The sequence below is a fragment of the Apodemus sylvaticus genome, chromosome 6, assembly GCF_947179515.1.
Source record: "Apodemus sylvaticus chromosome 6, mApoSyl1.1, whole genome shotgun sequence".
Taxonomy (NCBI): Eukaryota; Metazoa; Chordata; class Mammalia; order Rodentia; family Muridae; genus Apodemus; species Apodemus sylvaticus.
This window is the reverse complement of record NC_067477.1, coordinates 57,679,440-57,823,618: the sequence shown is the minus strand read 5'-3', so window position 1 is coordinate 57,823,618 and position 144,179 is coordinate 57,679,440. Positions and strand designations below refer to the sequence as shown.

Genomic DNA, 144,179 nt, shown 5'->3' with positions numbered 1-144,179 from the left:
TACTTGGACACAAGGAGAGAAAACATAGAAAAAGTTAAAAAGTCAACAATTTGATCCTACTGAAAATCTAGGTGATACTACATTATTTGCTATTATTATTATTACTATTATGGATGATGATGATGATGATGATGGCCAAGAATCAAAGAGCTCCGCATAGTCTTTGGTCATTATCAGGTAGGAACTGAACGTGGTGGAAAACCATGTGAGTGAACTTGGAGGGCCGCCCTCTTCATGGGTCTGGAGAGATCACTGGTTTCTACAGCCATCTGATACTTAGCGAAGAGGCCAAAAGCACGCTTGAGGAAAAAAATTAAAACAATAAATGGTTGTGGGAAAACTGGATATCCACATGTAGACTGAGTTTGGAGGTGAATGGATTGAACTGTAAAGATCATACTGAGTGAGGTAACCGAGGCAGGCAGGCAAAGGCCACACGTTCTCTCTCATGTGTGGTTCCTAGCTCCAAATCTTCAGGTGTCGATATAGAACCTAGAATGATGCAAAAACCAGGAAGGCAAAACAGAATGGCAGGGTGGAGCATTTCCATGGGGATGGCGGGGATATGAAGGGTGGAACAGGGAAGGAGGGAGGTGTCTTTAATTGAGGAGAAGGGAGGAATGACACCACAGGAGGAACAAGTAATAACACTTAAGGATGTCTGGAAAAGCCATGGGAAATCAAATTACTTTATAGGTATCTAAAATTAGATATTGCACATATAGGGATATGTATAAACAAATGTACATAGCTTAAATGAAGTTATGATACTTGTCCTACTGATGCCCCCAAGCCCAGAACCATAGACTAACCAAAAAAATCCTCTATGAATCATGAGAAACCTCTTTTCTCGCTGTTGGTCATTTTCTCACTGTTGGTCAGGGAAGTCTAAGAGACTGCTGGAAAGTAAAGGCTATTGTTGCCCTTGACTGCCTCCCAGAAATTGAAAGTAAACCTGTATTACAGAAGATGCCATGCACTTCTGTAATATGGACTCAAGGTAAGACTGACCCAAAGGCTCCTCCCTCAGGACTAGCTCTCATAACTTGCTATGCAGAATTTGCTATGCAGCCTACCAAGGTGGGGAAACAGTCTATAGCCCTACACAGCAGTGTGACCCAGGAACCACGCCAGCGACATACATACAGCAAGATATTCCCATACAGCAAGATATTCCCAAAGGTTGTTAGTAACCCACAGCTGTCAACTGGGCTCCAGGCCCTCTCAAGAGGAGGGAATTATGCATGCTGCTGTCAACTTCCCCACCTCTCCCTGGATGGTGTGCTTATGGCTCTTAGTAGCAACTTTACTGAGTCAAAATAATTCCTAACTGCATTCTAAATACATGTCTTTACACTCTCAGACAAATGCTGCTCCTTCCCTCTTCAAAGAAGCTTCTTTTGTAGCAGACAGAGACCCTTTCAGCAGAGAACGGGGTACCCAGCTGCAGCTGATACATCTGCTATACAACCTAAGGCTCAGAGACCATCACAGAAGGGGCTGAACGATTATAACAGCCAGGAAGTGTGCCGTGAGATGGTGTTTCCTAGAAATGACAAGGAAGCTAATGAAGGAAACTTCAACAGTATGGCTGCCTAAACAATGTCTACAGACACAGTAATGTGGAAGGGGGAAGTCTCAGGGTCCCCACCCCTACAGGCAAATAATGACCGCTGAGAAAGAGAGAACTTGTCCTCCCCAGGGATGGGTCTTTTAATAGGGTATACAATACTTAATGGTCAGCCCTGAGAACATATACATACAAGCAATGCTAAACACATTCAACAGGTTGTATTTATGTATTTATACATTTATACAATAATAATCAAAGAAAAGGAGGCCATAATTTGAGAGGAAGCAGAAGGAGTATATGAGAGGAAATAAGAGAAAGTAAAGAGAGAGGGGAGATGATATACTTACATTTTAATTTTTAAAAGTTACTAAAAATAACATATTTTCAAAATAAATACAAAGAAATAATAATGATGATTTTAAAAATAAAATATAAATCACAGAAAGATAAAGGTATTAACACATAAAAAGATGTACTATTAAACACTAACTGAAAACATAAATATTAATTGTAATAATATCAAAAAACTTTTAAAGCAGAAATTAAAAGATATGGTTCTTTTTACAACATCTTTTTTTTTTCATTCTTTTTTTTTATTCGATATAATTTATTTACATTTCAAATGATTTCCCCTTTTCTAGCCCCCCCCACTCCCCGAAAGTCCCGTAAGCCCCCTTCTCTTCCCCTGTCCTCCCTCCCACCCCTTCCCAGTTCCCCGTTCTGGTTTTGCCAAATACTGTTTCACTGAGTCTTTCCAGAACCAGGGACCACTCCTGCTTTCTTCTTGTATCTCATTTGATGTGTGGATTATGTTTTGGGTATTCCAGTTTTCTAGGTTAATAACCACTTATTAGTAAGTGCATACCATGATTCACCTTTTGAGTCTGGGTTACCTCACTTAGTATGATGTTCTCTAGCTCCATCCATTTGCCTAAGAATTTCATGAATTCATTGTTTCTAATGGCTGAATAGTACTCCATTGTGTAGATATACCACATTTTTTGTATCCACTCTTCTGTTGAGGGATACCTGGGTTCTTTCCAGCATCTGGCAATTATAAATAGGGCTGCTATGAACATAGTAGAGCATGTATCCTTATTACATGGTGGGGAATCCTCTGGGTATATGCCCAGGAGTGGTATAGCAGGATCTTCTGGAAGTGAGGTGCCCAGTTTTCGGAGGAACCGCCAGACTGCTTTCCAGAGTGGTTGTACCAATTTGCAACCCCACCAGCAGTGGAGGAGTGTTCCTCTTTCTCCGCACCCTCTCCAACACCTGCTGTCTCCTGAATTTTTAATCTTAGCCATTCTGACTGGTGTAAGATGAAATCTTAGGGTTGTTTTGATTTGCATTTCCCTAATGACTAATGAAGTTGAGCATTTTTTAAGATGCTTCTCCGCCATCCGAAGTTCTTCAGGTGAGAATTCTTTGTTTAACTCTGTACCCCATTTTTTAATAGGGTTGTTCGGTTTTCTGGAGTCTAACTTCTTGAGTTCTTTATATATATTGGATATTAGCCCTCTATCTGATGTAGGATTGGTGAAGATCTTTTCCCAATTTGTTGGTTGCCGATCTGTCCTCTTGATGGTGTCCTTTGCCTTACAGAAACTCTGTAACCTTATGAGGTCCCATTTGTCAATTCTTGCTCTTAGAGCATACGCTATTGGTGTTCTGTTCAGAAACTTTCTCCCTGTACCGATGTCCTCAAGGGTCTTCCCCAGTTTCTTTTCTATTAGCTTCAGAGTGTCTGGCTTTATGTGGAGGTCCTTGATCCATTTGGATTTGAGCTTAGTACAAGGAGACAAGGATGGATCAATTCGCATTCTTCTGCATGCTGACCTCCAGTTGAACCAGCACCATTTGTTGAAAAGGCTATCTTTTTTCCATTGGATGTTTTCAGCCTCTTTGTCGAGGATACTAATTGCTTATTAAAGCTAAATGATTACTACAAAAACAATGAAAAAAGTGTATTTTGTATTTGTTTTGCAGACATATAATCAGAGTCAGTCCAACAAAAAAAATATAAAGCTATTTCAGGTAACAGACAAGTCCTTCATTTATACCAAGGAAGTCCACGAATGGTTCCTGATAAAATCAATCCTGAATTACATAAAATGTTCATCACACCTGGTATATATGAACCAGAGAAGGCTCGAAGTCTACAGCGAAAGTCATTTTCCTCAAGGGGTGGTAAGTCAGACTTGTACACTTGACAGATTCTTCACTCCCTCCCGGTCTGGGTATGCCCTGGTTTTGTTTTACAGTCTAGGTCTTTCATTCCCATTTGTACAACTACCAAGCAGGGATGCCTGGGGCGTGGGCTCCAGCAGCTCAGGCTCCTTTCTGTTCTCACAAAGTGAATGGAACAGGCTGGAGCCTCAGTGGAACTCAGGAGCCTTCCCTTTGGCTTTGTTTCTTTCCTGGTCCTTTCCTTCATCCATTTCAGGAAGCCATTTTGACTCTTACCTTTCCTTCATCCATTTCAGGAAGCCATCTTGACTCTTACCGTTCCTTCATCCATTTCAGGAAGCCGTCTTGACTCTTACCTTTCCTTCATCCATTTCAGGAAGCCATTTTGACTCTTACCTTTCCTTCATCCATTTCAGGAAGCCATCTTGACTCTTACCTTTCCTTCATCCATTTTAGGAAGCCATCTTGACTCTTACCTTTCCTTCATCCATTTCAGGAAGCCATCTTGACTCTTACCTTTCCTTCATCCATTTCAGGAAGCCATTTTGACTCTTACCTTTCCTTCCTCTCTCTCTGTGTCTCTGTATCTCCATCTCTCTGTGTGTGTCTCTGTCTGTTTGCATATGTGCGCGCGCGCGTGTGTGTGTGTGTGTGTGTGTGTGTGTGTGTGTGTGTCTGTGTTTGCATGTACAGGTGTGGATGTCAAAAGACAGCTTGTGAGAGTCAATTCTCTCCTTCCGTCCACCATACAAGGCACAGGGACTCAAGTCGTCAGGGTTGCCAGCAAACACCTTTACCCACAGAGCCATCTCCCCTGAGAAATTATTCTTGTTATCTTGCTCCATGATAAATACTTGGAAACTATAATTTAAGAAATTACATCTATCCAAATTCACCCAAATCTGAGGTTTACAGAAACTTTTTTAAGTGTTTGTAACCTGCTAGGTTACTGTTGACTTCTGTTCTCAGGGATCCAACTAAACCAAACACTGCCCTTGATGTTTCTAACCAAAACTTTGGTTTTCATCTGCTTTCAGCTCCTGGGGCCTCGGGGAATCATCATCCTCTAAGAACCACATTAAAAATGAATCTCCAAATAAATAAGAAGCACTCCCATGTCACACTGTTTTATTCCTACTGCAGATGCAGATCAGGAGACCATCTCCTGATGGTCTCTGGAGAACCAAGCAATCCATTGCCTCTTGAAGACAGACCTGAGCATGAGGCAGAGAGGAAACGGGGCCAGGGCAGGCAAATAGCTAAATGGATCCCTGAAGTGCCCAAGCATCAGAGCCTTGGCATTTTGAGGTCAGTTTTCTCTGGCTTATCAAGAGGTTGCCCTTGCTGAGTGCTCTGTGTTCACACCATCAGAACCTCAGCAAGTCCACAATCAATGGAAGAAGTCTTCGCTGATTTATGAACATGCCTCTGTGCTGTCAGAACCATACCCCTGCTTTCTCAAGCAGCAATCTCCAATCAGTCCTGACCTCACAATGAACCTTTCTTCCTGCCAAACCCAGGCAGAGCTGCATCCAGCACCACCATCTGCTGCAGCTGGCTGCCACAATTTAAGCCAGCTGCCGCACATCAGACAAAAGCCAGTCTTCCCACACAGCACTTTGCCTCCAAATTCCAGGCTCTCTGATTCCACTCATTCGGTCCCGCAGAGAGCAGCATTACTAGGAAAAGAAACTGAGATTTGGCTTGCATTAGGCTGATGGTAAATTCAAAACCTCCTCCTTCATACCCCCTCTCCTGTGCATTTTCCAACTAAAAGAAACACAGGTAAGGGACAATCATCATTTGGAAAATCACCACCTTTTTAACAGCCAAACCAGCACTCAAGGACCCTCAGTGCTGAGGCTGGACAGGAACTGGATTTAAAAGCTTAGTCCCTAATGAAACATCTCCTGTCCTCGCCCTAAAGTGGCCATATGTCTAGAGGAAACTCTAGCATTGTGTAATAACCCAAACACCTGCAAGGTGAAGATGAAAGGCAGAGAGGGTGCTCTAGGCAGAGGGATATGTCAATTCAAGGGGTGTGAAACAAGGGGAGTTCATGCCTGCTTTGATTTACAAGACAGAGAATCTGAAGGTGCCCAGCACGTGGATGTAGCAAGAACAAAACAGGACACACACTAAAGAAGCAAAACTTGCAGTTCAGTCACTACTGCTTCAGTTTAGGCTACAAAAGCAAAATATTACCTCAGGAATGCGGCTTAAAAATAAAGCATCTGATGGCGGGGCAGTGGCAGCAGCAGCAGCTGGTCCAGCAGAAGGGCCATCAGCAGTGGAACCAAGGTGGCAGGGTCTAGGCAGGCCCTGTGCCCACTACCACTGACCGTCGATGGCCAGCCGGGCTGCAAGCTGTGGCAGATTTACAGAGCCTTTCACCACACAGAAGCCACATCAGAAATCTGCCTCCCGCCATCTTGGATCTCTGGCGCCAAAGAAATCAGACAGACTGAGGTACGCAAATGTAACCCGAGGCCAACATCTCGGGGGTCTAAGCCCGACGGGTGTTGGCCTGCACCCAGGCCCTGGGCTGTTGGGGGGGGAAGGGGGGGTATTGGTGTCCCAACCTGGTCAGGAGGTTGTTAGCCTAGCAGACTCTCCAGCACTTTCAGGGAGCATGCATACTCCGCCATCTTGGCCACCTGACAGAACCAATTAACAGTCATAGCCCGAGGGGAACTTTGCTCAGGCCTTAGCCTGCCAGGCTTTTGCCTAGACTCAGGGCCTCAGCAGCTAGGCTAGCCTTGTGTGCACCAACCCTGTTGGAAGATAGGCTGCCCAGCTGAGTGACCAGCACTCTGAAAAGGTCCCGCAGCATACACCCTTCAGCACTCCCTGAAGGAGCAAACAGGCACCATCTGGTTCACAGACACAATCTGGGGCAAAGCACACTAGGGCTGCAAGGGCACCCAAGAGGAGGACAGCACATCAGCAATCTGCTACAGAGGAAACCCAGCCATCCAGTGTTGCAGAAATAGCCCCAGGCCCCTCAGAAGGCTCAAACACCAGCCAGAGACAAGACCAACTAACTCCAGAGAACAAGATGGCAAAGGGCAAATGCAGGAACACTACTAACAGAAATCTAGGCAATATGGCAGCGTCTGAACCAAACTCTCCAACATCAGCAAGTCCTGGTTACACAAACACACCAGAAAAACAAGATTTGGATTTAAAATCACTGGTCATGATGCTGCTAGAAGAACACAAAAAGGAAATAAATGAATCTCTTAAAGAAATACAGGGAAGCATGAGTAAGTTAGAAACCCATATAATGGAAACACAAAAATCACTTAAAGAAATTCAGGAGGATAAGGCTCAAGAGATAGAAGCCAATAAAGAAGAAACACACACACACACACACAAACTTAAAGAAATGCAGGAGAAAATGAGTCAAACAGCAGAAGTCATGAAAGAGGAAACACAAAAATCTCTCAAAGAATTACAGGAAAACATAAACAAGCAAGTAAAGGAACTGAGCAAAACCATCCAGGATCTAAAATCAGAAGTAGAAACAACTAAGAAATCACAAAAGGAGACAACTTTGGAGATAGAAAACCTTGAGAAGAAATCAGGGGCCATAGATGCAAATATCAACAACAGAATGCAAGAGATGGAAGAAAGAATCTCAGATGCTGAAGATACCATAGAAACCATTGACTCAACAGTCAAAGAAAATGCAAAATGCAAAAATCTTGTATCCCAGAACATCCAGGAAATCCAGAACACAATGAGAAGACCAAACCTAAGAATTATAGGTATAGATGAGAGTGAAGATTTACAGCTGAAAGCGCCAGCAAATATCTTCAACAAAATTATGGAAGAAAACTTTCCCAACTTAAAGAGAGAGATGCCCATGAATATACAAGAAGCCTACAGAACTCCAAACAGACTGGACCTGAGCAGAAATACCTCTTATCACATAATAATCAAAACCACAAATGTACTAAACAAAGAAAGAATATTAAAGGCAGCAAGAGAAAAAGGCCAAGTAACATATAAGACCTATCAGAATCACACCAGACTTCTTACCAGAGACTATGAAAGCTAGAAGATCCTAGGCAGATCTCCTGCAGACTCTAAGAGAACACAAATGTCAGCCAAGTCTACTATACCCAGCAAAACTCTCAATCACAATAGATGGAGAAACCAAGATATTCCATGACGAAACAAAATTTATGCAATATCTTTCTACAAGCCCAGCTCTACAAAGAATAATAGGAGGAAAACTCCAATACAAGGAGGGAAACGACACCCTGGAAAAAGCAAGATAGTTACCTTCTTTCATCAAACCCAAAAGAAGATAACCACTCAAATATAAAAATAACATCAAAAATGACAGGAAGTAATAATCACTATTCCTTAATATCTTTTAATGTCAATGGACTCAATTCCCCAATAAAAAGACATAGACTAACAGACTGGATAAGGAAACAGGACCCTACATTTTGCTGCATACAGGAAACACACCTCAATGTCAAAGACAAAAACTACCTTAGAATAAAAGGCTGGAAGACAATTTTACAAGCCAATGGTCTCAGGAAACGAGCTGGAGTAGCCATTCTAATATCAGATAAAATTGACTTTCAACCTAAAGTCATCAAAAGTGATACAGAAGGACACTTCTTGCTGGTCAAAGGAAAAATCCACCAAGAACTTTCAATTCTGAACATCTGTGCCCCAAATGCAAGGGCACCTTCATAAAAAAAAACTTTACTAAAGCTCAAAGCACACATTGCACCTAACACAATAATTGGGGGTGACTTCAACACTCCACTCTCCTCAATGGACTGATGAGGAAAACAGAAACTAAACAGGGACACAATAAAACTAATTGAAGCTTTGGACCAATTAGACTTGACTGATATTTATAGAACATTTCACCCTAAAACAAAAGAATATACCTTTTCCTCAGCACCTCATGGTACCTTCTCCAAAATCACCCATATAATTGGTCACAAGACAGACCTCAAAAAATATAAAAAGATTGAACTAATTCCATGCCTCCTATCAGATCATTATGGAGTAAGAGTGGTCTTCAATGGCAACAAAAACAACAGAAAGCCCACATACACATGGAGGCTGAACAATACTCTACTCAATGACACCTTGGCCAAAGAAGAAATAAAGAAAGAAATAAGAGACTTTTTAGAATTTAATGAAAATGAAGGCACAACATACCCAAATCTTTGGGACACAATGAAAGCAGTGCTAAGTGGAAAACTCATAGCCCTGAGTGCCTCCAAAAAGAAAATGGAGAGTGCGTACACTAGCAGCTTAATGACACACCTGGAAGCCTTGGAACAAAAAAAAGCCAATTCACCCAGGAGGAGTAGAAGACAGGAAATCATCAAACTCAGGGCTGAAATCAGTCAAGTGGAAACAAAGAGAACCATACAAAGAATCAACGAATACAGGAGCTGGTTCTTTGAGAAAATCCACAAGATAATTAAACCCTTAGCCAGATTGACCAAAGGGCACAGAGAAAGTATCCAAATTAACAAAATTAGAAATGAAAGGGGGGATATAACAACAGAAACTGAGGAAATTCAAAAAAAATCATCAGATCCTACTACAAAAGCCTATACTCAACCTAACTGGAGAATCTGGAGGAAATGGACAATTTCCTAGACATATACCAAATACCAAAATTAAATCAGGACCAAATAGATCATCTAATCAGTCCCATAACCCATAAAGAAATAGAGGGGTCATAGAAAGTCTTCCAACCAAAAAAAGCACAGGATCAGATGGCTTCAGTGCAGAATTCTATCAGACTTTCAAAGAAGACCTAACACCAATACTCTTCAAACTATTCCACAAAATAGAAACAGAAGGAACACTACCCAATTCCTTCTATGAAGCCACAATTACACTGATACCAAAACCACACAAACATCCAACAAAGAAAGAGAACTTCAGTCCAATTTCCCTTATGAACATCGATGCAAAAATACTCAATAAAAATCTTGCCAACGGAATCCAAGAACACATAAAAACAATCATTCACCATGATCAAGTAGGCTTTATTCCAGGGATGCAGGGTTGGTTCAATATATGGAAATCCATCAATGCAATCCACTACATAAACAAACTCAAAGGAAAAAACCACATGGTCATTTCATTGGATGCTGAAAAAGCATTTGACAAAATTCAGCATCCTTTCATGCTTAAAGTCTTGGAAAGAACAGGAATTCCAGACCCATACCTAAACATAGTAAAAGCAATATACAGCAAACTGGTAGCCAGCATCAAACTAAATAGAGAGAAACTTGAAGCAATCCCACTAAAATCAGGGACTAGACAGGGCTGCCCACTTTCTCCTTATCTTTTCAATATTGTACTTGAGGTACTAGCTCGGGCAATTCGACAACATAAGGAGGTCAAAGGGATACAAATTGGAAAGGAAGAAGTCAAACTATCATTATTTGCAGATGATATGATAGTCTACCTAAGTGACCCAAAAAACTCCACTAGAGAACTCCTACAGCTGATAAACAACTTCAGCAAAGTGGCAGGTTATAAAATCAACTCAAGCAAATCAGTAGCCTTCCTATACTCAAAGGATAAGCAGGCTGAGAAAGAAATTAGGGAAATGACCCCCTTCACAATAGCCACAAACAGTATAAAGTACCTTGGGGTGACTCTTACCAAACATGTGAAAGATCTGTATGACAAGAACTTCAAGACTCTGAAGAAGGAAATAGTAAAAGACCTCAAAAAATGGAAAAACCTCCCATGCTCATGGATCGGCAGGATTAATATAGTTAAAATGGCCATTTTGCCAAAAGCAATATACAGATTCAACACAATACCCATCAAAATCCCAACTCAATTCTTCATAGAGTTAGAAAGAGCAATTCTCAAATTCATCTGGAATAACAAAAAACCCAGGATAGCTAAAACTATTCTCAACAACAAAGGAAATTCTGGGAGAATCAGTATCCCTGACCTCAAGCAATATTACCGAGCAATAGTGTTAAAAACTGCATGATATTGGTACAGTGACGGGCAGGCAGATCAATGGAACATGATTGAAGATCCAGAAATGAACCCACACACCTATGGCCACTTGATCCTCAATAAAGGGGCTAAAAACATTCAATGGAAAAAAGATAGCCTTTTCAACATGCAGAAGAATGCGAATTGATTCACCCTTGTCTCCTTTTACTAAGCTCAACTCCAAATGGATCAAGGACCTCTACATAAAGCCAGACACTCTGAAGCTAAAAGAAAAGAAAGTGGGGAAGACCCTTGAGGACATCGGTACGGGGGAAAGTTCCTGAACAGAACACCAATAGCGTATGCCCTAAGGGCAAGAATTGACAAATGGGACCTCATAAAATTACAAAGTTTCTGTAAGGCAAAGGACATCATCAAAAGGACAAATCGGCAACCAAAAAATTGGGAAAAGATCTTCACCAACCCTACATCAGATAGAGGGCTAATAATCAATATATACTCAGAACTCAAGAAGTTAGACCCCAGAAAACCAAATAACCCTATTAAAAAAGGGGTACAGAGTTAAACAAAGAATTCTCACCTGAAGAACTTCGGATGGCGGAGAAACATCTTTAAAAATGCTCAGCTTCATTAGTCATCAGGGAAATGCAAATCAAAACAACCCTGAGATTTCACCTTACACCAGTCAGAATGGCTAAGATTAAAAACTCAGGAGACAGCAGGTATTGGCGAGGATGGGGAGAAAGGGGAACACTCCTCCACTGCTGGTGGGGTTGCAAATTGGTACAACCACTCTGGAAATCAGTCTGGCGGTTCCTCCAAAAACTGGGCACCTCACTTCCAGAAGATCCTGCTATACCACTCCTGGGCATATACCCAGAAGATTCCCTAGCATGTAATAAGGATACATGTTCCACTATGTTCATAGCATCCCTATTTATAATAGCCAGAAGCTGGAAAGAACCCAGGTATCCCTCAACAGAAGAATGGATGCAAAAAATGTTGTATATGTACACAATGGAGTACTATTCAGCCATTAGAAACAATGAATTCATGAAATTCTTAGGCAAATGGATGGAGCTGGAGAACATCATACTAAGTGAGGTAACCCAGTCTCAAAAGATCAATCATGGTATGCACTCACTAATAAGTGGATATTAGCCTGGAAAACTGGAATACCCCAAACGTAATCCACACATCAAATGAGGTACAAGAAGAACAGAGGAGTGGCCCTTGGTTCTGGAAAGACTCAGTGTAGCAGTATAGGGCAAAACCAGAACATGGAAGTGGGAAGGGGTGGGTGGGAGAACAGGGGGAGGGAAGGGGGCTTATGTGACTTTCGGGGAGTGGGGGGCCAGAAAAGGGGAAATCATTTGAAATGTAAATAAAAAAATATATCGATTAAAAAAAGATTGAAAAAAATTGAAAAAAAAGAAATAAAGCATCTGTTTCTCACAGCTGTCAATGCAGAAAGGTCAAGATTAAGGTGCAGTAATTATATTAGCCAGAAGCTGGAAAGAACCCAGATGTCCCTCAATGGAGGAATGGATACAGAAAATGTGTTATATTTACACAATGGAATACTACTCAGCAATTAAAACAATGAATTCATGAAATTCTTAGGCAAATGGTTGGATATGGAAAATATCATCCTAAGTGAGGTAACTCAATCACAAAAGAACACGCTTGGAATACAGTCACTGAGAAGTGGATATTAGCTCAGAAGCTCTGAATATTCAAGACACAATTCAAATATCAAATGACTCCCAAGAAGGAGGAAAGAGAGGTCCCTGGTCCTGAAAAGGCTTGTTCCAGAATTGTAGGGGAGCACCAGGACAGAGAAGTGGGAGGGGGGTGATAGGAGAATGCGCCAAGGGAAGAGGGCTCAGGGAACTTAAAGGGAAGGGGGAACCGGGAAATGGAAAATCATTTTGAATATAAACAAAGAATTATTGAAAATAAAAAGTTAAAACAAAAAGATTAAGGTGCAGTATGATCAGGAACTGGTGAGGTCAGAATCAGAGGCAAGTCTTCTATACTGAAGACCTCTGCCTCATGATTAAGTCACCTGCCCAAAGACAGCGTTTCCTAGTTCATCATAATGGGGGTTACAATTTCAGCCTAAGAATTTTGAGGGAGATACAAGCAGTTCAAAATATCTGTCTATTGAGAACAGCCGTAGCCCAGTAAAGGACCAACCTGTCACTCCTTGGTTAGGGGACACTAGGAAAAGGACAGACAGTGGGTAAAATTGTTTGAATAAGTAACAGATGTGCAGCTTGGTCTTCATGTGTGTCCCCTAACAGCAGGAACAAGGACTGTCTCTGACTCTGTTGCCTGCCTTTGGATCCCTTTCCCTAACTGGCTGCCCTGTCTATCCTCAATAGAAGATGCACCTAGTTCTATGGCAACTTGGTATGCCACAGTGAGTTGATATCCATGGAGGCCTCCCTTTCTCTGAAGAGAAAGGGTGTGGAATGGAGGTAGAGAAGGAAGAGGGAGGGACTAGGAGGAGAAAGGGGAGGGGAAAGCTTCAATCAGGATGTAAAGTAAATAAATTAATTTCTGAAAACAGTTTGCATAGATTCCTACTTACATAAACATAGTCTGGCATACACGTCCTAGACAGTTACATAGGTATGAGCACAGGACAAACCTTAATCTTTAGATAAAGACAGAACTAAGACCAAAGCTAGATCTGTCAACTGAAGTAGACCCTGGAGCAGGATGATCCAAGTGTGGCACCTTAGGGCTTTCATTTTGTTCTCTAGTATCTGAACTACTTTATCCTAGCCCAGGACGCGGTGGTCAATTAATATATGGAGTAAAAAGCATCATGATTCAGAAAATACAGAACACAAAGAACAGAAATCCAGATCTAACAAACAAAAGACTCACCAGATAATGCAAAATCTCAGTTGTAATCACTGGGTAACCAGAACAGGGGTTACAATGACTAATGTGTCCCATCATGTGCAAATACTCCATAAAATTTCACCAAAATCTATTGAACTAATTACTTTGAATTAACTTTCATAAAATAAATCAACAAGTAGCTGAAAACTTGGGAATTACTACTTCAAAGTTTCATTGGCTTATGAATTAAATGTTCTTATGAAGGGTCACTGACAGACTGCAGTTAGGACACTAGGGTTGCAATCATGTCACAGCTTCACTGAGAAAAGATGGGCTTCCAAGTTCATTCACATGGTTCTTGAGCAGGTTCAGATCCTGGCTGACTATTGACTGAAGGCTATGCAGAATTCTCTGCTCTTCAGTCCTCCCTAACACTTCATCAAAAGAAGTTGGCAGGAGGACTCAATGGGTACAAGTGCTTGCCAGGAAACCTGGGACCCACATGAGTGAAGTCCCTGGGACCCACATGAGGGAGAGAATGGATTCCTCCAAATTGTCTTCTGACCTACATGTCACTCACTCAGTAGTATACACACAGAGATTAAAAAAACACAACAACAACTAACCAGTCAAAGGACAAAAGAAAAAGTGCCAGTAAAAGTCAGTCTTCTATAACCCAATCTTGGAAAGTAATATTCCATGAGTATCTCTGAGGGCAAAGACAATCGGTGCATCCCACCCTCAACAGATTACACCAGGGAATAAATATCAAGAGAGGACAACTGGGAGGCCCTTTAGAAGGCTGTCTACAATACTCATGAAGGTCACAGGTGAGAAATAAGTGAAAGATAGAGAAGATACAGATTTAAATTATACAGTTATATACTATATTTAGCCTACACCATAACTCAGAAATTTCCTCACTTGACACTTGGCAACCTAAAAGGTGTGCACATTTTGATAAATCGGAACTAAGAATATCTCAAGATAAATCATTATATCACCAAGGTATTTGTGGTACCACCAGATAGGTGAAACTTGTAGGAGGTGTCTGTTTAGTCACCCCAGTTTCCACTGGAAACTTGCCCTTCTCCATCCTATGTGACTGATGGAACTGTTAACCAGCAATCCACATGACCATCCATTTCACAATTAGTCAAGGGGTGTATACAGAAGACATGCAATGCCAGAGTCCACTGATATTTTTTGATGTACAAACACTGAGAGAGCAGAGGTCTGGTCTCTTTCATTTTGAAACATGAACAACAAAATGAGAGTTTATTGTGAACATGAGCCACCTTCCCTACCACAGACAAGCGTACTAAGGGAAAGTTGTGGAAGGGATGGAAGGAGGGAGGGGGGAGGAAGGGGGAAAAGGAAGAGAGCAGGAGGGGGAAATGATATCATTTAGCATCTCTGTAAATTCCATTTTGCTCCTGCTTGGTTTCAAACTTTTTCTTAGGACCCAGAGTTCTAATATAAGCCTATTTCTAGGCAATTCTTACATTTCTGAGTGACTCTCCAATTGTGAAATTCAGTAGCTACTAAAGAGGATTTATGAAAATATAGATTCCTAGGTTCTATCTAATCATAATGCTTCAGAAAGCTCTAACAGGACAGATCCTCATATATAATAAATATTATTGTGTGTACTGGCTGGTTTTGTGTGTCAACTTGACAAAAGCTGGAGTTATCACAGAGAAAGGAGCCTCCCTTGAGAAAGGCCTCCATGAGATCCACCTGTAAGGCATTTTGTCAATTAGTGATCAAGAGTGGGAGGACCCATTGTGGGTGGTGCCATCCCTGGGCTGGTAGTCTTGGGTTCTAAAAGAAAGCAAGCTGAGCAGGGGAAACAAGCCAGTAAGCAGCAACCCTCCATGGCCTCTACATCAGCTCCTGCCTCCAAGTTCCTGCCCTGTGTGAGTTCCTGTCCTGAGTTCCTTTGGTAATGAACAGGAATGTGAAAGTGTAAGCTGAATAAACCCCTTCCTCTCCAACTTGCTTCTTGGTCATGATGTTTTGTGCAGGAATACAAACATTGACTAAGACATTTTGTTTTGACAGGTATAGTAGTTATTCCTAGGTGTCAACTTGACTATATCTGGAATGCACTACAATCCAGAATTAGAAGGTTCATCTGTAATCCTGATCTTGAGGCTCGGAAATACAAGTTTCTGACATGAATCTTGGCATGTAGATCTTAAGGCATAGTGGCTTATGAATCCCAGGAGACTAAAGCAAGGAGATCTCTGAGTTCAAGGTCATCTGGGACAAAGCAAGTCCCAGATCCAGGCGTGGTGGTACACACCTTTAATCTGGGCAATACCTTCTGTTAGAGACCTACATTAGGATGTTAGAAGAAGAATCTCTGCCTGCTTGCCTTGTGGGACTGAGCAACTGATAAATCCTTGGGCTTCCAATGGTCAGCTGCTGCTGACAATTTTCGGAGAGTTGGATTACAGACTAAGTCATCAACAAACTCCCTTACTATATAGAGACTACCCATAAGTTCTGTGTCTCTAGAGAACCCTAACTAGTACAACAGGCCCTTGTTATGTAGACCAGACTGACTTCCATTTCCTCACCTGCTTTACCTCTCAAGTTCTGGGATTGCTGGCATGTGCCAACATATCTAGCTTCTGTGCTATTTTGATTATCCCAAATTATTCTGAAGACCCTTGAATGTGGTCTAGTAATGTTTCACTTCACATTTCTAATACTGGAATAGAAGGCCTGGATCTTTCCACCCAGAATCCTACAAATGCAACAACTACTCCTTTGCTAATTGACATTAAGCTCTCTTTCCTACAACATAAAAATCAATGAGCTATTTGTAAGTATTTATATAACATCTGTTGATTTGGCTTTTTTAATTAATGATCAGATATCAGTGGCTGGAGGCACATTATAATCACAAATGTGGCCATAAATATTTGTTTAATAGGCCCTCAATTCTCTTCTATAGAAATAGAATAAGGAACACAGTAATTAAAATGACCATCTAATAAAAAATTTTGTATTAAAAGGCAAAAACAGAGTTGAGCTGTAGTTTTCACACCTGCATCTGAACAAACTGGTAAGCTAATTTTCCATTCTAACATTTTGATAAGCATATTGAAAAAGCATATTTTTAAAGCAGTGGCATTGAGGCTGGGTTTCAGGTTGATGAAACCTCTGGCTGAGAGCCTCCTAGGAGACACTGTTAGCAATGTCACTGTGCTTTCTTTACAGTCACTTGACTACTGGCGTTTGTCAGCATGGTATAGAAAGCTGAGGTTAGGCCAGTTCATTTTCAAGGGGTAATTTATATTCCATGCCAAGGAAAGAGAATAGATACAAAAGCGCTGCAGTCTCTAAGACCTGAATTCTTATTGGAATCATTATATACATGCTGCTTTGTTAATCACTTCCTACGAGGAGTCAGCTTTCAGACTTCCAACAAGAAGGGACACTAGTGATGCCAGTGCTGTCAATCACGTGGGGTTTGGAATCAGAAGCCAATTGCTCCACAAGGACCATTCACTAAGAAAATAATTTCTAGAGTTTGACTAAGATCATTATCATTCTTTCTACCTTTCCTAGAATGGAAAATTTCAAAATCTGTTCATGTCCTTGAGAAATTATGTCAAGGGCTCTCATCAAGGGAGGAACTGATGAGAAATCAGTGGTGTAGTGACTTTTAACATCCTCATGAGTCCAAAGTAAGAGCTGTTAATTTCAAGATGATAAGTGTGGTTGACAACAATTAACTGAACCAGCATAAGCAACTGAAAGGGTTTGGATTATTCTCAGTACAAAAATGTATGTCTGAGAAGACAGGCCAGTCACCCTGATTTGGTCATTACACATCATCTACATGTATTAAAAAGTCACATCATATCCCATAAATATGTATAATTGTCATGTGCCAACAAAAAGTAGAGATCATGAGGTCTCTGCCCTCAAGAAGGGGTTAAATGCAGGGGCCTACATGAGACTGACCTAGGCCATCTGCATACATGTTACACTTATGTAGCTTGGTCTTATGGGAATCCTAACAGTGGGAACAGGGACTATCTGACTTTTACTGGTTTTGGGGACCCTTTTCCTCCTACTGGGCTGCCTTGTCCAGCCTTAATACAAGGGGATGTGCCTAGTCTTACTGTAACTTGATATGCCATGCTTGGTTGATATCCATGGGAGGCCTGACCTTTTCTGAAGAGAAATGGAGGAGGAGTAGATGGGTAAAGTGGGGTTGAGGACTGGGAGGAGAGAAGGGAGGGGAAACTGATTGGCATGTAAAAAAATGATAAAAAAAAAATGTTAAGGGGTTAAATGCAGTTCCCCCAAGAGCAAATGGCCACGTCAAAAGTGATATTAGTGTGAGTTTGGCTCCCCCTGACACACACACACACTTGAAATGGATCCTCTCCCCTGTCTGTCTGTCTCTCTCCTGTCTTTCTCTGTTTCTGTCTCTGTCTCTGTCTGTCTCTGTCTCTGTCTCTGTCTCTCTCTCTCTCTACACACACACACACACACACACACACACCTCTAATTTCCTTACTCTATTTTCTGATGAAGTCTGAAAAGCCTGACCAGATATAATGCTGACCTTAAACTTCCCTTCCTCTAGATTTTGAGGTAAACAAACATTTTTTTCAATATGTCGTTTTGAATTTTTAAAATGATGACATTTTAGAATGTTTATTTGTTCCTTTAATCATTTATTTTAATGTGCCAGCATTTTGCTGGCATGCATGTCTCCATGCCTCATGCATGTTTGGTGCCCTCAGAGATCAGAAAAACACATCAGAACCTATAGAACTGGAATTACAGTTGTAGGCTACCATTGGATGCTGGGAATCAAACTTAGATCCTTTGAAAGAACAATAAGTGCTCTTAACCTCAGGGTCATCTCTCTATACCCTCAATATACATTTTAAAAAATAGACTCCTGACTGACACATATTTCCTGGAATATTGAACTAGTCATTCATTGATTTGCTTTAAAAAGAAATAATTAATGGATGAAACTGGCAAGAAGAGACTCTCTCCTGATTCTCTCCTGATTCTATCCTGTTCAGACAATTGAGAATCAATTCATAAAGTAGTTGTGCACATTATCTAATCAGTGTCCATTAAAATATGAGGCCAAGTAAAATTGTGTTTGACAAACACTGTGGTACACAGACGAGTGCCTTAGTCAAAAGTTAATTTGATGATCTATCTGAAAATCTATTCATAAGTAGCATCCTAGTTGGTTCAAAGATCGTTATGTTACCAAAACATCAGCAACAAATCATCAACAATGACAAAAACAAAACTGTCCTTAAATCAAAGGTTTAGAATTCAACTCAAACTTAACCATCCTAAACAAGCTGAATCTATCACATCCCTCAGTGCACTGAAGCAGAAGCATCAGACACAGATCAGCAACTCAATATAAGCCCAAGGGCTGATTCCTCTTGCCTGACTAGCATCTATCTACTCCCAGAGCCTTCCTAACTGGCAAGGTACTGCCTCGAGCCGATTGATATCCCTGCCTCTTATATACTCACGGTCGTTCAGCATCCCCTCTACATCTGCTAGATGTGACTGGAAGAGTGGCTGTATCAGGTGTCCAGACTCCAAAACCAAAGAGGAATTTTCAATTGCTTCAAATCCTCAGGATGTTTCTGACATTTTGTTATACTTGCTTAGATGTATTAACATAAAAGGAACATTTTTCCTGGAAGTATAAGCAACCCTCACCTGCCCTGCTGTGAGTAAGTCTAAGGTTCTCCTATTTTAGATTACTCCTGCCAGGAAATCTATTTGATTTCTACTTTGGGCTAGATTCTCTGCTCATCTCTTTCATGGTCCTGCTGGGTTTGTTTGTTTGTTTGAACTGTTGTTGGATATATAATTTCACCACTGCAAAGCTGCCTGCTCCTACCAAGCCACCCAGAGTGTTTGCCAGTGGGATCAAAGGTGCTGCTCATTTGTAAGCACTGGTGTTTTCAGAAATTGGTAGGGGCAGGGAGGCATTGTCTTGGGCCACAGAAATATTTGATCTTACATACCCCAAGGCACAAAGGACCTCCCTAAAGGAGTTCTTATTAAAAATCAGGGGTGGGGGTGTATTTGTGAGTCAGGCAATTTGGATGACATAAACTGTAAAGTGTGGTTTTCTGGAGGTCTGTGTGTGGCCAATAAGTAATCCCAGTAGCAGCTTTGGGTACATACGTCCAGGTTTGGCCTTGTAAAGTTATTCTCTATGCTAAGACCCTACCAAGGTCAGGGGAAATCTTGACATCTTCATGAGTTGTTTCACTTATCTTACAATTGCTTTCTAAAGAGCAGGTATAGATTTTCAGTGGGCACACAGAAGTATTCTGTTGGCTCTCTTAGTTCCGGAGTCTATGTGACAGACTTAACTGGGCTAAGATAAAGCTAGCTATCCCAATTACCTTTACTGCCTGTTGGAGCAGCCAGGGTGACAATATAGGGTCCCTTTCATTTTAGAGTAAGTTGCTTTGACAGGGAACCTTCTTTTCAAGTTTTTATTAGTACCTGTTCCTAGGTTTTGATCTTAAGATCTGAGGCCTGGAAACCCTGGATAGCAAATTCCCACCAACCTCTGAAACTGTTCTTAATTAGTAAGATATTTTAGCATCTATTCAGTCTCGGGGTCTCCTATTAAGTCTTTATATGAGCAACAGTCTCCCATAGGGCACTCCAAAAAGGGTCTTTTTGTGTTCTTGGAATGTTCTATATCCTGAAGGTGATGGAGGATCTGGGTGTCTATTTTTCTGAAGCCTCCTGGCAAGGCTTGGCTGAGCCACGCTTTAAGGTTTGATTAGCTCTTCCTACTTTTCTAGACAACTGAGACCTCTAGGAAGAATGTAAATATTTAATGCCTAATGCCACTCTTTGGATCATTTGTGAAGTAAAGGATAAGTCTGTGGTCACTTTGGAGCAACTAAGGCAATCCAAAGCCAATGACAATTTATTTCAGAAAACAATGTTTGCTGCTTCTGTAGCTCTTCCAGTTCTGGTTGAGGAAAACCACTATGTACCACGTGAACACTTCTATTATCAGAGCTTCAACCCTGTGAAGAATGAGATGGGAGAAAGTGAAATCTGTCATTGCAGAGTTCGTAAAGACTCTGGGGACTTCTAAAAGTTGAACTATATTTTATACTAGGAGATAAACGAGACATAAAGAGAAGTGTTTGTGTGTCAGCTTGAAAGGGTATTGAGTTGTGACAGTTTTAATTATCAAGTTGATACAACCCAGAATCATGAGGGAAAAGGTTCTCAATACAGAACTAACTCAGACTGGCATGTGGGCATGTCTACTGGGAACTGTTTGGATTGCCTTAATTAATGTGGAAAAACAGAGCCCCAAAGTCAGTAGCACCATTCCTTGTTTGGGGGCAGGAGCTGTATAAAAAAATAAGTATGTGTGCACTCACTGCCTCTGTTCTCTGTGGATTCGCTGTGATGCCTGTCTCAAGTTTCTGCTGCTGCTGTGACTTCCCCACACTGATGCACAGTAACCTGGAAGTGCAAATTCAAATGAACCTCTTCTCCCCTCAGTTGCTTCAGGATATTTGATCACAGCCACAGAATCAAAAGTAGGGCAGGAACCAAGGACAGTTTGAGTACCAATTGCCTCTTAGAACTGTAAAAACCATACTTGTAAAGAGCTTTCCTACATGCTAGGGAATGGAGTCCACACATTTTTACATAACAGGTGCTGAATAATTTAGAAAGACAAATGGATTCTGACCTAAAAGCATCTGCTTGGCAAACAGGAATAGCCAACTGGGAGAAAGAAGCTACTTGCTATAACTGTTGTTCTGATAGCACTAACTAATCTTCTCTGGTTTAGAAGCAAGAAGGTATACATTGTTACACTCATTTCTTGGAGTCATAAATAGACTACAAGAGTTCTCAGAATTATGTTGTGATTACCAAACCTTGGGAAAAGAAGACACGTAAAATAAATTTCACCCTATACAGGCAGCCATACTCCGCTGATAGTTTTGTTCTTAGAAACAGCCAAAAGAGATCATTAAAATAGTGTGTATGCTTCTGTTCAAAAATAATAAAAATTTAATTAGTCAAGCAAACATTGTGATACAGTAAATTCATCTCCATAATAAAGACAAAATTTGAAGAAGCAGTAGGGGCTAGAGAGCTGATCTTCCATTGGGGATTTTGGAGTCGTGGGAGAGATTAAGCATGCAAGTACATGTATGTACTCAGTATGCAAATACATGTATGTACTCAGAGAGATGAGAGCCACAGAGAGAACAGTTTCTGGATTTACTGCGTTGATGAAAGGGAGCTATTTATTCTGGTAGCTATTTCCTTGGAACCTTCTCTTCAGTAAGGGCGAAGACTGGTGAGATCCAGACAGCTTTCAAAACTTACTAAGTTCAGGAAACTCTTGAAAGTTACAAGGTTCACGAGGCCTTTCTCCAAGGTTATACAAAGTAGTGCACAGTTCCTGGAGAAAGGAGACACTGGAGTGCTCTTCTCGGTGAGGCAACTGCCTGAGTAAATCCACACCCACGCTCCTGAATGCAACCCCAATAAACCCACCGATTTACTAAGTTAGGCTTCCATGGAACTGTGACTTTGGTTTGTGTTGATACCCTATCTGAGGTAGGCAGACATCTGTTTTCCCAGGAAGTTATGTAACAGGACATATGAAAAGACCAGACACATTTGTGATGTTATATTCAACCCCTTTGAATTAAACCTTTGGTCCTGCTGAAGTCAAAAGTGTTGTGGGATCTGAAAGATGTAAAGGCTTTCACCCAGTCACAGAGTCATGGGCCCCATATTAGCTATATAACTCAGATAGACACACTACCAGTCTAATTAGTGTTCTGGTGGAAGGCTTGAGGCTGGAGCGGAAAGCTGAATGGCTAATGCCACTTAGTAAAATGGTCCTCATGTCAAAAGTGGTGGGGGAGACAAGAGCCATGCTAATGTGTGCTTTAATTTGAAGCAGGCACACTAGGAAAAACTATTGAGGACTATAAGTGATTGAAATTGTTCCACTTTAAAAAGAACCTCAGAGTCTGCGGTGGGGGGGGGGGGGAAGGGGGAGGGTGCACGCCTGTAATCCCAGCACTCTGGGAGGCAGAGGCAGAGGCAGGTGGATTTCTGAGTTTGAGGCCAGCCTGGTCTACAGAGAGAGTTCCAGGACAGCCTGGGCTACACAGAGAAACCCTGCCTCGAAAACACCAAATCCAAAAAAAAAAAAAAGATCCTCAGTATGAGTTTTCATATCAAGCAAATAAAGGCCTCTCTGTGAGTTGGTTGTTATCAATACTATTATTCATTACCGAATTCTGAATTTTTTTTTTTATTTTGGAACTTTTCATGGCCTAGTCATACAAGACCCAAGAATTTAGGGTATCAGGCATGAATACTCACTGTCACTGAAAGCCAAACTGGGACATGGCTTCCAAGTTCATTGTCTCATACCAAGGAAGATGAAAGACACAGACATACTTGGTAGTATGCAGAGTGAAGGAAGCTTTATTAAGGAGAATTAGAGAAAAGTGTGAAATGGAGGGGAAGCAAGAAGAAAAATTAATAAAGGCTCCAAATGGAATGTTTTTTTAATGCAGAAAAACCTACCAATCTCCCTTTTCTGTGCTTATTTTTTAATTAATTTATTTTTTACACTCCATATTTTATTACCCCCCCTCCAACCTCTGAGTGTTCCACATCCTGTACCTCCTCCCCACCCCCCCAACCCCCCACCTCCCTCCCCACCCCACCCCCCCCACCCCATCTCCACTTGGATGGCCCCAGCCCCTCACCCCGCCCGCCCCTACCCCTACCCAACCTCTAAACTTCCTGGGGCCTCCAGTCTCTTGCAGGTTAGGTACATCATCTCTGAATGAACACAGAACTGGCAGTCCTCTGCTGTATGTGTGTTGGGGGCCCCTTATCAGCTGGTGTATGCTGCCTGTTTAGTGGTCCATTGTTTGAGAGATCTCAGGAAACCTGATTAAATGATACTACTGGTCCTTCTACAGAATTTCCCTTCTCCTCGGCTTCTTTCAGCCTTCCCTAATTTAAAAACGGGGGTCAGCTGCTTCTGTCCATTGTTTGGGTGCAAATATCTTCATCTGACTCTCTCAGATGCTTGCTGGGTCTTCTGGAGTGCAGTCATGCTTGGTCCCCTTTTGTGAGCTCTCCGTAGCCTCAATAATAGTGCAGTAATAGTGTCAGGCCTTGGGACCTCCCCTTGAGCTAGATCCTACTTTGGTTCTGTCTCTGGACCTTCTTTTCCTCAGGCTCCTCTCCATTTCCATCCCTGTAATTCTTTCAGAGGGGCACAATTATGGGTCAGAGTTGTGACTGTGGGATAGCTCCCCCCCTCATTTGATGCCATGTCTTCCTGCTGGAGGTGGGCCCCAATAAGTTCCTTCTACCCCATTGTCAGGCATTTCATGTAAGGTCCCCTCCTTTGAGTCCTGAGAGTCTCTCACCTCCAGGGTCTCTAGGGCATTACAGAGGATCCTCCCAATTTCCTATCTCCGGAGGTTGCCTGTTTTCATTCTTTCTGCTGGCCCTCAGGGCTTCAGTCCTTTTCCCACACTCAATATGAGACCATGTTCCCCCCTCCCCCCACTCCCTCCATCCCTTGTGCACTTTCCCTCTCAGGCTCCTCCCTCCCCTTTTGTGATTGCTTTCTTCTCCCTCCCAAGTGGGACTGAGGCGCCCTCACTTGGGCACTTCAGCTTGTTGACCGTTTCATGTTCTGTTGTCTGTATCTCAGGTACTCTGTACCTTTTTTTTTTTTTTTTAATTTTTTTTTTAAATTTTATCCGATATATTTTTTATTTACATTTCAAATGATTTCCCCTTTTCTGGCCCCCCACTCCCGAAAGTCACATAAGCCCCCTTCCCTCCCTCTGTTCTCCCACCCATTCCTTTCCACTTCCCTGTTATGGTTTTGTCTTGTACTTTTTAACATCCACTTATTATTGAGACACACCATGCTTGTCCTTTTGGGTCTGAGTTACCTCATTCTGGATGACATTTTCCAGGTCCATCAATTTGCCTGCAAAACTCAAAATGACCTCGTTCTTAATAGCTGAGTAGTATTCCATTGAACCACATTTTCTGTATCCATTCTTCTGTCGTTGGGACATCTGGGTTGTTTCCAGCTTCTGGCTATTACAAATGAGGCCACTGTGAATTTAGTGGAACATGTGCCCCTGTGGCTTGGTGGGGCATCTTTTGGGTATATTCCCAAGAGTGGTATAGCTAGGTTTTCAGGGAGATCTATTTCCAATTTTCTGAGGAACCTCCAGATTGATTTCCAGAGTGGTTGTACCAAATTGCAATCCTACCAGTAATGGAAGAGTCTTCCTCTTTCTCTACATCCTTGCCAACATGTCTTTTGACAACATTTGTCACTTGTGGTTTTGATCTTAGCCTTTCTGATTGGTGTAAGGTATAAGGTGGAATCTCTGGGTCATTTTGATTTGCATTTCTCTAATCACTAAGGACTTTGAACATTTCTTTAAGTACTTCTCAGCCATTCAAGATTCCCCAGTTGTGAAATCTCAGTTTAGTTCTATACCCCCATTTTTTATTGGGTTGTTTGGTTTTTTGGTGATTAGTTTCTTGAGTTCTTTATATATTTTGGATATTAGCCCTCTATCAGATGTGGGGTTAGTGAAGATTTTTTTCCCAATGTAGGTTGCTGATTTGTCCTTCAAGTCTCTCAAGAAAGAAACTAAAGAAGATCTCAAAAAATGGAGAGATCTTCCATTCTCATGGATTAGCAGAATTAACATAGTAAAAATTGCCATCCTACCAAAGGCAATCTATAGAGTCAACGCAATCCCCATCAAATCCCAACACAATTCTTCAAAGATGTGGAAAGAGCAACTCTTAAATTCATCTGGAAAGGAAAAAAAAAAACCAGAATAGCGAAAACAATTCTTAACAATAAATGAATGGAAGGGGAATCACTATCCCTGACCTCAAGCTTTACTACAGGGCAATAGTGATAAAAACAGCACGCTACTGGTACAGAGACAGACACATTGATCAATGGAATAGAATAGAGGACCCAGAAATAAAACCACACACTTATGGACACTTGATCTTTGACAAAGAAGCCACAATTATATAGTGGAAAAAAGAAAGCATCTTCAATCAATGGTGCTGGTCTAACTGCCTGACTGTAGAAAAATGACAATAGACCCACATTTGTCACCTTGCACAAAGCTCAAGTCAAGTGGAACAAGGACCTCAACATAAAACCAGATACAGTGAATCTAATAGAAGAGAAAGTGGGAAAGAGCCTTGAACTCCTTGGCACAGGGGGATATTTCCTAAACAGAACTCTGATGGTCCATGCTCTAAGAACAAGAATTGATAAATGGAACCTCATGAAACTGGAAAGCTTCTGTGGTTCTTATAATGATTAAGGCAGAAATTACATAAAGGCTAAGGTCGCTGGCATGAGACGAGTTAGTTCTCTGGGCTATTATGGGGTAAGCCCATGGAAAACCCACATGGTCTTTATGCATTCTCCTGGTGCAATCAGGAAAATAATCTGGTGCTATTCATGTGCTGCCTACCTGGGTAGGGGACACTGAAGTCTCCTCAATCCACTTCTGATGTGTGTTTTATTGCTGCTGTTCTTGACTGTCTACTCTTGCTGAAGCCTGTGGCTGATCTGGTGTTGCCACTGTGAACTTTAGAAGTGTCTTGCTGTTAATTAGACCACTTCCCCCTTGTTTCCATAGTCACCTGACCACCATGCAACTTTCCTTTAGCAGCACAAAGTTAACCCTATGACAACCAAAAGGATGTTGCTGCAGTTTTGGTTTTCTCATATTTAGCTCCCTGTGAACTGCTCTCTGGTGATCTCCTAAGTGGACGTGTCTTGTTACAATTACAATTTAGCCTGCTACAGTTAGTTACCTACATCAGAAGCAGGAGTATACCAAAGGACAATCAATAGCATCTTATAGATGCTGTATCTCCCTGGGCTTTGGGAGGTGGACAGGGGGCAAACAGGTAGGCAGCCTGGGCACAGGAGCCCAGAGCCTTGACTCTCTCTTCTTGTATGTCTCCTTTGGCTTTTTTATACCCAACTCTAAGTCCTCATATTCATGTTCCAGATTTTGTCATCTTAACCTTTCAACTCCTTTAGCCCTAAAGTCCATCCTTATTGTAACACATGTGAGGTGCATGAAGTTTTAACCATGGGTCTTTCCCCCCCCCCCACTTTACTAACGACTGAGAGCTAGGTCCTCTGTCACTTCCACCCTCTAGATTCTGACCTGCATACTTTTAAACAAGTAACAATTCACATAATTGTCCCAACCACCCCTTGGAAAAATTCTGTAAGTACCAAATACTGGTGAGCATGTGGAGCAAGCGGAACCTCCACGATGAGAATGCGCAATCTCACATCTACTTTGGAAGATAATGTAGCACTCTTTTTTTTTAAAGTTAGACATGCACCTACCATATGATCCAGTCCTAGTTCTTCAGACACTCACACAAGAGCAAAGGCAATACGTGTAAGAACTTTCCCCCCCACAAAAACCTTCATTGTAGCTCTCTTGAAAAGAGGTTAAGACTAGATGCACTGATTGTCCTCAAACTCGTGACTAGAAAAGAAACTGCAGCTCATCCACAGTGAGATACACTTAGCATTAAAGAAGAAGCTACTGTCCAGAGAGCATAGATGAGTACTCGAACAGTCACACTTTATGAAAGAAGGGGAAACAAAAGGGTCCCTACTGTGACTGTACTCAGGTAACACTTGAGAAGATGGAAATGAATATATACTAAAAATAGAACCGATGGTTGCTTAGGTGTGGGGGCGGGAAGGAAGAAACTATACAGGACACAAGGATACTTGAGAGTGCAGCACATGTTCATCTGTGGCTTCACACAGATGCACATATGTCAAAACTTGTCAAATGATGCACCGTAAATACGGTCCATATGTCAGTTACACCTCAATAATGCTCAATACTTTAATACTCCTCTCGATGACCTTCTCCACCCACTGCCATCTATATCTGTTTTTAAGAGAACAATGAACTACTTACTGTCAAATGAACTTGATGTCTTGGAGAGATTGTGAATTAAATACATAATCAACATTTACAAATATTCTAAAAGGGTGTTCTTTTACCAAGGTAAGTTTAAGATCATGTGAACCTTTTCAGCACAATAATTTGTCCAACCTATCACAGTATCAGTAATTCTCATCTGTAAAAATGCAACAAGAAACTACAAAAATAAGAAAATTAAAAGAATTGCTTTGTAGGAAATACTACTTATAATTCTTTGGACAGAGCAATCTTTTTCCTCCCTCTGCTTAGAGAACTGTTTCTTCTCTCCCTTATCTGCACTCAAGTTTTACCAGCCCGAATACCTCCATCTAGAGAGATTTGTGCATAAGGTCCTTGTACAGCCTTGCATAAGCATTATTTCGTTCAAGAAGGTATTGTTCAAAAAAGCATCCACCTTCCTTAAGCTAACCCGAGAAAACTCCCATCTAAGGGACTGGCATTCAGTTCCTCATATCTGTCATTCTGTATTCTAGAGCCTGGATGCAATAATCTCATCATCTCCATTTCTGATTGAGAGTAGACATAGCAATTCTGAGGAGTACCCTCCAGGTACAGAGTCACACAGGGCTTTAACTCTTCGAAGATTAAAAAGCTACTAATGAAAATGAATTGTGGGCAAAACCAAAAACTCTGGAATTAAAACATCGTCCACTTGAGCATCTGTCTTTGTCACTTGCTGCATGGTAACATCTCTTATTTTTTTAGCACTATAATGGGGCTTTACTACGTATTAATAGTATTCCCTTCCATTGTAAAACACTACTACGGCTAATCTTAAATAGTATTTAAGATGCCAATTCAACTTTTTTTCATATACATCAATTTCAAATACACATATGTAAATGATTATCCCCTGTACTCATAATATGCTGAGAAAATAAGCTTTCTCTTTCTGAGTTAAGGATTCCAAAGACCTAGAATCAAACTAAAATCAAGACTGGTCCAAAATTGGTACTAACTTCAAAAGGCCAAGCAGCTCCAGCCCAGACAGCTGCATCTCAGGGAAAACCCAGCCCATTTCCGGCTGCCCCACCCACCTTGTCACGCTGGGACCCCGCCCCTCCCCGCCAGGACCCGCCCTCCTACACCTGATCCCGGCTCCGATTGGGCAAGTCTGAAGGCTGTACACACACACACCCGACACGCGCACGCTGGGCGGGGCCTTCGCGCCTGCGCAGCCTCTCGGCCGGCGGCTGGCCTGGCCGGGCTGGGGGGAGGGGGCGGCCCGCGGAATCCTGCTCCGTAACAAGCGACGCGCCGCGCCCCGCGGTCCCGGCTGCTTGGGCCGCTCGGGTGGGGCTGGGCGCTGCGGCTGCGGTGGCTCCCGCCGCGGCGGGCGCGATGGAGGCCGTGCCGGAGGCCCGCACACTCGCCGGGGCCGGCCGAGGCAGCCGGAGGAGCTGGTAGATGTGGCGGCCGCGGCGGCGGCGGCCCGGGCTCTCCATGAGCGAGCAGCGGCGGCGACGGGTGCGGCGGCACCGGCGGTCTTCGGTCCCGCGGGAGGTAGGCGCGGAGGAGCAGACTGGGGCCCCGAGGCCTGGCCGCCCGGGCGGGAGGGTGGGCGTGGCCTTGCGGGCGTGGACTCCCTCCCTCCCGCGCCCCTCGGTAGTCCGGTGTTCGGTTCCCGCGACAGGTGATCCAGTCTCCCGGGGAATGCAGTGTGACCCCTGGGTATGACAGATCAGGAAAAGGGGGTCCTGTTGGTGGAGAAACTGAGGTTGGGGAGTTTCCCAGGCTCAGTCCAACTGAAGGCGCTGGGATGGAGGCAGGTAAGAGCCATCCCAGTACATCCATCAGTGACGACGTGCCAGAAACTCCGAGCTGTTTCATTAAAGCTCTTTGCAGCCATCTCTTCTTTTTCTTCCCTTTTTTAGTTTTGGGTTTTACTGCAATTTATATTTGAGCCACTGACCGAGTTATTGCTAGAATTTTAAGTGTTTCCAAGATCTTCCAACCTTGCCTCTGAAGTTAGGTTCGTGCCTTGTATGTCTTATATATCATGCGGTCTAAATGGTGCAGATTATAATCATTGCTTTTCAGAGCTCTGGTTACCCTTCATTTGATCACATCTAAGAGAAAATTTTCAACAGAAACGCTAGGATTTAGGCTTCCTTTTCCAGTATAATATTTAGGAATCCAAAGTTAAGCGCCTAAACCTTGCTACAAAAAAAGTCTTTAAAATTCAAGAGATAAATTCAGATTATGAAAATTTTTTCTCATTTATAAAAAAATATTTGAATGCCTTAGTTTTCTTTTCACTCTAAATGAAACTGATCAGTTATGTTAAGAAATGTGTTTCCTTTTGTTTCAAGATTTGTCACAGTCTGCTATTTCAAAGTGATTGATGAGAGCCAATGTTAACAGTCTATATATAAACACCCGGGATTCTAACCAAATATAGTACTAGATTATTTAAAATGCAGTATCTTGTCTCAAGTAGAAAACAGTATACACGTGTTAATGTACAACGGACTTTGCTACCACAGAATAGTTTTGAAGTTGATTTTTGGACATAAAACTCAGGTTTAGAGTTAGGTTTATATTGGGTTCAGGAGGATGTGTTATTTAAAAAGAAAACTGACATTAGAAAGTAGTGTTGTCATGTATAGTTATTTGTTCCCATGTAAAGTAAAGCTACTTTTACAAAATACTTCCAACAAGGACTGCTTTTTTAACTGCTTATGTAACATACATAGGATACAAACACCTTTATTAAAATAGTGTCAGTGACTCTAAAAACAGTGTCTGGTTGTCCTCAAGGTTAGGAGAGGAAAGGGAGCAGTTTAAAGGGGAAGGACACTCCGTTTTATTCCCAGAACAGGCAAAGGGAAGAATCAGGATATTAAGTTATAGAGGTTTCATAACATGGCCTCTGTAGTTAAAATGCAGACCAGCACAATTCTAGAATGCAAATAAATATGCCAAAGTGAATAGAAATACTAGCTGTGCTGCTGTTTGAAGTGCAATTACTTCTCTTTTGTTGTCTAAATGCCAGATTATCCTTCATCTACAGCAACGGATCATTATGTACTTGTTTTATAATATAAATACACTTTGCAGTATAATTAACATGAAAACCATGCTCTTCTGTACTTGATGTATCTAAGAGTGCCATCTCAATGTCTTAACTGCCTGTGTTAACAAGGAACTGAAGCACAGCTTTTATTTGAGGTAGAAAAAGGTCTACATTAAGAACAAAAGAATAGAATATGTAATTGTTTGTTAGCACATGTTAACTTTATAAAGTAGTGCTTCTCTATGACATTTTCATAAGTTTATACCTTCCAATAACTTTATTTTTATTTATTATAAGGTTTTTCTATATCACACAAAAGAATTAATATAATTAATACAACAGCCCATCAGATGGTTATTCTAAACCTTAAGAAGAGTGATTTGGATGTTTTTAAACATTCATCTAATTTTTGTGTATTCAGGTATTTTATCTGTGAATGTGTATGTGCACAGTGTGCATGCCTTATTCTCACAGAGGCAAGAAGAGGGCACTGGGTTCCCTGGAACTGGAGTTACAGGTAGTGGTAAGCCTCCATGTGGGTGCTACAAACCGAACCTAAATCATCTTGCAAGAACAACAGCAAGGGCTCTTAATTACTTAGCTATCTCTCCAGTCCATGTCTATTAAAAACTAATGAAAAGGCTAGGTATCAAAGCTCACGTCTTTTAAAATAAAAAAGTTGTGTGTGTGTGTGTGTATGTACATCTGTCTGTGGTCATACATAGTGCAGCATGCATACGGAGATCAGAGGGGAACTCTAGAGTCAGTTCCCTCTTTCCCCACTTCTGTGTGTGCCTGGGAACAATGCATATTATCCCATACCCGCAAGTGCATTAAATTGTCATTATTTCCATATTGGGAAGCCTTCTAAAAATCTAATTTGACTCTATAAGTAGAGTCATTTTCATTTAAATGGATCTCATTTCTTTATATGTTTTCTTTTCAAAATTCAGGATGAAGACACTGTTTGAAGAGATCAAAGCATCAATTAAAAATAACTATAACCAAGATCGATCATTTTGGAGGCCTGTTCTTCCTTGGGGAGGAGTTTTTACTATCAAAGCTGGCCGCAAAGCAGTATCCTGTACACCCCTCTATGTTGAGATCAGACTGAAAAATACCTGCACCATAGATGGATTCTTGATGTTACTATATGTCATTCTTAATGAAAATGAAAATTTCCCCAGGGAACTCTCTCTCCATTTTGGCAGGGAGTTTGTCGACTGCTTTCTTTATTTAATGGACACCTACAGTTTTACAACTGTGAAGCTGCTTTGGATTTGGGATAAGATGGAAAAACAGCAATACAAATCTGAAGTTCATAAAGCTTCATTAGTAATTGATTTATTTGGGAACGAGCATGATAATTTTACAAAAAATCTTGAAAATCTTATGTCTACCATTCAAGAGAGTTACTGCTCTAACTGGCGCTGCCCTACGCGAGTGCAGGAAGATCAGCAGCGCACAATTAGTATAAAGTAAGTTCTCTCAATTCTGTTTTGTCACATTTATTTTTAAATGAGTTTTCCTTAATTATATACTGCATCTATATACGAAACTACCCGGTAACTTCTTAGTAGCAAAGAAATAAAATTATTCAATATGCAAAGTGAGTGGTTCTTGGTCCAAGCTTACTAGGTTCTTTATGCCATAGATTTTAAAGTGCTCCTCACAAAGAGCACTTTAGTGTTTTGAGTGTTTGACCTATTGAATGGTCCTGTCAAGAAGAATACTTCTACATGAACAAGAAAACTAAAGAAATACTCTTTTGTGGACAGGTCCAGGGCATATTTATAGACAGAAACTTGGAGTTTCCTATGTCTTCCAGATATATGGCTGCTCATGTCTGGAAAGGCTGTGTCTGAGAACAGTTAACACTGAGTGGAGGCAGCTGAGTAGCTTTGGCTTTCAGAGAAAACACAGACTTCCAGGAAAGTAAACGAAGGTAGGGAGAGCCAGGCTGGGAAGACCTGGGGGCAGACATCAAGGCCTCAGGGCTCCTGACGGGGGAAGGACTGATTCAGGGGAAGACAAACAAATCCAGACCTTGTCCAAGGTGAATTTGGCTCTAATCAGGAAAAGAACAGCTTAATAGACTGGAAATGTTCATTGAACGTGCACATGCGTCATTGTTTTCCTGTATGAAATGTATCAGGAAATGTTTTTCTTACATTACGGTCATGGAAGCTTTATCCATGCAGTATCTATTTAGGTCAGCTGCTTCTATAGTGTTTGCCTAAGACATACGGCTGGTCAGGTATGCTATTGAATGACTATAATACCAACATGTAAGGAGTTGAGACAAAAGGATAACTGTGACTTTGAGGCTATCTTGGGCTACAGGAGTAGCCTCAAAGATAAGATAGTAATCCTATCTTAAATAAAACAGCCAAAAACCCTAAGACAGCAGAGGTGGTATGGTTTACATCATTAGTTCTGGTCAAACTGCATTGGCCTCTAAAATGTAATGTAGTGAACTGTTAAAAGCCATTCTTACTTGCATTTTGCTATTATTGTAGTCCTCCCCAAGAAATTCCACATGGAAATTTGATACGACTGGCTGTGGATGAGTTATTCTGTTCCAAGATTGAACTTTGTGAAGAGCGTGGGTGAGTGCATAATAGACATTTGAAATGAAAGTATTTCTATTGTGTTATGAAGAAATCTAGGCTGATAAGCTCTTTGAAGTTAATACATGTCTGAAATAACAGTGCATAAATATTTAGGCAGCCTGACAGTCTTCAGTGCTCCTCAAGTAGTTCAGTTTGTCATCACATGTTGTGTTTTGTTATCAGTTATAAGTATAAAATATGTTGCTATTGCCAGTTGATGAATACAAAGCAAATACCTTTTCTCTTTTTCCTCATTGCTGAGTAGGTACAATAAAACCTTGGTTAACCGGAACCCAGCTAATCAGGACCCTCAGTTAAATGGACTTTTTTCTGCATTCCTCATTTAGGAAAAAGGTAAATGACAACCAAAAAACTTAACACAGTTAAAAAGTTAAGAGGGGCATAAACATTCATTCCAATCTTTTAGAAATTTTTATGTCCACAATATTTTGTGCATTAGGAGTTAATATTTTGAAGAATGGTTTTATAGAACCATAGAAGATCTTGAACATAAAAGAAAATATAAAAGATACATATGTTAATGACTCTTAAGGAAAAAAAGAGCCTAAATAGTTCATCAACGGGTACTGAAGTAAATGATTTTCTGGTTAACTTAGTATAGTCAATAATATTTTCCAATCAGAGGACTGTGCCCTGAGCATTCCGGTTAATCGAGATTTTACTGTAAAGTTGTATTTGATCAGTATGCTTAATATTTACCGAGAAAGAGACAGACAGACAGACAGACAGACAGACAGAGAATTCAGTTTATGTTAGTAGAAGATCCTGAAAAATAATCCCTCAGTCATTATTGGATCCACCTTTAAGAGAAAACTATATGCATAAATAGAAGCTATTTGATGGTTCAACAGATTCATGATTTTATAACTTAATATAAACAATCAACTTTTCCAGGAATTTTTAAAGTATCACTTGAAGTATAGAGAACTCTATAAATCTCCAGAACTAGGAAAATAAGGAAATAAAACAGTCATTCTATTATCCATTATACTAGTATAACTATGCTAACTAGAAAATTAAATTCAGAAGTGTTGAAAAGCCTGTATAATAATGTTCATGCACAACTTTTATTTTAGGTGTGGTGGCTTAAGAGAATTTTCCCAGCGAGTTTTCTGCCATGGGGCACCCCCTTTTGTTGTGTTAAACATGCAGCATTGGAAACCTGAAGATCTGGCATATGTACCCTATTACTTGGATTTATCTGATCACAAGTAGGTAGTTTTTGTTTTATTTGTTTGATTTACAAAACTAGAGAAAAAACTAGTCCACCATGATTTTTACTAGCCATTAAGATATCGTTACCTGAACATAGTGACATAGACCTTTAACCCCAGCACTCTGGACTCAGAGACAGAAGGATTCTCATGTGAGGCCAACCCCATTATCTAGGGAGTTCTGGACCAGACAGCTACACAGTGAAACCCTAAAAAATAAAAATAAAAAATAAAAAAATAAAATAAAAAAATAAGGCCTTTTAGATTTCTGGGTTCTGGCTGGGATCAGAGTCCACTATGAAGAAGCTAATAGCGGCATGCATAATGATTAGGGGCTTGATTGTAGAACAGGACTGTGTTCAAACCCTGGCCCTGCCTTTTACAGGACCTATTTATTTAACCTTGGGGTTGTCACTAGTATACATATCAGTTCTTATTGATGAAGCAGAAATAATAATACATATCTGTAAAAGTAAATAAGACTTTTAAAAAGACTATCATAAAAATGAAATCTAATCACTTTGTTACACGTTGTTTATTTGTAGATACTTGCTGGAAGGCGCCACTTTATTTAACAAAGAGGAACATCATTATTCTGCAGCCTTCCAGATTGACGGACATTGGATGCACTATGATGGCCTCAGAAATGTGAATTTAATTTTGTTAAATAAACCCCCAGAGTTTCTCCTCTTGTCATCATTGGTTTATATTCGAGCAACAGAGAAATAAATATAGACTGATGCTGAATTGAATTGTCCTCCCGCCTGCCCATGCTCCCCAGACGAAGGGCTTTTGTTCTGTATATACTTGGTATCCAAGGAAACAGTTGAACTATACTAGTTTCAGAGATGTATTTTTCATTGTTTTGCCCCCAGGTAAATGTTTTATATGAACAATCTATGCAAAAATGTATTTTTAAAGTATTTTGTGGGTTATTTTTATACAAGCATATGTTATGTTCGAATAAAATGTATCTCATGGCCTTTGTACTTTTTATTTATATATACCTCAAAAGTTTTTAAACTTCTATCCTTAAATCCAAAAAAATACTTTGTTATTTGAATTCTAAATTTCCCTTTTTAGATACCTGAGGAAAACCTAGAGTAAAGTCAGTATTTGGTTATCTGACTATATTTCTTTGCCTTACCTTCAAAGTGCACTGTGTTGGATTTAGTAGAATTTGAATGGATGACTTATGAATGGCTTAGTTTACCGATTGCTTAGTTAGTTTTACCCCTTGCTAATTTCTTTGGGGCAACTTTAAAATTTATATGATTTTCTTTTTAGTAGATTAAACCATTTCTTTGTAGTAGCAAGTTACTGTAACTGTTTGCCAAAATGTAAACCCGCCAGCACATTTCAGGCATTAGCTAAGCTTCATACTTTAGTTAAGGTAAGCATTACAAATAAATGATATAACAGTTGTAAATATCTCATCATTAATGAAAATTCTCCAGTAAATTATTTTGCAGATGAGGCAACTATCAAAAATATTAGACCACTGGATATTCATTAGTATTGGACTACCAATAAAAAATGTATTATATATTTAAGAGGGCAATAGGATACCTAGTGATACTTCTAGTTCAGTGTTTTAGTGGGACAGAGAAAAAATATTTTTAAAAAAATTAGTAACATCTGGTTCCCTTGAAACAGCTTACTGACACCAGGAGGCTTGGGTTTGTAATGCCATGGGTGCAAAGTCAAAACATTTTGCAGAATTTCATGTTTTCTGGGTTATATAAATAACCTAAAGTCACTCATCTATTTGCAATTTAAAGGGAAAATATTTTTAGAGAGAATGCTTGGTGAACTATCATTAATTTTAGTGTTTACAGCAATATAACATTGTTTATGTTTGTGGTTGAGATTGGGTGCAGTATATTTGAAGACTTCATGCCAACAGACTTCACTGCCGAATACCAAATTGCTAAGGTTTCATTCTAAATCTTCCGCTGCCGTGGCGCCCTCTTGAGACAACTTGCCATTAGAATGAGCAGCTGAGGGGGGAACCTTGCTAACATCTCACTTGCAGTAAATATTAGGAAAATGATTTTTAATAGGAGATAAGAATGGTAGTATTTTTGTAAATCACCCAGGGTTTATTTAAATAGTTCCCCAAATATGGTAATTGGGATTTGATTTGCAGCAAGCTTTTCTAGTAACATGTATTGCATGAATCAAACTATACAAAACACAAATTAGTGTATACATACAAAATGGTATGGTTATATTATTGACTAAGTTATTCTTAATACAGATTCTTCAGGGAGTTGCACTTTATTTGGGATATTAGTTTATTGTTATGACTTACCTACCTCACAGGGTTGTTGTGAGGGTTAAGATGTTAATTTTTTGACTACCTTGAACATGCTAATAAAACATATTTCTACCTCTTGTGTATAGGTAGTCTCCCAGATTCTGTCTTACAAACGTTTTACAATTAAATTATTCAGGTAATATTCATATCACTAAAGAAAATCAGTAGTGGCTTGTATCACTCTCTAATTTATGGTGGGGTTTAATTATTGCTTCTGGACCCTGAGAGGTTGGAACTGAAGAACAGGTCGTCTCTTGTTACCTTGCTTCTAGAAAGAAACTACCCCCGGCTGGCAAGCTGTAGACAAAAGTCAAAAGTAAAGTAACATATGTATAGAATGTTATGGTGCAGAAGGAGCATTTTCTTTATGAAGCAAAACACCCTTTGAGAAATCAACCTGAAGAAAGGGAGTCAGAAGAAAGGGAATAATATTTCCTTAATCAAAATGTCACAAACTACCACATAAAGGCAAGGATGTAATTTTTTAGATTTGGCTACGCTTGGGGGTGGATTAATGTGAGTGGTGTTAGCCTCAACTAGTGCCAATCTCACACCTGATTTTTTCAAAGTACTTTGTATGCATCTGTGTTTCCGTCTTGTGTGTATACATATGTGTGTGTGTATATTAGGTTGTGTGCAGGTACAGAAAACCAAGGTTGTGTGTGTATGTGTTAGCTTGTGGGTAAGGAACGGTTTGTGTGGTTGTGCATGCAAGTTAGCTTATGTGCAGTGTGTGTGTGTGTATGTGTGTGTGTGTAATGTGTATTTGCTTGTATACAGTACAGAAAAGGTAGAAACCTGCTTATACACTTGGCTATAGCTCTATTTTTTTAACTTGGAATTTTTGTTTCATTTTAAATAATGTATAAAGCACTCAGTATAAAATACATGAAAAGGAAAGTTTATAATTTTTAAGCTCAGTGATAATTAATTTTTTATGGTAGAAGCCTTTCTAAAAGACTGCATGGTCAGCTGTGTAGAACTGGAGAACCCAGAGCAAGGGAGCTAGGGCTGTGAAAAGGTCTACTGAAGCTGACTCTATGCTGTCAGTTGTCCAGGCTAAGAACTCTAGGAGGACAGCGAATGTTAGTCCTTCTAGCTGAACTCGGCTGAACCTAGACATGCAGTTCAGTGGCAAATCACAGCCCTGCCATGGAAGAGGCCCCAGGTTGTCCTGAACCAGAATGTCAGGTGACTTGTCTTTCAATTGTGATAATTGAAAATTACTGTTGCAGCAAGCGCTCAGCCACTGAGTCATCTCTCCAGACCCTCAACTGCATTCTTGGTGAGAGCAATTCAGACTTGCAAGTTGGAACTAACTAATATAGCATGAGTTATTTAAATTGTACATAAAATACTTGTATTTGAAAGGGAGCATGTACTAAAATATTAACGTTGAGATTTCTTGGTTAAGTGGTTGCTTCTTATATTCTGCTTTTTAAAGTAAAGGGTATGCAGAAAGAGCTTTTCATCTTACTCAGAAACCATTGGAAAATCAGCCTCATTCCAAGACATGAAGCGAGATGCAAAAGAGCAATATAAACCATATCCCACAGTCCTTTGTGAAAATGAAAAGCTAGAGCTCAGATTCTCTGGTTCACTTGCCCCCTCAGAAACACAGAGATATGTGCTGCTCTGGCAGTACGTACCTCTTGGTTCTTTGTAAAATTGGTAAATGGGTCTCTCGTCAGAGGCAGTTAAGAGTCAGGTGCAGAGCTACACAAATACTTTTCAAGAGGGGAATCTCCAATAGCTGAGAACATAAAGTGCTCAAACACCCTTAGTCATCAGAGAAATGCAAATCAAAATGACCCCGAGATTCCACCTCACACCAGTCAGAATGACTAAGATCAAAAACTCAAGCAACAGTGCATGCTGGTGAGGATGTGGAGAAAGAGGAACTCTCCTCCAGGCTGGTGGGATTGCAAGCTGGCACAAGTACTCTGGAAATCAATCTGGAGGTTCCTCAGAAAATCAGAAATAGTTCTACCTGAAGACCCAGCTATACCACTCCTGGGCATAAGTATCTTGGGGTGGTTCTAACCAAACAAGTGAAAGATCTGTATGAGAAGAACTTCAGTCCTCTGAAGAAGGAAATCGAAGTAGACCTCAGAAAATGGAAAGATCTTCCATGTTCCTGGATTGGCAGGATTAATATAGTAAAAATGGCCATCTTGCCAAAAGCAATCTACAGATTCAATTCAATCCCCATCAAAATCCCAATTTGGTTCTTCATAGAGTTAGAAAGAGCAATTCTCAAATTCATCTGGAATAACAAAAAACCCAGGATAGCTAAAACTATTCTCAACAGTAAACGAACCTCCGGGGGAATCAGTATCCCGAACCTCAAGCAGTACTACAGAGCAATAGTGTTAAAAACAGCATGGTATTGGTACAATGACAGGCAGGTAGATCAATGGAATAGGATTGAAGACCCAGAAATGCATCCACACACCTATGGCCACTTGATCTTCGACAAAGGAACTGAAACCATCCAGTGGAAAAAAGATAGCCTTTTCAACAAATGGTGATGGCTCAAATGGAGGTCAGCACGCAGAAGAATGAGAATTGATCCATTCTTACCTCCTTGTACTAAGCCCAACTCCACAAGTTAGACCCCAGAAAGCCAAATAACCTTATTAAAAATGAGTTACAGAGCTAAACAAAGAATTTTCATCTGAATAACTTCAGATGGCTGAGAAGCACCTTAAATGTTCAACATCATTAGTCATTAGGGAAATGCAAATCAAAACAACCCTGAGATTTCACCTCACACCAGTCAGAATGGCTAATATTAAAAACTCAGTGGATCAAGGACCTCCACATAAAACCAGACACACTGAAACTAATAGAAAAGATATTGGGGAAGACCCTTGAGGACATGGGCACAGGGAAAAGTTCCTGAACAGAACATCAATAGCTTATGCTCTAAGATCAAGAATTGACAAATGGAACCTCATAAAATTACAAAGTTTCTGTAAGGCAAAGGACACCATCAAAAGAACAAATCGGCAACCAACAAATTGGGAAAAGATCTTCACCAACCCTACATCTGACAGAGGTGTAATATCCAATATATACAAAGAACTCAAGAAGTTAGACCCCAGAAAGCCAAATAACCTTATTAAAAATGAGTTACAGAGCTAAACAAAGAATTTTCATCTGAATAACTTCAGATGGCTGAGAAGCACCTTAAGAAATGTTCAACATCATTAGTCATTAGGGAAATGCAAATCAAAACAACCCTGAGATTTCACCTCACACCAGTCAGAATGGCTAACATTAAAAACTCAGGAGACATCAGGTGTTGGCAACGATGTGGAGAAAGAGGAACACTCCTCCACTGCTGGTGGGAATGCAACTCTGAAAGTCAGTTCTGTTATGCCTCAGAAAACTGGGCATAACACTTCTGGAGGACCCTGCAATACTGCTACTGGGCATATTCCCAGAGGATTCCCCAGCATGCAATAAGGACACATGCTCCACTATGTTCATAGCAGCCCTATTTATAATAGCCAGAAGCTGGAAAGAACCCAGATGTCCCTCAATGGTGGAATAGATACAGAAAATGTGGTATATTTACACAATGGAATACTACTCAGCAATTAAAAACAATGAATTCATGAAATTCTAAGGCAAGTGGTTGGATCTAGAAAATATCATTCTAAGTGAGGTAACCCAATCACAAAAGAACACACATGGAATGCAATCACTGATAAGTGGATATTAGCTCAGAAGCTCTGAGTACCCAAGACACAATTCACATATCAAATGGAAGTGGGAAGGGGTGGGTGGGAGGACAGGGGGAGAGAAGGGAGCTTACGGGACTTTCGGGGAGTGGGGGAGCTAGAAAAGGGGAAATCATTTGAAATGTAAATAAAAAATATATCGAATAAAAAAAAAAAGAATAAGGAAGGAGAGGTCCCTGGTCCAGGTATTGTAGGGGAGTACCAGGACAGAGAAGTGGGAGGAAGTTGATTGAAGAATGGGCAGGGGAAGAGGGCTTATGGAACTTTTGGGGAGGTGGAAACCGGGAAAGGGAAAATCATTTGGAATGTAAACAAAGAATATAGAAAATAAAAAATTAAAAAAACAAAAACAATGTTCCATAATACCTCAAGGACACATTTTCCACTATATTCATAACAGTCTTGTTTATAAGAACCAGAAGCTGGAAAGAACCCAAATGTCCCACAATGGTAGAACAGATACAGAAAATGTGGTTCATTTACATAATGGAATATTATTTCGCTATTAAGAACTAGAATATCATGAATTTTGCAGGCAAATGTATGGAATTAGAAAATATCATCCTGGATGAGGTATGATACCCAGACCCAAAAAGACATGAATGGTATGTACTCACTGATAAATGGATATTAGCCAACATGTTCAGAATACCCCCATGATACAACTCACAGTCTGTGATATCGGAAGCTTAACAAGGAAGTATCCCAAGTGTGGACACTTCAAACCAACTTAAAAAGAAGAACAAAATGGTCATGGGAGGCGGAGGAAAGGATCTGGGTAGGAGAGGGGAGGGGGAGGGGAAGAGATGAGCAGGAGCAGGTATGTGGGGGAGTCATGAGAGAAGCCCAGAGAGCCAGGAGATTGAATGAAATATGCAGCAGTGTGGGGAACCTCTACAAAGTCCCAGAGACCTGGGATGTGAGAGGTTTCCAGGACTCAGTGGGGTGACCTTAGCTGAAATGCCCAACAGTGGGGAAATTGAACCTGAAGAGACTACCTCCAGTGGATAGACATGGCCCCCATTTGAGGCATGGAGTCACCCACCCATCTTCAAAGTTCGTGACCCAGAATTGCTCCTGTTTAAAGGAAATGCAGGGACAAAAATGGAGAGACTGAAGAAAGGCCATCCAGTAACCAGCCCAACATAGGATCCATCCCACACTTGAACTCACCAAACCCTGGCACTGTTACTGATGCCGTGCTGTGCTTGCAGACAGGAGACTGGCATGGCTCTCCTCTGAGAAGCTCTAGGAGCAGCTGACTGAGACAGATGCAGATACATACAGCCAACCATTGGATTGTGGTCAGGGACTCCATGGAAGAGATAGAGGAAGGAGACAGTGTGAACTAATGCAGATCCCTCAGAGCTCCTAGAGACTAAGCCACCAACCAAGGATTATACACAGGCTGGTCTGTGCCCCCCCTCCCCCACTCCCAGGCACTTATGAAGCAGAGGACTGACTGCCTTGTCTGGCCTCAGTGGGAGAGGATGAGCTTAATCCTGTGGAAACTTTATGCCCCAGGAAAGAGGGATGCTAGCAGGGAGTGAGGTGGAGGTGGGCAGGCTGGTGGGGGAGCACTCTCTCAGAAGCAGGGTAGAGTGAGGATGGAGTGAAGAACTCAGCAATGGGGGGGGGCAGGAAGGGGAGCAATATTTGGAATGGAAATAAATATGCTGGATGGATTACAGAAATCTAAAATACTGAGATGCCAATAAACTCTTCGGAGAATGAACTAGAATAGAAGACTAGGAATAAAGCCATGTGCTGTGATGAGATTTCACTACATCAGTTCAAGTGAGCTTTTCCTCTGTAGGCTTTTCATTGGATTTTAACAGAGATGGAGCTCCCATGTTCCTATCACACAGCTTCAACTATTATTAGCCACATTTTGGTCATACCAGTTCCTAAGGAAACTCTAGTACCCGGAAGTCAATAGGCAGTGCCTATGTCCAGAAATGACACTTTGGGCTTAAATCAAGTTGGACCAGAGAAAGATGGATGCAGTTAGATAAAAACCAGCTCCTCCTGCCCCCAGCTACTTATCTTCCTTATAACCTGATATTATCTAGTATGTCTCTCTTTCTCTCTTGCTATCCTGCCTTCCGTCTCAGTCTGTTGTCACGTAGCCTGGGTGGGAGGGGGAGGAAAAGTCCAACGTTTTTTTTTTCTTTTCCAGATGCCTCTGCAGATTTTCTCTCTTATCCACAATAAAAATCTTCCCCCAAGACCTTCTGATCCTTTTCCCCCTTCCACTGCCACCAGCCCTTTCTGCTGTGGCAGAACCTTGCCAGGTCTGCCACAGTGAAGACACCATCTCCTGATACTTCCTAGAGAACCAGCTGCACTCAGGGCATTTGGAGTACAGAGAGTCCTGGGAACACAGGAGAGCTGGTCTCCCAGGAGAGCCTGTGTGAACAGAGAGAACAGGAATCCCAGAAGTACAGATACACAGGCTTGCAGGCCAGATAAGCCACAATCAGAGACAGCAAGACCAGCTAACCAAGAGAAATCTAGATGGAGAAAGGCAAATGCAAGATCATTACCAACAGAAACCAAGGCAACATGGTACCATCAGAACCAGTTCTCCCACAACAGCAAATCTTGGATACCCCAACACATCAGAAAAGCAAGAGCTGGCTTTAAAATCACATCTCATGATGCTGATAGAGGACTTCAAGAAGGACATAAATAACTCCCTTAAAGAAATACAGGAGAACATGGGTCAACAGGTAGAAAACTTTAAAGAGGAAACACAAAAATCCCTTAAAGAATTTCAGGAAAATACAAACAAACAAGTGAAGGAACTGAACAAAACTACCCAGAATCTAAAAATGGAAGTAGAAACAATAAATCACAGAGTGAGACATCTCTGGAGATAGAAAACCATGGAAAGAATTCAGGAGTCATAGATTCAAGCATCAACAACAGAATACAAGAGATAGAAGAGAGGATCTCAGGTGCTGAAGATACCATAGAAAGCATTGACTCAACAGTCAAAGAAAATGCAAAATGCAAAAAGCTTGTAACCCAAAACATCCAGGAAATCAGGGACACAATTAGAAGACCAAACCTAAAAATTATAGGTATAGAAGAGAGCAAAGATTTACAACTTAAAGGGCCAACAAATATTTTCAACAAAATTATAGAGAAAACTTCCCTAACCTAAAGAAAGAGATACCCATGAGCATATAAGAAGCCTACAGAACTCCAAACAGACTAACTCCTCCAGACACATAATAATCAAAACACCAAATACACTAAACAAGGAAAGAATATTAAAAGCAGTAAGGGAAAATGGTTAAGTAACATATAAAGGCGGACCTATCAAAATCACACCAGACGTCTCTTCAAAAATTATGAAGGCTAGAAGATCCTGGGCAAATGTCATACAGACCCTAAGAGAATATAAATATCAATCCAAACTGCTATACCCAGCAAAACTCTCAATTACTATAGGTGGAAAAAACAAGATATTCCATGACAAAACCAAATTTACACAATATCTTTCCACAATCTGAGCTCTACAAAGGATAATAGGTAGAAAATACCAACACAAGGCAGGGAACTACACCCTAGAAAAAGCAAGAAAGTAATATTCTTTCAATAAGCCCAAAAGAAGATAGCCACACAAACAGAACTTCACCTTTAACAATGAAAATAACAGTAAGCAACAATCACTTTTCCTTAATATCTCTCAACATCAATGGCCTCAATTCCCCAATAAAAAGACATAGACTAACAGACTGGACACATAAAAAGGACCCAACATTTTGTTGCTTTAAAGAAACCCACCTCAGTGACAAAGACACTCACTACCTTAGAGTCAAAGGTTGGAAACAATTTTCCAAGCAAATTATCCAAGAAACAAGCTGGAGTGGCCATTCTTATATCAGATAAAATCGACTTTCAACCAAAAGTTGTCAAAAAAAGAAGGAGGGACACTTCATACTGGTCAAAGGAAAAATCTACCAATGTGAACTCTCAATTCTGAACATCTATGCTCCAAATGCAAAGGCACCCACATTCATAAAAGAAACTTTATTAAAGCTCAAAGCACACATTGTACCCTACACAATAACAGTGGGAGACTTCAACACCCCACTCTCAACAATGGACAAATCATGGAAACAGAAACTAAACAGAGACACAGTGAGACTAACTGAAGTTATGGACCAAATGGATCTAACAGATATTAATAGAACATTCCACCCTCAAGCAAAAGAGTACATCTTCTTCTCAGCACCTCATGGTATCTTCTCCAAAACTGACAATATTGAAATAATTCCATGTACCCTACCAGATCACCACAGTCTAAGACTGGTCTTAAGTTCAAACAAAAACAACAGAAAATACACATACACATGGATGTTGAACAATGCTCTATTCAAGGATAGCTTGGTCAAGGAGGAAATAAAGAAAGAAATTAAAGACTTTTAGAATTTAATGAAAATGAGGACACATCACACCAAAACTTATGTGACACAATAAAAGCAGTGCTAAGAGGAAAACTCATAGCTCTAAGGGCCTCCAAAAAGAAAATGGAGAGAGCATACACTAGCAGCTTGAAAACACACCTGAAAGCTCTAGAACAAAAAGAAGCAAATACACCCAAGAGGAGTAGATGGCAGGAAATAATCAAACTCAGGGCCACAATCAACCAAATAGAAACAAAAAGAATTATACAAAGAATCAACAAAACCAGGAGCTGGTTCTTTGAGAAAATCAACAATATAGATAAACCATTAGCCAGACTAACCAGAGGGCTCAGAGGCACTACACAAATTAATAAATTCAGAAATGAAAAGGGAGACATAATAATAGAAACTGTGGAAATTCAAAAAACATACTACAGATTTTTTGAATCAGATCCTACTATAAGAGCTTATACTCAACAAATTCAAAAAATTATACTATAGATTTTTTTAATCAGATCCTACTACAAGAGCTTATACTCAACAAAATTGGAAAATCTGGACAAAACGGACAATATTCTAGATACATACCAGGTGCCAACGTTAAAACAGGATCAGATAAACTATCTAAATAGTCCCATAAGTCCTGAGGAAATAGAAGCAGTTGTTAAAAGTCTCCCAACAACAACAACAACAACAACAAAAAAGCACAGGACCAGATGGGTTTAGTGGGGAATTCTATCAGATCTTCAAAGAAGAGCTAATACTGATACTCTTCAAACTATTCCACAAAATAGAAACTCAAGGAACACTACCCAACTCATTCTATGAAGCCACAATAATGCTTATACCTAATCCAAACAAAGACCAAACAAGGAAAGAGAACTTTAGACCAATTTCCCTTATGAACACTGATGCAAAAATATTCAAAAAAAATTCTGGCCAACCGACTCCAAGAATGCATCAAAACAATAATTGACCAGATCAAATAGGCTTCATCCCAGGGATGCATGGATGAGTCAATCTACAGAAAATCCATCAATGTAATCTACCACATAAACAAACTCAAAGAAAAAAAAAACACATGGTCATTTCATTAGATGCTGAAAAAGCTTTTGATAAAATTCAGCATCCCTTCATGATAAAAGTCTTGGAGAGATCAGGAATTCAAGGCCCATACCTAAACATAGTAAAAGCAATATACTGTAAACCAGTAGCCAACATCAAACTAAATGGAGAGAAACACTGAAGCAATCCCACTAAATTCGGGGACCAGACAAAGCTGCCCACTCTCTCCCTATCTATTCAATATAGTACTGGAAGTCCTAGTCAGAGCAATTAGACAGCAAAAGGAGGTCAAAGGTTTACAAATTGGAAAGGAAGAAGTCAAAGTATCACTATTTGCAGATGATATGATCTTATACTTAAGTGACCCCAAAACTTCCACCAGAGAACTCACTGATAAACAACTTCAGCAAAGTGGCTGGATATAAAATTAATTCAATAAATCAGTAACCGTCCTCTACTCAAAGAATAAACAAGCTGAGAAAGAAATTAGGGAAATGACACCCTTCACAATAATCATGAATAATATTACATACCTTGGTGTGACTCTAACCAAGCAAGTGAAAGATCTGTATGACAAGAACTTCAAGCCTCTGAAGAAAGAAATTGTAGAAGACTTCAGAAGATGGAATGATCTCCCATGCTCATGGATTGACAGAATTAATATAGTTAAAATGGCCATCTTGCTGAAAGCAATCTACAGATTCAATGCAATCCCCATTAAAATTCCAAATCATTCTTCATAAAGCTAGAAAGAACAATCTGCAAATTCATTTGTAATAACAAAAAACCCAGGATAGTGAAAACTGTTCTCCACAACAAAAGATCTTCTGGCGGAATGACCATCCCTGACCTCAAGCTCTACTACAGAGCAATAGTGATAAAAACTGTATGGTATTGGTACAGAGACAGAAAAGAAAATCAATGGAATAGAATTGAAGACCCAGATATGAACCCACACACTAAGGTCACTTAATATTTGACAAAGGAACTAAAAACATCCAGTGGAAAAAAGACAGCATTTTTAACAATGATCAACTGTAGGTCAGCATGTAGAAAAATGCAAATCAACCCACTCTTATCTCCTTGTACAAAGCTCAAGTACAAGTGGATCAAGGACCCCCACATAAAACCAGACACACTGAAGCTTATAGAGGAGAAAGTAGGGAAGAACCTCAAACACATGGGCACAGGGGAAATTTTCCTGAACAGAACACCAATCAATGGCTTGTGCTCTAAGAACAAGAATCAACAAATGCGACCTCATAAAACTGCAAAGCTTCTGTAAGGCAAAAGACATGGTCAATAGGACAAAACAGCAACCAACAGATCGGGAAAAGATCGTTACCAATCCTACATCTGATGGAGGGCTAATATCCAATGTATACAAAGAACTCAAGAAGTTAGACTCCAGAGAGTCAAATAACCCTATTAAAAATTTGGGTACAGAGCTAAATAGGGAAATCTCAATTGAGGAAACTCGAATGACGCTGAAGCACCTAAAGAAATGTTCAGCATCCTTAGTTATCAGGGAAATGCAAATCAAAACATCACTGAGATTCCACCTTACACCAGTCAGAATGGGTAAGAAGAAAAACTCAGGGGACAGCAGATGCAGAAGAGGATGTGGGAAAAGAGGAACACTTCTCCATTGTTGGTGGGACTGCAAGCTGGTAAAACCAGTTTGGCAGTTCCTCTGAAAATTGGACATAGTACTACCTGAGGACCCAGCTATACCACTCCTGGGCATATACCCCAAAGATGCTCCAACATATAATAAGGACACATGCTCCAGAATGTTCATAGCAGCCTTATTTATAATAGCCAGAAGCTGGAAAAAAACCAGATGTCCTTCAATGGAGGAATGGATACAGAAATTGTGGTATATATACACAACGGAGTACTATTCAGCTATTAAAAACAATGAATTCATGAAACTCTTAGGCAAATGGATGGAACTAGAAAGTGTCATCCTGAGTGAGGTGACCCAATCACAAAAGTACACACATGGTATGTACTCACTGATAAGTGGATATTAGCCCAAAAGCTCAAAATAAACATGCTACAATTCACAGACCACAGGAAGCTCAAGATGAAAGAAGACCAAAGTGGGGGTGTTTTGGTTCCTCTGAGAAAGGGAACAAAATACTCAGAGGAGCAATAATGGAGACAAAGCAGGGAACAGAGACTGAAGGAAAGGCCACCCAGAGACTGCCATACCTGGGGATTCATCCTATAAACAGTCACCAAACCCCGACACTACTATGGATGACAAGAAGTGCATACTGAAAGGAGCCTGTTATGGTTGTGTCCTGAAGGGCTCTGCCAGAGCATTACAGATACAGAGGCAGATGCTAGCAGCCAAACATTGGACTGAGTGTAGAGTCCCCAGTGGCAGAGTTGGAGGGAGGACTGGAGGAGCTGAAGGGGTTTACTTACAGCCTCATGGCAAGAATGATGTCTGCCACCCAGATGCCCCAGGGCTCCCAGGGACAAAGCCATCAACCAAGGGGCAGACATGGTTCCAGCCAAAAGAGTGGCAAAGAAATGCCTTGTTGGGCATCAGTGGGTGGAGAGTCCTTGGTCCTCAATAGGTGGCTCAATAGATGTCCCAGTGTGAAATCATGGAGGGGGGAAACCGGGAAGGGGTATAATTTGAAATGTAAATGAAGAATATATTCAATAAAAGAAAAATACATTTTAAAAAAATCTTCCCCCAATTGAGCAGCTATTTTCAACATTCACTCAAATTCAGCCATTCTCCTTTTTTTTTTTTTAATTCTCTTTATATCCTGGCAAAAGTCCACCTCTCCTCACCCCACTCCTATCCCTAACTCCTTCTCCCAGTCCCTCCCTTCCATTGCCCCTCCCTTTAGAAAAGAGCAGGCCTCCCAGGGATATCAACCAAACATGACATAAGTTACAATAAGACTAAGCACATACCCTATTATCAAGGCTATTCAAAGCAACCTAAAGAGTCCCAGAAGCAAGCAAAAGAGTCAGAGACAGCCCCACTGTTAGGAACCCCACAAAAACACGAAGCTATACAAGAATAACATACACAGAGGACCTGGTCAAACCCGTCCAGGCTCCCTTACTGTCAGTTTAGTCTCTGGGAGCCTATTTAGTTGATTCTGTGGGCTGTGTTTTTGGGGTGTCCTTGACACTCTGGCTCCTACAATCCTTCCTCCCGCTCTTCTGCAGGGCCAATCCTACTTTTTTATTCGCCACACTTTTGGGGAAAAAGAATGTCAGAGAGCATGTGCTATGACAAACAAGTAAAAGAAACTCTATCTCTAGTAAATAAAGACACCTTCACATTTTATTGTGTTGATCAGACGATATAATCACAATTTTAAAAATTAATGTTTTTTGTAACATTTTGTCCTCAATTGACATTAATTCACTAATTTTCAAAGAAAATGAGTTGCTTTGGGTCAGGACCTAGACAGGATCAATACTTGTATTTGTTAAGTTTCTTAAATTTCTTTCTTTACTAAATATTTTCCTTCCCTTCTTTTTCATGCATTATCTTTGTTAAATAAACAAACATTTATGCTGTAGATTACCCCAGTTCTTGGATAAGGTTATGTTGTTCTTTTGCATTATTTAACACATCTGGGACAAATTTTGTATAAATTGAAATTTAGAGGTAAAGTCTTGGTCCCACTGGGTGTACAGTCTTGGTTTTATTTAGATTTTTTTCCCAATTCATTCATTTTAGGATGTCTACTAGAAAGACAAGGCATCAGCTCGTGAAGCACATATCACTTCTAGTGAGTCAAGTTTAACTGGGAGGTTTTCCCGGCTCTTTCAAGTCTCTATGACTGCAGTAGCTCTGGGTGGTTGCTGCTGAAGTTGTGGATGGTTTACCAATCCTGTCCTTCCTTCAGTATTTACTCTCTGGGATTCTATAAAGCAAGGATTTCAAAGTACTACAAAGCAGTAAGTTGGTCACCCTAAAATCCATAAAGTAAAAGGCAGACAGTGAAAATGGAATTACTCTTTGCTTAGCTCTTTTCACCTTAAGGATAAATTAAACTTCTTATGAGTTTGTTTGCTCCTTTGGAGACGGAATCTCATTATGTAGCCGAGATAGGCCTGAAACTTGCAGCCATCCTGTGTATGCCATCCCAAGTCCTAGGATTCTTTTAGCTTTTCGTAGATAGTACATTATCTATAGTCCCCACACTGCACAACAGAGCAGCAGAAGGCAGTTTCATAAACTAACGAGAACTTCCTTCCCGTCGATTGATACCATCATGCCCTCCCCTTTTTCTTAGACTCCACGATATTCTCAACTTCTGTGAGGTCAAGTTTCTCTCTCTCTCTCTTTTTTTTTATACGTGCTTATGTATCCAGTTTGTTCCAGTTGACATACTGATAACCAAATCAGTTCATGCTGTTTTAAATTACTGGATTCTGTGCTTTGATGGATGAATGGTAATTGTATTTCATCAACTGTTGAACACTTTGCTTGTGTCCATTCATGAAATGGCTTTAATAAACTCACTTCGCTTCAGAATACTGAATTCTTTTCCTTTGTATACATACCTAGAAGTAGGATTGCTGGAACATATGGTATTTCCATTTTTTTAAAGATTTATTTTTATTTTGAATCATGTATGTATCTATATGTTTTCATACAAGTGCAGATTCCCTAGGAGGGCAGAGATCAAAGGCATCAGGTCCCCAAAGAACTGAAGTGACAGTTATGAAGGAACAGCACCTGCCTATGTGGGTGCTGTGAACTAAACCTGATTCTTTCAGAAGAACAACTGAGCCATCTCTGCTTTTTGGTAGTTCCTTTAATAAAAAACAAAATCATCATCATCATCATCATTTGTTGATTGGAAAAAATAGAAGGAAATAATGTAAAAGTCAAAGGATATACTTCCGTCATAGCTTCCGAGGCTCCAGTATAAAGTCAGATGGGTCCATTGTTTTGGGCTTGAGGAAAGAATATCATGGCAGAGGGGCCAAGTAGCAAAGGATGTTCACATTGTGGTGGCCAAGAAGCAGAAAGAAGCCTCAGGAACAAGATGTATCTTTCCAAGGAACATTCTCAGTGACCTGCTTCCTACAACTCTAGGCCTTGCCTCCCAATAATGCCATCAGATAACCACTCCATGAAGATTCAATCCAACAGACTGACTTTCACAACCCCATCTGTTTTTTAACCATTTATCAACTGTAAAAGAAACTTCCAATGCACGATCCTTCAGTGAACATCTCTTTATCAGGCTGCTAGGTGTCTATACTTTTTTCCATAAAGTTAACTAATTTCCATATCCACCAACTATGTGCAAATATTTTCTTTTCATTTTTATTGACAGAAATGTTTTGTTTTTTCATTATGATTCTAACTGGAGTGAAGTAGTTTTTAAATTTAATTTGCATTTTCATGATGGCTAGTGATGCTGAGTATTTTTCATAATTCCATTGACCATTTGTATGATTCTGAGAAATGTCTATTACTCGGGTTTCTTCTTTAGTTTTGCACATATTTTTGCCTTTTACCCTTACAAGATGTATAATCTGAAGATATCTTTTCCATTTTGGAACACTTTTCCACCGTTTATTGTCTGATATGCTGTCATATGTGTACTTTGGCTTTCGTTTTCTTGGCTTTGGGGAATTGTCTAAAAATATAGTTGCCCATTATAATATTCTGAAACACTTCCCCAGTCTTTTGTTATAGTTATTTTATAGCTTCAGGTTTTACATTTAAGCCTCTTATCCATTCTGAGCTGGTATGTGTATATTGTGTGTATTTGTCCATGCACCCATGTGCATGTCATGTGGAAATCAAAGGACAGCCTCACATGTCATTCCTCAGGTGCTATCCACACTGTTTTTCTATTTTGTTGAAGCCAGGATTATACATAGGTGCCGTCATACCCTCCTTTTTAAAAAGCATGGGTTCAGATGGTAAGATTCAGATCCTCATATTTACAAAGCAAGTATTTGAGTGATAGATCAACCTTCTTCATGCTGTTTCTTTTGGTAAGTGCTAAGACATGGTGGCATACTTTTAGTCTGTTATATGTTGTTATATTGCCCCAGCAACTATTTGTTACTAAGATTTTCCTTTCTTCTATGTTTTACCACTGTTGTCTACAAATCAGTTGGCTATAAAGTGTGGGTTTGTTTTGGGGGGGTCCTTATACCCCCATATTCCATTGTTTTTTGAATGTCAATATAATGCTGCTTGGTAAAATATTTTGTAATAAAGTAATATGAAGTCTCATATACATTGTAGAATTTTTCTATTGTGATGCCATTGATATTTGATAGTAATTAGAATAAATCTGCAGATCATTTTGGGTATTGGAAGTTTTAGCATGTCGAATTTTCCATGAACTTTTCATGATACTTCTGTGCATGTGCAGTATGTATGTTCTTTAGTTTCTGTCATCAGTCATGATAGTTTTCATTACAAACACCTCATGTCATTGGATAAATTTGTTCCTAGACATTTTTTATGGTTACTGTAAATGAAATTGCCTTCTCAATTTATTTTTCAGATATTTTTATTGCAATATGTAAATACTGATTTTTGTTGGTATTTTTTTATCCTGCAACTTTTAAAACTCATTTGATACTTCTAGGAGATTATAGAATTATGAAATATAAAGGAGGGCAAGTTTTAGTATTTTCAAACTCTTGGGAAAATAAGTGTTCCCAGGAATTCTGAGTTTTCAAAATTATAATATTCTTAAACATACTTTTAACAATTTTCACATTATATTATTAGAATAGCTAAAATTCATGTTTAAAGAATACAAGATAACAAGTTAATAGTACTTACAAAGAACTACAGTGTGTAGGAATATTTAGACGATAAACAAAAATTTAAAACTCATGTCCCCCAGTAAGGTAACAGCCCCTCATGGAATCATATGTAGACACTGTCCATTTAAGGACTGACTTTACACTGAAAATGTGTTATGCCTTGTGTACCAGGGAGTTTTACCTACACTGCTTTGTGCTCCCAGGAGGTCTGAGTTTCCAGCGACCCTCCCAGGATCTCTTTGGATCCATGAAAGGAAGACACCCACACATTAGCTTATTTTTGAAATGCCTTGGAGAGCTCAAAGGCTGGGCAGTTCTAATCCTCCGCCTGGCGATCACAGATTTCCCTCTGGTACTCCTGACTCAGCACTCTAAATCTATGATCTTTCTTTGCTGCCCTGTTTCTTCTGGGTGGTTCTCTAGTCTTTGCTGCCCAAGAAGCTTCTGAGCAGCCCTTTCAGGGGCTGCATTCCTTCTCACCTAGATTTCGGATGACTTTCCTTCTCCAACTCTAAATCTGATCCTCCTCTTCTCCTCTCTCCTGCATCCTAGCATACACAAAGCTATCTTTGCCCAGCCATTGGCCGCTGGCATCTTTATTGATCAATCAAAATCCAATTAGGGACAAGAGCCTTCAGCATTTGGACATACAAATTCCAGATTAAATCAAAGCATTAGACCCTATTCCCAACACTTTTTAGATCATAAGATATAACATTATACTGTATACAAGAACTTATTAGTATGCATTATCTTTTAAAAAATCACCTTTTCTTATTCTTTTTAAATGCTATAGCACACCCACACATATATTTGCTTAAATATATGCATACATTATAGGCTAAGATCCACATATGAGGAATAACGAGTGTTTGCCTTTCTGAGACTGGAACATCTTGTCTATAATATACTCCAAGTCCATTTGCATTTTTCCTGCAAATTTTGTCATTCCATTATTTTAGAACTAAATATTATTCCATTGTATATATGTACCAGATCCTTATCCATGAATCTTCTGATGGACAACTAGGTCGGTTCTACTTTCTTGCTATCATAAATAGAACATTAGTATGCATATATCGCTATGGTAGGATATGGAGTTCTCTGCTTCAAGAGTACAGCAGCTACTTCATATAGAGGCCTTTTCATTTTTTTGAGGAACTTCCATGCTGATTAATCACATTGGTTTTATTAATTTGCATTTAAACTACAGTAATAAGGGCTCCCCTTTCTCAAAATCCTAACATTTGATGTCAGAATTCTTGACAGTAGCCCATTCTGACCAGAATGAGGTGGTATTGTATAGATTTAATTTGGATTTCCCTAATTAGGAATACTGAACACTTTTAAAAGTAGTTATTGGCCATTTGTGTATTTTTTCCCAAACTCTCTGTTCAACTTTTAGCACCTTTATTGAATGGTGGTTTTATTTCCTTGGTAGTATCTTTAAGTTCTTTATAAATTCTGGGTATCAACCCACTGAAGTACTATAGGTGATAAAGATTTTTCTCCTATATATGGGCAGACTGTGTGCTTCCACTGCTATGTGGTTTCAATCAATTGTTCTGTCTCAGCGAAGTGGGTACTTTACTTCATTAAAGGCTCCCTGCCAACCTTGGTTTCAATTTACCCATCTGTGTTCTGTTGAACTTCTTTGCTTTTTGAAAAAAAAAATTACAAAAATGTTTGAAATGGTTTTAAGTATTATCAAAGTTACAGAAAAGAAAAGAACTTCACTAGAGCTTTTCCGAATTAACCCATTTGAATATTTTTTTCTTCCTTCCTTTCTTCTTTTAAATACAGGTTCTCACTTGTATTTAAGTCTTAAGCTCTGGTTTGGCACGGAAGTTTCTGAATTCCACTGAGTTTATTCAGACTCCTGCAATTCTTATTGTTCACCACTTCTCTGAGTCACAATGGCCCTAAATAAAGGAAGCATCCAGCAAATTGAAGAAGGAACTCGGGAAGTCCAGAGGAAGTTCCTAGAGCAGGGCATTTTCCAGTGAGTGAACCGGGGTAGGAGTGGACTGGGTAAGCTACCATTGTCAGTAGCATGTAGCGTTCGGTTAACCACACTCCTTTCTCCTCCCCTCATTACTTGCAAGTACTCAACGGACTGATCTTCTAGTGACCTCTGGTAATGTGGACAGTCCTGGGCATGCCGTAGGGAAAAAAGGCAGAACTTTGAAAGCATCCACTTAAAACAAGAGATCTTAATTTCATCTGGCTGTGGTGTTACACACATATTTTTATTCCCATTGTGGGAAATGGATCTCTGTGTTTGAGGCCAACCTGATCTACATAAGGTTGCAAAGAACATCCAAGGCTATGTAGAAAGATTCTGTCTCAACAAACAAAAACAAAACCCTACCAAAAAAATCCTTTTTTAAAAATTCTTACATTCCATATTTTATTCCCCCATGCCCTCTGATTGTTCCACATCCTGCGCCTCCTCCCCATGCCCTGTCTCCATGTGGATGTCCCCACCCCCACAGCCCCCATCCCAACCTCTAAACTCCCTGAGGCCTCCAGTCTCTTGAAGGTTAGGTGCATCATCTCTGAATGATCACAGACGCGGCAGTCCTCTACTGTGTGTGTGTTGGGGACCTTACATCAGCTGGTGTATGCTGCCTGGTTGGTGGTCCAGTGTTTGAGAGATCCCGGGTGACCCGATTCGATTAAATGAGACTGCTGGCAGGAAGACAGGGCATCAAGTGAGGGAGAGGGGAACCATTCCACAGTCACAACTCTGACCCATAATTGTGCCTCCCTGAAAGAAGTGCAGGGATGGAAATGGAGAGGAGCCTGAGGAAAAGAGGGTCCAGAGACAGGCCCAAAGTGGGATCAAGGGGAGGCCTCAAGGCTATTACTATTACCGAGGCTATGGAGTGCTCACAAAAAGGGACTGAGCATGACTGTACTCCGGAAGACCCAACAAGCATCTGAGAGAGTCAGATGCAGATATTTGCACCCAACCAATGGACAGAAGCAGCTGTTGAATTAGGGAATGGCTGAAAGAAGCTGAGGAGAAGGGCAATCCTGTAGGAGCAGCGGTCTCATTTAATCAGGTCCCCCCAGATCTCTCAAACACTGGACCACCAAAAAGAAACCTTAAAGTCAACATTTTAGTGTATTCCTTTCTAAATGCTTCTTAACTTCATGCCACACCTGTTAAGTTCCAATGAGTTTCCCGTATCAAGAAGCAGGCGTAACACATGAAGTCACAGCTATTGTGCCAACCCACACAAGGCCTGCATAGAGTCAATGCAGACAGAGTTATAGTACTAAGAAGAAGAAGCTACCAGCAACTGCTACCCTTTTTCAAAGAAAAAATTAATTTTTTCCATTGGACTTACTGCAAGTATTAACTGTATATAAAGGTAAGGCCCTGCCCAGCATCAGAAGGGCAACACAGTACCTCAGAATGAGTTCAATGGTATTTTTGTGTTTTTTCCCTTTTTTTAAATCTCACATTGCTTTGTTTGAGATTTTTTTGTTGTTTCATTAGTCTTTTGTTTGTATATTTTGGTTTTTATTTCGTGTTATTGTATGTGAGTGTGTTTTCTCTTTGCTTTTTGTTTTTAAAAGAAAGCATGGGTTTGGTGAGTAGAATCTGAGAGGAGTTGGGGGAAGGAAAAAAGCATGATCAGATATTCTATGAAAAAAATTAGTAAATGATTTTAAAATGAAAATGAAATTCAGATATAGGGTAGTGAACTAGTGCTCACATAACTCACTCAAGGTATAAGGCTGGGCTCTGGCCCAGGGCCTGGCCAAGTAAGAACCTTCAGGGAAATAAAAACTACACACACTGCATGTCTCAGGGATCTGGATCAAGACCACAGCATCCTGTTACTACCCAAGGTCTCCCATAGTCCCCGTGGGCCCTCCCTTTCCTGATTCCTGATTGGGGCATCCTCTCTGATGCAGTGCCGCACTGCTTTCCATTCCAAGAGTCCATCAGGTCGTACCTCTTGTTCTTTGGTCTCAATGTGGCTTCAGTGGACTGGTTCTACTATAAACTTATAACAGGCACTTGTAAGTACTTTTGCTTTTCACAGTTTCATTGACAGCTATTTTTTTGCAGGTATTTTATGAATATGGATGGTTTCCCTGCATGTATGTGTATGTGCAGTACCTGTGGAAGTTAGAAGAGGGCACTGTAGTTACAGACAGTTATAAGTAGGCATGCAGGTGCTGGGAATTGAACCTGGGTCCTCTGGAAGTACATCCAGTGCTCTTCACCACTGAGCCAACTCTTGAGTCTCTTTCGTAGTTATTGTTTTGATAATATTAAATATCAAGATCATTTATTGAAGTGGCTCATATAGAATTTGCCCTATGGCATGCTTTTATAAATGAGACTATAAAACAGCAGTTAACATACAGCCACCTCCCTATAGTAGGCCAGTCTGAAACCCATCTCACTCTACAGATGCTGGGGTTATGGAGGTAGTGATCTAGGGGTACCCTGAAAAGAACAACAACCCAGAGAAAGCTAAAGGGTCATCCTGGAAAGCTGTAGTGTCAGATGCTGCATGAGAAAGTAGAAGCCAGTCCCTGAGAAAGGAGCAGCAGGAGAGAGGGAGGGAGGGAAAGTGGGGGAGAGAAGAGGGAGAGAGGAAGCAAGGGGACCTGGTGGATAGAAGAAGGGTCAGGAGGGAAGGAAGGGGTGGGAAGGAAATAAAAAAAAAAAAATACAGCTTCTAGGAGAAGCAGCCCCAGTGGGGTGGGAGTTTGTTGTGGATCTCTGGGTCCTGGGCCTTCCTTTTAGGGACTCCCTGCTGGGATGCCCTTACTTAGGCAGGCTCTTTGCTCCTAGTAGACTTTTCTTCCAGATGTTAGGACTTGGCAATGGTCCAACAGTGAAGCAAGCAGCAGACCCCCTTAAGGAGCTGGTCCATCCTTGTTTTCCAGATGTAAGTTTACCCAAACATTACACTTTTGTACTGTGAAACTTCTGCACCAGATCTTTGGAGACATCCATCCATCCATGCATTTACAAGAATTTATGAGTGGATTAAGAGTTGTACATGACAAAGATTAGTTCAGTTCATAATAATGATTACATGATACAAATTTGCATTTTTCAGTTTTATTTTAAACTCTTCACATTAAATGAAATATAACTATAACCATTACAGAGCATTACCACAATAATGTGCACAAAACTCTTAAAAAAAAAAAGAATACAATCTTCAACAAGTTAAATGCCACTTTACTATGTAAACACAGATAAAATAAAACCCTGATGCTAAAAAGTATCTATTCAGAGGTAAATACAGGTACAAAAGCATTTAGACATGAACCTTATCAACAACCAAGCACAGTATTTGCAACAGGGACACTCACTGGTACTCCACATTGACAATGCTTCAGAGTCCTGTGAAAATCACAGCCATCTCTGGTTCATGACACGGCACAATTCATAAGGCAAAGATATAAACATTATCATCCAGTACTTTAACTTCACATGTATATTAAGGCAAACTTGGAACTTTTTGCTTCATATTTTAAAATGAGTGGGACTTTACACATGATATCTTGACAAAATTAAATGTAGAAGACATGTGGATATGTAAAAGAGTGTGACAATTTTTCTCTCTGCAGAGATGTAAACTGGATTTTTATTTTACCATATTCACACTAGTAATATTTGTAAACTTCTATTTAAAATGTATTAAACTTATTTTCTAAATGTGAATATCAACATTGAATTCAGTATATTGGAAGTGAAGAGCCAATAAATATTCCCCATAGAATTGTTACCTAACTATATCTCATCTAATTAGAGTTCTTTTTACCACAGGAAAGAAAGGGTTACGTAGCAGACAAGGATATTAACCTGACATGTCACACAGTTGTGTAACTTTCTGAACAGAAGGTTTATAGAGGCCATCATAAATTTATTAAACTTTAAGCAGTAACTTTATTATAGAATCTGATTTTCCTAAAAATGAGCACTTTGGTGACAATACCAGGAATCCAACACTACAACTGAAACTAAATACTGCATGATACATACATGTATTGTCCTCAACGTTCTCCAGAGCCATGGTGTTCTACAACATAGGTTTTGGGTGTATTTTTTCCTAGTTTTGCTTTTCCTTTAGAAAATAATCAATCGAATTCCAAGAAACATGGAAATCTTTGTTTAAGAGAAGATTTCTTTTTATTTGTGTGTATATGTGTGTGTGTGGGGGGAGGGTGGTCCCAGCAAGCTGGAAAGGGCCTCGGAGCCCTGGAGCTGGAGCTGTGGGAGGGACACCGTGCTCCTCTGGGTACTGGACACCAACCGAGGTCTTCAGTAAGAGCAGCAGGTGGTCTTACCTCTGCGCCAAGGCTCCTGACCCCACATGGATTCTATAAACATCATGATTTTCATAAGTTTTGCTTGTATCTTTAAAACCAACCTGAACACTAAGTATTTATTTAAGTTTCAAGTTCCTTCCTATGACCTCAGAAGTAAGGAACAAGGCTATAGATTTTCATAATAATCATTACTCTTCTGAGAGAGGGTGACTCCTATTTACATTCAATAGACCGCTACCTCAGCATCTGACACGGGGTCTCACATGTATGTAGTAGAGTCCTCACATATGTCAAACTATAAAAAACTTTCAATACCAACAGCCATTTTTCTTTCATTTGATACTAATACTTATAATTTAATATTCATTCACATTTAAAATAATATTAGCAAAAACATGAAATTTGCAAATATCCTTTGGGTTTACTTTTAAAAAAATCAATTAAGTTCAATTACTACATACCAAATATTAAATACCCAAATGCTGCATACATTCTTTGACATAATTATAGAAGACAAGTGACATTGCAAGTGACCAGATTTCTATTTCCCCTATCTCTTTCCCAAGATATTTCTGTGCAGTCTTAAATTGCTTTCAAGATTTTGCTTGAATATACACACATATATATGTGTGTGTGTGTATATATATATATATATATATATATGACATAATCATATATATCCTATATATTGATATATAATATATTATGTATATTTCTAAAAACATTAAAACTGGGGATTTACAATGTAACATTTTATCCTTTTTAGTATAAGAAACATGGAAATTTAAATTCACAACTTATCAGCACAGTGTTCATACGAAACTTCTCAGATATGTTGTAAACTTACCAGGTTTCAGGCCATATAGTAGCTCTGGGTATTATGATCAATAGGATTTTTAAAATAAGTATATTTCTAAGTTTTAAGTGCTTTTTTTTTTTTGGATTGTATGTTTTTATACTTCGTTCACAGGAACATGATCCTATTGTTGCCCAAAATGTTTTGCATTTAGTTTTTAAGCCAGATAAAATATTTAAATAAAAAAAAAACAGTACATACTTTTTGATCTAATTTACCAAATGGCTACAGATTATAAGTAAATTGCATACCAGAAACAATACACGGGTAAACCACTATTAAAACAGAATAATTAGAATAAATATGTTTATATTTAAAATAACTTTCTAGTCTTTCAAATTCACTTCGCTGTTGTGAGGAAGATATTAAAGTTAGTGTAACAGAATACATTAATAATTTGATATAAACAAAACAACTAAATTGGGGATTTAAAAGTAAATGCTGGGATCTAAGTTAAATTTGTTTTCCTTAAAAAGGTTCAGGCCAACCACACAGTGTACCTCATTCCTATTCAACAGATGTATTCAAATTAGTGAAAAAGTTATTGCTATATGTCATTGTGATACTCAGACAAGTGATGTAGAAAATACTCAGTTGATTTTCTTAGCTCCTGTTAAGTGCTAGATTAAAAGAGACTAAAAATTACTTGAAAGGCTTAATAATCTGTGCAAATATTTATAAAGCATGGTGTTATTTTATGACTAAAGATGATTTTACATAGTTTCATAGTATATTCTCAAATCTACAACTGGTAATTTATGGAAGAACAAGAAAAACTACAAGTTGCCCAGCTATAGTTTTGAAGTCATAACATGTATGCTAACAGGTAAAGCTAGGCTTTATATTACAAATGGCTTCTTAACAACAGTTACAATAATATGGCACTTAAGAATGCAGGATGAGTTTTTTAGGAAAAAATATTCAGTGATCTTGTAGACAGTATAAAGAGAAGGAATAGGTGGGTAAAAAAGAAAAAAAAACATAAAGAACATGAAAGCAAAATTACTAAATACGAAAATGCAAGTACCAACGTCATAATAAACTGCAAGTTAATGTATTTAAGACTAACAGATATTTGCTAAACCATGCGAAAATAAGTTAACTATTTCTTTTAAATAAGCTGTCAGCTGCTGTAACAAACAGTTTTGCTTTGAGAGACAGTTTCTTTAAACAAAGCAGAACCAAATTTAGAACCATTTATTCAAGTAAACATCAAGTTCCAGTTTTCCTCAATAAGTTAAAAGTATTCAGTTACCTAAGAAATGAATGAAGACATGCACACCTGCCTAGCACGCTGTGTTTGGTGCATAAATCTCTGTGCTGAAGGACATGTAATCTCTAGAACAAGGAAGGGAAAAAAAGCATCATCTCTAAGTCACCATTCAAAAACCATGGGAAATATAACTCAAGCCATTCAGATGGTTCTGGATGTTAACACTAATGTAATCATTGACATTTTCTATAAGCACAAACGAATCAAACAGGAAAAATGAAAGCAATTATCACAGTTCATCATGCATCTCACATTGGACACCCAAATAACACCGGTTATAGCTTTGTTATACATCTGACAGTTAGCACCATTTTTATATTTGAATACTGAAAACAAAATTAAGACCTTAAAAAAACATTAAAATTAAGAATCTATCAAAGAAAACACTATGCATCAAGGGTGGTACTAAACACCTTTCAAATATATTTACTTCAATATCAGAAGCCTGCTGTGCAGCACTAAAGAACAGAAACAAATATGATTAGTTTCCTATCCCTGCTTACCAAAGCACAGATGAGTAACAAAGTTCAACCAGCCCATATAAAAAAAGCATAAACAATAAATATGCAATCTTAAAGCAGGGCCCCAAATATGATACTAAACACTGTTTTTCAACCTTACCATACTATTAGCCCTAAAATCATTTAGCAGAAAGAGCACTCAGATGTTATTTACAAATCCTTAAAAGTATCCGAAGTGAATGCAGCCCTTTTTTTAAAAAACAAACAAACAAACAAACAAGCAAACAAACAAACCACATGAAGCATATGAATTTACATCCAACAATCACTACCCACATTTTGTCCAGCCAATCATACACTCCAGAGTCTGAACTTCTTTTATCCTAGTAAATCAAATACAGACCAAGAAAGAAGAGTTTAAATTATTGAAAACAAAATTAAAAAGCAGCAAGGTTTCTCTACATGTAGGAACATAAAAACTTTTGCAGTCTTAGTGGAGAAAAGTGCACGATTCAATTGCTTAAGTCTTTCCTTTTTGTTTCCCTTGTTTAATTATTGGTTCACTGTATAATCAAGAGCAAATTATTAGTCAGTTCAAAGTACCCAACAAAACTGAGTCTTCATGCCACTTCAAGTTACAGAGAAAGCAGTGCAGCTAGCTTTCAGGTTCAGGACCCTGGGCATTCTTTCCTATGGTACCACCTTGTGCGATTTCCAAAAGTTCACACTTGTCAAAGTGCAGTTAATCCAAAATTGCAGCGACAGTATATCATGCCTGCTGAATCCAGCCATGTATCTGAGATAGGGTCGTACTTCTGTACTGTGTTCAGATAGGAAGACCCTGAGTGACCACCGACCACATAAAGGTAGTTATCAACTGCTGCAGCACCAACTCCTAACACAGGTGGAGAGAGAAGAACAAGCAGGCTGATTAAGAAGTAGACTACGTCTCAGAGAATAATTCCTATCTTAATGCATCTTCAAAACTCATTTGAACAATATCATATAATTATATAGGCAATACTATAGGCTTACTAGGAACTAACAAAAGAACAAAACAAAAACAAAGAAAGGAAGAAAGGAAGGAAGGAAGGGAGGAAGGGAGGGAGGGAGGGAGGGAGGGAGGGAGGGAGGAAGGAAGGAAGGAAGGAAGGAAGGAAGGAAGGAAGGAAGGAAGGAAGGAAGGAAGGAAGGAAGGAAGGAACCAAAACCCTTAACAAAACAGTCAGTTGCCCACTACAGGAAAGCATTTTCAAAATATGCTTTTTGTTTCGACACACAATAGTTGTGCATGTTCATAGGGTACAGTGTGACATTGTACAATGATCAGATCAGGGCAGTTGCCATATATTCTTTAAGTACTAGAAAGAAAGCAGTATATTTATAATGTAAATTTTATGTTTTTTCTAGAAAACATTCATTTTGTCATGTCTTCAAATATATCACACAATGTAACTTATGTTTTAAAAATCCTCTCTTGGGACATTACTATCTATAGTTCTAAAAATAGAAAATCTACCTACATTTTAAACATTCTCATTGTTTTCATGGCTTTTTTTAGCGAGGGTACCAAAGAAGCTGTACTAAGGACTTAAAGAGTTCACTGTACTCGTGCTTTTGATGTCCCTTGAGTGCCTATAGTTCTGGAGTTTTGCAATCGTAATTCATATCTTTGTGGTACATGTGTACTGTGCATATGCTGTATATGGTTTGTGTGTGGTGTATGGTTATGTGGATGGTGTGTGGTGTATATGTATGTATGGTGTGTGTATGTGGTATGTGTATGGTGTTCCTGTGTTTTCTCTGAAGAAAGATATACTGATAGTTTCTGTTCTTCCCTCTCTTCCTTTCGTTTCTCTCTCATCTCTAGATTGCTTGTCTCTGTTTACTTTGCACTGTTCCTACTTTGTGTGTGTGTGTGTATGCTGTATGCCTATGTGTAGGTTGTGCAGATATGTGGCACACAAGGAGGCCAGAGGTTAATATAGGTATCTCCAATTGCTATAAGCTGGAGCTTGCTGATTTGGTGAGATACTGAACCTCTGAAGTCTTCCTGTCTTGCCCTCCTAGTGCTAGGATTACAGGCATTCAATGCTGTGCCCAGATTTCATGTGTTACGTGTGTATGTGTGTCTGTGTGTGTGTGTGTGAAGATCAATGTTATTTCTATGTATGATTCTCTCTGTCTGTATGGGTGCCTGTGAAGGGCAGAGAGGGGTGCTGGATGCTCTGGATCGGTGAGCTACAGACGGCTGTAAGCTTTCTAACATTAATGGTGGGACCATTAATTCTGGTCCTGTGCACAAGCAGCAAGTGCTCTTAATCGTCGACCCATATGTCTACTCCATGAATCCAGTTTTTTTAACATGAACACGGGATCCAAACCTAGATCCTTGCACCTGCTCTGCAAACACTTCACTCACTGAGCCGTCCCCACACCTTATTATCTCTACAGCATCTGCTTTTCTTCTTTCTTATCCTCCTTCTCAATTTCTTCTTTCCCCAGCATCCCTTTTTATTACTTAAGTATTAATATTATTAGTTTCAGTAATATTTTGATTCCTAGTTTATACTGTAGATGTTCTAGCTCAATTTTTTTCTAACCTTCCTGATTAATCAGCTATGTGTCCAGCTGCTTTATACTACATTTAAACTCCTGATTTGTTTTAAAATTGTTTCAGTTGCTGCTGACTGATATTTCTTCTCTGAGTGGTGATGAAATTATGAGATTGAAGTACAACACAACAGTACCAAATTAATACACCTTTTAACAATAATTCTAAATATTAATGATCACAATTCCTAAATAAAAATAAATGGTTTGTCCAGGCGGTGGTGGCGCACACCTTTAATCCCAGCATTCTGGGAGGCAGAGGCAGGTGGATTTCTGAGTTCGAGGCCAGTCTGGTCTACAGAATGAGTTCCAGAACAGTCAGGGCTATACAGAGAAACCCTGTCTCAAAAAAAACAAATCCAAAAAAATAAAAAAATAAAATAAAATAAAAAATAAATAAATGGCTTGGCAAGCAAGTAAGCAAACAAAGAAACAAACAAACAATAACAAACCCCACACATTTAGATCAAGGGGATACAATAGAGGGCCTAACAAACAAATCCCCACAGCTAAAGCCAAAAAGGACCCAAAAACACATGTTGGGAAAAGATAGCCTCTTTACCAGATGGTGTTGTGACAGTTACAAATCCTCAAGTAAAGTGATGCTAAATGCCTGTCTCTCACCCTGTATAAAAACCCACTCAAAATACATTAGTGAATGATCTAAAATTTTGAAGCAGCAAAAAGAAAATAAACAGAAAATTGTTCAAGTCAGAGAGACATTAGGTATAATTCTCTGACAAGGACTTTGACAATTTAGTAAACAGTAATTGAGAAATAAGATTGGGCAGCAAAGGAAACTATAAATAGCAGCCCATAAAACAGAAAGAAAAAAAACTAGGCTAGGCGCTTATCTAATTAGAAACTAATATTCATAATATATTAATAACTCAAACAAAATCCAAATTTAATCAATAAAAGTAAACAAACTAAAGAGAGAACTCTCAAAAGTACAAATCATAAATAGATGAAAAAATGTCCAACAGTCTTTAGCTATCAAAATAATGATGATCAGAAGTGTCTTAGATTCCATTCTACAGACACACAGAAAAGGAATTGCTACTGCACTGGGGAAAGTATAGATCAGTCCATCCATGACTACAGTTTGTATGGAATTCCCAACAATAACAAAACAGAACTACTAGAGCATCCAGAAATCCTACTTCCTGATACATACCCAGGAAAAAGAAAGTCAGCACATAATAAAGATGCCCACAGGCTTGTACTTATAGTGGCTTATTGTGAGAGGCAGACAGAGTCAGGAGAAATGGCTGCAAGATTACAGGCCAGTATACAGCATAGCAGCATGAAATGAAAAGAAACTCTGCCTCAAAACAAGGTAGGAGAGCAACAACTCCTGTAAAATTCGTCTCTGACCTTCACATACACAGGGTATACCACACTGTGTACCTGCCGCTATCTCTTCCTCTCTGTGTCTGTCTCTCTCTCATACACATACACACAAGTTCACAAGTAATTTTTTTCTAGCAAAAATGCTTACTGTTAAGGTCCAAGGTATTAATATTATAAGAATACCACTATATAAAGCAAAGCTCTGTATGCTGAATTTAATGAGTTAACACCTCAAGATGTGGTTCAATTGTAGAGTACTGACATGCACAGGCCTAGGTTTCAATCCCCAGTATCACAAAACAAACAAATGAATTAATATAAAAAACATTACCTGTCCTGGGCTCTTTCATTGGTCTACACACTGTCCACTGATTTTGATGAGGGTCATATCTTTCAATGCTTGACAAATGTGAGACACCGTTATGCCCACCTACCACGAAAATAAAACCTAGCATAACTCCAACGCCAAAGTGAATCCTCTTATCAGCCATGGACGCAACCATCTCCCAGGAGTCCTTACTTGGATCATAACGCTCCACACTGCAAGTATTTACATGATGAAGAATTAATTCATAGGTCACTTTTGTTACGTGCTGTTCCTGAAAAACTAAAGCCCACCACACTTTTCAAATTAAACAGATAAAAACAGTAGTAATTTGTCCCAAATGTTTAGGTATCTGTGGATAAGATATCAGGTATAAAAAGTTTACTTTGTGTACAGGATACAATAGCTGAATTTTATCCTTTTACACAGTTAGATATCCTTGAGGGATTGGAGGGCCAAGTCCATGGATGTTACAATCCCTCATACAAAATAGTGGTGTGGTACATTTAAGTACATGTCTTTTTCATTAGATTGCTCATGGTGAGTAAAACACTACTCTTAAATATAAAAAAAAAATCTTTAGAGCAATTTTTAAAAAAGCTAAAGATAGTTCTAAAGAACTATGATTCACAGTACATACAGTCAGTAACTTGTAAACTTTACTTTTTCTTATTTGCATTTCTCCTTTATTCAATATATTACAGAATATAAAAATCATTTATTCTAACAGTGTGATGACATGTGTAGTATGACCAAAGAATCCAAAATGAATATGAAATAATATTTCAATTTTAGAAGCTGTTTCCTTACAGTAATTATTCTGTGCACATGATTATGGGTGTGAATATACCACAAAAAGACAAGAGAGGCTCTTGAACTACGGCTCTTCCCTTCCATCATGGGGCCCACAGACTGAACACAGTTCGCAAGTCAGACTCAGGTACAAAAAGCACATCTGCCCTCTGAGCCATCTCACTGGCCCAAGATTCTAGTTTTATGCTGTTTTATAATGCACGGGAATACAAGAATTACACTTCTACTTTATCCATTAAGCATCATGAGAAAAGATCATGCACACATGTAGATAAACACAAAACTGCATCAGACAAAAATCTCAATTTGTCTTTTTTAGGTTTTTGAGCTCTAAAATGCAGTTTACTACATTAATTGAATATAAAATTTAATAGAGATTTGAATCTCTGTGATATAAAATATTATACTTAGTAGTAGCCTAAATGCCCAAATATTTGTCAATATTACTTAAGCATTATTAAAAAGTCCATTTATACATACAAATTTAAAACTCAGAAATGAATGTAAATTTTGCTTCTGTAGCAATCCCATTACTGTCTTAAATACCTGTTCATGTGGGCGGGGCCGTACCCTCCAATGGCATATATCATTCCATCCAGGACAGCTGCAGCAAAACAACTTCTGGTGGTTGTCATTGGGGCCACAGGTTGCCACTGCCGTATTTTGGGGATGTATTTTTCTACCGATTGCAAGTAAGACTGTCCATCATATCCACCTAAAGCGTAAACTTCTCCCGCAAGTACTGCTACTCCGAGAGTGCTTCGACTCTCGTTCATTCTCTCCAGAGAAGTCCAGGTATTTGTATCAGGATTCCAACATTCCACTGATTTTTCATGTTTTCTGACAGCAACACCAGGACGTACGCTAGTTTCAATACCACCTATAACAAAGACTTTTTGGTCTAAAACACATATTCCGAATTCATAGCGAGGAATATTTAAGGGCGCCAGACCAATCCAAGAGTCATTCTGGGGAAAGTACATCTCCACACTAACGAATAAGCAGAGAAATAATAGATTAAAAAACTCAAATGGCCCATAAACAAGCATGCTTACTTGTGTTAATAATCAAGGTCATGCAAATCAAAAGCACAATAAACTATGATGTACCTTCCAAACTTCTCAAAGTGCAGACAGAAAACAACCATTCGCAATAGTGTTGTGCAAACATTGACACACCGGCTAAGAGTGTAAGCTGGTACAAACTACTTTGGAAAACAATTTTATCTGACAAGGTAGAGAATACATACCTTCACTCAGAATTTCATTCTTAATGTGTCTCTCCTATTGAATATTGATATTTAATTTTATTGAATTCTATAGCCAATTTTGTAGTAGGCAACATATCCAAAAATGTTCACTGAAGCACAAAACAATAATTCATCACAAAGAAAATGGTTAAATAGTATAGTATTTAGAAGTATTGTATATATTTGCCCCATGGCTAAGATACATTCTTAGATATGTGTCTTAGATAAATGCATCTACATATGTATGCACCTGAGTGTATGCCTAAGTCCCACATATAACTTCAAAAGACTGGAAGCAGTCCAAATGTATAGCAAGCATCAAATGGATAAATGATGGTATTTTACACCACAGTGAATATGAATTTTACACATATGAGAACAAGATGCTAAATTCAAAACAATTCTGTATATTTTCATTGTATCAACTTCACAAATATATAAAACTAATTTTGGGTCAGAAACACATATTACCTCTGGGCAAGGAAGAGCAGGTAGGGAGTTCAGGGTTGGTGCCGAGTGCTGGCTACATTCTACTACACCAACTTTCCTTTTGCTTATTATGACTGACTAAATTGCACATGTGAGGTTTGTTTGCTCTGAATATGTGTAAAATTTTAATATTAAAATGAAACCACACTATATCCATATATTATAGTACTCATGAAGTAAATGAAATCCTTCCTCATGTAGAGTAACCAATAAATCTCACAACCTTGCTATCTGGTGAGAAATCACATCTCTGAAGAAATATATTTAGATAAAAATGTTGAAAACCTTCATATCTTTGAGACACTTAGTATGTAGAAAATTATAATGAAAAGCAAAATAATACAACACATAAAACTGAGGATACTTATTTCTGGGAGCTTAAACCAGAACATGTTTGTGTGTAACATGCGATACAGTGGAAAGAGGTGAGGATTCAGGAGACATGTGGGCGAAGTGGAGAAGACAGAGACTGTTTAAAGGAGAGGGACAACTACCTGACTATATCGATGTGGAAGAACTGACCTCTTTACTCTGTGGAGTTCACATGGTCATAGCTTTGGGCTGCTCTTAAGCAAACTTTTTCAACTCTTTACATACAAAGGCTGTGGATTTCTCAGTGTTTCCATTCAGATTGTCATTTAAGTATAAATTCTATCTTTAGGTCATTTCTCTCCTCTTACACCTTGCTCGCACACTCATTTTAAAAAGAGCCACACAAAAAGCCTGCTGCTTAGAAATTCTTTTGCCATGTACCATGGCTTGCACTCACATTCTGTGTTATGTAAAATAAGGGATGTGCAAATGTGTAACACGTTCTTTGCAATTTTATAACACGAGTAGTGTTTCCTCCAGGTTGCAGGCTGATGCTCCTGATCTCTAAGGCTACATCACAACAGCCTTTTACTGCTCATATTTCTCTCAATACCAGGGCCATGTTATTGTCTAGGAAGATTCAGACTGTCTCCTCTTCTTGAATCCAGAACTGTCTTTAATGTTGTGTCATTAAAATCTAGAAAATCCTCCAACTCTGATTAAACGTCTCCATTACCCAGCTCCAAACTGCTTCCTGACTTCCGGGCGCTTGCTCCAGCAACAGTCCCCTTTACTTGTGCCAGCTTTCCTGTCAGTCTCTTTTCTGACTGGGTACATTATAAACAATGGAAGTTTATTTGGCTCATGGAACTTGATGCTGAAAGGCCCAAGATCAAGGCATTCTTTCTACATTATAACACAGAAGGAGCTATTGGCAACACACCAAAGAGAAATGAAAGGGGCCAGAGTTCTCTTTCAGAACAAATCCATTTTAAAACATGAATTTTGGGAATACATTCAAACTATAAGAGAGTACGTGTGCTGAAATAAGCTGGCGTGAAAGGAGGTGGTAAGACGGCAGGACACCTGAAAACGGCAGGACACCTGAAAACAGGCTTTAGCCTCCTACAGTGATTGGTAAGGACAAAGGCAAGCAGCTCGCCAGTCGGAGCGGTGCTGTGAGACCAAGCCTTTTATCTGGGTGGTTTGGGCCAATCCAAGAGAGTTAGCATCAGAACTGAACTGACCTTTTTATTGTTGGGGGTGGGAGGAGTGTTCCAAGACAGGGTTTCTCTTTGTAGCCCTGGCTGTCCTGGAACTCTGTAGACCAGGCTGGCTTTGAACTCAGAAATCCGCCTGCCTCCCAAGTGCTGGGGTTACAGGCGTGCGCCACCACCACCCGGCTGAACTGAACTTTTAAATACCGAATGCTGCTCTCTTCTGACCCCATCTTTGCTTGGCTCTTCCTTTTCTTTTAACTCAACTTAGACATTAACTTCCATATAAATTCTTTACTAAATCCCTTAAATGGTATACATACCCCTCAATAGTTGCACCGAATAATCTTTGGCATGTAGTAGCATATTATATACAAATGTCTCTTTTACTAAATTATGAATTTATTGAAGGTCCCTTATTTAGCACTATTTTGTGTAGAATTAAACTGAATGGTTATCAGCTTGGTTCCAATCTTCTCAATTATTAATAATACTGTAATAAACAGCTTAATAAAATGCTACTTTAAATTTTACTATGATAGACTCAGTGAGGAAAAGATTATTAGATATAAAATAAGGCCATTTTTCTGATTTTTCAATAACAAGTTCATGTTTTTAATATCTAAGAAACCAAGAGGCAATTAGATAAGGATTTTTTTTTTCAATATATACTCATATTTGGAATTCTGTCATGAGGTCAGTTGTTTGGTTCACGACAGTATTCCACTCTTGCAAGCATGAGTCAACCCATCAACACGGGTGATTACCACAGCCAATAATTTACAGGTAGCCCCATCTCAGTAACAGCAGTTTTGGGCTTAAAGAAAATGTAGAGTATGACTTGTTTAAATATTTACAATATGTGAACTGCCATTGATGAAATATCAAATTTTCGGGACTGGAAAGATGGCTTAGTGTTTAAGAGCACTGACTGCTCTTCTAAAGGTCCTGAGTTCAACTCCCAGTAACCACATGGTGGCTCACAACCATCCGTAATGAGATCTGACGCCCTCTTCTGGTGTGTCTGAAGACAGCTACAGTGTACTTATGTATAACAAGTAATAAATCTTAAAAAAAAAAAAAAGAAATATTAAATTTTTGATTAGAGAACGAGTTTACCAGATTTTTGTAAATTGCTAGAAGGAAATCAACAGTATTAAAAGAATATGCCAAGCATGAACATTTTCAGGAGTGATGTTTGAAAAAAAGACAAAAAAAACCCCAAAAAACCCCACCAACCCTCAAAATATGTTGTCAGTGTTGAAAGGTGGCTTGCATACAGAACTAAATCATGGGCTACATAGTCATGGCTAAAATTCAGGTCATCTACTTTTATGAATAAAGTTTCGGTGGAACACATCCATGCTTAAACATTCAAACACTGTCTGAGGATGCTCTCTCCTCCCACAAAGGTGGAACTGAGTAGTTGCAACAAAGACAAGAGGGCCTGTAAATCATTACAGAAGCACACCGGCAGCCCCTGCTGTAAAATGTTAGGAAAAGAAAAAGAACTTTTTACAATGGTCTTGTAAAAAATACAATGAAAAACATTTCACATGAAAGTCATTAGTTATGTCAGTTTCTTATTTTTCTCATTTCTTTGATATTCCTTTAACTATTTTCATTCAAACCAACTCCTATCCTCAGTCTGCCCTTATCGCAGGTTCCTAGCATTCTGTCATAAGGAAGAGGAGAAGGTGAGGAGAGAGACAAAAGGGAAGAGGAGAAAAGGAAGAAGAGGAGGAGGAAGAAATAGTGAAACAGAAGAAAAACTAGTATATATTCAGGGTAGACAAATATACATACTTGGGGCAAGGAAAGAACTAATAATTGAGTATCACAAAGAATGTATGAAAATGTGATTAAATATCCTTGTAAAATTTTAGGAAATAAAAAGGAGAGAAAGACTACCAAAACAACAAATAAAAGGAAAATGAAATTATTCTTAAATACATATAATCATCACATTTAAAAAAGTATAAAATGTGTCAGTATTACTCCTTTAAGAAAGCCTTCTATTTACCTATCCAAACAGGCAAAGAGTCCAGATTTTCCTCCTACTGCGCACAATACTTTGGGAGCACAGCGAGGTCGTGTCATCAAGACTGTCTGGTGAGAGAGTCTATGTTCAGGCATGAAGTGGTACTTTAGGGCTTCATTCAAGAGATGTTTACAAGTACGATCATCACGGATAAGATGGTTCGCTTCATAGAGCCTAGTAAGGAACTTAACACTCAGCAACGGTAATCGGACACTGTTCAGCAGCTGCGCTAAGTATTTCTGGCGTTCTTGTACATCATACTTGATCCAAGATTCTAATGCATAAAAAACTGTCTCTTCAGTAGCTACATTCAAGCAGTCATTGGAGACAATTTCATCCAAATCAGCATGGGTAAGCTCAAAAAACTCTTCTGTCTGGCAAACAGATTCAAAATTCTGGCATATGAATTTAGTAGCGGCCAAATAAAGGTCATGACAACCATAAGTTTCTGCAAAACGGGAAATTCCAATACAATTACCAGGGTCAAGTTGGCTTTCAAGAAATGCACAACATTCTTTAAGGACAAGTTTTATCTGGAGTAGGTTTGCTGCTGGCAGGAGAGATTCCACTGTATCCTGAGAAATGAAAACCGTGCCTGTATATGCATACTCCACAATGGCCTGCAGCGCAGCTTCATCAATGCACTGAAACTCAACCTCGCTGTTCTCTTTCTCAGAAAGGTTTCCAGTGAACATTGCTTTGAAGTATGGGCTGATGCTGGCAAGAACCACTTTATGAGCATGAATTTTAACATCACCTACTCGAAGAATGATGTCACAGAGTTCGTGATGCTGGCGAAGAAGATTCAATCCCTGCAGAAGTTGTTCAGAATGTAAGTGGGTTAAGTTAGCAAGCATGTAGGTCGGGGCTGTGTGGTCCATCTACAGAAAAATACGAGACACAAGCAGTTACTTCAAAATAGTCATGCCAATGTAAATCTGTGTCTCAAAGAGTACAAACCAGACTTGTTTACTTCCTGATTTGCTGGGTTCGAGGCCTCTGGCGTTAGAAAGAATTTAAGAATCACCTAATTCAACTCCTTTATTACAGATATTAGGAAGTAGAAAACCAAAATGTTGTATAGGTATCAACCAAAACGAATTTTAGATGGAAACTACATGCTTCATTATGTATTTTCATTAACAACTCAGCTATCACGATAATAAAATCTGTATGTGGAGAAAAAGTTGCTTAAAGCCAAATTAGTATTGAAACACTAGCGATTTGCTATTTTCTCAATAATAATCTCAATAATACCTGTGGACATTGATTTTGTAAAGGTTCACTTTATTAAATTACCTCTTCCTATGACCTCCATATCCACTAATTTGTATCCTTTCTCACAACAGCCTGTCATAACAATATTGTTCATGTAACTATTAATGCTACAGCTCTCTATAAAATGTGGAAGAGTTTCCAAATGTTTTCTTACTAAGTGTTAGGTATTGTCTATAGCCTTTCCCTTTTCATCCTTCTTCCTCAATACAAATTTCAAAAATCTAGGTCAACTTTAAATTTCTCTAAAAGTCTATTCCTTTATATACAATTAATTTAATTATATACGTACAGATTTTTAAACCACTCCCCATTCTCATTTGTCTCGTTATTTAAGGAGGAGAATCATATTCAGACTAAACAGTGAACAATGAACAATGCCAATGGAAAATACAAAGTTTGATAGGGAAGAGCTGGATATTTTATAAGAACATATTTCTCTCAGACTAAACATTTACATACTAAGATAGTTACAAAGACCTAGAAATGAGATCCTGAACTAATACCAGTGCTATAGGACTGGACATAAGTCTCAAAAGCAAGACTAAATGTTATAAACAGTCTAAGAAGAGTCACCTTAGCTCCAGATAACACTCTAAAATAATTAATGATGTGATCTGTGAGTCTATAAAATGGACCATTAAGTCTTGTCTAAAGGAGTTAAACAATTATTATTGCTAAATAATAAGGCATATCAGAGACTGTTTCTTCTCATGATGAGCTTAGATTTTTTTAATCAGAAAAGTGTATTTTTATGTTTAATTAGAGATGTAAAGAATTTTAGATTTTTAAGAACAAATCTAAAATTATAATCTAGTTCAGGTGGGTAAATCAGCAGATGTCCAATGCATAAAAATAAAAGAACGGAGTCTGGAGGGATGATTCTAGTGGTGTATTGTAGGACCAGACCATATTCCAGGGTTATGCCCTTCCTTTATGTAGTGATCACAAAGAGCAGCAAAAGCACTGAACAAGAAATTAATGATCCTAAATAACCTGTTAACTTGGTCTACAGAACGGGTTCCAGGACAGTCAGGGCTACACAGAGAAAGCCTGTCTTAAAAACCAAAAACTAAAGGGATTTTAATTTCAGTACTACTTTAATACTCTAAGTTGATGTGGGCTGAGGCTTTATTAATAGAACTATAATGCATGGAATGTAAGAAAGGAGACTTCATTTTGTTCTGGAAATGTCCTATCAGGTACACATGCTTTGGGCATCGTCCTTTAAAGGGAACTGAAACAAACCATAACACCCATTGAAGAAAAGAATTCAGATCATGGTCCCTGAGTAATAGATCCGAGGGCTCTGAGTCTAGAGAAATGGAAAACTGAGGGTTACGTAGCAAGACACAGGATAAATGCTGTTTAATTATTGTAAGGGTTGATTGGAGGGTTACATAAATGTATGCATATGAAATGCTCAAAACAGTGGCCAGCAGTGAGGTCTTGGCAATTTCATTAGCTTTATATGTTGTGCTACCTCTTAATACTGGAAAAGAAATTCACTCTAGGGTCTATGGTACATGTATAAAAACATATGGTACAGGTATAAAAACATAACTTGTAAATAATGTGTTCATACAAAATATATAAGCACACACAGATGATGCATATTATACAGATCTAGATAGGTGTGACAATATAATTTTAAAAGATTTAGCACTAGAATCAGACTGCTTACGTTACAATATTGTCTAAATTATTTAATAGCTCTATGACCCCATAAAGGTCATCTTAAAGTCATGTTTTCTCATGTGCTTAGCATAGTCAAATCAGTATTTAAAAGAGGGATGTCTTTCTGTGTGCTAGCATGTAGTAGCCAATAATTATTAGATGCTACTTGTTACCAGCATCAATATTAGCCTTAAGAGAACGAGTTTTTCCACCTAAAAGACTCTCATCTGTGCTAACCAAAAAAAAAAAAAAAAAAAAAGAAGGAAGCTTGTTTACTACCAACAACAATTATTGGGAATAAAGTTTACATCATCTTATTTTTAATGCTCAACTAAAATAATTACAACTAAAACTTTAAATAGAGAAGGAAAAATAGGAAAGCACAGAGAGGAGGGGAGCAAGACAGCCTGCTATCAGCTCTCCTGGTGATTCTGACAATTTAGAACACTGAGAATTGGGTCAACTCTTTCCAGCCTAAATACTGTAAATTTTACTTGTAACTTATTCAATATTCGTAACTTTGATTATATTTGGTTGTCAGCTATTTATAGATAAATTTTTAAAAGTAACTCAAAGAAAAAATAATTTCTGCTCCTTAAAACCACAGTTTTACTGTGCTCTTTTATCTCACCAACAACCTTTTGGAGGTCAGGCAGGTGCCGTGGAAACAAGAAAGAACAGGGAACAAAATATGAACTAGAGCCAGAGAAGTCTGAGTCAAGTCCACAGTTAGTTAAATGTACCAAACAGCTCTATGACCTTGGACATATGGTAATTTAATATCTGTGTATATTAAATGTAATATCAAGCTGAGACTGTGGCTCATGCCTGCAATCCAAGCACTTAGGTGGCTGAGGCAGAAAGATTTATGTTGAGTTCCAGACCAACCTGGGTACAGGATGAAAGCTTCTATTTTACCTTCTCTAATTAAAGTTTTAATTATAATTATTTTAGTTGAGCATTAATAATAAGACTTATGAGGGCTGGAGAGATGGCTCAGCGGTTAAGAGCACTGACTGCTCTTCTGGAGGTCCTGAGTTCAAATCCCAGCAACCAGATGGTGGCTTACAACCGTCTCGTAATTAGATCTGATGCCCTCTTGTGGTGTGTCTGAAGACAGCTACAGTGTACTTACATATAATAAATAAATAAATAAATCTTTAAAAAAAATAAGACTTATGTAAACTTTATTCTCAATAATTGTTTTTTGTAGTAAGCAAGCTTTCTGTCTTAAACAATTCTAAAAATGTAAACCTATAAAGAACAAATGATAAATATACACACATGTAAACACCCAGATCACACAGACAGTGTGATCACATCAGGGCATTAAAACAAGTCAAAGAGGAATCTAGGTATTAATAACTCCCTTCATTGATGGTGTAATAATACATCTGATACACTGAGTTGCCTCTACATGATAGCCATATTTTTTAAACTTTTGTTAAACTAAAATAAATATCAAATGTATCTATGTATCTATGAAATAAATTAGTCAATACTGAACAAATAGTTTCAATGTCAAACTTTCAACAAGGCAATAGCATTGTACTTCATTTCTAATTATATTCATGTTATACCAATACACATAATATGTTAAAAGAAGACTCCATAATTTTAGGTTGTTATAGCCAAGATAATAAAGAGCAGGTTGCAAGTTTAGCATCTATCTACTTAATTGACACCTAAGCTACAAAAAAAGTGGTGCTGAAATCAGCTGGGAGGCAATTAACTGTCACCATATAAATAGGGATTACAGTCACAGCTCATAAATAGGAAAGAGCTGCATAAAAAAAATCCAGTGTAACTTAACAAATCAGATTTTTATTGTAACTGCTATTATTAAATTATCTTCCCACAGTTCAGCTTTCCCTACACTAGAATTCAACCAATTATAATATATATTTTTAATCAGTATATATCTATAGAATAAAGTGGCAAAATTGCATTTTGTCTGACAATAATTATTATTATAATTATTATTTTTTTTTAGTTTTTCATTTTTTGGGTTTTTTTTTTCCCCGTGACAGGGTTTCTCTATGTAGCCCTGGCTGTCCTGGAACTCACTTTGTAGACCAGGCTGGCCTTGAACTCAGAAATCTGCCTGCCTCTGCCTCCCAAGTGCTGGGGCATGTGCCACCATCACCCAGCTCAATTATTTTTTTTTTTATATCTAGAGAAACCAAAGTAAAATTATTTTCTTGTCACTACCATGAATCCTTCTCTTGGGTTTGGGAAATAAGCAGCAGAAAGCAAGAGCTAAACACACTGTCTCAAAACACAAAAACAAAAACAAAACAAAAACTAAAAACTTCTTAGCTTTATTAAAGCTGACACAAGAAGTAAGACTCAGGACACAGAAAAATAATAGATTAAAATATATAATCAAATAATACATAAAATATAAAGATTAATAATGGAAAAATATCCAATTTTATCTGATAGTTTAGCACCCTTTGCTCCAAACTTCTAAAAGCTCTAAGCAAATAGTTAAACTGACTAATTTGAGTTTTATTTTCTTCCTCTGATCCTTAAAATGTATATAATACAAAAGAAGAATACAGAACCTCTACTGGTTGTTGAAAGGATTAGATGAATTAGTATTTACGAAGTACCTAGCACAGTACTTTGCAGATAACACATAACAGACTACAATTATTGCTTAATAGTAATAACATTCATTTGCATAGTACTTATTAATGACAACTTCTTAAACTGTACAGGGTTTTATAGTTTACAGGATTTATTTTCATTTCCAATATTTCAAAGATGCCTACAAAACTTAGGTAAGAACACACAAAGACATAAAGTGATTTATCCAACAAATTCATTATCTCTTACTCTGGAAATAAAACATGCATCTAGAACAACTGTGCTTACCCTATTTAAGTATACCTCAAAGAATGAAAGTAGGCAGCATATACCTTTCTGTAATCAGTGAACTTTGTTTAAATTATTTTGAAATCATTAAAATTTGCTGCACTCAAATTTGCAACTTTTAGTATAGCCCTGAATATTTCCTTTCAAATTTCTGAGGTTTACTTTTACAACAAAAAGTGCACTCCTATTATCTTATTCAACTTTTTTTTTTTTTTTTTAAGCAAATGCCATAATTCCCAGCACTTGGGAGGCAGAGGCAGGCCAATCTCTAAGTTTGAGGCCAGCCTGGTCAACAGAGTGAGTTTCTGGATAGGAAAGGCTACACAGAGAAACTCTTGTCTTAAAAAAACAAAAGAAGGGAAAACCCTGTTATTAATCTAACTCTATTATTACATACAAATGCTTTTCTAGTAAATACTGAAAGGACTCCTAGACTTCAAAAATAAGATTAAAAGAAACTTAAGTACTTTTAATAGATATAAATAAAATATAATAAGATTTATATTCTATAAGATCATCTCAAAAGGTACTAAGATATGTGACAGTATAGTCTAATTTCCCAAACAGTCACAATGAAGCTAATGCATTTCCCAAGTTTTCTACAAGCCAAAATGTAACAGACATAAATAAATTACAATCTGTAACACACATTGAGCTACAGGGACCTGAGAGAAAAGGACTCATTCTGCTTTGCTTAGAGGAAAGTAACAGGACAACTGCTTGATTTATGGACCCAGGTCCCTTCAATAGTGTTCTTTGTAGAGGGAAAGAAAAATTCTTATCTTTACGCCATAGCCAATAATGAAACATCATTCAAGACTTTCTAAGTCCTTTTCTTTGATACTGATTACAACACAACCTCAGTCTGGTTAGTAACTTGGCTTCCTAAGTTCTTAGATACATGAAGAGTTTGCTGGATATTTTCAATCTGAAAACTCTGGTCACTAGAATTACCTTCTATTCCAACATAAACTGGCATTCTAATGTGGACGTTCTACTGCATACATCATTCTCCTGTTCCCTTTCATGGAGATTGGGTTCCCGAAGTCTCAGCACATATGAAGAGAAGTATGCACTTAGGCTTTTTAGGTTGGATATGGGAATTTCCCTAGTTGTCCCCACGACCCCATAATGCATATTTAGGCAAGTGCTCTGTAAGATGTACACCCATTGGCGCTTTTGTTATTGTTTTTCTACTAAAATACATTTGCTACACCAAACTCGGGTAGATCCACTCATACATCAAAATGATGAACGAAGGCCGTGGACGACACTCAGGGCCAGAACACTTCCTGGTGTGAACAAAGCCCCTCTGTTCAACGTTCATGACAGTGAAACAAGACAGAACAGCAGCAGCAAACCACAAAACAGAAAACAAAAAAAAAAAAAAAAATAAGGAAACCATCAAGGCTTTAAACCAAAGCACAGGATACACGGCTATACAGACTCATTCATATTAATATATAAATATATAAATCTTTTTCCAAAATAAAAAAAAAATTAAGAAAAATATATCTTAATTGTGCTACAATAAAAACTAATAAATACAATTTCAACTTGTATCACTAGGAGTAATAGTTATTGTTATAAAGCACTATGACATGTGACTCAATTATTCCAAGATTTCAGAAAGTAATATAGCTGGGTAGGGTGCCACAGCACTTTAATCCCAACCCTTGGGAGGCAGAGGCACTTGGATCTCTAAGTTAAAAGCCAGCCTGGTCTACAGAGGGAGTTTGGAACAACCAGGACTACACAGGAAAACCCTGTGTCTCAAAAAAAAAAAAAAAAGAGAGAGAGAGAGAGAGAGAGAGATTCCATTTGATACAAAGAGGGACAGAAATACTTGCATTTGAAGAATATAAGCTCGAAACTTCAAGTTATAACTCAGTCTTTTCACTGAAAAAGTAACTATTATTTCTTTTAAAAGTCTGCCAAACAACAACAAATCTGTTTTCAAGCTTGGTTTGACAGGGCACATTCAACATTCAGAAGGCTGAGATAGGAAGGTCAAGAATTCAAGGCCAGGCCGGGCGGTGGTGGTGCAGGCCTTTTATCCCAGCACTTGGGAGGCAGAGGCAGGCTGATTTCTGAGTTGGAGGCCAGCCTGGTCTACAAAGTGAGTTCCAGGACAGCCAGGACTACACAGAGAAACCCTATCTTTAAAAAAAAAAAAAAAAAAAAAAAAAAAAAAAAAAAAAAAAAAAAATCCAGGCCAGCTTGGGCTACACAGTAATTCAGCAATTACGTTTCAAATACAGACACAAAAGTTGCTCTTTCATACCCCAAAGCGGTTTGGCCTTATAGCAAATACTCTTAGTTGAAATGATTCTATATATAGTTTCTTTTACAAAGAGAAAACACTCATTAGCCATCAAATTCTCAGTTTGCTTAAAATAATGTCTATCAACCTAAATCCTCTGGGCAGAATTCTCTTAGGACTGTAATACCAAGAACTTGCACCACAACTAAATTGTCTAGCGATCACCGTCTCCAGGAGACTGAAAGACTGCAGAGACTCTGGTGTATCCTAGGGGAGATTGGAAAGGTGGAGGTGGGGCAAAAGGAAAAGTCCCACAGAGGAGCTACATGATAAAGGCTTTAAGCACTCCGTTTAATGCAAAGGGGAAAACACTGATTCTACACATCTATCAGAAAACTTGGTGATGCGGACAATGAAAAGTGACAGAAGCCTTTAACACTCCACAGACAGGGGTGAAGAGAGGAAAAGGAGGCAGGGGAGAAGAGGGCGGGACGAGGAAGGTCTCCAACGACAAGGAAGTTTTTTTTTTTTTTTTTAAAGTACTCTGTGTGCTTGGCATTGGTTGGGTTCTCCTGCACTGCTAAGCAGTCTGCAGGAAGAAAGAATCTGACTCAGGATAGCAGTGAGTAGAACGTTTACAATGGTAGCCAGCACTGTGCAGAACATGTCCTCTCTACCTGCTCTGGTCCAGTCCTTTACCCTCGCATTCTGACTCATGGGGCACTCATGCAACACTCCGCCAAAGCCTGCACCACTGTATAGTAGCAAAAGGAAAATACCTGAGTCCCAGGAATAACACCTGCAGCAACAGGAGGAGGAGCCACGGAAAACTGGAACCCTGGATGGGATCCTCTCTTGCTCCGGTCAAACCTCAACTCTTACGGGTGGGGCGGAAAACTTCCGCCCCGGGCAGGGTAGCGTCATTTCCGTTTAAGGCCTTGACCCCGCCTCTCCATCCTGGCTACGTTCAGACTTCCTTTTCCAGAAATCGGCCTGGGCTTAATTCCCTACGTGGACTACATGACCCATCATCCACCGCGGTGGGTTGATTTCCGGGTCAAGAGGTCCGCTCTGAGTGCATCACCATGGAAGCGCTCGGTTTGGTCACGTGGTGGCCCTGGTTACGCCGGGTGGCTGCTGTGGGGTCCCAGGCTCAGCGGGGGCCATTTTGCCGGAGGCTGGCTCCGGGAGTCGAAGGCCGGAGCGGCCTGGCAGCAGCTGACCGGAGCCGTTCCTTCTGTTCCTCTGCAGCTCGGGGCTTGGAGAGGAGCTGGAAGGCTGGGCTTCATCCAGCCCTCCCAAGACGGCAATGGTTCCCTCCAGCTCTCGCTACCTGACGACCCTCCATGGCGGCCGCGCCTTCGGAGCTGCTCGCGCTGCCGCCTCTTGCAACCCCTGGTTCCTATCGCCTCCTGAGCCGCTGTCGTCCTTCCGCCCCAGGGACTGATGGTCGTCGATCCGGGGGCACAATGAGAGGCGAGAAAAACTACTACTGCCGTGGGGCTGCCGGGGATCATGGCTCCTGCCCCGCGACACCGTCGCCTCTGGCCTCGACCCTCCTGTTACCGGCGGAGGCTGTTTCAACTAGCTGGTCCAGTCCTGGAGGTGGGCTGTCGGGCGGAGATGAGGAGGAGACTCGGCTTCTTCAACTCCTGCGCACCGCACCGGATCCTTCCGAGGCGTTCCAGGCTTTGCAGGCTGCCTTGCCGCGGCGAGGCGGCCGGCTTGGCTTTCCCCGCCGCAAGGAAGCCTTATATCGGGCGCTGGGCCGAGTGCTTGTGGAAGGCGGTAGTGATGAGAAGAGGCTCTGCTTGCAGCTTCTCTCGGACGTTCTTCGGGGTCAGGGCGAGGCGGGTCAGCTGGAAGAGGCCTTTAGTTTAGCGCTTTTGCCTCAACTAGTTGTCTCCTTACGAGAAGATAACCCTGCCCTACGGAAAGATGCGCTGCAGATCCTGCATATTTGTCTTAGGCGCAGTTCTGGGCAGGTCCTGAGAACTCTTATACAAGGCCTGGAAAGTCCAGATGCCCGGCTTAGAGCTTCCACTGCGCTGTTACTCCCTATCTTGCTTACTCCTGAGGATTTGTTGCTGGGCTTGGATCTCACCGAAGTAATAATATCTCTGGCCCGAAAGCTGGGCGATCAGGAGATGGAAGAAGAATCCGAGACAGCATTCTCGACACTTCAACAAATTGGAGAACGACTTGGTCAAGAGAGATTTCACTCCTACATCTCTCGTTTGCCCTCTGCGCTGAGGAGGCACTACAATCGCCGCCTGGAGTCCCGGTACGGAAGTCAGGTTCCTTATTATTTGGAGCTAGAAGCCTCTGGGTTTTCTGAAGATGCTGCCCCATGTGTAGTGAATCTTTCCAGTAGCAATCTTAAATTTGGGATTATTCCTCAGGAACTCCATGCAAGATTGTTGGATCAGGAAGACTATAAAAACAGGACTCAGGCTGTTGAAGAACTAAAACAGTTGCTGGGAAAATTTAACCCAAGTTCTACCCCACATTCTAGTCTTGTTGGTTTCATTAGTTTATTGTATAACTTGCTAGACGATTCCAATTTCAAAGTGGTCCATGGCACACTTCAAGTTCTCCATTTACTGGTTATTCGCCTGGGAGAGCAGGTGCAACAGTTCTTGGGACCAGTTATAGCAGCTTCTGTGAAAGTGCTGGCAGACAACAAGTTGGTGATCAAGCAGGAATACATGAAAATCTTCCTAAAGCTAATGAAAGAAGTAGGTCCTCAGCAGGTGCTTTCTTTGCTCCTGGAAAACCTTAAACATAAGCATTCCAGAGTACGGGAGGAAGTAGTGAACATTTGCATCTGTTCCCTCCTGACCTACCCCAGCGAGGATTTTGACTTGCCCAAACTGTCCTTTGATATTGCTCCAGCTCTTGTGGATAGCAAACGCAGGGTACGCCAGGCAGCTTTAGAAGCCTTTGCTGTCCTGGCATCGTCAATGGGCTCAGGTAAAACCAATGTTCTTTTTAAAGCTGTAGATACTGTTGAATTGCAGGATAATGGCGATGGAGTGATGAATGCTGTGCAGGCCCGATTGGCCAGAAAAACTCTTCCACGGCTAACAGAACAGGGATTTGTGGAGTATGCAGTACTCATGCCGTCTTCTGCCCAGGGCAGGTCAAGCCATCTGGCACATGGAGCAGATACAGACTGGCTTATGTCTGGTAACAGGACTCAGAGTGCACACTGCTACTGTGGTGACCACACCAGGGACAGCATACCACTGTATGGATCCTACAGTCCAACTATCTGTACCCGAAGGGTTTTAAGTGCTGGAAAAGGGAAAAATAAATTACCATGGGAAAATGAGCAGCCTGGAGCCACGGGAGAAAACCAGACCTCCAATCCCAAGGACACTAAAGATACAGAGCAGGTATGCTTGATATTCTTAAAAGTGAAAGAATTGACAGTTTTTGAATTAAGTGCTGATGTGAACATCCATTATAATAGTATGGGTTATGTCAGTGCATTTAATGGGTTCCTTAATTAAATTTGAGGTATGAGTTATGGACAATAAGTGGGTATGAGTTACGGGTTTTAATCATACACTCATCTCAGTCATACAACAAACACTGAATGCCTAGGAGGTACCAGATAAAGAACTAAATTTCACTTCCAAGTGGTTTCTGAGAAGGTTATAAATTTGCAATTAAAATGTTAAGTGCTAGGATAGAAATAGAGTGCTGTGGAATACCTAATTCCAGTAGAAAAGCAAAAAGCAGAAAACCTTCAGGGGTCAGATCTTTGAACTTAGATTCCTGTCCCTGCAAAGCTTTTATTTTAAAATTTACAAATCTACATGTAAATTCAGAGTACCATCAGGACTTTATACTTCATCTGTATTTCCCAGTTAACATCTTGCCCTATTTTTGCTCTATATTGTGTGAACCAATTCATAGTAAATTGCACACATTTTGGATTTCATTATTTTATATGATTACATACATTTTCTAAAATAAATTATTTTATAACTGAATATATGCTTCAGAATACTAATAGTAATTAAATTGTATATAGCTTTGATTTAGTTTTCTCCATTTGTTCCCAAACTTACATTTATTTTATAGTTATCATCCCATATCCAATTATAGTTGGTGCCTTCCTATTTATTATTATGTCCCTACTTGTTTGTGGATTTGTATGGTTTTTATCATGGTAGGCCCCTTTTCCCCTGAAAGGTTGGGGTAATTGTTTTGTGGAATATCTCACATGAATTTATATGATAGTTTCTATTTGAGTAGACTCAGGTTAAAATAAATAGCAAATATATTACCTCAGTAAGGGGTACAGTACAGTGGGGTTGCTCCACCTTGATTGATGTCTCAGTTTATCATTTGATTAAGTGACAAGATCCATTATAAAGGTATGTTTTCCCTTCACTGTAGATATTACATTCAGACTCTACAAATACCTCAACAACGTTTTACTCATTGCTTTTGACATCCAGGGAATAGTCTTATTTGTAATAGTTATTACATTGAGGGCTATAAAATGTAATTAAAGACAAAAACATTTCCTCTATATTTGTTACCTAAAATTCTTTTCTATAATCATTATCTCTTATCTTTAGTTTTTACTATTAAAAAAGTGTTTGTTTGTTTTAAGATTTACTTCTATTTATGTGTCTGTAGGTATGACTCTGTGTGTGTATGTGTGTGTGTGTGTGTGTGTGTGTGTGTTCATCTGTGGAGGCCAGAAGAGGGTGTCACTCCTGGTTGAGCTAGAGGAGTTACAGGATCCTGTGGGGCCTGGTCAAACTCTGTCCTCTGTAAGAGCCACAAGAGTTCTGAACTGCTGAACTTTCTTTCCAACCCCAAGTTACACTTTTTAAAGATGTATTTATATTTCCACTTTTTATCGAAAATACATTTTCCATAAATATATTCTGATCAGTTTCTCCTCCCCAGCTCCTCCCAGCTTTCTCTTCACTCCACAGTCACCGAAATCCATAGTCTCTCTCCACTAAAAAACCATCAGGTAACTCAAGAGCAAACAACAAACCAGAATAGGACAAAAGAAGCAAACAAAAAAAAAAACAAAAACAGAACCAAAGAAAAAGCCCAAGAAACACTTACTGGAACACTGAGAAATATGATAAACACACAAAACCATAAACCATAGTATATAAGCAAAAACCTGTAGGTTTAAAAGTACATACATATGCTCAGACAAAGCATTTTGGGACAAAAACTTTCTAAAAATACCATTAAGTTCATTTTTGTGTAAGCTATCAAATTAGGATTTTAGATGCTAAATTGTCCCATATTTGACCAGTGGCTGGCTCCCTGTGATCTTTGGCATGATTAGTGTTTGGGTCTTTCTTTAACTTAAGATATAATGCTAAGACTTACCTGATATCTTTCATGTTTCCCACTTGGAATCAGCTGTTCCCACTCCCCACCCAAGATCCTAATATTACCAATATAACAGAGTAGTATTTCAAACCAAATTCTGTGTATGTTTCCACTCATTGCTAATTCTTGCCATTGCAGATTGGCCCTTTCAGTGGACAGAACCAAGAGGTACCTTCTTTTTTTTTTTTTTTTTAATGAGTTCTTATGAGTATCTTGGTTTGTTTTGTTTTTTGTCCCCACCCTCCTGCTCCCAAAGACAGGTGTCATTATGCGGCCCTGGTTATCCTGAAACTCACTTTGTAGACTGGGCTGGCCTCAGCCTCACAGAGATTCACCTCCTGAGCACTGGGAGTATTATATCTAGCTCCATAGTTATTTTTGTATTTTGAATTACCACATAAAGTTTTTTTGTTTGTTTGGTTGGTTTTTGGATTTGGTTTTTTCGAGACAGGGTTTCTCTGTATAGCCCTGGCTGTCCTGGAATTCACTCTGTAGAGCAGGCTGGCCTCGAACTCAGAAATCCACCTGCCTCTGCCTCCCAGAGTGCTGGGATTACAGGAGTGCGCCACCACCGCCCGACTTCACATAAAGTTCTATATTAAGACTTTTAAAGGGCTGAAGATGGAGCTCAGTGGCAGAATGTCGCCTCATGTAAAAGCTATGGGCTCAACCTCCAGCACCACAAACATGAAATAAAAACAGAAAGTTTAACAACCTTCAAGAACTTTGAATAAATTAGTTCTTTTGGCAGGGCAAATACAAAATCTTCTTATGATAGATGTATACCCAGTAAACTCACTATAACTTGAAAATGTCATAAATCAAAACATATTTATGAAGTCTAGCCTATTGAACATCATAGCTTAGCAGCCTAGGATACTGTAGAGAAGAGGTTATTTCTGCTCAGAACCCTGGGACTGAGTTGGTGCTGCTCAGCAGTGCAAGGAAGGATCAGAATTCAAAGTACTGTTTCTACTGAATGCATATTGCTTTGCCATAAAGTAAAAACTGTAAGTGAAGGATTTACAGTGATTATGGTGCATTTTCACGGTTAGTCTTTTGCACTAGTACAGAAGCAGATGGAACTGACTTCCAAGTGTTCTCCTTGCTCACTTACTCTTCCCTTCCCAAAGGATTGTATTTAGTTATTTCTTGTGCTGAGATTGAACCCAGGGCCTTAATGGACTAGGTAAGCACTCGTTTAAGCTATATCTCCAGTTCCATCATTTTTTTTGATATATACTGCTATATATTTTAAACACTTTTTAAAGGAATGTTATTGAGCCTGCTTGTACTGTCACTAGTCTAAGATGTTTGGTGGCTATGTTAAGGTTGGTTTTGGCTGGGCGTGGTGGCACATGGTAATAATTCTAGCACATGGGAGGTGGAGGCAAGGCAGCTGAAATGTTAAAGGGCATCCTTGGCGACTCAGTGAGCTGGAGGTCAACCAGGGCTACATGAAACCCTGTGTCAAAACAATAGTAATGTCAGACAGTGGTGGCGCACACCTTTAATCCCAGCATTTGGAAGGCAGAGGCAGGTGGATTTCTGACTTGGAGGCCAGCCTGGTCTACAAAGTGAGTTCCAGGACAGCCAGGGCTACACAGAGAAACCCTGTCTCAAAAAACCAAAACAAACAAACAAACAATAGTAATAATAATTATCATAATAAGTTATAATAAAGATTCTGGTGCTGACCATAACAACAGGAATCACATAATAAGTGCATTTCTGAAATGCCCGTGTAGACTAATTTATATATGAAAGCTTCAGTGGTGAAACTGAAATTAACCACAGAAATCAAGTTGTAAAAATGAACCCAGAAATGCTTGTAGAAATACATTGTAGGGGCTGAAGAGATGGCTCTGCAGTTAAGAGCACTGACTGCTCTTCCAAAGGTCCTGAGTTCAAATCCCAGCAACCACATGGTGGCTTACAACCAGCTGTAATGAGATCTGATGCCCTCTTCTGGAGTGTCTGGAGACAGCTACAGTGTACTTACACATAATAAATAAATAAATAAATAAATAAATAAATAAATAAATAAATAAATAAATCTTTTTTTTTTTTAAAAAAAGAAATACATTGTAAGTTTTCTAAAAAGGAGGGCATAGACTAAATATATACACATTTGGAAACATGCAGATTTTAAAAAGTGTACTGAGTACTATTAGTTTGTTTTTAGAGCAGCTTTAGTTTAGGGTAACAGCTACACTAAATAAAAAGTTCAGGTGGTTTGTGAATTCCTCTTAACACTTAAAACAGCCAGCACCATAACTTCCAGCACACCCTGATAGCGCATGTGATTGTGGTCACTGAAAGAACAGCAAGAAGAGCCAGAGTTCCTCCTTTACCTCAGGCTTCACTCCTGTGCGTTCGGTTGGGTTTCCGCAAGTCTATCTGTGCACGGATCCACCATGGAGATAGCATAAATAGTTCAGTTGCTATACTTAGCTTCTGTGCTGTGAATGCTTATCCCTCCTCCCTCTCCTCCTCCCTTGGCAAACTCTGGTCTTTTTTTTTATTTGCACACTTGCCTTTTTCTGAGTTTCATGGAGTTGCAATCATACAGCAAGCATATGCACCAGCCTCATAGAATGAGGTAGGAAATCTGCCCTAAGTGTCTGGGTTCTAAATAAGGTTATAGAAAATTGGCAACATTTCTTCTGCAACTGTTAAATAGATTTCATTAATGAACATGGTTGTGCCTGATGCTTTCTGTTTTGGAAGGTGATTATTCAATGAATTTAGAGGTAGACCTGGTCAAATTATCTTTTTCATCCTAATATTGATATGAATTATGTGGTTTTCTCTCGTTTCTGCTGTTAAAAATGTTTTCTATTTTTAGCCTAACTAAAAGCTTACCAGTTTTATTGATCTTTTGAAAAAGTGGCTTTTAGTTTTGTGAAGTGTCTGTTTTGATTTCTTTTCACTGATTTCTGTGCTATTTTCTGTTACTTTTTTCCTCTACTTGATTTTATTTTAACTTGTTCTTTTCCTTGTTTACATTTTATTTATTTTTTGGAGGAAGATGGGAAGCACTTGTGCCATAATACATATATGGAAGTCATAGGACCACTATGGGTTCTCTCCTTGTGCCATGTGGGTTGTGGGGTTGAAGTTTGATCATCAGGTTTGGCTGCAGTGACTTTACCCAAGTAAGCCATCTTGTTGGCCCCAAAACTTTAGTTTTTAATAATGAAAACAATTTTACTATTCCAGAAACATCTTTAGTTTGAAATTTGCTTAAATTTCACTTAGTATTTTTTTCTTTTACTTATGTGTAAATTACAAGAATACTTTTTTAAATTTCTAAGTTACTGGGGTGTTGTTGTCGTTGTTGTTTTAGTGTTTTCTCTTCGTTGCTGATTTCTAGCTTAATGTCTTTGCAGTTTGAGAACAGCTATTGGCATATTTTTTAAAATTTCTTAATGTGTTTTGTGGCCTAGAGTGTAGTCTCTTTCTGTGTGTGAGAGTGTGTTTCTCAAGTGTATGTAAAGACAAGAGGTTGACATTAAGTGCCTTCCTCTATAGATGTCTGCCTTCTGTTTTGAGATGTGATTTCTTATTGAACTTGGAGCAGGAGTGTTCTGTCTGTCCTGTCCACTTGGCACTAGGGTTGCAGATCCTGCATCCACAGGGGTCTGGGTACAGGTGCTCATGCTTGTGCAGCAGGTACTTCTGCTTGCTGTCCACTTCCATTTCTCCTTGCTGTTCTGCTTGTATTTCTGTCACATAGTTTGATGCTATATTGTTATTAAAATGATATTTTCAGCCGGGCGGTGGTGGCGCACGCCTGTAATCCCAGCACTCTGGGAGGCAGAGGCAGGTGGATTTCTGAGTTCGAGGCCAGCCTGGTCTACAGAGTGAGTTCCAGGATAGCCAGGGCTATACAGAGAAACCCTGTCTCGAAAAAAATCAAATCCAAATAAATAAATAAATAAATAAATAAATAAATAAATAAATAAATAAATAAATAAAAAGATATTTTCTTGGAATATTGATCACTTTATTGAGAGGTACTCCTTTTATGGCTAATAATTTTTTTGCTCCCAAGTTCATTTTGTCTGAAATTAACAGTTATGCCTAATGTCTTGTTTTTATTTTTTAATACTATTTGTATAAGTATTTTGCCTTTATGTATGTCTGTGTATCTATCACATTTGTACAGTGTTCCTGGGGGCCGAAAGAGGGTGGTGCTGGATCCTGTGAGACTGCAGTTAGAGACTTTTGTGAACTATCAGGGGTATGCTGGGAGTCTAACCACTGTCCTCTGGAAGAGCAACTAGTCAGAGCTCTTAACTGCTGAGCCATCTCTCCTGCCCAGTGCCTGCTTTCTTTTTATGCATATTAGCACAGTATCTCTTTATCTTTTTACTTAATATGTATACATTAATATATTTAAAATTGCTTTCTTGTAGGAAATATATACTTAGGTTTTGCTTTTTTGTTTTATTCAGACAACTCCTTTAAAATGTTCTTTTGTGTAAATATGGAATATGTATGTGCTATAGGCTGTGTGTGTGTGTGTGTGTGTGTGTGTGTGTGTGTGTGTGTGTGTGTAGGAAGTATCAGTTGTCCTGCTGTATCACTGTACCTCATTCCCCTCAGACAAGGTCTCTCACTGAACCTGAGCTAGGCTGGTAGTCAACAGTCTTCAGAGACTCTCTTATTTCTGACAGCACTGAGGCTACAGGCATATGTTCAGTCATCCTCTGCTTCCCTCTTCCTCCCTTCGTCCCTCCCTCTCTCCCTTCCTCCCTCCTTCCCTTCTTCCCTCCCTCCCTCTCTTATATGTGTTCTGGAGATTTGAACTCAGGATCTCCGGCTAGCATATCAAATGCTCTGAGCCATTTCCATAGCCCATCTTGTGTTTTATTTGGTATAGATTAAACTATTAACACTTAATATGATGAATTAGTACATATCATATTTTCTATTTGATGCTTATGTTTATTTTTGTCTTTAACATTTTAGTCTTTTGTAGATTTAATTGAGAATGTTTATGATCCTGTCTTTTCCATTTTTATAGCAGATAAATTGTTCTTTTTTTTTTCTTTGTTTTGTAGTTGCCTTAGAGTATGCATTTACATCTTCACTACTACTTCACTACTTCACTAATACTATTGTTTTGAATTGTTCTTAGAGCAATCAAGATTTTTAAAAAAGGGGGAGCTGAAGAGATGGTTTAATGCTTGAGTATTTGCTATACTTTGAGAATACTTGGGGTCAATTCCCAACACCCACATAGTGACTCAAAACCATCTGTAATTATAGTTCCAGGGGATATGACACCCTCTTTTGGCCTTCCTGGGCACCAGACACATACATGATGCATAGAAATACATGCAGGATGCCGGGCGGTGGTGGCGCACACCTGTAAACCCAGCACTCTGGGAGGCAGAGGCAGGCGGATTTCTGAGTTCGAGGACAGCCAGGGCTATACAGAGAAACCCTGTCTCCAAAAAACCAAATCAAAAAAAAAAAAAAAAAAAAAAAAAAGAAATACATGCAGGCAACACAAACAGACACATACACATACGCATGCGTACAATAAAATTTTCTTAAAAATTCATTATACGTCGCTTATTGTTTCTCCAGTGTACTTGTATGTGTCTGTCAGTCTCTTTCCTCTCTCACTGCTTTCTGTGTGTGTGTGTGTGTGCGCGCGCGCGCGCGCGCGCGCGCGCGCCAAGAATTTTTGACCGACTTAATTTTCTTTTCATAAGAAAAACTCTTTAACATTTGTTGTAAGACAAGGTGTTACTAGAAAAATACCCAATTTCTTTTTTTCTGCGGATGCCTTTTTGTACTTCACCTTTATGGTAATTTCCCTGGATTCAGAATTCTAGCAAGGTTGGTGGCATTTGGTTTTTCCTTCCTTTTTTTTTTTTTTTTTTTTTTTGGGCATTTTAGTACACTTATTTTCTTCTCTCTTCCATGATTTCTGAGGGGTGAGATGTAATTTTTACTTTTGGTTCTGTGTAAATCAAGTGTTTTCTCTTTCCTTTACCTCCAACATTTTCTTTGTCTTTGATTTTTTTCTGTAACTGGAAGATGATGTGCCAACATATACTTTCTGTGGTGTTTATGTGGATGCTACAGTTAGCATGTGGTGGTTAGAGGACAACCGGGAGGAGTTGATTTTCTGCTTTCTCAATGTGAGGGTCGTGAGGGTCAAGCTCAGGACATCAGACTTGGCAGAGAGTTCCTTTACCCACTGAACCATTTCTCCAACTGATGGTTTTGGTTTTATAACAGTACTAACTGCAGTGCTTTCCCCACTGTTTGACAGTGAAAGAAAACACCAAGCAACACAGTAGCACAAGGACATAGGCAGGATGGACTTACTACTGCTTATTTTTGAATAAAGAAGTCCTGATATTAAAAGATAGTATGGACATTCAACTCTAAATTCAGCCCATATACTCTGTGCTAGGCATTAAGTATTTGTCTTACTATTAAAATAATAATATTAATAGAGTTCTTCTTATGACAAGAAAATTAAGTCCGTCAAAAATTCTTGGCACATACACATACAGAAATACTTGATATTTTTTAATTAAGTATTTAATTTAATTTTTTTAATTAAAAATATTTGTCTGTATGAAAGATACCGAAAATTCACTCCTGAATGTAAAGTATATGTTTGTTCTGTCTTATTGCTTGTATTTGTTACTCTTCCCTAAATGAGGCTCTATAGTACAATTTGTGAGTGTGTGTGTGTGTGTGTGTGTTTGTGTGTATGCTTGTGAGAGAGAGAGTTTTAGAGTCAAAGGAAAAGTGGTAAACTTTTGTTTACCATTAGCAGATTTTAATGTGCATATGGATTGTGTCAGTATCTTGTTCAAATCATAGATTCTAGAGCTAGCCCAGTAACTCAGCGGGTAGGGGCAATTGCCACCAAGCCTGACAACCAGTGTTAGATAATTGGGACCTGTATGATATCAGCAAGGGGAATACTGACACCATTCCTATGTGAATAGGAAAAACTTTCATTGTCAGAGTGCTGGAACATGCCTATAATTCCTGTATTTGGTATGCTGAGGCAGGATTGTGAATTACAAGACAACCTAGGCTAAATGGCAAATTTGAGGTTAGCCTCTGTAAATCAGTCAGTCAATCAATAAATAAGCTTGGGAAAGAATTTATAGCTAAGTCAGTAGAATGCCTGCCTAGAATGCATGAGACCTGGGTTAAATCTCCAGTGTTACAAAAACTAGGTCTGGTGGCTCATGCTTGTAGTCTCAGCATTTAGGAAGTAGAGGCAAAAAGAACCAGGAGTTTAGGTCATCTTTGACAGCATAGTGAATTTGAGCCCACCGAGCTAGGAGACCTGTCTTAAACCTTCCAAAACAAGCAACCTTTACATTAGAGCTTATCAAAATTGTGAACAACCTGAAAGTTATCAATGTAAATGTTAGATTATCACCAATAAGTGGTTTACATTTTTAAATTGTAGAATTCTCTGAATATGAAAACTTTTTAAATACATTTAAAATCATGAAGATCATGTTAATGGAAATAGAAGACTTCATGTTCTTTTTAATGTGGAAACAATTAGCATGTGGAAAAAGTTAGCATGTAGAAGGTTTGGAAAGGTAATAGGAGAGGATGGGTTTAAAAAAACATTGAAATTAATTACAAAGCAAATATAATGTAAAATTGACTGCACAGTGAAGAATATTTATTGGATCATCTACTAGTCTATCTGTTCATTTATCTTTTGTTTTAAAGTATTCAGTTGGAAGTTCAGTGTAATTGGCTTCTTATTTAATTCCATTTGATACTTATACTACTACCATATGAACAATTGTAGAAATTGTAATACTGACTTTGAAGAACTTTTATCACTAACAGATCATGCTTTGTTTTTGAGAAAGTATCTGGAAACCATCAAGTACTGTGTGTGTGTAATGTACTTGGGTTGTTTGTTTGTTGCTAGTCAGGTTTCTCATATACCTGTAAGCACATGTTTTATCACTGAGCACATCTCCAGCCCCTACTTAAGTGGTTGTAACCAGAGCCCTGTGGTAACATTCTTTACCTTTGTTTGTAGTAGTTTTAGTTGGGCTACAGAACATTAGAAATCACTACCTGTGCTGTCTGAGGAGTAGGATGCTTGTCCGTTAAGTTGCTCATTGCCTAATGCTGAAATGGCTTAGAGTTTCTGCTGATGAGTCAGACTTCCTTTTCCTTTGTGTTTTGTCTCCTCTCTTGCCTCCAGATATGTAGTTTAGAAAGGTCAAGAAAAGACTTGAAGTCTTGTAAAAGAAAGAAAAAAAGTAGCATTTCTATCTTGGATGGAAAAATACTGTTAATGTGTCATACTGAATGAGTGTTTGTATTACAGATTCGGTAATTCTGTTCTTTATCTGAGTTTTGTAATTGATTTTAAATTATTTATTTCCAAGGAGGCTTAGCAAACATTTGCTAACCTGATCTCTTCTCAGTTTTCAGCTCAGGACCTTATTCCATCGCCAAAATTAAAGCCCTCTCAAGGAATTCCAGTCAACGATGATTTATGTTTTAGCAAAAAAAGGTCATCAAGAAACTTATTTCAGAGTAGTCGGGATTTTAACTCAGATTCAATTCCTACATGTGGTGCTGGTAAGTAAATATTTGAAATAATAGGTGTGTTGAACTAACTTCAAGATTTCTCTAAACTTCATAATCAAGTTTATGGCTTATAGAAAGTATATAATCCAATGGACAAATCAGGTTTAATAAATTATATTATTTACTATGTATTTTATATATTTTTATTTACTTATAAATTTGTTTTATATAAATAATAAATAAATGCTATTGAAAACTGGCTAAAAAGCACTTTGACATCATTGTGTCATAAGATCATAGGTCATCTCATTGTAGGCTGTTACTAATGGAAGGCCATGGTCACTTAAGAAGACACTAATATTTCTTGAGCATCTCTACATGTCAGTTATGTTTCTTAATGGTAGGGATGTAGCTTTCAAGACAGGTATAATACTGCGAAAAAACTTGTATCCTATGATGGACATGATGGTATATATCTTTAATGCTAGTGCTCAGGAAGGAACAAACAGATCTCTCTGAGTTCCAGGCCAGGCTGGTCTAAAAAAGAGTTTCAGGCCAGACAGTACTATAGAGTGAGACCCTGTCTCAAAACCAAAACAAACAGAAAAGTGTCAGTTCTAGTAGAGCAGGGGAGCAAATAATAAATCAATTTAAGATATGACAGATTAGGTGGTGATGTGGAAGAGGAACAGGGATATTTTAAACTGTGTGATTAACAGGCAGCTATATTCAAGAGGGGAATGTTTGAAGCAAACTAGATGTGAAGAGTGAAGAGCAAGTGATTTCAGGGCAGAATAACCAAGATGGTTGAATGAAATGAAAGGTGCAAAGCTGAAAGGCCTCAGTGTGCGACCTTAGACTGCTGAATGAACCAGCCCATTCTGAGAAGAATTTTGAAGTAGTGCTACCACTTGCCATTTCACTGCCTTGCAGTTTGGATGTTATTTTTAAAGCAGGTGAAAGGAGGCAAAGGGCAAAAGAGGGAGAACCAACTGAGTTCCTTGTCAGAATCCTGGCTAAGGGTTCTAGAGGCTTTAGCCAGCACAGCAGTGAATGTAGTGGAAAGTGATTGCATTCTGATTGCATGTCATAGGTAAAGTTAAAAAAGGGGGGGGGGGGGTAAAAAAAGGAATCTAAGAACTGCCAGAGAAATTGGGAAGATGTTCAATTGTGTAATTATCATAGAAGGAGGTATTTAGCTGACTCTACTGGCGTATGCTTTCAATCCCAGCACTCAGGAGGCAGATGAACTCACTATGTAGACCCGGCTGGCCTTGAATTCACAGATCTTCCTGCCTCTGCTGTCCCTTGAATGTTCTTTGAGCTGTGAAAGGCACAATTTTTCTTATGTTTATGTGTATGTGTGTATAAAGTGTGTGTGTGTGTGTGTGTGTGTGTGTGTGTGTGTGTGGCCTCCTAAGTGAAGCAAGCAAGAAAAGGATGATATTTGCAATTGGAAAATCCTACAGTCATGAGTTAAAAGTCCAGAATATAATTTACCAACATTTATGAAATATGTATTCATAAAATAACCTTTGTTTTTGCTTTGTTCCTCCATGCCTTCTTTCCTCAAAGGTACTACTGCAGATCTTCAGACAAATCTCCCTGGGAGATGTGGGCAGCTTGGGTTGTCAATAGGCTGTAAAACTGGCAGTGTGGGTTCTGACCTACAGTTCCTGGGGACAGCCAGTGGCCATCAAGATAAAGGTATGTGCTTCAGATGTACAAAGCAGCATTATTTATGTTACATATTATAAGTAACACTTATGTTATTTATAATGTTACACAAGTGTCATTATGATACTAACTCACACACTAGTTTGTATGCTCATAACGAAAACTTGTTAGAATTTAATTATACTAATATTTTTATAATTATTCTAAAATGTTAGACTTTTTAATCTTGATTTAAATACAACTAAACTTATGATAATAGCTAACATGAATTGAAAGTAACATTAATTAAATAGTACTATGCACGTGCATTTATTTAAATTTTAAAGCTACATAGAATTTATTGTGTCTTCTTCGGAACTTTGTAACTTCCTGACAGGTCGTTTCAGATAAGACAGGATATAAACTGGACATGGTAGGTTATGCCAGTGATCCCAGCACTTGGGACAAGGCAGGAGAATTGCCATGACATAAACAAAGTCTGGGCCAACCAGGTCTACAGGGTGAAACCTTGTGTTTCTTTACACCCTCATGGATCCTTGGCTGACAAGGCCCACGTGGGCAAAGGGGGCAGAGGCTTCAGAAGCCCTATGAGTATACCTATGGAGAATGACCACACAGGGTCTGGCTAGGAGGCAAAGGATGCAACTTTACTTTGGGTGATTCAAGGCTTATAAAGTTTTGGGGAACTAAGGTTATGAACATCCAGAATGGGCAAAGGTCATTGGCTGAGGAATTAGGGTACCTAAATGCCTCATTACCATGGGAAAGCATTTCAAGAATTTTTGGTGCTAGCTAAATGGGTTTTTATCAAGAGAAAGGAAGTTGATCCTGTAGTTTCAACTAAGGCTTCTTAGGTAGAGGTGGGAGTCGGGGCTTACAATGCTTCTGACAAGGTGCGAGGAGAAGCCCTGCCAATCCATATTGAGCCAAGCTTAGAGGTGGACTTTGATTAGCAGAGTTTGCCAACAAGACCCTATTTCAAAAGGAAAAGAAAAATACATAGAGGAGTAAGAGGATGATATAAACAGGTGTAGGAGGTGGTCTGACGCTTATGGTAGCATAGTAGAAGACAGCTTGCTTAGAACACACAGGCTCTGGCTTTCACTGAAGAATCATTATTATAAAACAAAACAACAAAACCTGCTGTGGCTGTTTTGCATACCTTTAATTCCATTTCCAGGAAAGTAGAATTAGGAGTAGGAAATTCAAGGCCAGCATAGGCTATGTAGTAAGTTTGAAGGCAGCTTCCCAGTCAACGGAAACAAAAGATAGGACTGAAATAATGCATAAACAAAGACAAGATAATAGAATTAAATCAAATTACCTATAATTACCACCAACATAAATAAGAAAATTTACCATTTGAAATTTAGTGATGGTACTGGAAAGATGGCTCAGTTGTTAATTATTTGTCCTGTAAACATGTGGACCTCAATCTCTAGTACCTATGTAAATTCCAGACCCAGGATTGTGTGCCTATAATGCCAGTGTCAGCAAGACAGAGGGAAGGTGATTCCTCTGTTTAACACAGTCTGTTGCTGTCAGAGTACTTCAGCCTAGTCCAAAAGTAAGTGGAGAGCAGTCAAGGACCTCAGCTCACATAAACTTCTCTTCTGCACACGCATGTGCATGGACTAAGGACATAAAGAAACGCAATCAGATGGTTTTTCCTCTGACATGCTGCTTTGTGTGTGTGTTGGGGCCAGATGGGGAGTACTGTTAATGGGTGGGAGCCAGTTCCATGGTAGATAATTTGCTTAACATGTGAAAGACTACTAAATGCAACTCATATTTAAGTTGGAAGAAAATAAAACGTGGGAAAGGTACAATAGACATATTGCTCAAAGAATAAATATGTTGATATGGAACTTTATATATGTATTTGATATAAATGCATATATATGCTTACATATATACAGTTTTATAAAATTACAAGAAGAAAATAACTACCAATGAAGTAGAAAATTTCAGGAGGATAAGAAAGCATTGGATTTGAAGATATGGAGTGTTTTTCTCAAAATTAATTAGTTTTTTCCTGACACCATACAAAACCAGAAATGCTATATGGGGGATCTAAATGTGAAAGGGGAAAAGCCATTGAACTCTGAGATAGATGTGTGTATGTAAATAACATACTGTCTTTGTTTTGTTACAGTTTATGCTAGCCTTAATTTTGGCAGTAAGACACAGCAAACATTTGGTAGTCAATCAGAACGAACTTCTTCATACTCTGGTTCAAATGCAAGCCCAGGACCCTTTATCCTTCCATCATATCCTCTCTCATCACCTCGAACTAGTCCAAAGCACACATCTCCTCTTTCTGTTTCTCCAAAGAAGTCTCAAGATAATTCCATTAGTTTCTCAAATTCTTGGCCTCTTAAGAGCTTCGAAGGACTATCAAAACCAAGTCCACAGAAAAAGCTTGTCAACCAGAAATCACCTGACCCTACAGGTAGGAATGTATTCTATCTTTACAGGTAGAGATCAGTGTTTTATTTAAGTTTGTTTATGCTTGAATTGATGATTTGAAGTTAATATATAACTATTAAATTTTAAAACCTGGCTAATTATGTTTTTTCCTCCGGCCTGCAAATATTTAGGAAAGTACATAATATACTTAATAGAGTAAATAAACAGTAAAAAATTGAATTTGAAATGGCCATTTCTTTACTTATATTGCCACTTTAAGATGCATTTTTAGAACTGGGAATGTAACAGTTCTTTATAGTATAAAGGAACATGTTGCAGGAGCCTACTAGCTAGTTTTTAGCATTGAAAAAATAAAAATCCTTCATATTTTACAATGATACCATTCAGGTACTTGACATTCATTGAAAATGTTTATTATTTGCTAAAAAAGAAGATTGTAATGAATTTCTTTTGTTACTAACTAAAATATTCTCTCTTAATATCTTACTCCTTGCTGGGCATGGTGACACATGCCCAGCATTTGGAAGGTAGAGGCAGGCAGTTCTCTGTGAGTTTCAGGCGGACCTGCTCTAGAAAGTCCAGAACAGCTAGGCTTCTGCTACACAGAGAAACCGTGTCTTGAAACATTTAAACAAACCAATTATAATAATAACATCTTACACTGTAGTCATGACATTGGCATGTAAATTTATTCAGACAAATCCAGTTTCTAAATAAAGTGCTTTTCTATCCTCAGCCTCTGAGATAAGATGTTCTGCTTTTAAGTTCCTCACAAACCTAGAGTTCACTTTATAGCCATAGCTTCTCTGCTCAGCCTGTTCTATCCCAACATTCTCTTCATACTGAGCCTTCATAGCATCCTGGTAATTTGTTTGTTCTCCATATAAGATCAAATATCATATTAAAAGGTAAGATTGTGCCGGGCGGTGGTGGCACATGCCTGTAATTACAGTACTCTGGGAGGCGGAGGCTGGCGGATTTCTGAGTTCGAGGCCAGCCTGGTCTACAGAGTGAGTTCCAGGACAGCCAGGGCTATACAGAGAAACCCCGTCTCAAAAAAACCAAATCCAAAAATTAAAAAAAAAAACAAAAACGGTAAGATTGTGGTATGTGGGTATAACAGCGGTTAGAGCTCTAGCTCTCAGTTTATTTGAAATGTTGAGTTTGATCCCTAAAATCTCAAAAGTTGTGTGTGTGTTCTTCCTAGTTCCTAATGCTGCTTAACATATACCAGTCACTGAAATACTGTTTGTATAATGAAATGAGACCAAATGTGTCAGCTTCCTGGCTTATTTTGGACTTTATCATTAACAAATATTAGTTATGATAACTCCAAATGTAGCTTAATATATAGCATTTTATATAATAGGAAGGATTTAATACACTTATTTTTTTGTTGAATAGTGATACTTTTGTTTTATCTTATTTTATATAATAGTCTCTAATATAAGATAATATATGCTTTAAAATTACTATATTCTAAATTCTTATGACTCAAACATATTTCCTGTGAAAATAAGAGAAAATCAAATATATATTTTTTTTTTATGCAGGAGAAAATTTTCAAGAAAAAACTACAGCAGTTCAGCTTACACCTGCCTTGGTGAGATCGCCTTCTTCCCGAAGAGGCCTCAGTGGAACAAAGCCTGTCCCTCCCATTCCGAGGGGACTCAGCCTGTTGCCTGATAAGGCTGACTTAAGCACAGTGGGACACATGAAGAAACAGCCTGATGATATGTGGAAAAGTGAAAAAGATAATCTTATAATTGATCTTTCAGAATTGAATTTCAGAGATAAAGATTTGGATCAGGAAGAGGTGAGTACTAAATATCATTTTTAATCATTAAAATACCATTTCATATTTTGTAATATAGTCTGCTTACAAGAGGAAACATGGTACTTTTTAATGCCATAACAGTTTTTCTTCTTTATGAATATATTTCCCGTTGGGGCTGGCAGTATAGTTCACTTGTAGCTCTCTTTAGAAGTTCCATATGTTGACCCAGTACTGTGACTTGCAGGTTTTCTGTAAATGTCCCATTCTTTGAAGGGGCTTACTCCTCCTTACCCTCTCTAGAATGGGGGAGGAGCTGTAGTAGCTGATTAGCTTTCACTTTTTTTGGTTATTTTATTTATTTACATTTCAAATGCTCTTCCCTTTCCTGGTTTCCCCTTTGAAAAACCCCTATCCCGCCTCCTCTCCCCAAGCATTAGGTTCTTTTTTTACATCATTATTTTTTATTAAATTAATAAAATTTATTTTAAAATATACAACTCAGTATTAACTTTTTCTTTTTTTTTTCTTTTTTTTTTTTTTTTTTTTTTTGGTTTTTTGGATTTGATTTTTTTCGAGAAAGGGTTTCTCTATATAGCCCTGGCTGTCCTGGAACTCACTCTGTAGACCAGGCTGGCCTCGAACTCAGAAATCCATCTGCCTCTGCCTCCCAGAGTGCTGGGATTACAGACGTGCACCACCACCACCCGGCTCAGTATTGACTTTTTTTAAGTCATCAAAATAATTTATAATAGCTATATGCCTCTTAAATATACATGATATCTTCTGAAGCTAAAAGTAGTATGCACTCAACCAGTTTTTAAAATCATTTTGGAACCTTAAACATGATAAAAGAAAAAATCTCTTATGAAGTCCTCTGAAAGGAAATTGTGACAGGTTCTTGATTAGACGATAGATTTAGAAGAGAGTGAAGATTCCCAATTTAAAGGACCAGTAAATATCGTCACCAAAATTATAGAAGAAAACTTCCTTAACCTAAAGAGATGCCCATAAACATACAAGAGTTTAATAAAGTTTCTTTTATGAATGTGGGTGCCCTTGCATTTGTAGCATAGATGTTCAGAATTGAGAGTTCTTGGTAGATTTTTCCTTTGATGAATATGAAGTGTTCTAGTGTTCTTCCTTATCCTTTTTTATAACTTTTGGTTGAAAACTGATTCTATTTGATATTAGAATGACTGCTCCAGCTTGTTTCTTGGGATCATTTGCTTGGAAAATTGTTTTCCAGCCCTTTACTCTGAGGTAGTGGCTGTCTTTGTCACTGAGGTAAGTTTCTGTATGCTGGGTACTGTTTATGTATCCAGTCTGTTAGTCTATGTCTTTTTATTGGGGAATTGAGTTCATTGATGTTAAGTGATATTAAGGGATAGTGATTGTTGCTTCCTATTATTTTTGTTGCTAGAGTCAGAATTATGTTTGTGTGGCTATCTTTTGGGTTTGTTGAAATAAGATTAATTTCTTGCTTTTTCTAGGGTGCAGTTTCCCTCTTTGTGTTGGAGTTTTCCATCTATTATCCTTTGTAGTGATGGATTTGTGGAAAGATATTGTATAAATTTGTTTTTGTCATGGAATATCTTGTTTTCTCCATCTATTGTAATTGAGTTTTGCTGGATATGGTAGCCTGGGCTGTCCTTTGTGTTCTCTTAGGGTCTGTATAACATCTGCTCAGGATCTTCTAGCTTTCATAGTCTCTGGTGAGAAGTCTGGTGTAATTCTGTTAGGTCTGCCTTTATATGTTACTTGACCTTTTTCCCTTACTGCTTTTAATGTTCTTTCTTTGTTTTGTGCATTTGGTGTTTTGATTATGTTACACAAGGAATTTTTTTCTCTGGTCCAATCTATTTGGAGTTCTTTTGGCCTCTTGTATGTTTATGGACATCTCTTTAGGTTATGGAAGTTTTCTACTATAATTTTGGTGAAGATATTTGCTGGTCTTTTAATTGGGAATCTTCATTCTCTTCTGTATCTATTATCCTTAGGTTTGGTCTTCTCATTGTGTCCTGGATTTCTTGGATGTTTTGGGTTAGGAGCTTTTCACATTTTGCATTTTCTTTGACTGTTGTGTCAATGTTTTCTATGGTATCTTCTGCCCCTGAGATTCTTTCTTCTGTCTCTTGTATTCTGTTGGTGATGCTTGCATCTGTGACTCTTGATCTCTATGATTCCTAGGTTTCCTATCTCCAGTGTTGTCTCCTTTTGTGATTTCTTTGTAGTTTCTATTTCTATTTTTAGATCCTGGATGGTTTTGTTTAATTCCTTCACCTGTTTGGTTATGTTTTCCTGTAATTCTTTAAGGGATTTTTGTATTTCCCCTTTAAGGGCTTCTAGCTCTTTACCTGTGTTCTCCTGTATTTCTTTAAGGGAGTTATTTATTCCTTCTTAAATTCCCCTGTCATCACCATGAGATGTGATTTCAATTAAGTCTTGTTTTTTGGTGTGTTTGAGTATGCAGGGCTTGCTGTGGTGGGAGAACTGGGTTCTGATGATGCCCAGTAGTAGCCTTGGTTTCTGTTGCTTATGTTCTTGCCTTGCCTCCCACCATCCGGTTATCTCTGGTATTAGCTGGTCTTGCTGTCTCATGACTGTGGCTTGTCCCTCCTGCAAGCCTGTGTGTCAGTACTCCTGGGAGACATGTTCTCTCCAATAGGAATTTGGTTATGGAGAACTGTGGCACAGGGTCAGCTCCAGGATGCAGATGGAAACCAGAAGGATCCTGACCTGGCTGTTCTGTGTCCTGATGGCTCTGGGCAGGTCCCTCTTGGGCCAGGAATTTGAGCATAAGTGGTGGTCTCACCTGTGCTCACCGATGTGTGGGTACTCCTGGGAGACCAGCTCTCTCCCAGCAGTATTCAGTATGGAGTGCTGTGGCACAGGATCAGCTCTGGCCACAGACAGAAATTGGAAGAATCCTGTCCCAGGCTGCTCCTAGGTTCCTATGTCCTGAGGTCTCCGGGTGGGTCTTACCTGTGCTCTCAGGCTTGCCAGCACATCTGGGAGACCCACTCTCTCCTAGTTGTATTTGGGTATGGAGCACTGTGGCACATGATCAGCTACGGGCACAGATGGAAACTGGAAGGTGTTACTTTCACTTATAATCTGTGATTTCAGAGTCACTGATTGAGTATTAATTGAATTCATACAATATATTCAGTCATTTTTCCCTTTGCCAAAACTGTCATGGTTAATAATAGTGGAACACTGTTCATAGCAATGTACAGCCTTGTAGGTTGTTTTAGCCCAAGCAATGGAATCCTATTTTTCTTCTGTGCATGTCACATCATCTATCTTGTTTCCACTAGATGGAGGGTTGGCTAATTAATGAAGTGCAAAAATCTAAGGCTAGCTCTTATATAAATAAGGCTTGTTCTCATAAGTTGTTTCTTTTTCTTTTTCCCAGATGCAGAGCTCTCTGAGGTCCCTTCGTAATAGTGCAGCTAAGAAAAGAGCTAAACTCAGTGGCAGCAGCAGTACCTCTGATGTTGACAGTCCTGACTCTGCCATGAAGCTTGAGTTGACCATTGACTCCCCATCCCGAGCCTCCTCTCCAAACATCAGCTCTTACAGTGAAAGTGGGGTGTATAGCCAAGAATCATTGACCTCTTCTCTCTCTACAACTCCCCAGGGGAAGAGAATAATGTACTTTATTTTCTGACATGTTGATATTCTCTTATAGCTTGTAATCTACACCTCTAACATTGTTTCTAGAAAAGAAGTAAAGCCATTTAATATTTAATTCTTAAAATGTTTAAATAAATGTGCTGGATGTGGTGGCATATGCCTTTAATCTTAGTACTGGGGAGGCTCTCTGTGAGCTTGAGTCTAGCCTGGTCTATATAACAAGCTCCAGGCTAGCTAGGGCTATATAGACCACATTTCAAACAAAACGAAACAAAACAAAACAGTTTAAAAGCTTTAAACAGTTTAATACTTTTACAACACAATGTGGAATTTTACCAGTGGCACCTTGCTTACCTTTAGTGGAGTGGGGATAGAAAGAGAAAGAGAGTGTGACCTTGTATCAAATGCTTCAATTTTCCCCTAAGATTTATTCTAACATTCTTTGTTCCTTAGCTCTTTTCTAGATCATTCACTTTTTTGCCAATTGACTTATTATTTTTATTTTTAGGTCAGTACAAATTCACTCTAGAGTATGGGCAGACTCTGCCCAGCTGTTGCCCCATTATTTTATATTTTATTTCCATTATCTTATAAAACTTGGGATTCTATGCTTATAGCTCATTTAGCCCAGTGAGGATTTGACCTGACTACATTAATAGTTCTGGGATTCAGGTCCTAGCTACCGTATACTTACTTTCCCAGGAAACCTCTGCTTTGAAAAAGTGACCTCGCCCTGGATTCTGGGCATTTCTGTGACTTCATAGTCACAGAATACTTCATTTGAAATAATTCTCCCTTTATGTGGGACTGAAAGTCAATAGTAGAAATGCCATGATGTGGGTAGATAGATGTATATTTAAACAGTTGTTAAATAGCTTTTCTAAGTGGTGGCATAATTTTATACTCCTATTGGTAATGTGAAAGTTTTACTGTTGCTCATTCTTGCTAAAATTTGATGTCAGTCTTTTGTTTTCTTTTGGCTTTGTTTGTTAATATATAGCTATCAGAAGTAGTTTTTTAAAATTTAAAGTTATCTTCAACTTGATAAACCTTTTCCAAATGGAAGTAGAGACTGCCTAAATATCAGCAGTAATAGAATTTATCAGAATTTTTATGTTTCATTTTAGAAATTTGTCTTATCCTTATCCTATGGTTTTCTCTTTTCACATTTTTAACTTAAGTCATAACTTATACTCAGAAACCTTTTATTCCTAGGAATTCCTTCTGTTCCTACTTAAGAGTATTGGGATATATTTACATAATGAATCTATAATGACTTTAACAAAGTAACAACTTACAATGAGCATTAAACATGTAATTTTTAGACCCTTTTAGACCTAATGTCCTTCATTGATCCTATAAAAAGATGGAATTTTGTGTTGTAACTCCTACAGTTGCAACATAATGTTAAAAATTTTATACCAATGGGGAAGAGAAGCTAATTTTATATTTGCAACATTTAGAATTATGTCTCAGTTATTTTCTTCAAGTATTGAACTCTGTTAGATGAGATTGACCTCATTACCTTTAAAGAACTTATGATTTCTGCATTTTGAATTTCACAGCTTTGGGATCCATTCATTTGGGGGGATGTGGGTGAGCCTGGGAATTGAACAGGGCCTTGCAGCTGCTAGACAACAGGCATGGAATTCCTGACTACAGCTGCGACCCTTTTATATTTTGGGGTTTTTTTTGTTTTGTTTTGTTTGTTTGTTTGTTTGTTTGTTTGAATGGTTTTGCCAAGTTGTCTAGGCTGCTATATATAGTCTAGGATGACTTTACTCTTGGAATTCTCCTGCCTCAGCTTCCTGAGTATAGAATAATTATTCTTAACCAACTTGTATCTTGCCTCAAGATGAGCAAATAACATCACTATCTCCTGAGACAAGTCATCTCTCAGTGAGTGTAAAGAGAAACAGTGTTGGAAACCGTACTTTTAGAATGAAGATTTTTGTTTTACCCAACTAAAATATACTCAATGTGATTTTACATTTCTAGTAGTCTAGAGAATTGGCTCTTTCAAAAGCTTCAAAACAAACCATCAAGATGGCTCTTAGAATAAAGGTGCTTAACACCAAACCTGATGACCCAGTTTTGAGCCCCAGGACCCACATGGTGGTAGGAAGGAAACAGTTTCTGACCACCACATGCACACTGTTGCACACATGCATTCACATATATGCACATACATTTGTGGACACAAAATAAATATTAAAATTTTAATTGCTTAACTCTTGATTTTTTTTTAAAAAAGATTTATTTATTTATTTATTTATTTATTTAGTTAGTTAGTTAGTTAGTTAGTTAGTTAGTTATTATATATAAGTACACTGTAGATGTCTTCAGACACTTCAGAAGAGGGAATCAGATCTTGTTACGAATGGTTGTGAGCCACCATGTGGTTGCTGGGATTTGAACTCAGGACTTTTGGAAGAGCAGTCAGTTCTCTTAACCACTGAGCCATTTCTCCAAGCCCCCTTAACTTCATTTCATAATAGGATCAATGGAAAATATACATAGTAACTAGTTAGTAAATTGTGTTGCTTTGTGAAATGTCACTCATTGTATTATAACATTTACTAGATTTCTTTACCTTCTGGATTTAATATTATTTAATGATGAAAGCTTGCTTTATTGTTAAGCAAAGCTCATGGGCCTTCATAATGTGTAAATGGTAGAGCAAAGAAAAATTTTAAGAAAATGGCATTTACAAAACTCAGTTTTGGCTCAGTTTTGTAATACAGTTCAGTCTCTGTTTCTCTCTACGTAATGGTAGATTACATGTATATAGTACCTTAGGAGATAATTCAGATAATTTAGTTCCTTTTTGGTTCAGGCAGTAAAAAGTAGTTAGCTGGTCCAGGCATGATCATATACAAGTTTAATCCCATGGCTTGGGAAACAGAAGCAAACTGATGTCCATAAGTCTTGATAGTGAATTGAAGGTCAGCCAAGACTACATAGTGAGACTTAGTCTCAAAGTCAAAACAAAATGACCCCACACAAACAACAAATATTTTTAGCAATATTTTTATATTGTTTTTATGTTTGCCTAGAATGCTAATGAGTTAATGAAAAGAATATACCATAAATGATATGAGTGTTGCACAGTTCTGAATTGTAAATGTTTATTAAAATTACTTTGCTTCATTAGGTCAGACATATTTCCAACATTTGGATCAAAACCTTGTTCAACAAGACTTTCTTCTGCAAAGAAAATCTCCCATGCTGCTGAACAGAGTCCCAGTACAGGTATTCTATGTTTTGTGAATGTGCTTTATAAAGAATATGATTGTTTTATAATATTAAAAATAGATAGCAAATACATCTTAGATTTAGTTTTTTGTACTTAATCATCACTCATTAAAAAGCCACTCTAATGAGAGTAACATGGCTTTGACTGGGAAAAAAATATTTCCTTGACTCAGTGGTCTCGATGGGCCAGATTCTTCCATGCACTATTCTGTTTAATCGGTATGCATTGAGACACGGATGTCAGCAGTTTGAGAGCTCCTTCATAATTCTAATATATAAGTTTGAGAATACCAGTTATCAACAAATATATTCATCTTGTTACTTCTATAACTAGTAACTAGCTGACACTAGTTAACTTTTATTTATTAACAGGTACATGAACTAATACATATGTTGTATGCCTACATTAGAGTTTTCTGACCCTGAGATTATCACTTCTCAGAAAATACATTTAGAAATTAGTAATCATTTTGAAAAATATTTACACTTTTACCTGCTAAAAGTTAAACCTGGATATGACTTTTCTTGATGATTAGTAAAACTATATTGAATAGTGGTTAAATTACACCAAACTGGGCTATATTTTTATATGATTTCAATGTAAAAACTACTACAATTTTAGAGGTAATTTACATTATAATTACCTGTATATGATTATTTATGAGATAATTAACTTCTGTTTTTAGATATGTTTTAGTTTTATCCTTTTTAATCCCATCACCACAGCTTTCTTTCACAATTCCTTATTTCTTACCTGGCTAGCCTGCTTAACTGCACAGTTTCCGTCTGTGTCACTCATCATCCATTCCCGTTGTGAATGGACTGTATTGGCCACAGTTTGCCTCTTGCTGACCTTTCCTAGTCCGATTTTACCCCTCTTTTCTTTCTTCTTATCAGACCACTTGACTCAGTCACTTAGACTAGTTAGGCTCAGAGCACATTTACCTGCTTTCCATTCTTTAGTATTTGCTCAGACTTCTTGTGGATGAAATGTATTCCCATCCTTCCCCCTCTCTCAGTTGCTTTCTCTGTGTCACAGACAGTATTGATAAATAACATATTTTGGCTACTGTTATATGTTTTATAATGTTGTGTCACAGATAAGGTTTTGTGTGTTAGGTCTCCTGTGTGATGTGTACATAGTAGGCAAGTCCTCTACCACTGACACACACTCATTTATGCTACTACAATTATACTTTTTCTTTGACTCTCAAATTCTTTTTAGTATTATTATTTTCAAACAGTCTCTATGTAACACTGGCTAGAACCGGCAGTACTCCTCCCTTAGCCTCCTAAATGCTGAGGTTACAAGCATTTGCCACTGAGTTCAAGTAACCCTCAGATTCTTGGTTTCCAGTGATTATTTTCCTCGTTTATCTGCCAAGTGCCTGTCCTAATCTTGAATACTTGACTTAAATGAGTATGTTTGGCTTTATGGCTTGCAAAAACTGATATTCAATATGGAGATATATACTCAACATCAGAGTCATTATTTAATAGCTTTAATGTATTAGAGACTACCACTATAATTCCAAATTAATATATAATAATAGTCACACCATGAACAAATTAACCACTTTGAAATTTTGTTTTTCAATATAATAATAAAGAGCTGGAGAAGAGTAATGGGGGCTTAAGCATATATCATAGTACTTGATGGGCTTTCACTAGTATATATCACTACAGGGAGGGACATAAAGGCATTCTTAAAGTAATTCTTTAATCCTTTTTGATACTGAGCATACTAACATTATTTATAATTTTAAATACATTTGTACAGGGTTGAAGAGGCAGCTGATTCCTAGATTGAATCTAGTTGTAAAAGGAACTAAGTTTACTGTAGGATTGGAAAAATAACTGACTTACAGCTTGGGTTTGAGTTTCTTTGCTGCTACTTTTGTGAACTTTGGTGGTGTTTATATCAACCAGCGATTGATTATAATACCAACCTCTATGTATAATATATTGTGATTTTCCAAAATTAAAAAATATTTGATAATTTCCATACATAATTTTTGCATGTGAACAGATTCTGAGGCCACACCTCATACCTAGTGAACTCCTTTTTATGATGAGAAATCAGTACTCTTCTCAGGTCTTGGGGATTTCTAGAGACAAACTTAAGAACCACTATTGTTATTGCATTTACTGTAAGATATCCTTGATAAATTTAACAGTTTGTCAAACTATTGAATTAATAATGTTTAGGATTGTTTTCATTTGAGTTTAATTTGTAAGTATTTCCTACAAAAATACTTTTATTTATTGTAAAATGTACTTTTTTATTTATTGTAAAAAATACTTTCTATTTATTGTAAAACATGAAAAAATAATGAATACTGAAAAGAAATTGTGTGAAGTTAAATTCAGTAGTGGGATAAAAATGATAAAGACAGCATGCCTTTACTGCAATGTTTCCAGGGATGGTTCATTGTATATTTTATCTTTTACTGTAAATAATACTGAATTTCCTAAATTACTTTCTGATATTAGAACCAAATATTAGTAGAAACATTTCTACCTAAAGCCAGTATATTCTACTAATGTCTAATATCTAGATTAGTCTAGATATTAGTTCTAATATCTAGAACCAACCAGTGCCTCCAGAGCTCTCAGGGACTAAACCACCAACCAAAGAGTACACATGGAGGGACCCATGGCTCCAGATGCATATGTAGCAGAGGATGGCCTTGTTGGACATCAGTGAGAGGAGATGTTGCCCCAGTGTAGGGGAATGTGAGGGCAGGGAAGCTGGAGTGGGGACGTTGGTGAGCAGGGGGAGGGGGGATAGGATGGGGGTTTTTGGATGGGAACCGAGGAAAGGGGATAACATTTGAAATGTAAATAAAGAAAATATCTTATTAAAATGAATAAAAATAAAATTCAGTTCCTTCTGGAAGGCAATTATCAGTTAAAATGAGGTTTTTGTTGTAGTTTTTTGAAAGAAAGTCACCTGTAGCCAGGTGGACTTGACTTGCTGTGTGGCCTTGAACATCTGATCCTCTTGGCTTACCTCAAAAGTTCTGGGATTACTGACATGTGCTGCTATGCCAGTCTTCCGTGGTACTGGGGATCGAACCTAGGGACATGTTCGCGTAAGCAGTTCTTTTGTAAACTTAGTTGAAATCTTCCCCCCCCCCCCCCCCAGACAGGGTTTCTCTGTGTAGCCCTGGCTGTCCTGGAACTCACTCTGTAGACCAGGCTGGCCTTGAACTCAGAAATCCGAACTCAGAAATCCGCCTGCCTCTGCCTCCCAGAGTGCTGGGATTACCGGCGTGCGCCACCAACGCCAGGCTAGTTGAAATCTTTTATCTCCTGTTCTTCCTAGCTCAGCTGCCAACAACCAGCACTTTTCCAGCTATTTTGTTTATATTAAAGTATTACATTACTTATGATGTAGTTTCACTTTATGTGTACTGGTGTTTTGCCTACGTGCAGCATTAGATCCCCTGGAACTAGAGTTATAAACAGTTTTCAGCTGCCACGATAGTTGATGGGAATTGAACCTTGTTTTTTGGAAGACCACGCAGTGCTCTTAACTGTTGAGCCATCTCTTCAGCCCCAAGTTTTGCATTATCTGAAAGTATATTATTGTTTGCTATTTTATATTGGTGTTATGTATAAAAATGGGCAGGGATGCAAAAATACTGAATAGGAATTTTAATTTAATAAACATTTTATAACTTTAGTAATGGTAAAATATTAGTATAGTATAGATGACTTCAACAGGTAAACGTAGATTTAAACATTGAAATGTTTAACAAGCAGTACATGCTGCTTGTTAAAGGGACATAAATAATACTGTTATATTTTTTTTTTTAGAGATATAATATTGTTTGAGTATTTGCAATATGCCAGGCAGAATATTAAGTTCTTTATGTGTATTTGCCCCCATCCCGACTCCCAGGGAGAGGAGATAAATAAAACAAGGCCTCGTTGCGTAGACTAGGCTAGCCTTAAGCCATAAGCCTCAAACTCATGGTGTTTCTCCCGTGTCAGCATCCCAGGCTCTAGAACTTTTTAGGCACATGCCACTATGCCTAGCATTCAGTTTCCTGCATTTTACTCGTGTGACGCTTCTGGGAAAATTTTTATCCTTCCAATTTTACACACATTAAATGACTTACCAGGATCTCTTAGCAGTTAAGTTGCAGGGCAGAAGTCTACAGTCTGCAAGGCATAATTCCAGGTACAGAGCTCTTAATCATGTGCAGTGTCTGCATCATTAGTCAGACCAGTGTACACCCATCACATGGGCACACAGAGAAAGGAATAAAGAGTATAGGCTTAACATTTGCATTTTTTCTTTTTTTCTTTATTTTTTTGTATAAAATTGGTCATTGCTATAACATTTGAATTTATTTCTTTTTTGTGAAAATTTGAGGATTTTATTTATTAATTTAATCAGTTCAGTTCTTAATTCATTTTTTTGTAGCCCTAGTTGTCATTGAACTGTTTATGTAGCCTAGGCTGACTGCAGACTTGTCCCTCCTCTGTCTCTAATTCTTGCATGCTAGGATTACAGGTATACACCACTATGTCAAGTTTAACATACAATTAAATTATTAACTCTTTCAAACATTATATTTTTATTTCACTGAAAATCACATAGCTTAAAATATAATAAAACTTAAAAAAATTACTAACATTTCTAATATTATATTGCTGATCTTTTTAAAAAGGTATTTAACAAAATAGATTTAGAGGAGAGATATATACCTATTGTAAATATTACCAAATTATTTAAATAAATATTATTTTATTTTATAGGGATAACAACATCCAGTGTAAGCATAATTGGTCAACGTATGAACTATGGGTTTGGATGTGGTGATTTTGAAGATGATAGGTCACATGACATTTCACCTAGTGCTTTAAAAATACAAAATAAGGAACACCCAAGACATAAGCATACAAAAGGTTTGTAAATTTCATGACAAATTAAATTTTTAATCAATATATCTAAGTGAAAATCTTCTCTAAGCATACCAAGAAAAAGTAATACTAAGAATTCTTAACCTTAAGGTTTTTAACTTACCATTCTACTGATAGGTTATTTCTTAAATAACTTTTTAGGTTTATGGTCTATGCTCTTGTCTAAAGGAGCCAATACAAGGTAGTAAACATTAGTTAAAACTAGGAATCCAAACTGGGCTTTACCCCGAGAACATGTACAGGTACATATATACCAACAGGTTTTTTTTTTTTTATAAAGACATTTCATCACTCAGTTATAGTAAGAAAATCATGTAAGTTGTTTATGTAGGTGGTAACCATGGACCCTAGATGTGGCACCAGGAAGGTACCTTTCTTCTGCTAGCTAGAACTTTTCTGTTGTCACTAGCCCCTGTAACTCATATTTTTACTATTTACATATTTTACTGCAATAGTCCTGAGGGTGAGTGCTTTGTCCATTTCCTAAGTTCTTCTATGCTAGCTGTACTTAAAGCAATTTCTTTAGACAGGTGGTAGTTCCTTCTTGTAGTCTCAGTATTTGGGAGCTTGTGACTGGAGGGTTACCATGACTTTAAGGCCAGCCTGGTATACAATGTGAATTTCAGTAAGTACTGAGCTGCCTTTTAGGGGTGGGGGCATGTGGCAACTGTGGAGCTGATAAGATGAACTTTTTAGCTAGACATAATGGTGCATACCTGCAGTCTCAAAACTCAGGAGGTAGAGGCAAGATGTTTGTGTATTTGAGGCTGCTCTGGGCTACATAGCAAGACTCTGCCTCAAAAAAACAACACAGAGGAAAGGGAGGAGGGGGGACTTCTGTACTTGATTATTTCTGATCACCTGACATAACAGATGGGGTGGTCAAGAACATTAGCCTGTGCATTTACCTGTAGTAAACTGGGAAAGTAACCCAATTTGAGCAGCCTAGAAGATGCAGTTTTCTTGAGATTGGCCTCATCTCTCTTTGGTATGAGCTGCTTACTCCACTTCCATTGCCCTAGCTCTCTGATGATCACTGTACAACTAACTATATGATTGTGTGTTTCTCTCATCTTCAACCCTGGCCTTTGTAAACTCCTTAAGGGAAGGAAGGTTTTATTGTGTTGTTCTCTATGTATAGTGGGTATTCTGATTTTAAATATTAAGTTAATTCATCTGTACCTTTTATGAAATAGATTTTCAATTTTGAAAGGCTGCATACTATAAAATATACTATTGCGTTTTTAAATGTGTTTTTTGCCCTCCCCTTTCTTCCTTTTTCTTTGTTTTAGGATTTACTAGGTCATCAAATTTACAGCAGATTTCCAGTTTTGACTTCCCATCTACAAATACCTTATCAGAAGATTCAGTAGTAATTGTTGGAAAAGGTATTTCAAAGTTATCTAGCCTATCAATTTATACATTCTTTACACATAAGCAAATCTCATCAATATTAAATTTAAACGATTAAAAATGAATGCTTAAATTCATGTTTCTACCCTTGAGTGAAATATGGATTGTTCAAAAAGTAGTTGGATCCTTGTTAGACAGTTCTAAGTTCTAAGGTTACGATAATTTTATTATGGTTTGAAGTCCAAATTATAGTCTTTATCTCTAATAATATGATTTAATATAAAATGTATTATTTCTAATAAATCATAATGAACCCATGTTACATATTTTAGAGATGTAAGAGGACCTTGAAGTAGGATAATTACTTTAAGTATCTTTAATTTTTTTTTTACACTTCATGCTGTCTTGCTTAGTTTTCTCATGACTAACCAGATACCTTACAAAAAGCAACTTTAGAGCTAAGGAGTTTAACTTAGCTCGTGATTTCAGGGACTAGGGTGTTTTGCAGTGGGAAAGTCACCATGGCAGCAGTGTAGCTGCTCACACTGCATTTGCAGTAAGGAGCAGAGAGATAACTGATCCTGTTTAGCTTAGTTCCTGCTTTCTGTTCATTGTAGGACCCCAGCCCACTCACCTTCAAGGTGCATCATCCCTCAGTCAGCTTCTCTGGAAATGTCCTCATTGACTAACCCAAAAGCGTTGTTTCTAAGATGATTCTAATTTCAGTCAAGTAGATTAATTATCACAAGTCTACATGTACCCTTGTCAGTTTCATGTTCAGACACATCACTTTGAATCATAACATTCCACCTTTGGCCGAAAGAGTCATGATACAATATGTATTTATTCCAACTTCAAAACTTTCTATTGTCCCACCATTAAAAAGTTCACAATTTCTTGAGACTGATAGCAGTCTTATAGCATGAACCCCAGTAAGATAAAATAAATTTTAAAATAAAGTAAAACCAAGTCATATACTTCAGTAAGCACAAAGTAAGCATGCCCATTTCAAAAAGGAGGAATAAAGCCACAGAAAGATCAGACCAAAGCAAGATAGAAACTCAACAGAACTGCTGCCACACCCTGTAGCCATGCACGTTGAGATTTTCTGGTCCATTGGCTTTGAGTGCCCCTGGTCTTCCAGCTCTGCCATCTGCAGCACATCGCCCTCTCCTTGAGCCAGCTCCAGCCTGTGCATGAAGCTTCCCTCAGAAATATTCCATGGTCCTGGGATCTTTACCTACTGAGGTCTATGTTACAACTTAGGCTTCATGTTCATAGCTTCCTACAGTATCTATTGCTGTGGTAAAACTGATTTGGGAAAAGAAAGGGTTTGTATTGCTTACAGTTTACAAACCATCCAGAAGAGAAGCCAAGGCAAGACCTCAAGGAGGAATCTAGAGTAAAAAACTGAAGCAGAGGCCACGGAAGAGATCTTCCCCTATGGTAGGGAGGCATGACAGCAGGTGGCGGACATGGCAACAGGAAGCAGAGAGGGCAATCCAGCAGCAGGACGAGGCTATGAACTCTGAAAGCTGGCCCTCTCAGCAGGATAATTGTCTAGCAGGGCCACACCTCCAAATAACATCAACAAGTGGGGACCAAGTGTCTAAATGCCTGAGACTGTGTGGACACAGTTTCATTCAGTGGCCTCTCAAAGTCCACCTTGCATGGATAGAACCTGTTCCTGTCATACTTTGCCTGGACTCTGTGATTTTCTGGAACCTCGACATAAGTTTTTATTGCCATTTAACTTGTTGGAAATACTTCATTTGATAATTTCATTTAAGACTTTCCTTAAATTATCTCTAGACTAGTCTTGAAGATTTATTGTCTGTAATTTCAATTTCTGTTGTGTTTTTGCCAGTGTTCTGTTCTTCTGAATAGACACAATGACCACAGCAACTCTTATAAATGAACACATTTAATTGGGGCTGACTTATAGTTTCAGAGGTTAGTCCATTATCATGTGGCAGGAAGCATGGCAGCATGCAGGCAGACACTGTGCTAAAGAAATAGCCGAGAGTTCTACATCTTGATCCACAGGCAGCAGGCAGAGAAAGACAGGGCTTGACATGGGCCTTTGTAAAATGGACCCCCATAGGCTTGTAAATTTTAATCCTTGGTCACTAGAGAGGGGCACAGTTTGAAAAGATGGAACATTGGCCTTGTAGGAGGAAGTGTGTCCCTGAGAGTGTGGGGGTCATTTTTATTCAAACTACTAGACCTTGGACATAGGGGTTTTGTTTGTTTGTTTGTTTTTGGACCAACCATTCATACAACTCTTATCTACTTCAGAATTTATGCTTTCCTTTCTTCTTTCTGTATCTAAACAAATCCCAGTTCAAAGTTTTGCACTTAGAAATCATCTTAAATATATAGTTCACAGCAGTCTGCCTATGAGTCTTAAATGTGATTTTCACCTGTATTTTCAGAAACAACTATGTTCTTGTCTGATTACGGTATTTGTTATTGCATTTCATATTTAACACATTTTTGATGGTGTATTGTTTTTATTAAATGAAATTAGTGATATTAAAATTTGTTATCTAGGGTGCCATTACATAAACAATAACTGTTTGATGGTTTGATTGCAGGTGTATTTGGAAATCCAAATTCAGCACCAACAACTTGCAACCAGCCAGTGATATCCTCTGTGGAAAATGAGGATACATTTTCAGTGAAACCAAGCATTGAACCACCATCGGGGATTTATGGGAGAGCAGTCCACCATAATACTCCACTATATCTTGATGTTGAAAATGACAAAGATGTAAGGTTATCTATTAATCTATATTAAGCTATAGTATCTCAAAATGTACTTAAGATGTGGGTGGCAAACTTCTTTTAATTAACAACTTTACTTTTATTTTGAACTTTTCTGTGTGTTCCTGCATGTGTGTGTGTGTGTGTGTAAGTGAAAACAACTTTGGGTGTTGGTCCACAACTTCCACCTTGTTTGAAGGAACATCTCTATCACTGCTGCACACGCCTGGCTAGTTGCTGCACAGGCTTTCTGGGAATTGCACTGTTTCCATCTCCCACCTTGTAGAAGAACTGCAAGTATACCACTATACCTGGCTTTATTTGTGTTCTCCAGTTTTAAGTTCAGCAAACATGAACAGTATATATACTTCTTATAAACAGAACTGTCTGCCCAGCCCTTTGATTTATATTTTTAATATTTTAGGTAATTGGAATTTCTGATTTTTAATCCCTTAAATTTGTGACAACGTATAGTATGATCTTATGCTGTACTCATGGTTTATATGATATGGTTGTGTGCGTATATATATTCAACAATTTATTTAAACACTGACAGATTAATATCCTTAAGCATGAGTTTAATTAAATATTAGTACTCTATAATTCAGATTTTAGGAATTTTAAAATAATTAAATTAATTAGGATTAAAAATTAGGATTAAAAACACATAGTTGGTCCAGGATCAATAATGTATACCTATAATCTTAGCACATTAGGAGGAAGAGGCAGGAAAATCATGAGTTTAGAGTCTTAGGACTGCATAGAGAGGGCAAGGCCAACCTGGGCTATATGAGATCCTATTTCAAAACAGAATATAATTTGTTTATATTATTTTCATTTAATGTGCTTATGTATTTCTCCTGTTCACTTGTCTTTCTCACCATGCCTGCGCATGTGCACACACACACACACACACACACTTTCTGAGATAAAGATATGGTAAAAGTCAAGCTTCCTGAGTAATTCCAGATATTTCAACTTTTTCATGCAGACTAAAGTTTCTATTGCAAAATCTACTTATGACAAAATGAGACAAAAGAGAAAGGAAGAAAAAGAACTTTTTGATGCTAAAGATTGTGAACGGAAAGAGACGAATCCCTGGGAACGAATAAAACATCCAGGAACTGAGAAAATGACACCTGAGAGTAAGTTGTTTTGTGATTGCTTGTTAAAATACCATGGTTGCAGCAGAGCACCACGGAGCAGTAGGTGCATGCAGCTGCTTACCGCTTGCTTCTGTCTTTGCGTAGCTTTAAGACCAGAGTACAGCTTCAGTTTAGTTCAGCATAGGAAACTGTTGGGTTGGTTTTAGATCCAGATTGACTCAACAATCCCTTCTATACTCACTGGAATTATTACCTTTTCACTAAAAAAGTGCTATTCCATTGTTGTAGTTAGGGTAATTGAGATAGTGAAGTTATTTTTTGTTAGGTCTTGACTAGAACAATCAGTGTAGGGCTGGTGAGCTAGCTCATGGGGTAAAAGCACTTGTGGCCAAACCTGAATCCCAGGAAGCACATGGTAAACGGGGGTAAAAGGTGACAACTAACTCTCACAAGTAATTCCCTGCCCTTCATAAGTGCAATGTGGCATGTACACATACAAATAAATATAATTAAAAATTGTATTTCACTATTGACATCTGTTCAGTTTGTCCATGAGCGCTACATTGAGTACATTGGCAAGAGTAGGTGCTATGTTTCCTGGGGTATGGTTTTGTATGGTTGTGTATGTGTGTGTGTGTGTGTGTCCATATTTGGCTATTTGCACTTACTTGTTCGTATTCATGCACTCATGGTGTGTGCGTTTGTAGAAGCTATAGGTTGGCACTTAAGTCTTCTGCTTTATTTTTTGAATGGGAGTCTCTGAACCTGGAGCTTGCAAAATCTACCAGACTTGCTGGCTACAGGCTGCAGGGATCTTCCCCTGTCTGCTTCCATCTGCAGAGATTAGAGGCCTGTGTTGCCATGCCTATCTTTTCACATGGATCCAAGGACAGAAATAATGTCAAGCCTTTAACAACTGAGCCATCTCCTGGGGTGTCTTTAAGACCAATGAATAGATTTTGTGTATACTACACAACTGCATGTCCTTTTCTTTGATCCATGAAGCCCTATTAGTAGGCCCATATGTGCCTAAGATTAGGACTACCCATTGGAGCATGAGTGGTAGTGTTTTTAAGATAAGGTTTTATGTTGCATAGGCTTGCCTTTAACACACTGTGTAGCCTCAGATGACTCTAGATCATTCTGTCTCTACCTCCCAAATACAGGGATTCTAAGCATGTGCTGCCCTGGTTTATATACAATCCTTTCTGCGGTTGTAATACTTCAAAGCTGGGGGGGGGGGTATACATTTATGATGCCAAATGAAAAGATGGGCATGGCAACACAGGCCTCTAATGAAAAGTAGATCTGAGCCAGAAAAGCTAATTGAAGTAGTTTTATTTTTTCTTTGTTGGCATCATCGTCCTACCATGCGATGTACCACTTCTCAGCACCTGTGTTGAGTGGCCCCCAACCACCTTTGTTGTTTCTTGGTTTCTACAGACACCCACACGTAATACACCAGATAAACTAAATCTAAAGAAGAAAAGAACCTGTAAAACATTTCTCAAGGTCTATAATAAAGAACGCAGTAAAGTATAGCTAATACACTGTTGCCTTTAGAATTTCAATTTTTTGAAGCATTTGTATGTATAATTAGTGAACAGCATCAAATGAAAGTTCTTGTTGTGATTTCAACATTTCCTTACCACCAGGCAGTGGTGGTGCACACCTGTAATCTCAGCACTCTGGGAGGCAGAGGCAGGTGGATTTCTTGAGTTCAAGGCCAGCCTGGTCTACAGAGTGAGTTCCAAGACAGCCAGGGCTATACAAAGAAACCCTGTCTTGAAAAAAACCAAATCCAAAAAACCAAAAAAAAAAAAAAATAATAATAATAATAATAAATAAAAGTTTCCTTACCAATATCATGGTTAATAATCTTTTATGATAATTATTTTCTAGTAGCTAATAATTTCTTTTTTAAAATTGTTACATGAAAAGAGAACCAATTGATTTTTTTTTTTTTCTCACAAAAGCCCATTCTTTCTTTGTTTGGCTTTTCCTCCTTTCTAATACATAGTTCTTATATTGTACAGTGCTTTCAGGGAGTAACAGAGACAATGTTTTCCCAGTGTCTTAGATTGTGCCTCGAAAATATCTGTTTTTGGAACCTGATTATGGAAGAAGCATCATTCATATTGCTTCGCATGGACTTAAGATTTATAATGGTCATAATACTATTTTGATAGAGTGTGGGTACAGGGAGAAGAGAGGGTGGATGAATTGTGTCACACATTATTTTACATACATGCATAAAGTTGTCAAAGAATAAATTAATAAAAATATATGTCAATAGAAAAAGTCTGTTATAATTGTCTATAGAGATCAATGTTTTTTATTTTTAAATTAATAGATATATAGTAGAATAAGTATATATACACATAGTTTTTAGAAATTAGACCATATTGATTCTTTTCTTTTTTCCCTTTTATTATTATTATTCTTTAATATTTTTTACAATCCAGTCATTACCTGCTCTTGGTCTGCCTACCAACTGTTCCTCTTCCTATTACTTCTCTCCCCCCTCCACCTACTCCAGTCTCCAAGAGGATGTCCTTACCCCACCAGACCTCCCTGTTCCCTGGGGCCTCAAGTCTCTCAAAGGTTAGTTGTATCTTTTCTCACTGAGGCCAGACCAGGCAGTCCTCTGCTGTCTATGTGTCCAGGGGACTCATATCTGCTAGTGTATGCTGCCTGGTTGGTGGCTCAGTGTCTGAGAGATCTTATGAGTCCAGGTTAATTGCAACTGCTGGTCTTCCTATGGGGTTACCCCCCTTCTCAGCTTCTTTCAGCTTTTCCCTAATTCAACTTTAGGGGTCCCCAGCTTCTGTCCATGGGTGTAAGTATTTGCATCTGACTCTTTCAGCTGCTTGTTGGGCTGCTCAGAGGACTGCCATGCTAGGCTCCTATCTGTAAGCACACAATAGCATCAGTAATAGTGTCAGGCCTTAGAGCCTCCTCTTGAGCTGGATCCCAATTTGTGCCTGTCACTGGACCTCCTTTCCCTCAGTCTCTTCTCCGTTTTTGTTCCTGCAGTTCTTTTAGACAGGAACAGTTCTGAGTCAGAGCTTTTGACTGTGGGGTGGCAACCCCATCCCTCCACTTGATGCCCTGCCTTTCTACTGTAAGTGGACTCTATAAGTTCCCTTTCCCCACTGGGCATTTTATCTAAGATCCCTCTCTCTGAGTCCTGAGAGTCTACCACCTCCCAGGTCTCTGGTCCTTCCAACTCCTACCTCCCTGAGGTTGCCTGTTTCCATTTTTTATGCTGACCCTCAGGGCTTCAGTCCTGTTACCCCCAACCCCCCCCCCCCCAATATCTGATCATGTTTCCCTTTTGCCCTCCCTGTCCCTTCTGCTATCAAGGTCCCTCCCTCACTCTGTCCCCATGATTGCTTTCTCCTCCCTCCCAAGTGAGCCTTTGGCTTCTTAACCTTCTTTATTCTGAGGATTGTTTCCTGAGTATTCTGTACTTTTTTTTGGCTAATGTCCACTTATTAGTGAGTATATACCATACATGTCATTTTCAGTCTCAGTTACCTCAAGATGATATTTTCTAGTTCCATCCATATGCCTGCGAAACTCATGATGTCCTCATTCTTAATAGCTGAGTACTATTCCATTGTGAGTCATCTGGGTTATTTCCAGCTTCTGGCTACCACAAACAAGGCTGCTATGAACATAGTGGAGCACATGCCACTGTGGCATGGTGGGGCATCTTTTGGGTATATTTCCAAGAGTGGTATAGCTGGACCTTGAGGTAGATCTATTTCCAATTTTCTAGGAATCTCTAGATTGATTTCCAGAATGGTTGTACCAGTTTGTGAATACTCTGTTTAGTTCTATACCCCATTTTTTTATTGGGTTGTTTGGTTTTTTGGAGGTTAGCTTTTTGAGTTCCTTATATATTTTGGATATTAGCCCTCTATGGGAGGTGGGGTTAGTGAAGATTTTTTTTTCCCAATTTGTAGGTTGCGGTTTTGTCCTGTTGACTATATCCTTTGCTATACATAAGCTTTTCAGTTTCATGAAGTCCCATTTATCAATTCTTGTTTCTGTTGTTGGTCTCCCTTTTCATTTCTGATTTTGTTAATTTGGATACTGTCTCTGTAGCCTCTGGTTAGTCTGGTGAAGGGTTTATCTATCTTGTTGATTTTTCTCCCATTGGAGTTCTGTTTAGGAAATCCCCCCACCCACACCCACACACCCTGTACCAAAGAATTTGAGAATTGCTCTTTCCGTGTCTTTGAAGAATTGTGTTGGAATTTTGGTGGGGATTGCATTGAATCTGTAGATTGCTTTTGATAGGATGGCCATTTTTACTATGTTACCAATACATGAGCAAGGGAGATCTCTCCATTTTCTGAGATCCTTTTTGATTTCTTTCTTGAGAGACTTGAAGGTTTTATCATACAGATCTTTCACTTGTTTGGTTAGAGTTACTCCAAGATATTTTATATTATTTATGTCTGTTCTGAAGGGTCTTGTTTCCTTATTTTCTTACTCGGCTTGTTTATCCTTTGAGTAGAGGAAGGCTACTGATTTGTTTGAGTTAATTTTATATCCGGCCACTTTGCTGAAGTTGTTTAAGAGTTCTCTGGTAGAATTTTTGGGGTTACCTATCTGTACTATTATATCATCTGCAAATAGTGATACCTTGACTTCTTCTTTGCCAATGTGTATACCCTTGATGTCCTTTTGTTTTCTTATTGCTCTAGGTAGAACGTTGAGTGCTATATTCAATATATATGGGGAGAGTTGGCATCCTTGTCTTGCCACTGACTTTAGAGGGATTGCTTCAAGTATCTCTCCATTTAATTTGATATTGGTTGTTGATTTGCAGTATGTTGCTTTTATTATATTTAGGTATGCGCCTTGAATTCTTGATCTTTCTAATACTCTTAAAGCATTTGTCAAATGCTTTTTCAGCATCTAAGGAGATGATCATGTGATTTTTTTTCCTTGAGTTTGTTATATAGTGGATTACATTAATGTGGTTTGTATATTGAATCAACCTGGCATCCCTGGAATGAAGCCTTCTTGATTGTGGTAAAAGTTTTAATGTGTTCTTGTATTCGGTTTGTGAGAATTTTATTGAGTATTTTTGCATCAATATTCGTAAGTGAAATTGGTCTGAAGTTCTCTTTTTTTGTTGGATCCTTGTATGGTTTATTTATCAGCGTAATTATGGCTTCATAGAATGAATTAGGTAGTGTTCCTTCTGGTTCTATTTTATGGAATGGTTTGAGGAAGAATAAATAGTATTAGGTCTTCTTTGAAAGTTTGATAGAATTCTACACTAAAACCATCTGGTCCTGGGCTTTTTTTGGTTAGGAGACTTTTAATGACTCCTATTTCTTTGGGGGTTATGGGACTGTTTACATGGTTTATCTGATCTGGATTTAACTTTGGTACCTGGTGTCTGTATAGAAAATCATCTATTTCATCTAGATTATCCAGTTTTGTTGAGTATAGGCTTTTGTAGTAGGATCTGATGATTTCTTGAATTTCCTCAGTTTCTGCTGTTGGTCTCCCTTTTCATTTCTGATTTTGTTAATTTGGATACTGTCTCTGTGCCCTCTGGTTAGTCTGGTGAAGGGTTTATCTGTCTTGATGATTTTCTCAAAGAACCAGCCCCTTGAGTTTGTTGATTCTTTCTATTGTTTTCTTTGTTTCTACTTGGTTGCTTTCAGCCCTGAGCTTAACTGTTTCCTGCAGTCTACTTCTCTCCTTTTGTTCTTAAAACACTAGTTTTTTAGCTATCTCAACCTCAAACAGCCTCTGTGCTCTTAGCGTGCATCTATCAGTGGAAAAGTGACAGACTCCTAAGAGCAAATCCCAGGAACAAAAATCACCCTAACAGGAGATGGCTCTGTTCTGGGTGGCGGACAGAAGCTGGAGTAGACCAACCGTCTGGAGAAGGCTGCCCACAGTCACAGTGTGGTACAGATGCACAGTGTAACCTTAGAGTCATTGAAAAGAATGGAAACTCTTCCGGTGAAGGGCTGCTTTAATGAGCTCACTGCATAGAGTAAATAATGAATTGAGCAGGATTGGAATCAAGATTTATAATGACTCCTAAAAAAGCCAAACCCAAAACAGTGACAACAGAAACAACAAAAAGCCTAGGTTGGCTTGTGGTTCAGGGTTAGAAGCAGTTTTATTCCATTGAATGTGTTCGTAATTTTGAATGTGTACTGCTCTCTATATGTTGTTAGGGTTGCAACTCAATTGCTCAGCATCAGTTTTAGTTCTTCAAATAGTCTTGCTTACTCAAATATTCTAATTGTGTATTTCAGCTTTTTCTTGAAACTTGGATCTATACTTTATTCAGCTATTATTTTGTATGGGAAAATTAATATAAAAGATATACTTTTAAATACATGTGACTTTTATTGCAAAGTTTTTGTTTGTCTATTTAAATAATAAACTTATGCTTATATTATATGAGAAAATACTCATATAACACCTATAGTTGAATATGCTTGTATCCTTTATGTAAAGGTTTTTTTTTTTGCCTTATTTAATGTAGTTGAATCATCTCCTGGAATCATTCCACAATATAAAGAGCGGATGTCTTCTGTCACTCACAGTCCAGAGATAATGGATTCATTAGAACTACGACCATTTTCTAAACCAGAGATAGCACTTACAGAAGCCTTACGGCTTTTAGCCGATGAGGACTGGTAAGTTAGCAAGCCTTCCTAATACTCTCCATAGTGTCGTTGAAGATTATTTTAGCTCCTAGGCATCTGAGTCTCTTGAACTTATTAATGTAGCTACCTCTGGGCCAGGTGTATTAGAGTTATGTTTTAACTTATGTGTCATAAGGGCATAGTTTAGCTTCATTATGTTATGTAAAAACCTTTGGTATTGGACTATACATCTCATAATTAACTTGAAATATAATGTATAACAAGCAATATTTGAGACAACTAGGGCATCAGGATTTAACCCCAGCTCTCCAACAGAAGCATGTTGTTCACTTATTTCCAGGCCAGCCTGGTCTAAAGAGTGACTTCTAGGACAGCTGGGGCAAGTCAAGACAGAGAGGGGAAAACAAATCCCAAATTTCAGCTGGAGCATCGGGGGGCATTTTTCCCCCATTATTCTCCTGGATTCCTTCAAGTATATGCAGTCCAGTTCCAAACCTCATCATCACTCCTCCTCTGTCAGTCTATATCCATCAACATCCACCTTTGCCGTTGAGCTTGGGGTGTTACTCACTGGTTACACATGTGCTTGGCATGTGCCGGGCCCTTGAATTGATCCCTAGTACTAAAAAATTAAAGTGTGTTATGATGTATGTCTATTTTAAAAATCTTAGTAAGCTGTATGCATTTACCCATTTCTGCCTCCCTCCTTTAAACTGAATGTTATCAAAAAATGACTCATCGTCTCTACAGTTTTACCTCCTGTTCACTTCTTAACTTTCTTAAATTGTCTTTCAATTAGGACTCAACGTTACTAAAACTACAGTCACTATTTTGTTAAATCTACATGATATTTTTTTGTTGTCTTGGTAAATTCACTTTGCCTTAGAAAGATCAGCCTCTTGGTTCTTTTCCTACTGTACAGCTTTCTGATTCTTTATTCTGTTTTAGGAGTACTGTAGAATTTGGTCTTCTGGTGTTCTTTAAGCTACATTTATTCTATATATCAGGGATGGTCTTTTCTTGTCAACTATTTTCTGTAAATCATCAGAGAGTATGTATTTTAGATGCCAGATGTGTCTATTGTGAGTTCTCAACTCTGATGTTGTATATTAGAGAGCTTGAGATGGTGTACACTTATAATCAGAGCACCTGGGAAGTGGCAGCAGGAAGTTTGGGAGTTCAAATCCAAACTCTACTGCATAACAAGTTTGAGGCCCCCATGGGCTATATGATACCTTGTCGTCCCCCCTCCCCAACCTACAAGCAAGAAGACAATAGAATATATGAATTTAAAACTATCTAAGGCTGGGGATGGCTTAGTGGTTTAGAACACTGTTGCCATTACAGAGGACTTGATTATGATTCCCAGTGTACAGTGGTGTCTCAGTCATCTGTAACTACAGCTCGATGGGATCTGATATCTTCTTCTGCTTAGGTAGTCATGTCAGTGATATACCTGGGTATATTTCTGGGTATAGCTTCTGACATTCCTGTGAGACATAATTGCTCAGCAAACTCCCTGATCCTCTGACTCTTCCACAGTGCTCCCTGAACCTTAGGGATGTAAATCTATTGGGGGGGGGGGAACCAGCAGGAAAACATATATATTATATACAGATGAAAATTTTACTTTTTGTGATGACAGATATAGTAGCGAATGGTATTAACTGATGATTAGCCATGGTAGAAGAAAAAAGTAAAAAATCTGAAGGTTTATAAAAGGAAAAAGAGTAATAAAAACACTGAAAATATAGATTGAAGAAATAGTTCACTGGATAAAGTACCTGCCCTGCAAAAAGGAGAATCAGAGTTTGAATCCTCTAGCACCCACATAAATGTCCACCAGCACTTCCAGTGCTCTGAAGTCATAGATACATGAAACCCCAAGACCAAATGGCAGCTAGATAATTGAACTGTCAAGCTCTGGGATCAAGTGGGAGACCCTGTGGATACATAAAGTAGAGAGTAATGGAGGACTCTCCGGCTCTTCCACACATATCCTCATGTGCACACACAGAAATATACATATACACATGCCAGCAGAACTAGAATAAGACCACTACCTCTACCACCACAACAACAATAAACAACAACAAAATTAGGCCGGTGAGCTGGCTCAGGAGATAAAATTGCTAGCATTGTAAGCCTGACAGCCTGAGTTGCATCCAAGAAGCCATGGTAAAGAGAACCAGCTCCAACGGTTGTCCTTTGACCTGCACATACATGCCATGGTATGTGCCCATACTCATGCAGTGCACACAGTGGACACCAACAGTGGTACCAACTAAAGTTGTTTCATACTTCACATTCTTTACACATAGAAACAAAAACCATCAAGTATTATGTTACACCTAAATAACAGCTGAGTCCTAACCTCCTTTGTTAGTATAGACCCTTTGTCAGACCCCTTAAGTCTGAAAATACAAACTGTAGAAAACACTGTTCCTGTTCATTGCTGAGTCATATCCTCACCAGTGAGCTAACAATTTGCTTTTGTCTTCCTTTTTCCTCTTACTGCTTTTCTTAACTTGATTTGTTATTTGTCTCCTACTCTCCAGAAAGAAGATGGCATTTTTACTGAGAGAAATAATAACTTAGCTTGACTGTTATGGTGGGTTTTGCTGTTAAAATTTTTATAGAGAGATTTGGGGGATTACTAAATAATAAGTAAAGAAATAATAAATGAGAAGATAATTTCCTCATTGCCAAAAAAGAAAACAAAGAAAAAAAGACAGCGATTCTGTTCTAATTAAATCCCATTTCAAGATGATTTTGTCATTTCTATGTCCATTAGGGAGAAGAAGATGGAGGGATTGAATTTTGTCCGCTGCTTAGCTGCTTTCCATTCCGACTTGTTGAACACAAAATTGCATGAAACAACCTTTGCAGTAGTTCAAGAGGTAATGCATTGTGATTAGTTGAAGCTCATTTAATTAATTAGGGAGTTAACATATCACACTTAACATGATTTTCACATTGTTTAGACAACTCTGCATTACCTGATTTGAATGTACTTGTATATAAAGTAGAGCATTGTTAATTTGTAATATTTGAAGAGGTAGTTGATGTTGAGTTTTAGGATATAGAACAACACATAATCATAACCAGGCCTTTAATCCCAGCAGTGGGGAGGCAAATACAGGCTGAGCTCTGTGAATTTACAGGCAGCATGGTCTACAGAGTGAGCTTCAGGACAGCCTGGACTATAGAGAGAGACCTTAGCTAAACAAGCAAGCATGGTGGTGGCGCACGCCTGTAATCCCAGCACTCGGGAGGCAGAGGCAGGCGGATTTCTGAGTTGGAGGCCAGCCTGGTCTACAGAGTGAGTTCCAGGATAGCCAGGGCCACACAGAGAAACCCTGTCTCAAAAAAAAAAAAAAAAAAGCAAACATGTAATCTTATGATATTTTAATGATAAAGACACATTCCAGAATGATATAGCTGAGTTTCTAACATGTAGTGAAAAGTCCTGTTTAATAATTTTTTTTTTAGGTGAAAAATTTGCGCTCTGGAGTGTCCCGTGCTGCTGTGGTATGCTTAGGTGACCTTTTTACATACCTGAAAAAGAACATGGATCAAGAACTAGATACTACAGTAAGAGCTTTGTTGCACAAGGCTGGGGAATCGAATACATTCATAAGGGAAGACGTTGACAAGGCATTGAAAGCTATGGTTAATAATGTAACTCCTGCACGTGCAGTCACTTCGCTCATCAATGGAGGACAAAGGTAATCCTCAAAGTAACCTGGAAATACCCTCAAACTACATATGAAATTGTGCTTCAGTGTATAGTGAGGATAAAAGCAAATTTTGGACAAATATTTCTACATGAAACATCCTGTATTAAGCATGAAAAGAACCATAATATTGTTTTTCGATTATCACATATGTTCAAAAATCTTAAACCAAATAAAGCTTAACCATTGTCAGCCATGTTCTTCAGTTCGGGGTACACTGGGACTTTAGGGTAAGATGATTGACTAGGAGCTGTCTCTGCGGCTGGCATGGAAATGCAACTCTAATCATAAAGGTATTTACAATTTCAAATAGACTTGACTAGAAAAGAACCTTTCCATGGCAAGTCAAGATGTAAAAAGTCATAATGAAACCCATTATTATATATTAATAATGAATGCTAATTAAAACACTATCAAAAATGCAGAACAGAGAAACAGTATTAAAAACTGTGATGAAGGGTCTGGTAGGAGGGTCAGCTGGCAGAACTGCCTGCCGTCGTGCTTGCTGGCCTTGGTTGGTCCTCAGGTCTTAGAAACTGCAAGATGCAAGCAACTCCCAGGAGTCGTGCTCTGACCTCCACTCTCATTCCATAGCATACACATCCACACACATGTACTCAGATATACATACATACTTTAAAAAATAACATCAAATGTCTCACAGCTCAAAGCTCAGAAAACATGAAATGATAGAGTTTAAGGCATAAAAGTAAGTAACTGCCAACCATGATATTTAAGATAAAGCTATCTTTTAAATCTGGTGAAGACACAGGATCTTTCAACAGAATGCACAAATAGGCAGTTCATGATAACCAGACTAGCACTGAGAAAAACATCCAAGGAATACTGTACACTAAAGAAGAAAGCTATGTGAGCACAGGAAAGAATGCATTTCATCAGAGGAAGAGATGAACATGAGAAAACCCTCCATTCCTGACACAGTCGACAAGCCCTAATATGAATAGGGAGAAGAGAAGAATTAGCACTAGTCCACCGCACCAGAACCACCAGATTACCAGCCTTTCCGTAATACCCTTAAAGAGAAATAAGCACAACTCGCCATTAACAGATAGAGATCATGTAGGCGTGCTGCTGCGTGTTCTCATCCCAGCCAGTGGGTGGCAGAGGCAGGTGTCTGAGAGAAATTAGCCTGGCTTGCCCAAGAAGGTACTAACTAATCAGAGCTATCGTGGAAACCTGCCTCCAAATAAATAATAAAAATAAAAGTTGCAGACCAGCTGATGAGATTAAAATTCAAATCTATCTGTTTGTAGGAAGCACACCTCACTGAAAGAGATACCAACTGAATCAAACATGGCTATCAACCTTTGAAGCATAAACAAGTGTAGCTCTTTTGATACCTAATAAAATAGAGTTCAAGCCAAAACTCATCAGAGGAGACAGGGAACAGTTATCAAGAAGTTACAATAATTACAAATGTAGTTAATGTTCAAACTCCTAACTTCATCAAAGAAATACTAAGAAGAATGAATGATAAGAAAGGTCTTGACACAGTACTAGTGTGTGACTTTATTATCCTATCAAGTCTTTTGATAGGCCAGCAAAACTAAAAATCAACCAAGAAACCTGAGTGCTAAACTTGAGTGGACGATGAGGTAGCCTAGCAGGCCATGGCTCTGCTGCCAACTCTGACTACTTGAATTCTGTCCCAGGTCCTATGGTGGAGAAGAGGACAGACTCCTCCACATATGCACACTGACATGTGTGCTTCCACACTCACATTCCCACACACACTAATAACACAGACCAATTGGATTTAATAGCTATCTGCAGGATGTGCCATCTCACAGCTTTGGAATATACATTTTTTACAACTTCCCAAAGAACCTCTAAAATTGATCATAATATAAGCTGTAAAGCAAGTCTTAATAAATACAAAAAGTATTGACATTTTTGATGTATCTTCTTGGGGATAGATAGTGTGAACCCTTTGTCATTTTAATCTTTTAGGAATATTAGTAAGTTGTTCAATTTTTAACAAATTTGTTGAGTGTTAATCCTCTTGGAAAATTGTTCATGCCTCAACTTAGTTTTTCTTGGTCCTGTTTTCTTTTAGCCATCTGCATATTGCAGTAAGAAGATGTACAGCCCAGCACTTGGCAGATGTAGTAGAAAGTATGGAACCAGAGCGAATGTCATCTGGGGCCAAGGATATGGCTGATCGCTTATTGCCTGCTGCTGCTAAGTTTGCTCAAGACAGCTCACAAGAAACCAGGTGAGTAACTGGTAATATTTTACAAGTCTTTTTCTTTCTTAATTAAAAATTTATATGTATTCATTTTGCATGTGAGAGCACAGGAACACAAACGTGCTGTGGAATACACATGTCATGGTTTGTATGTGGAAGAGTACTTTGCTAAGTCTCCTGCTACCTTGTGGGTTCTTGGGGTTGAATTGAATTCACCTGGCTTGAAGGTCAGGGTCTTTACCCACACTAAAGATTTAGAAGTAAGGCTTTAGAAGGTGGAGATTTTTAAAAAGAAATAAAAATTTTGTGAATGGAGAAATGTTTGATACTGGGGGATAGTCTTATTTACCAGTTTTTAAGTGATACGGAACAAACACAGTGAATTCTCCAAATTTACAGATGCCGCTTTATTAAGATTTTTAAGTCATTGAATGACACAAGACTAGAATTAGCAGAAAAGTGGCAGAACTTTATTGTGGACAAATGCCACATAAATTTTGGGGAAAATTATGTGTTTAAAGCAATTAGATAAAAATCAAAACAAGAAGTACATATTTCTTACACCAATTCATATATTCAAATATATGAATAATGTTTAACAACATATTAGCAACAGAAAATAATTTATGCTTCCAGTATTTTGTAAATTTCTGATGACTATTACTTGAATCATTCTAGGAAAGTTAAAACCAATCAGCAAAAGAAGGCAAGATAATATTTATAGCGTGGTAGCTATAGTGGTGGCATCCTACGGGACTGTCTCTGAGGCACCAGCTCACAAATTATGACAGAGACCTTTTATTCATATGAAAGCTTTAGGCCTTAGCTTAGGCTTGTTCCCAACAAGCTCTAAATGTAAATTGACCTGTTCGTTTTACTCTGTTCTGCCGTGTGGCTCCTTACCTCTCCTCAGTTTCTTTTTTCTTTTCTTTTCTTTTCTTTTTTTTCTTTTCTTTTTTTTGGGGGGGGGGGGTGGTTGGGTTTTTGAGACAGGGTTTCTCTGTGTAGCCCTGGCTGTCCTGGAACTCACTCTGTAGACCAGGCTGGCCTCAAACTCAGAAATCCATCTGCCTCTGCCTCCCAAGTGCTGGGATTAAAGGCGTGTACCACCACTGCCCAGCTCTCCTCAGTTTCTTACATCCAACTTCTTTCAAGGCTTCTGGAGAATCTCCCAAATGTGCCTCTTCCCCAGAGTTCCTGTCTTTCCCTGGGTGTTCCACCTAGTCTCTCCTGCCCTGTTGTTGACTCTTTATTAAACCCATTACTTTAGTTAGGTTATTTACTTTAATCAGAAGGAGAATATGTTTACAAAATATGATACAGATGCTGCTTCATACACACAGGGCACAAGAATAGTTTTTCAACATTAGCAGAAAATTTTTATTTAGTCAGAAACCTAGGTTAAGTTCCATTTCTATACCACAATTGCCCTTCAGTAAGTTATTTATGTAGTCTTTACTGGTCAGTTTTGTAAGTTTGGGGAAGGATGGACAGGATAAGCAGTCTAAGCACAGGGAAATAGGAAGTGATGATGCATACCTTTAATCCAGGCACTAAGGTGGCAGAGGCAGACGGATCTCTAGGTGGTCAGCCTAGTCTACACCGTGAATCCAGGTCAGCCAGGACTTTATAAAGAGACCCTGGGGTTTTTGTGTGGTTGGTTGGTTTGGTTTGGTTTGGTTTGGTTTGGTTTGGTTTGGGAGGGGGATTTTGTTTTTCTTTGGAGGGGGGTTGTTATTGTTTTTTGTTAAGTTAATTTAAAAAAATGGAAAGAGCATTCTTTGTTCAAGAAAGTTAAAGAACCTAAAATGTTTTGAAAGTTTAAGACAAAGGTCTCTGTTTTTCATATATTTAGAATTAATCTTGTAGGATTCCTTACACCAAAATCTAATTTTGATACTAAATGCATTTTCTATTGTTATGTAAGAAATCAGCACAAATGTAGCAGTGTAAGGCTACGTCAGTTATTCAATTCTTTACTTGAGAAGACTGGCATGACCCAACTGAGTCCCCTGCTTAGTGTTCCATGTGACTAAAATAAAGTTGATGACAGGATTAGGTTATTTCTAGAGGCCCTGTAAAGTAAATTCCCCCAGTGTAGAATCTCTCTGACCTCCTGTTCCATCAGTACCCACAGAAAGCTTTCTAGTTCTAAGGACAATTTGATTTAGATGAGGCCCATCCACAAGGGATATCTTGTACAAATTCCAGGAATTGGAGTGAGACAGATTAGGGAACCATATAAAAAGTTCCCTAAGCCCGGTGCTGGTGGTGCATGCCCTTGATCCCAGCAGTCAGAAGGCAGAGCCAGGTGGATCTCTGAATTAGAGGCCAGCGTGGTCTTTAGAGTGAGTTCCAGGACATCTCTGGCTACACAGAGAAACCTTGTGTTGAAAAAGCAAAGCAAAAACATTTAGAAAAATCCAGGAGAGCTAGACATAGTAATATTGTAATTCTAAAACTCAGAAAGCAGGCAGGATGATGTCAAGCTCAAGGGTAACCTGGGCTACTCAGCAAGACTCTGCTTCAAAACAAGAGTTCAAGAGGATGAAAGAGAAATAAAGAATCCCTAGTGGTTATTCAGTATGTGTCTCTATCTTTTACTAGACCCCCCCCCTTTTTTTGTTTTGTGTTTTTCCATTTTGTGCTGGGGTCAAACCTAGAACCTAATACCCTAGGAAAGTGCTGCACTGCAGAGCTGTGTACCCAGCCCGTGTTTTATGCAGTTGGAAGAGTATAAGATGCTTACAGTTAGTCTGTGAGTTTTACCGGTGCTTGGATTTTTAGGTCAGTTGTTTGGTTTCTTGTTTGTTTCAGGCTTTCCCATATCCCTGAGCATTATGACAGATCTCTTTGTCTTAATATTCTAGGTTAAAAGGTTGAAATGTTCTTGAAGTTACAGCTGAGCAGGTATACTTACCTGAATAGTTGTAAACCTTATCCTATTTATGAGGAAAGCTCCTGTTCTCTGCTATTGTGTCCTTTTCTTCAGTTTCATTACTGAGGTGATCGGATTGATAGATCTCACAAGAACTTGTCTTTTCTGTCTTATAGTTTCCTGTATTGACAATTGTCAGCACAAGTGTAACTGTGACTTGTCTCAGAGCTGGTCCTCCTTTAGGAATAATACTGTGCTACTAAGATCTCTATCTCAAGATGTCTCCAGTATGCACCTCTATGATGCCTGATGTTCTGCTACTAGATTGACATCTGGCTTCTTTACCTTAAGAAGATTTGGCTTAGTTTTATGTAACATAATCATAGCTTGAAGACTATCCCACCATTATAATAGCATATCAACCTCAATTGTGTCATCTAACAGTGGGTTCATTTTTAAAACTTGTATCTTAAATAACAGAGAATAGAATTTTGAAGAATGGGATCCAGGTAAGTTTGGGTTAGGAAAGGAGAGAGAGAGAGTCAGAAGGACAGGATGTAGGGAAAGTTAACAAAGGTCAGACCTGTTGGCTGGTGAGGAGCAGCAAGGTCCATTCATGAAAATGCCAAGACAGAGAATGCCCTTCCCTTACTCTTGCGTCTGCAGAAAGCAATCTTAAATATGGATTGCTGTGTATGCACAGACACACAAAAATAAAAAATTGCCAAACTTTGTGCTTTTCATCTGACTTATGGCTGAAAGATTTAAGCCGCAGTGACTCTAAAAGGGAGCAGATGTGAGAGCAAGGGGAGCCTTTTCTCTTGAGTAGTCAGTATATATGAATGTCAGTGCTTCATCTACCTAAGGGGTTAGCAGTCTCTCTGTCCATAGCCCCACCCACTGGAAAAGTACATCAAGGACAGAAACTGAATTTGTTAATATATGCAAAAGTATTTATGTATTTCTCACAAATCCATAGGTATTATGGTCGAAAGATGCTTTTCCTCATGATGGGTCATCCTAACTTTGAAAAACTACTTGAAAAGTATATCCCATCTAAAGATTTGCCATATATTAAAGAATCTGTTAAAAATTTACGGCAAAAGGTATGTAAATCAAGATTGTTATGTAAAACGATTTTAATAACAAAGCTTACAAGCCAGAGTTCACAGCATTTGACAGGTGGAGGCAGGACAATCAGAGGGACGGGTATCGATCCTTCACCTGTGTATTGAAAGCTGGCTTAGCCTTGGCAGCATAATGCCCAGTCTCACAAAAACAAAAAAGCCTCCAATTAAATAAAGTAATAAATTCATAGATTAAGAAATAAGTAAAAGCCGGACATTGGTGGCACATGCCTTTAATCCCAGCACTTGGGAGGCAGAGGCAGGAGGATTTCTGAGTTCGAAGCCAGCCTGATCTACAGAGTGAGTTCCAGGACAACCAGGGCTACACAGAGAAACCCTGTCTCGGGGGGAAAAAAACGGAAAAAAAGAAACAAGCAAAAATAAGCACAAGGTTCATTTTTTCTTAATGCTAAAAAATATAAACAAACAGTTGGTTTTTTGATTACTTTTATGTTCCCTATTTTGAAATAGGACATACTTGAACTCTAAGTAGATGTATGTATACTTGGGCCTAAAGAGTAAATGTCCTTGGCTTATTAAGATTTAACTTATGGGGCTGGAGAGATACCTCAGTGGTTAAGAGCACAGGCTACTTTTTCAGATGATACAGGTTCAATTGCCAGCACCTACATGCTAGCTTAAAACTGTCTGTAACTTGAATTCCACAGGACCAGTGTCTTCTGGACTCTGAGGACCAGGCAAACGTGGTGCACAGATGCTATTTTACAGATAGGAAAAGCACATACAATAATAGTGAAAATAATTTTTAAAGTAAACCTTAAAAAAATAATAAAAGTGTAAATGATGATAGGACTTTGTTTGAAGAAAGCCTTAGCTGGAGAGATGGCTCAGTGGTTAAGAGCACTGACTGCTCTTCTAGAGGTCCTGAGTTCAATTCCCAGCAACCACATGGTGGCTCACAGCCATATGTAATGGGATCCGATGCCCTTTTCTGGTGTGTCTGAAGACAGCTACAGTGTCTGCATATAAAGTAAATAAATAAATACATATCATCATTCATATAAAATAAACAAAGTTTTTTTTTTAAAAAAAAAATCTTCAAACTAGAAGAAAACCTTAAATATGGTAGGCTGTTGTTTGTTATGTTAGAACTCTAAGACTCAGATTACAATTCTGACCACATAATAGTCACCATAGCAGTTTATTTCTATAACTGTAATATTTATTTTTAAATAATAAGGACAGTAGTAATGTAAAGTGTAAAAAAATTTTTTAATGTGCTTAATGTACAATTTTTATATTGTAACTTTGTGTCACTTTTTTAATGACCTTGGGCTAAAGACTCAATTATAAAAGAATATACAAATAAACATATAACAAGCATTTTAGACCAATTTTTCTGTCTCTTAATATTGACTGCTTCATAGAGAACTTGATCATATAGAACTTACTAAAATAGCCATGCAAAGGAATGACTACAATGAAGATGATTGTATTTGTGAGTCATTTCACATACACTAACTAGAAAAATGTTTACTTTTTTGTGTGTGTGTGTCTGTGTGTGTGTGTGTGTGTGTGTGTGTAGTTTTTAGCATATCCTGGAGAGCATGTGGAGGTTAGAGGACAACTTTGTAGTACTGGTTCTCCCTTCAACTCAGCTTTTGGGTGAGTTCCAGGCATTGACGCTGGGCCATCAGGCACACACGGCAAGGGCTCTCCCCCACTGAGCTCCCTCTCCAGGCTCCAGAGAGCAGTTACTATGTTTTATCAGGGCTGTTTTGAAAAGTCAATTTGTAAGCTATTCCAATGCTAGTTTTAAGATGTCTCTTATTGACTTTGTGATTACTCATAGGGTTTGGGAGAGATACCTCTAGACACACCATCAGCAAAAGGAAGGCGATCTCATACTGGCAGTGTTGGGAACACAAGATCATCATCTGTTTCTAGAGATGCTTTCAGTTCTTCTGAGAGGTAACTTAATCTGATGTTCACGCTTTTGAGAAATGACCTGCATTGTCCCAACTGGATGTTCTAATGACCTATCTCAGTAGGAAAGAACATTTTAAAACAATACTATTTTTATCATATTTAATTAATTATACTACCAACTAAAAAATCAATATTGCTGAATTTTTGTATGTATTATTGTATGCACAATTTTAAGCTATTAAACAATCATTGTATACTGATGATAGAATTTTTAAAATCTTTCAAACTATCATTGTGACCTTTCTGTTACCTAGTTTCTAAAAAACATTTAAATTACATTGTTTATTTTGTGTGTGTGCATGTCTTTGGGAGGGAAGCATGCACCACAGTGAGCATGTGGGAATCAGCAGACAATTTGTAAGAGTCAGGTCTTTTTTTTCTATATGAGTCCCAATGATTGGACTCAGGTCCTCAAGCTTAAATTCTTGTAATTCAAAAATCATACCAGAGCTGGGCAGTGGTGGTGCACACCTTTAATCCTAGCACTTGGGAGGCAAAGGCAGGCAGATTTCTGAGTTCGAGGCCAGCCTGGTCTACAGAGTGAGTTCCAGGACAGCCAAGGTTGCACAGAGAAACCCTGTCTTTATTAAAAAAAAAAAAAAAAGAGGATGCTATGAAAGTGAGTCTATGTGGCATGCTCAACTGTGGTTTAAGTGAACTGATATAATAGATTGCCTAGAAAGGGGCCTTTCGGATATCATGGTTTCTCATTCTTTGCTTTAAAGATATTTGGTGTGTATGTGTGTGTCCTCTTATATGTGCACATGCAGAAGCCAGAGTTGATATCCAGTGTCTCCGTTTGTTATTCTACTTATTTATTTGTTTGTTTATTCTAGACAAAGTCTTTCTATGAAGGCCTGGCTGTCCTCAAACTCACAAGATCCACCTGCCTCTGCCTCTTGAGTTCTGGGATTAAAGATGTATATTACCACATCAGTTTAAAACTACTGATCTTGGCCAGGTTTGATGGTACACATCTTTAATCCCAGTACTCACTAGGAAGGTAGAGGCAGAAGGATCTTTTTGAAGTGGAAAATTGCCAGGGCTAATTTAGAAAGCCCCTCTCTCCAATAAAACAATAAAAACCAATAACATCAGCAAAATAAATCGATTGGGGAAAAAATGCTGTTCTTAATTTGCCTGCAAAGTTAATCCTTTACTAGCATTAGAAAATAGAATTTGAAGAGCAGTGCACTGTGCTCTAATTTGTAAGCTTGTTTATTATCCATAAATTGTCTGAACATATGGAAGAACTGCTTTCCTTCAAGGAGTCTGTAATTTTCTCACATCCTAGGCAGACAGAATGAAAATCAGGGTGATCATCTTCTTGTTAGACTATATCTCATGTGATGTTCTGGACAGTTCTGCTATGTCAGATTCCTTAAAAGCTTGCATCTAGGTAGATATGGTGGCACATATTTTTAATCCCAGCACTAGGGAGGATTTCTGTGAATTCGAGACCAGTCTTGCCTACAGTTTCCAAGCCAACAAGGAACTATATAGTGGGATTTTGTCTCAAACAAATAAATCAAGCAAACAAAATAACAACAAAACTTGTATCAGGTTTTCTTTAGACTTAGATCCATATGCCTTTCCCTCTGCAGATCTTTCTTGGTATCTGTTTTTATAAATCTCAGCCATTAGTAAAACTATGTTGACTTTGTGAGTCTTTCTAGTAAATGGCTGGAGTTGCCAATGCAGGTGGGCTACAAAATTTCTTAAAAATAAAAATTATAATAAGAATATTTAATTTTGGGTTTGTAGGGAAGTAAAAATGAAATATCTTTCATTTTAGGGAAGTAACTGAAGTTCGAGAAGTCCCCAGAAAATCAGCTCCTCGTAATTCCTTAGAAAGTGCTGAGTATATCAAAGTCATAACAGGGTTATTAAATGCAAAAGACTTTCGTGATCGTATTAATGGGATTAAACAACTTTTATCAGACACTGAAAACAATCAAGAGCTTGTTGTAGGCAACATCGTGAAGGTAAGAACCTCAGAGTTAAGTTTGTTAGGCATTGTGGTATGTATGTATATGTATGTATGTGATGTGTGTATGTACATACGTTCTACCCACATGTGGAATTCAGAGGACAGCTTTTAGAAGGTAGATCACTCCTTTCACACGTGGGACCCAGGATCAAATTCAGGTCCTTGGCCTTAGCATCATGGCCCTTCAAGATTACTTTTCATTTGTAATCTATAGCCAATTAAAAAATTAAGTAAAAAAATTGTGTAGCAAATTATCTAAAACCATGGAGCTTTAAATATTTAAAAGTGTGAAAAATAAGCTTGATGTCAGTTATAGATCACATAGGATTTGTGCTGTGGCAACTAAAATGTAATAGAAAAAATATGAAAATGGTCATCTAAGGGACTGGAAAGATAGCTCTGCAATTCAGAGTGTTTGTTCTTCCAGAGGACCTGAGGTGGCTTCCCAGCACCCACTCCCGACTGCGTATAGCTGCCTGAAACTCCAGTACTTTTGAGGGAACCTGTTTATGTGCACATACCCAGGAGCACACATGCGCATAAATAAAAGTAAAAGTCTTCCAAAGAAGAGTCAATGTTTCTCTGAATCATCCCACATATTGGCAAGCTACTAGTATTTTGAGAGTTCTTAGCCTGGCTTCAGTAAATGTATGTTGAGAGACTCAGTATATACTCTAAAAATTGACAATTTAAGAAACTTAGTATGGCTTCATTACAGACATTAAAACTTTTTATGTGTATTAGAAATCTATATACAAAAATAGTATATATACTTTATCATGCTTTATATATTTATATAATTTTTGTTTTATATAAAAAAAGACATGGAGATAAACATTGTGGTCTGAGAGCACAGATTACTTATGTTTACTAGAACTTAATTAAGTTAATTCTATTAGTAATGTATTAATTAAATTCCATTTTAAGTTGCCCTAAGTACATTAAACTTGGCAAACATGCCATAATTACTTCACATTCCAGTGAGTAAGTTTCTAGTATCTGTTAAATAAAAGTAAATCTCTTGGTTAAATTTTTAACATGAAAAATTAAAAGTAAATAAGTATCAGGAATGATTAGTTAATGGCGCCTTGATTGCCTGACCTGATGTAAAACTTCCTGAACACCCTTTGTATTGTGTATCAAGATATGAAAGTTAAGGAATCTGAAGAAAAAGGGATAATTGTTAAAGCATTGTATTAAAACATAAAAGGTTATTCTGAGAAGGCTGTAGTTGTAGAGTGCTTGCCTAAAACACACAAAGATTAAATTCCCAGCACCACATAAGCTAGAGTATGGTGCATGCCTGCAGTTCCAGGTCATCCTTAGCTTCATGCTGACTTCAAGAGCAGCCTGGAAAACTAAAATCCTGAAAGATTAGGCACTAGAGATGCAGCTTAGGGATAGAATCCTGATCTCTCATGGAAGCGTGAGTCCTTGGGTCTGATTCTTCCTATAGTTCACGGCTGGGAGATGACAGTCCATCTAGTTGTCCTAACAAATTAAAGTTATATAAAGTATCTACAGTAAAATTTCTTGGTCTTCTGTTCTGAATAAAGATATAGAAAATTTCTCCAAGTTCTTAGCATCACATGAGGTTGATCTGCATCTTCTAGCTAACAGCACATTTCATGTTCACAGGGAATCCAGCCACATTTGTAACCTTTATTCCTTAATACAGCTTTTACAGTACGTTTTTACTACCTGTAAAATTTTAATTTAACAAATTGAAGTTTCTATTATCTAAGTTCAGTTTAAATTGTGTGTGTACAGAGAGTAAAGCAGAAATGAAATGGCAAAAGGATAATACAATAGGATAAACATTGTTAAACTTTAAGTAATTTACCAATTTATTTCCAGATTTTTGATGCTTTTAAGTCTCGACTTCATGATTCTAACAGCAAAGTGAATCTGGTGGCTCTAGAAACAATGCATAAAATGATTCCTTTACTTAGAGACAATTTGTCTCCTATAATCAATATGTTGATTCCCGCAATTGTGGATAACAACCTGAATTCCAAGAATCCAGGCATCTATGCTGCAGCCACAAATGTTGTTCATGCACTCAGTCAACATGTAGGTAAGGAATCTTAAATTGGTACTCATTTTTTTTGTTTGTTTTTTGTTTTTTTGGATTTGGTATTTTGTTGTTGTTGTTGCTGTTTTTGTTTTTTTCCCCCGAGACAGGGTTTTTCTGTGTAGCCCCTGGCTGTCCAGGAACTCACTCTGTAGACCAGACTGGCCTCGAACTCAGAAATCCTCCTGCCTCTGCCTCCCAGAGTGCTGGGATTACAAGCGTGTGCCACCACCACCTGGCGGTACTCAAATTTTTTTGATGTAACTTTCATGCTTTCTGATCCCATGTATTTTTATATTTTGAAATAAGTAATAATTTTCATTTAATAGTGTATCTGAAACTTTTTTCATAAATTATTTGTGATGAAATATTTAAATTGATTATCTTTTTCATTGAGTGCTTGTTTTTTTAACCTCATTCATGAGATTAAAATGGATTATAGTTTTTTTTTAAGATTTATTTTATTTACATGAGTACACTTGGTTTATTTTAATTTATGTATTTGAGTACAGATGGTTGTGAGCCTTCATGTGGTTGCTAGGAACTGAATTTAGGGCCTCTGTTCACTCTGATCGGATCGGCCCGTCTCGCTCCGGTTACCCTTGCTCTCTCAGTCGCTGCTCGCTCTGGTCCGAAGATTTATTTATTATTATATATAAGAACACTGTCTTCAGACACACCAGAAGAGGGCATCAGATCTCATTACGGATGATTGTGAGCCACCATGTGATTGCTGGGAATTGAACTCAGGACCTTTAGAAGAGCAGTCAGTGCTCTTAACTGCTGAGCCATCTCACCAGTCCTGGATTATAGATTTAAATATAAAATATTACATGCTTTTGGAACTTAACACGGAAGTTATGTCAGGGCATTAGAATATAATAAAGTTTTAAGAATCATTCTGAAAGAATGATCCATGCATGTCAATAAACTGGACTTCTGTAACTTAATTGTTGCATGAACCTCTTTTTTTTTTTTTTTTTTTTTTTTTTTTTTTTTTTTTTTTCTGGAGACAGGGGTTTTTGGCTGTCCTGGAATTTACTCTGTAGACTAGGCTGGCCCTAAACTCCGACTGCCTCGGCCTCCTGAGTGCTGGAATTAAAGGCGTGCACCATACTACCTGGCTTGATATTTTTCTATAATTATGTGAGATATAACCTTTCAATGCAAAAGGCTTGTTAGTATTGTCTTTATAACTTCTTGTGAATCTTTTGAAATATGAGTTTCGTAGGAGAAAAGTGAAGGGAGAAATAACGTAGTTATAATATAAAAACAAATACTTTTCTAAAAATATCATTAAATGTAAGAACCTCTTCTCCATACAAATCAATTTTCTTGTTTTATAATAAAGCCACCACCATTTGAAACTGAGCTGTCCAGATGCCCTGCGGTGGTGTCCTTAATGTCTTATGGGTATTTTTGTTTCATCTTTACCTGCTACAGAAAACTATATGTAGGGATTAAGTATGTGGGCTTCTTAGATTATTACATCTGCAGTGTTGAAACTGTTTTTTTCTTACTATTGCTGTTATTCAGAATTATTGAGATCTCATTCTTAGACATGATTCTTGTTCTTTTTTTATTTTAGACAATTATTTACTTCTACAGCCATTTTGCACAAAAGCTCAGTTTCTAAATGGAAAAGCAAAACAAGATATGACAGAAAAGCTTGCTGGTAAATTAGCTTTAATATTCTCTCATTTTCTCTCTCTCTCTCTCTCTCTCTCTCTCTCTTTCATTTTGTCGTGTTGTTTTTGGAGTCAGGGCTTTTCTTAGTAACCCTGGTTGTCCTAGAACTTCCTCTGTAGACCAAGATCTCCTTGAACTCATAGAGATCCACCTGCCTCTGCCTTCTGGTGCTGGGATTAAAAGCAGGTGTCACCACTGCCTGGCCTGAAGTAGTAATTTCTAAAAGTAAATAGTGCCAGGTCTTCTAAATAATTTCTAAAATAATTTCTAAATAATAATTTCTAAAGTAATAAATTTTAATTTGAATTTTCATTGATATATTCATTGTACCTAGCATAGGGTTTATGTAAAGACATTTTTATACAAGTATAATATATACATTGACCATATATCAATGTTTACGATGATGATGTCTAGGTATGTTCATTTTCCTACAAATGATATTAAAAATAAATTGATGGGTGTTTCCATTTAATTTATTATAGCTATCAATTCAATATGATTGATGTACAGAGCAGAAATAAGTTGTGTAATACAAAAGAAACTTTTAAGACATGTACTCCAAAATATTCTATAAAATAATTCTAGGCCTGAGGTTATAGGTCTCTTCTTTTTTTTTTTGTTTTGTTTTGTTTTTTGGGGTTTTTGGGGGTTTTTTTTTTTGGATTTGGTTTTTTCGAGACAGGGTTTCTCTGTGTAGCCCTGACTGTCCTGGAAGTCACTCTGTAGACCAGGCTGGCCTCAAACTCAGAAATCCGCCTGCCTCTACCTCCCAAGTGCTGGGATTAAATGCATTTGCCCGCCTTTGTAGTTCTATAATAGATTACTTGCTTAGCACTCCTAAACATCTGGGTTGATGCCCAACACTGAAGTGTTTAAAGAGGAGAGGGGAAAGGAAGAGAGAGAAGTCTATCCTTTGTTAAACAGGCATTAGAGTTAATGTGGATGCTCATGGATGAAGGAGGGTTCAGTGTTCTGTTTGTTTGATGAAATGAGATGAGCTCTATAGATTGTATTTACCTGTGTTTGGAAAATTGAGATCTTTAGCATTTCTTTTCCTGAACTAGTTGTCATATATGAAGCACTCTTGACACCTGACAATCCCAATATCTCCCTGCTTGTTTCTGTTTTGTTTTGTTTGGAAGGCCTAAATTTTAGGACAGTAGCCCAGGACAGCAGCCCATCCTTGTTACTTCTCTGACCTTGGTTTCGTTGGGGAGGCTCTGACTGGGGCTCGTGTGCTTTGTTGCAGATATCGTTATGGAGCTCTATCAAAGGAGACCTCATGCCACGGAACAGAAAGTGCTGGTGGTTTTATGGCACCTCTTAGGGACTATGACACATAGCGGCTCCCTGCCCGGAGCTGCTGGCAACATACGAACAGCCACAGCCAAACTGTCAAAAGCACTTTTTGCACAGATGGGTCAGAATCTATTAAACCAAGCTGCATCTCAACCACCACATATCAAAAAAAGTTTAGAGGAATTACTTGATGTGACAGTTTTAAGTGAATTATGAGTTTTTGATGAACTAGTTATGATGAACAGTTTACATGATGACAGATGAAATCTTTTTAAAGTTATGTTTTTATTTTGAGTGCCTGAATTTCATGTCCAGTAAATTAAGTCAGGGGCTATGTTTGTTTGCAGCCTACCTGTGAGTACAGATATGTCCTTACAGCCATCACATGAAAACCTAAAATAATGAATATAAACTAATATGAAATATAAACTGATATGAAATCCATGGCACCTGGGATGAACTAAATTTTAAATATTTTGGGAAAAATCCTGCTCGTTTGCACTATTCTATAGAAACTGCAATTTGTTGCCCCATATGTACAATTAGATTTGTAATTAAAAATATACTTTTTATTATGTAATCATGTTCTGCTATGTCTCATTACTCTGTCTTGTTTTAGGAAGTGGAAGAAAAGTCATTTAACTGTTATCACAAAATAAGTGTTGTGTGCTGTTTGTGAATAACATGTTTTTTAATCAGTCTGCTAATATGATTATGCAGTATTAGCTTCCTATAGCTGCTGTGTTACTATGATAGATTTGCTAAACTTTTGGGTTTAATCATCTGCACAATTGTGGAATTTAAGAGTTATAATAAAGCATGATGACCAAAGCTTAGAAAACATTAAACATTTGAGTGCACGTTCAAGAAACGTGTTGAATGTAACTTTATATTTGTGTGCAAACACTAAATTTCTAATTTGTGTATGTCTGTCCATTTATAAAGGTGTTATTTTGCTGCCCAGTTGTGTAATTCTGAAAAATAGTGCCAGGTCTTTATAGTTTTTCTCAGAATTCTTGGGCTTACAAGTACTGTATGCGTCTTAAAGAAGAAAAGGATTGTTTAAAATAAAAGGATTTATTTCTGTAGATGTGTGACAGGTGTCCTATTTTTCTAACTCATATATGTTAAAGTGAAAACAAGTTTTAATACTGACCTGTTCTTTTATTTCATGGGATTTATCACTGCAACCTAAGAGTAGACCTGAGTTACCATTCTTGAGTTACAGCAAATTAGCTACATGACTGTAGGTGTGAGTCTGGTCTCTTTCCCCTGGTTTCTAAGAGCTAGGCTAGATACATTTTAAGGTTTTATCTCATCCTAAAATACTGATTCTCTAGTTTTCTTTTTTTACTTCATGAGTCAGTGAGTTTCCAGTT

The 144,179-nt window shown here is 38.4% G+C and overlaps 3 protein-coding genes across 5 annotated transcripts; 2 read left to right on the top strand and 1 right to left on the bottom strand.

Annotated features, from left to right (window-relative positions):
- The first annotated feature begins 28,888 nt into the window (after positions 1–28,888).
- C6H14orf28 (chromosome 6 C14orf28 homolog) lies at positions 28,889–35,309 on the top strand. The gene is made up of 5 exons (XM_052185785.1): positions 28,889–29,202; positions 31,669–32,193; positions 33,235–33,324; positions 34,425–34,559; positions 35,108–35,309. The coding sequence occupies exons 2-5, from the start codon at positions 31,670–31,672 to the stop codon at positions 35,289–35,291; spliced, it is 933 nt and encodes a 310-aa protein (XP_052041745.1). The 5' UTR covers positions 28,889–29,202; position 31,669; the 3' UTR covers positions 35,292–35,309.
- A 22,676-nt stretch (positions 35,310–57,985) lies between these two features.
- Klhl28 (kelch like family member 28) lies at positions 57,986–81,210 on the bottom strand. The gene is made up of 5 exons (XM_052185784.1): positions 81,095–81,210; positions 72,203–73,101; positions 67,459–67,902; positions 66,106–66,314; positions 57,986–62,703 (listed from the first exon to the last, which is right to left on the bottom strand). Exons 2-5 carry the CDS (start codon positions 73,099–73,101, stop codon positions 62,540–62,542), a joined length of 1,716 nt encoding a protein of 571 aa, XP_052041744.1. The 5' UTR covers positions 81,095–81,210; the 3' UTR covers positions 57,986–62,539.
- A 188-nt stretch (positions 81,211–81,398) lies between these two features.
- Togaram1 (TOG array regulator of axonemal microtubules 1) lies at positions 81,399–143,888 on the top strand. 3 transcript variants are annotated; one of them, XM_052185780.1, is made up of 21 exons: positions 81,399–83,713; positions 94,148–94,304; positions 95,829–95,960; positions 98,086–98,382; positions 99,914–100,176; positions 103,553–103,791; positions 106,928–107,025; positions 111,799–111,948; positions 113,256–113,351; positions 115,914–116,089; positions 117,074–117,227; positions 123,721–123,874; positions 126,639–126,744; positions 127,337–127,572; positions 129,659–129,817; positions 133,648–133,774; positions 135,609–135,727; positions 137,541–137,730; positions 139,593–139,812; positions 141,398–141,484; positions 142,751–143,888. In XM_052185780.1, the coding sequence occupies exons 1-21, from the start codon at positions 81,662–81,664 to the stop codon at positions 143,014–143,016; spliced, it is 5,478 nt and encodes a 1,825-aa protein (XP_052041740.1). In that variant the 5' UTR covers positions 81,399–81,661; the 3' UTR covers positions 143,017–143,888. The 3 variants fall into 3 exon arrangements, with proteins under 3 accessions (XP_052041740.1, XP_052041742.1, XP_052041741.1); XM_052185782.1 differs by lacking the exon at positions 98,086–98,382; XM_052185781.1 differs by lacking the exon at positions 111,799–111,948 and having other exon boundaries at positions 81,400–83,713.
- The last annotated feature ends 291 nt before the right edge of the window (positions 143,889–144,179 follow it).

What these genes read in the sequence shown, in the direction of transcription:
- Togaram1 (XM_052185780.1), top strand. Translation starts at nt 81,662, where the DNA reads ATGGCGGCCGCGCCTTCGGAGCTGCTCGCGCTGCCGCCTCTTGCAACC. An exon ending in GAAATCACCTGACCCTACAG is followed by an intron (nt 98,383 to 99,913) that starts GTAGGAATGTAT and finishes TTTTTTATGCAG; the next exon opens with GAGAAAATTTTCAAGAAAAA. An exon ending in TATGACAGAAAAGCTTGCTG is followed by an intron (nt 141,485 to 142,750) that starts GTAAATTAGCTT and finishes GCTTTGTTGCAG; the next exon opens with ATATCGTTATGGAGCTCTAT.
- Klhl28 (XM_052185784.1), bottom strand. Translation starts at nt 73,101, where the DNA reads ATGGACCACACAGCCCCGACCTACATGCTTGCTAACTTAACCCACTTA. An exon ending in CTCTTTGCCTGTTTGGATAG is followed by an intron (nt 67,903 to 72,202) that starts GTAAATAGAAGG and finishes CTTATTCGTTAG; the next exon opens with TGTGGAGATGTACTTTCCCC. An exon ending in GGCCCCGCCCACATGAACAG is followed by an intron (nt 66,315 to 67,458) that starts GTATTTAAGACA and finishes AAATACTTGCAG; the next exon opens with TGTGGAGCGTTATGATCCAA.
- C6H14orf28 (XM_052185785.1), top strand. Translation starts at nt 31,670, where the DNA reads ATGAAGACACTGTTTGAAGAGATCAAAGCATCAATTAAAAATAACTAT. An exon ending in CAGCGCACAATTAGTATAAA is followed by an intron (nt 32,194 to 33,234) that starts GTAAGTTCTCTC and finishes CTATTATTGTAG; the next exon opens with TCCTCCCCAAGAAATTCCAC. An exon ending in GAACTTTGTGAAGAGCGTGG is followed by an intron (nt 33,325 to 34,424) that starts GTGAGTGCATAA and finishes CTTTTATTTTAG; the next exon opens with GTGTGGTGGCTTAAGAGAAT.